Source organism: Crocodylus siamensis, chromosome 12 (assembly GCF_052110815.1).
Source record: "Crocodylus siamensis isolate JL-2025a chromosome 12, ASM5211081v1, whole genome shotgun sequence".
NCBI classification, from domain to species: Eukaryota; Metazoa; Chordata; order Crocodylia; family Crocodylidae; genus Crocodylus; species Crocodylus siamensis.
The window spans coordinates 6,675,403-6,788,140 of NC_143406.1; the positions used below are offsets into that span (position 1 = coordinate 6,675,403).

General features: G+C 47.9%; 4 protein-coding genes across 9 annotated transcripts; 3 read left to right on the forward strand and 1 right to left on the reverse strand.

Moving 5' to 3' along the window:
• Positions 1-743: 743 nt before the first annotated feature.
• TMEM278 (transmembrane protein 278) lies at positions 744-36,090 on the reverse strand. Its single transcript, XM_090023902.1, has 2 exons — positions 35,149-36,090; positions 744-2,520 (listed from the first exon to the last, which is right to left on the reverse strand). Exons 1-2 carry the CDS (start codon positions 35,416-35,418, stop codon positions 2,251-2,253), a joined length of 540 nt encoding a protein of 179 aa, XP_089880028.1. The 5' UTR covers positions 35,419-36,090; the 3' UTR covers positions 744-2,250.
• Positions 36,091-68,327: 32,237 nt separating this feature from the next.
• On the forward strand, positions 68,328-76,893 carry ANKRD65 (ankyrin repeat domain 65). Its single transcript, XM_090024391.1, has 5 exons — positions 68,328-68,724; positions 68,862-69,048; positions 70,223-70,442; positions 70,557-71,106; positions 72,057-76,893. Exons 2-5 carry the CDS (start codon positions 69,042-69,044, stop codon positions 72,492-72,494), a joined length of 1,215 nt encoding a protein of 404 aa, XP_089880517.1. The 5' UTR covers positions 68,328-68,724; positions 68,862-69,041; the 3' UTR covers positions 72,495-76,893.
• A 129-nt stretch (positions 76,894-77,022) lies between these two features.
• On the forward strand, positions 77,023-80,905 carry MRPL20 (mitochondrial ribosomal protein L20). The gene is made up of 4 exons (XM_090024392.1): positions 77,023-77,182; positions 77,956-78,066; positions 78,560-78,637; positions 80,454-80,905. Exons 1-4 carry the CDS (start codon positions 77,096-77,098, stop codon positions 80,625-80,627), a joined length of 450 nt encoding a protein of 149 aa, XP_089880518.1. The 5' UTR covers positions 77,023-77,095; the 3' UTR covers positions 80,628-80,905.
• Positions 80,906-82,204: 1,299 nt separating this feature from the next.
• CCNL2 (cyclin L2) lies at positions 82,205-92,916 on the forward strand. Of its 6 annotated transcripts, XM_090024077.1 has the most exons (11): positions 82,205-82,591; positions 82,890-82,964; positions 83,702-83,811; positions 84,185-84,305; positions 85,541-85,605; positions 88,547-88,646; positions 88,736-88,840; positions 89,047-89,188; positions 89,799-89,916; positions 90,006-90,098; positions 91,491-92,916. In XM_090024077.1, the coding sequence occupies exons 1-11, from the start codon at positions 82,205-82,207 to the stop codon at positions 91,843-91,845; spliced, it is 1,671 nt and encodes a 556-aa protein (XP_089880203.1). In that variant the 3' UTR covers positions 91,846-92,916. The 6 variants fall into 6 exon arrangements, 4 of the variants coding, with proteins under 4 accessions (XP_089880203.1, XP_089880206.1, XP_089880204.1 ...); XR_016438715.1 differs by lacking the exons at positions 88,736-88,840; positions 89,047-89,188; positions 89,799-89,916; positions 90,006-90,098; positions 91,491-92,916 and adding an exon at positions 86,333-86,457 and having other exon boundaries at positions 82,255-82,591; XR_016438714.1 differs by lacking the exons at positions 88,736-88,840; positions 89,047-89,188; positions 89,799-89,916; positions 90,006-90,098; positions 91,491-92,916 and adding an exon at positions 86,333-86,457 and having other exon boundaries at positions 82,255-82,591; positions 87,882-88,558.
• Positions 92,917-112,738: the final 19,822 nt, after the last annotated feature.

Here is a 112,738-nt window from a genome sequence, read left to right on the forward strand (position 1 = left end):
CCACACTAGCAAAGGTAGAAGCAGAACGCTCCCCCCCAGCTGCGGGTTCATCCGAGTCCTGTGCCAGAGCCGGGAGCACAGGACACGCCAGGGACCCTCGCACCTCTGCTGTCCAAGCAGCTTCTCCCCTAGCCCATCCCTTGAGCCCCTGCACAAACCAGAAAGCAGCCGAGCCAGAGTGAATCCTTATTGAGCTACGGCTTTGCTATGCAGGTGTGAGGGGCAAGCATCACTGGAGTGGTCACTCGGTGAGGGGGAGCTGCCGGAGTGCAGCCGACATGGGCACCGTCTACGAGGGTGGCTGCAAGGGTGGCTGGTACTAGCTGTCCCAGTGTGCCTGCCAGAAGCCCTGCAGTTGGCAGATACAGGGTGACATGATCTCTAGCCCCCATCGGCCCAGGGCTGGAAACAGCTCCCTTCACGTATTCATTCCAAACGGTCCCTATTCTCGCTGCAGATATCCCAGCTATTCACCTCAGTGCCCTTCCTCCTTTGCAACCCTTTTTGCAGGTTGCCTTCCATGCCCCCAACCCCGACCTAGGCCACGTGCGGCTGCTGATGTCTGTCTGTTGACCGTACATGTCCTGGGAGTGAGTTTGAGTTTCCCGCTGAGTTTCCCATGAGACTGGCCATTCCCACCCCCACAATCCCCCCCACATCATGTCCAGAGATGGGAGCAGGGCTTTGGGCCCCTCAAAGAATGAAAGCCAGGCCTGAGAGAAAACACACAAATTGCTGTTTAATATACAAGGGGCCTTGACAGCTCAGACACGTTACAATGGGCACCGCACAGAAACCATCTGTATAGCTGTTGCTCAGACAGCATGAAGAGAGGCCTGCGAGCAGGACCCCAATGTGAGCTTTATTTATACATCAGCACTTGACAGAGTCACGTTTGACAGACAGAAGAACAACAGCGACTGGGAATACATGGCTTCCAGTGAGCAACGTCACGCAGCATAGAAGGACCCTCCCAGCCCAGTGACTTGAGTGCCCTGGGGCGGATCAGAAAATACAGAATTATGCACCAAGCTGACATGCTCCCCCCAACCCCCCCCCATGCGCATGTGTGCACACAAACATGTGCTCACTACATCTGGGGACTGAGTGACACTGCTGAAGTCTACAAAAGCTCCAAGAGTCTCGTTGGCTTTACCTGGGCATTGGCCCCTTTGCATGTCCTACCATGTCAGGTGTGGCAAGGGGATCCAGGTTGTATCACTCAATGCAAATGCATGGCGCCTTTCCGGAGGGTGCAAGGTGCAAGGCGCAGAGCTCTGGAGATGAAGCACGCCCACGTGCCTGCAGGTGTGTCATGGATCTCAGCAAGGCAACCGTCCCTGCCAGCGTGCTCTGCACGGGGCAGTGCCATCTCTGCGGCCAGTTGGCACAGACCGAGAACACAGCAGATCGGAGAGGGCCAGTGCCACAGCAGCATGTGGTGGCAGACCCCATCCTCCAACAGACCATCAAGCGGCCATCAACTTGCACTAGTCACCACCAACACATCAGGCTTGGGAACAGGCCTGTGGCGGGGAAGCCCCCAAGCCACTTGGCCCCTGTTAAGACTAAAAGGGATGTATTCACCATGACATACAGCAAAGGAAGCAGCTTGGCAAAGCAGGGCAGACATTGAGTGTGCAGCAATGTAGTAGCTCCTGGGTGTCATATAGGCGCAGATTCACAGGTACCTTGGGAGGGGGCCAGAGGCTTGGCAGCCACAGGGGGGTCTAGGGTGGGGAAGCCTTGATGGACTCCTGACTGGCTTGGTTTTAACTGGGGGCCCCGTTTGCTTTCTCCAAGGCCTGCAGTGCAGTCAGCAGCCCTTCCCACCACAGCTCAGTCCAGATCAAGACTCAGAGGGACCCAACGCGAGGCAAAACAGGCCACCCCAACAGGAGCCGCAGAGTCTGGCCATGTCCATCTGCCTCACTGGATGGAGAATCCCCATTTCTGCTTGCTGTTAAGTGAGCCCTGGCTCTTCAGGATCACTTTGGACGCAACTAGTCCCATGTAAGGGAGCCCTGGACAATGCCTCTCCTTTGTGCTTTTCCACCACGGCAGGAAGAGCCCTGCTAATGCTTCCAGGTGCAGACACAGCTACAGGGAAGGGGTTACTATGGAGCTGCCTATGTTCTGGCCTTTCGGCATGCCGAGAGCCTCCGCCTATGAGGGCTCAGGTGGTAACTTTGGGTGCGTGGCTGGGGTGCTTGGTGCGTCGGGCGGGACGGGGGCACCGGTGCGGTGAGCTCAGACCCAGGCCTTCACTTGGGTGTTCCACTCCCTGGCACAGCCGCAGAGCCCGCCCTCCTCGTACCACCGCCACTTCACCCCCTTGTACACGGCCCTGGAGTAGGGCTGGAAGCACATGAAGAGGCGGAGGTGCCGAGCCAGGCTGCAGTAAATGGCCATGGCCACCACGATAAGCGGGGACATGATGACGAAGCCGAGGATGATGAGGGCGGAGGAGCTGTTGTCGTCCAGGATGGTTTTGCAGTAGTAGGCATCGGAGTGCAGCACCTGACGGAGAAGGGAGAAAGGGCAAAGCATGTCAGAAGCCAGCAGGGGAAAGCAGCCAGGCTGGAGGCTGCGTGAAAGCCCAGAGCAGAGCGAGAGCCACACAAGTGTCCAGGTACAAGCCCAGTGCCCCCGTGATGAACAAGACAGAAGTTGACAAAAGGATGCTCAGATGCATGAGTTGGCAGAAGGATGCTCAGAAGCATGGGAATCAGGAAACAGCAACTCTGTGCTTTGTGTGTAACAGAGACCAGGAAGATCCCTCCTCCCATGAGGGCAGCAGGGGTCCAACAGATCTGTATCAGAGCAGCACCTACTGCCCCTTGCTGCAACCAGGGCCCACGGAGCTACCTGCTGTCCAGACCCACCCAAAGAGGTTATAACCTCAATGCCGAGCCCCTGGGACCAGCCCTCCACTTTTCCAAGGCAAGGCCAGGCTGCCACGTGAGGCTCCCAGTCCCTATTTGATCGGGCTTTTCATTAATCTGCCATCGCTGCAAGGCAGGGGCCCTGCCGACAGACAGCAGAGTGGGAACTGATAATTATATTGAGTCACCCGTAATAATATAGTGTAATATTTGCTGCAGTGATGTGGGTGGTACGAGCACACTGACAATTAGAGCAAACTAAATAATGTGCAGCCAGATCTTCTCCTTGTTGGAAAAGGTAGGTCTGAAGTGATGGCTGTAGCCTGGTGCTCAGGAGCTCTTTATGTTTTAGTCCCAGCTTTGACACAGGCTTTCTGGGTGAGTCTGAGTCACCGCAGATCTCAGCCTGCTGCTCACGCATTGCACCCTTGGTTTCCACCCAATCTCTTCCCACCCATCTGTAAGATCCTCCAGGCCAGGAGTGTCTCCCATGGGGTAATTCAAGAACATTTTTTTGCAAAAATCTTGTTGGTCTCATAAAAGATATCATCTCTACTATGAGTCCCATGGCATAAACACGCAGAGCCCAGCACAATATAAACCCCATTGTTAGTCTCCAAGCCCTAACTTAATACCCATCCACATCACAACTGAGGTTCCAAGTCCAGATGTTTCTGTTCAAGCACCTGATACAGGCTTCTCCTGCTTTCTCTATTCAGACACAACTCCTCTTGCTTTGATGGTGTCCAGCAGAAGCAATCAGCAGGTAAAAGAAAGACACTGTATTTGCACCACGCAGTGTTAGGAGCAATATATGAAATACAGGGAAGGAAATGAAATGTGTTAGCTCAATGCTCAGCTGCTGCTGCCTTGTCTATGCACAGTTCTCTCAACTATCCGTGCAAAGGAAGAGCCCAGCTGGCAGACTCCTTGCACCTATGGGAAGAGCTAGTTTGTACCTCCAATCTGCGCTCACAATCCCGTCTTGAGGCCTGACATCTTAGAGCCAGAAGCCCTTGATGTGTACAAAGAGGAACTCATGTTTGTACTTATATACGAACAGGAACATCTATCTAATGGCCCCGTTGGAGCTGAGAGCAACGGGCTGGCTCAGTGTCCCATCGTCTTTCCTTATCTCTCGTGTCCTTAAACAAACACCGTCAAGTCACAGGAGATGTGCAGTTTAAGTGACGGATGGACAAGTTTTTACCAACTCAGCCCACGTGGCCTGGAAAGGGAACAATCGTGTAAGGGGCCACTTTGTTCTCAAAGCTGTTGCAGGGGGGTACAGAGGGGTCTATGTTCTGTGTGCTCTCTCCCTCTCTATGGGAGACTTTGGTTACTTCTTGCTGTTGCTTTTCCTTCCCCTAAAAGCAAAAAGCCTGAACCTACGCTCTTGTCTTTTATATGTGAAAAAGGTCACTGCTTGGGCACAGCAATTTCACAGCGGGGGAAGAAAAGCAGCATTCCCGGAGGGGTCCCCAAGCAGGCTGGCTACATGCTGACACCAGCCAGCCCACAACAGCTACTGAAAATCCTCTCTGGCACTAGGCTGCCATGTCTCACTCAAGCTCAGACCCATCGTCAGGTGTGGGGTCAGGCTGGTAAATACCACTGGGGTCTTCCTCCCCGTGTGCTAGGGTGGACTGTGGATCCTCTCAGCCTAATTCCCTGCCATTGCAAAAGCCAAGGCACCAGCAGTGCCCTTGTCTCATCTGCTCAAGTGCTCATTTGGCACTTTCTTGCTTGTATTAGGTGCTTTGTGGCTGTGCTGTGGGACAGAGCACACATTCAATTCAGGCTTTAGGAAAGACCTAACTTGGGACTGCAGAGGACTGGGCTCTGTGACCAGAGGGCTCTTCCAGTCCTCTGCCTGTATAAGGCACGCATCTGCGAGAAGAGGAGGTTGGATCCACGCTGAGCGCAGCATTAGTGCAGGGCTGATGGCTAGCTGGGGGTGAGAGACGCTTTTCTCTAGGACTGCTCAGGAAGCGCTATTGCTAACCCAAGATTGGAGCAATTCGTCCCTGTCAAAACACCACTGACCTCAGAGCTTGTTCAATTTACATACCTCCCAGGGGGCCTTGGAGCGAACGTGCTTCGATTGCTTTGAGAAACACGACGTCCAATGCAAGCGCTAATTAGAATTGGAATTAAAAGCTACACTGCGGGCCGATAAATCCTTCCCCTCCTCTTCAGTGCTGTGGCAGTTCACCCCAGTAACTGAGCCAGGCGACAGCTTTGCAAGCACAACACCCCCAACAAGCTTAAACTAAAATAAAAAGAAAGCTCAGGCAATCCAAAGGGAGCCAGAGCCTTCCCTATTCCCCTCTGAAGAAGGCTTTCAGATGAACCTGCCTCCGGACTGGCTCTTTCCTCACGGTCCCAACGCGCAGGTCTCGCTGGAAAGTTGTGCTTCGTACACAGCCCTTTCTTCACCCTCTGCATTACTGACCTCTCTAAATCTCTCGGAGAATTCATTTTCCTCGGCATGCAAACCCACAGCATCCCTGACTCTTGTCCCCACCTCCTGCCTCAACACGCCGAGCTGAACGGCTCATTTTACAGCTTTCATCTTGGCCCCAGTAGCTGATGACCTTCTCGTATAATTAACGCGGAATTAATAGAGCGGAGGCTGGGGACGGAGGAGAGAAAGGGCATTTTCAGAGGATGGCTGCCAGGGATGATGGCAAGGGCCCTTGATTGCTGTTGACAGAGCTCACAGACACAGCCCCGCTCTCTGTCCCCCTCCCCACCCCAGCTCCAAAGCAGCAGCCGCTGGAGAGCAGGTTTTGGACCCAGCCAAGCAAGAAATTAGAAACCAGCCGGTGCCCCAGCCACCAGCTCTCCAAAAGGTCACAAGTTCTGAACCGTTTCACAAGCCGCCTGGTGCCTTCGATGCAGCGTCCATGCCTCCTTGCTGGGGCTGCATTCCCCCTGAAAGGCCACTGCACTCCAGCTCCAGGGGCCTTGCTTAACGCTGAAGTGACCGCCTGTTCCAGCATCTCTTGTGCTGGAGAAGAGACGGCGGCTTTCACAGCCAATAGATACGGTGTCTTTCACCAGCACAGCCTGTAAGTCTCTCTGACTCCCTAATTCCCAGATGGATCAACACAGTTGCTTCCAAACACAAGTGCTCTCCTTAAGGTCTGGCTTTGGGGAGACAGAGCAAGGGGTGCAGGACACAGCACAGCCGGACACAGAGTCAATAGAAGGCCTTGTTCTCAAAGGAGTTGCAACCAGTCACCCCATTAACGGGCGTGAGGTGGGGACTTTTAAGCTCAGAGCATGTCTCTTGAGACCAAGTTCCAAAGTTTACAGTAAGACGTGGGCCAAAAGGCATTAACCAAATGCTCCGAGAGTTCGCAGTTTGGAAAAGCAGGCCTATATCCTAACGTCCCCTGCTCACGTCAGACTGTCATGTTAAAACACGTTAAAAAACAATCTATGCCTCTCACTGCTTCTTATTACTCAGACCTGGCCTGGATGCATCTTAAGGTGAAAACTGGCCATCTTTCAAGACAGGAGAATTGGGGAACTGATAGGCTTCGGACAAACTGCGCTTGTATGTTTATTAAGGGGAGGGAAAGCCCTTTGTTTCAAGAACTAACACATTCACCTGCTCTTTTTGCGCAGGCCATAAACCTGACATCAAATAAAACTGCCCCGATTCAAGCTGTAGCCATTGTGAGGAGAAACAAAATGCAAACAGCAACTTCTTCCCTCATCTGTAAGGAGGGTCCAGAACTGGGGAGAAGGATGCAGCTTTTCCTTCCACCCTTTGAATGACTGTTTATAGAAAACCTCATCAGCTTCCTTCCCGGATAGCACCACCACCAAGTGTTTTCCCTGCTAGTTTATCCCTGCTAGACCCAAGCAACCTCCCTAAACTCAGTAGCCTCCTTGTTTTGAAGCCAGAATCAAGTCTCTTCTGGAGAGCAGGGGTTCTCCTGCCAAGCTGGCTTGTCATTCAGCATCTTGTCTTCATTGCTGCTTGATCCTTGGCACAGAGAAAAAAGAGTTCTCCATACGTGCAGCCTGCCCTCCCTTCCCCTCCCTTCCAAGCTGGAGGACTGCGAAAGGGCACCAATGCTTTTGTACTGCGGCCTGCCAGAAAGACAGCCTCCCTCTCCATCTGCATGTGTGTGGCTGGGATCCAGCTCACTACTGGGATGTTTTAAACAGGAACAGACTATTGTGCAATAATATTTACACAAAGCAATGCCAGATAAAGGAGCAGGGAAATAGTCATCGTCGCAATCCTGCACTGTAAAGTGCCCACCAATCTGTCTGCACCCAGGGCTGGCGGGAAAGCAGTTTTCAGTTTGCGGGAAACTTCATTTAAAGAAAAAAATCTGATTTTTCTCCAAACTGAATCAAAATGATAATTTTGCAACATTTCCCAAGAAACAGGAGGGCCCTGGGCTCCGTCTCTGTACTACCGCACCCCATCCACTGGTGACTTCCCAATCGCATGCCTGTTCTACCAGGCACTGGTGTAGATGCTCAACAGCATACTACTGAAATACCATGCAGGACAAGTCTCCGCCTGGTTCAGAGCAGTGCAGGTACTATGGGGTATGGCCCCAGGCAGTCTAGAGTCTCACATGATTGACGATATTGTCCATGTGGACATAGCTGAGTGACCACAATCAATATGGCTTTGCTCTCACCCTGGCCAGGCCAACTCACATACTCACACTTGAGTGGTGAGCTCTTGAGTGAACTCTGTGAGTCGACATAGCCCGTGATATCTCTGCATTGGCTCAATTTAGGCAGAATACCACTTGACAATGGTACTACTTCCATCCTCTGCCCAACTGCCTCTTCTGTATGTCCTACACAAAGGTAAGGGGTGGCTTCATTATATTTGATTCATTGCAAAACAATTATGATAAAAGATCCAGAGATGATCTCTCATTTCATCGCAAACCAGAGCTTAGGCTCGCTTTACAGAGATTGCACTGGGAACAAAGCATGGCTCAACATCTCCTTCATTAGCAGACATATAATACGTACAATGACTGGGTATCCTTGGGTATAATGTTCATACTGGGGGCGTGATGAGATCCTGAAGGCCTATCACCCAAGCGCTGACAGTCTTTCAATGCCCCATCTATATGGCAGTAGGAGAGGGCACTGGTGAAGGAAAAGGGTTACTATTTTTTGGTTAAGGCCAAGAATTTCTTCTGGGAGGCAAACGCGCCTTTGCCACCAACATGAATTTAGATCCACCAAATGCTGGATTGAAAGCCCCAGACTGTGATGTCTTCTTCAGAGTCACAGACCGTGGACAGCAATGTTGCTAGCCTCACAGCAGCACTGAGTAGTCCCGGCTGAGAGGAAGGCCCCGTTGGGCTGGGGGCTATACACACGCATAAGGAGTGAGCATCCCTGAATCAGAGTTTATAATCTAAATAATGTTGGAGTGATGCTGTAGCTGTGATGGCCCAGGAAATAATGCTTAGGAAATCTAAATAGACAAGGCAAGCAGGGGATGGGAGAAAGGTTGGACTGCCTAGTGGGAACCGAGGCACAGAAATTAAGTGACTTGCCCAAGGTGAACATCTTGGCTTCAGCAGACTTTAGGTCAAGTCTTAAGTGACACTGTAGACTTCCCTCTACTTGCAGGTTAATTGTGCTGGCAGTGGCTGGTAGGGGAGCTTTGTAGCCTAGAAACTTTTCCTAAAAGAGCTGGATTGTGATCAAACTCACCCACATGGCCCCCTGTCCCAGGGGCCATGTACAATGAGCTGAGTTGTCAGCTGGCCAAAAAACTATCACTTTGCTTTAGCAGTAGTCAGGCCAGAAGAAGTGCAAGCAGGGGACATGCACATAATGGTCTAATTAAACCTCTAATCCAACAAGTGTCACAGCCTTTGGGCAATAACTCAGGCTTGGCCAGCAGCCTGGAGATTAAATAAATACAGAGACAGGAAGCCTCCTACGAACCAGGAACCTTTTTCTTTGCTTGGTTTGGGCATTGCATGCACCATCTGCTTCCCCGGCTTCTCTCTGCAGCTACAGCACCAGGAATTGGGATAGTCCCTGCCCTGGAGAATTGGGGTTTAAAACAGGCGCCTTCAGTGCCGTGGTGGAACGAGACTGCAGTAGCAAGAGGTGCTCCTCAATTCAAATACAATTGTGGGGCAATTCCAATGTGTTTTTCCTCCCCAAGGATTCAAACATGCTTTGCAAGCAGAAATAAGAGCTATGGGAGGGCATCCGCTCACCCACCACTAGAAGGTAGCCACCTGTGAAGCAGAACAGTTGTCCATCAGTGCTGGGACAACGGACCAGAGCTATGTAGGCAGCAGGACCGTGTTGGCACAAGAACAAATTGATGCAAAGTGGCTACAAATAATGTTAGGCTGGAAATCAGATGAAGGTTTCTAACCATCAGAGCCACGAGGTGCTGGAACAGCCTCCCACAGGAGCAGTGGGAGCCAAATGCTGTAACCCCTTTCATGAAAGAGCTGGGACGGTTTATGAAGGGGATTATGTGAACCGGGTGTCTGTGACAGCAGGGGGCTGGGCCTGTGGGCTTAGATGCTTCCCTTCCAGTCCCATGGAGGACAAAGGTGGGAATTAGAGGCAAGCGGTATAAGAGTTAGGGCATTTCATAATGCCTTTGCCCAGGGTTTTTATCATATTGCCCATCACCAGGCATTTGGGCAATGGAGCTAACTCTCCTCTTCCTATAGAAGTGCCCTCGGGTCTTCCAAGACCACACCACATGTGGACACATGCCCCTTTGATGGGTCACCTTTGATACTTGCAGCAGGACCCAGAGATTCCTGTATGGTCTTTTATCCAAACCACTGACCGCCCTCCCTCCTGCCTGAGCTGCACTCAACACAAGGAACTACAGTGACACAAATCCTGGCCTCACGAGCCCTTCACACGCATACATGTTACTGGGCTGCACTAACCTATCCTTGTGGTAGGTTCCCATCTACAAATGCCTCCAAATGCAAGGATCTTGGCTACACAATTTATGGTGATGAGGGTTTGCTCTCGGGCTTTCCCTCTAGCTTTCTTCTTTGGCCTTTTGGCTAGGGGCAAGTGAGACTAGGGGGCATCTGAACTCCAAGCCCTCCAGGGTTGTCTGATATAGGATGCCTGCCGTGGAACTGGGAGTATTTGAAGCCCCAGGCTGAAGAGTCTGGGAGGGAAAAGACTTCCTGATGGTAACACCACACAGACCTGAATGATTGAGCTCTGCTCCATCAATAGAGTTTGGGACTGATTCTCCAGATTTGGCCTGAGATACATGACTCTGCTAGGAACAGATCCCGAACCGGGTCCACAGCACAACAGCAGTATAACCACTCCCCACATTTTTGCAGCATCATGAGGTCACATGAAGCATCTGGGATGTACAGCGAGGTTGTAGCCAGTGTGGATGGGAAACAGCTCTGACCCATCGGCCAATCCTTCTGCACTGAAGAACGTAATAACATCTCCATTGCACCGTGATTTTTTTCTCCTCTTGATATTTTCATTCCTTTCCCCAGAAAACACCCTCATTAGAAGACATAATGTACTAGTTCCGGGTTGTCTTCACAGCTCAAGTCAAGTCTGATTAGCTCATCTGAATGTACATGATGAATATGTAAATTATTATTAGCTCACTCCTGCTAGGAAATGGGCTTCAGCTGATTCTGCCTGGGGTCTGGAGGCCTAATAGAAATTGCCTTTTAATGTTTCTCTATTAATTCCAAGCTGTTCTGAATTCTCTGTATAGGAAAGGGGCAGGGGAGATGTAAACAGGGCTTCCTGTTGTACGTAAGAGATCCCCTGCAGCTGAGAGCACCGAAGAGCAAAGCAGCTCAGCACCACAGCCCGCTGCTGCAAGTGAGCTGCTTTCAGACTCTTCCTCGTGGGTCACAGCACAGGCTGGGAAGCTGCCATGTTCACCCCAGTCCTGGTGAGAACATCTTAGAGACTCGTAAACTGTGTGGCTGCATGTTGCAATGACAGCTTTGAGCCCGTGCTCACACGACCCATCACAGGACCCTGGGAGAGGTCCCAGGTCAGAAGCAAGGGCTCTGGTAGGGCTGTGCTATGTAGTTGGGAGACTAGAGAGAACAGAGAAGGCTAATGCAAGGCATGAGAGGCACTGGCTTGGTTCCCTGGGGACACGGGCATAGCGGGACTGCTTTGCTGTGTGGGAGACCCCGCACCCAAATAGGAGAGGGTGCTGCAGAACAGGATGCTTACACCTGGGCAGGGCGGGTAGGAACCACAGAGTACGGGGTGTCAGGTGAGGGGCATCTTCAGGGCTCTGCACGGGGAACCAGAACTGAATGAGAAGAGGGGGTTGTGGGTGCTGGCTGTGTGAGCAGCAGAGCTCTGGCTGAGGCCAGGAGACCATGAAGAGGAGCAAATTCAGCAAGACAGTAAAAAGAAACTGAATGCAGGACATATGTCCCCAAACTGATCCTCTGTGGGCCTCTGGTCCCCACCTTCTCAGGCCCCCTCTTCCCCACCACCCTCTTTGTCCCGGGCAGGTCCTGTCTTACCAACTTCATCTTTTACGATCAGGTAACTCACCACCTGGATAAGAGAGGGGAGGTCAACATTGTATACCTAGACTTCCAAAAGGCCTTTAATCTGGTATCCCATGCATGGGAAAATTGGAGGATTGCGGGATAAACTGCTCAACACTCAGGTGGGTAGGAAGCTGGTTAGGACCCAGAGAGTCCTAATGAACGGATCTGTGTCGTCCTGGTGAGAGGTGGACAGTGGTGTCCCTCAGGGGTCTGTGTATGGTCCAGTGCTTTTCAACGTCTTTATCAATGATTTGGATGTGGGAGTGAAGAGATCACTGGCCAAGTTCACAGATGACAAGTTATGGGGAGGCATGGCCATGCTTGAAGACAGGCTGCAGTTACAGGTGGACCTAGACAGGCGGGCAGGTTGGGCAGATCAGAACCAGATGAAGTTCAACGTTGAGAAATGTAAAGTGCTTCCCCTGGGGATGATCATCTCCCAACACACTTACAGGCTTGGGGGCACCAAACTGACCAGAATCACTAATGAAAGGGACCTGGGGGTAATAATAGACCACAGTATGAATATGAGTTGGCTGTGCGACGCTGTAGCCAGCAGGGTAAACAATACCCTGGCGTGCATCAGTCAATGCATCTCCAGCAAAACCGAGGAAGTGATTCTCATGCTTTACTCGGCATTGGTGAGCCCGCAGCTGGAGTACTGAGTCCAGTTCTGGGTGCCACACTTCAACAAGGACGTGATAAAGCTTGAAAAAGTCCAGAGAAGAGCCATCCGTATGATCAGAGTCTTATACGGTAAGCTGTACAAGGAAAGGCTGAGGGACCTAGACTCTTCAGCCTGAAAAAGAAAAGGCTGAGAGGGGACTTGGTGACAGCTTACTGCTACATCAGGGGAATATATCAAGGGCTCGGCAAACAACTATTCACCAGGGCACCCTTGGGGAAAACCAGAAGTAATGGTCACAAACTCCTGGAAGGCCGTTTCAGGCTCAACATTAGGAAAAACTTCTTCACCGTCAGAGTCTCCAGACTGTGGAATAAGCTCCCTCCAGAGGTGGTGCGATCACCTACCCTGGAAATCTTCAAGAGGAGACTGGACAGTCACCTCACTGGGGTCCCCTGGCTCCAGTTGTCTTTCCTTCCTGGTGCAGGGGGGCTGGACCCGATGATCTTCCGAGGTCCCTTCCAGCCCCTTACCATCTCTGAATCTGTGAACACCCTTAAGCTGCAACCTCTCAACCAGCGAGGCCAGTCACGCCATCTCCAGGAACGTTTTGCCACCCAGGTATTTGTGTGCAGAGCTAACCCTGCCCAGAGCTGTACAAGTGCCAGGTGAGAGCTGGCAACAATTGCCCTGGGCCCCTGGCTCACTGCCCCCAGGGCAACAGGAAAAGAACTGGGATTCTCTGGATGACAGCCGGTCTCTGCTGTGCTCCTGGGGTCCTGCTGGTATAGGCTGTCCCTTCCTACGGGTGGATGATAGAGGGACAGTCCAGCTGGTGAGAAAGCATAGGAGCTGCATGATGTTCTTACATTTGCTGGCTCCAGCCATCACAGAGGAGAGGAGAGGAGAGGAGAGAGGAGGACTAGTCAGACCAGACTTGGGTTAAGGTTAAACAAGCCCATCACTAAAGAAGCCCTTTCCAGAGGTCCCAGCCAAGGCTGGTGCTTGGATGGCAGCCTCTGACTGACCCGGAAGGTCATTTTTGCCCGTGCAAAGGCCAAGGTTTCTGCATGCAATATTTCCCCCACATCCCACATTGCTATGATAACCTGCTCCACCCCAGCTCCTCTCTATCTGCAGGCAGCAGCAGCCACAATAAAGCCAAGTGCCAGCTTTGCCTGTGGGGACTGCAGAACTGGTGTGTGAAAGGGTAAAACCTGAAGCCTAATAGTAAATGCAATAATAATAATTGATACTGAGGATGATATTAGTGCCCCTGTCTGAACTGAGCTTTGGCCTCTGCAGCAACAAGACAACAACATTAGCCTCTGGGCAGACAGAAGAGGATGCTGCTTTGCAAATCACATTATCTCTCCAAGGCAACTAGCTGGTAAGGAGGCAGAAGACACTGGGCTATATGCCTGGACTCCCGAGCTAACTCTTGCTTGCGATCAGGATGAAGCTATCCAAACGCTTGCTATGTCTCTGTGGAATACAGAAGCACAGATCCTGAACTCACTACTCAGCCCAAGTAGCCCCTTCCTGAACTGATGTCAGCAGGGTTATTTCAAGTACAGCAGGGAATCCGACAGGTGTTTCGAAGCAGTGGCTGAACACCAAAAATCGGGAAGGAAAAATTCAGATTGAGCAAAAACAGAAAACGTTCCAAGTTTTCACCCAAATTAAAAACTCCAAACGCTGCATTTCAGAGCAGCAAGAACAGTTTCATTCAACCCCAAGAGAAACATTTCTGTTTGTTTTCAGGGTATTTCACCCTCTTTAAAATCTTTTCTTTTTTCCTTTAACTGCAGGTCAATACTTGAAAGACAAAGCTCCCAAAGGAAAAGCCCCCAAGTTATGTTTGGATAAGAGTGAAACAAGTGAACAGTTCCAACCCCCGCCCCCCACCCCTTCTTTTTCCATCCCAAATGATTCATCAAATAATGGACAACCTAATCCATTTATGAATAGCACTCAACATGACTCTTGGCTTCATAGCTATCTGGGTGAGATATCTCCATAAAGAAAGACTTGTTCGAAGGGTCTGGAGGTAATTTTCATGTGCTCTCCCCCTGTACTGGCATCTCTAAGCAATGGATCTAACTGGGCCTTGCTCTCCACTCCTTTTTTGCTCTTGCACACACCGGTGACCTCCGTCCTCACCTGGGCTGCACCCTATCTTTTATCTCCTAGTCCTGAAGCCATGGAAACTTTCACAAGAAGCTTGAGGCCACTAAAACCCACCACTGTTTTGAAGGGAGCTAGTGGGATGCCTGCTCTCACCTCCCAGGCTTCCCAGCTCTTATCACACAAGGGTGTAGTCAGAAGCTGACAGGGAGCAGGAAGGATGGGCAATAACAAAGACAAAGTGGAAGACGGCCCCTCCAACCAAAAGCTGGCAGGCTTGCCCACTGCAGCAGGAGAGGCTGGACCACTGATGACTTGATACCTGGTGACCAACATGGCAGATCCTGTAGTGCAGATCCACGCTCAGTCGCACAGGCAGCTGCTTTCCTGCATGCCCAATTACCGCTTGCTCTGCCTTGCCTTCTGAGGCAGTTTATTTTCACAACTCCTGCCAAGCGGATGCCTCTCAGAGATGCTGTCAAAAGAATAAAGCTAATGAGAAGAGCAGAGGAAGAGCAGCCCGGACACTGGCCTCAGCAAAGCCTCAGTAAAACAAGAGAAAACAGGGCAGAGTGCACCCTGCATTGAATTAAAAACTGAAAGAGGAGGGGTAATTTCCCAAGCCCTGAGTGCAAGAGAAAAGCTAGTGATCTAATTAGGACATGTGACATTGGCAGCCCTGCTTCTAGGTCAGAAACATCATCTCTGGGTTATTACTGGACGGCTCTGGCCCCATAAACGGACCTAATTGACAAGCAAACTGCAGGAGTTGCAACAAGCAGAGAGGGGGGCATGAACCCGACAAGGATCAGGGTGTGAGTTCAGAGAAAGGCTAGGTTTGGGCGCTGTTAGGAGCTCGCTAGCCTTGTAGAATTGGATGGAGGGCACCCTTAAGTCTGCAGTGTTGCTTGGAGCACCGAAGGCAGATAGAAAAATGCCAAGGGAAACACTTCTCTTATGAACACTTTGAGCTGTTTCCACCTAGACTCAAGACGTGCAGCAGCAGCCAGGAAAATAGGAGACCAGGAGCAACAAGGCATTCAGGTACTGTAGTGATGTGTGTGGGACAGGAACTTCTGGAATGGGGTAAAACAGATGAAAAAAGAAGTTCATTAAAGACATCAGAATAAGCCAAAGGTTTTTAGGTCTGGGAAGGGGACTGGCCGGGGTTTCTGATTGCTTCCTGGAACAATTTGCTGGAGGGTCCGAACTGGAGGGTCCAAAAACAAACACCCAAAGCACACAATAAGTGCCTGTGTGGGAACAAGCCTAGCTGGGATCCACCAGCGTGGGTTTAACAAGGCAATCCCCCAGCACACAGAGCCTTGGGCTAATTATGTTCCTACTTTAATAACTGACAACCCAACCCCTTCAGGAGCTCTGACAAGTAACTCAGCAGGCCCGCTGGGCTAGTTAGCTGGCTGCGTCAGCTCGACCATCCGTTCCATACCAGGTCCTTAATAAAGGCCTCTCTTAGTGGGACTAGAAACACCGTGTTCACACATGTTTCAACCTCTCAAAGTCTGATCTAAGCCATGAATCTAACTGGCATCTTGTTCATAAGCTGTCAGACCTGTGTTCCTCTCCTAAGGGCTGTGATCTCCAACTCTGGGTCGCACTCTTTCACCTCCTGGAGTTGTTCTTATAAAGTGGCTTGCAATCCATTAAGGCTTCCAACCAAATGCTTTAAGCCATCAAAACCCCAAACTATTTTGAAAGGAACCAGAAGACTATTTGCTTTCACTTCCCGGGGTTCCCAGCTGATGGATCTGATTCTCTCTTTCCTCCCATGACACCTTTTGTAGCAGGTCACCTCCAGAGTTCATTGGTTTGAATACAGAACAACAATGTCTGGCTGTTTGCTGCTTGTATGTCCTGCAAGGTGCTTTTGTGCTCTGTCCATCCCTACTAATTTAAGGACCCACAGGTGTGTGGGTATTGGTCGCCAGTACACAAAGTCACTGGGGGTGCTTGTTTTATTGGCAAAATAATCAGCAAAAGTGAAGGCTCTTCAGGAGAGAAATCACCGGGGAATCTAGGCCCAAGCCTGGATCCTAGACAAAAGCAGGTCCCCTTTCATAAGAGTTTTAACTCCAGCAGCTTCCAGCTGGGCTCCTTCATCGCCATTTCTCATCCCCTGGCCAAGGATGCTGGGCTTGGATATGCAGTTTTTGTATGTGGCTGTGCAGATGAAGAACAAACTCACAAAATGCTTTTGGGAAGGTTTTACCACCCACAAGCCTTGTAGAAGCAGAAGTGGCAGCAAGGGCAGCTTTCAGTGCTCACCTCACTGCTAAATAAGGGGCTATCAGTAAGCTACAGCACCTTGGACAAGCTTTGGACTCCTTTTCTTAGGTGCTGATAAAGCAAACTATCAAATACTTCCAAGACTCAGTTCCTCCAGGGACCCCCTATCTTTCCACTGTGCTTGACAAAGACTGAAGGAAATAGAGCTTGTCGTCATGCAAGAATGCCATTGCACAAGACATTTCCCATTTGCAAAGGCTGTTTTCATTCCACATTAGCATAAAGCTGAGTCCTGATTTTTTTTTTTTTTTTTTTTTGGAAAACCACAAGAGGGAGAAACTCTGGCATAGCCAGGGCTTCAGTTCTGAAGTAGACAGTCTTTGAGCAGCTGCAGTGACTGTGTTCAGCCCTGCCAGAAGGTTTCACAAAGAAGCTAAAGCCCTAAGTCTTTGGACTTCCAGGTCTCTCCCAAGAAATATCAGCACTGCCATGGTCAGAAGGTGGCGAGTCCATTAGGCCTGGGAGCGCTATATTTTGGGGCTCTGTTGTCTTAGTTGCTGTGGCTGTTCCCTCACCTAGAGTTTCTTGGGCAAAGTGGCAGGCTCAGTCTCCTGTCCTTCCCTCCCTTGCTCCTTTCTGGATGCTAGAGAAAGTGGCATATGGACGCTGGGGTGAACACCCAAAACCCACTGTTATTTGTTCCCGTTGGTGTCCATCACTGATGCATATGAAGCTCTTGAAGCTTCCCGGAAGAGGCTGAATCCGGGGTGGATTCTTTGGGAGCTCTTTGTGATGCTCCAAAGCCCCTGGCAGAAATACAGAAGGGACCTTGGTAGCACACTGCAGCTCCTTGAGCGAGGTGTGATGCAGCGCTGGCAAGGTCTGGGTTACCAAACAGACCAAGAAGCACGTTTAATTCATCCAAGTAAGTGCCCCAAAAGAGGGAGGGTTGGGGGATGGCAGTTTGGCTCACCCCAAGCCTCCCAATCTCCTTGGGCTTTCTGGTACTTGATTCTGGCTTGTGGCCATCTCTATGTAGGATGCTTTCTTTGCATCTTCCTCCAAGTGCGCATGATGCATCCTGCATATATCTTGCTTTTGTTTCTGAGCACTGGCCGCACAGAGCTTGGTGTCTCATTTTAAGCAGTGCTGAAGGAACAGATGCCAACTTTTATTGCTTCAGCAAGACTTCAGAGTCAACAGTTTATGACACAGCCTGGGATTAATAACACAGAAGCTGAAATGCTAATATACTCGAGAGAACCACGTGTCCCCACCTGTTACTAGCTTGGGAGAAAGTTCAAATTCGTGCAATATCTTGTTGAGAGTGATGCAACAAGGCTGAGCCCACGTACTGAATATTTGTTTCTCTTTCTGAGATTCAGAAGCACCCGAACTCCTCACCAAGCCACCCTATGGTGCTTTTAGGCAGAAGCTGTTGCAAGCCAGTGTCTGAGTACTATGTTGTTACGGTCTATGGAGACAGGCAGCCATTTTGTGCTCAGCGCAGAGTGCTACAGGGGGCGACACCGCTGTGCTCTCTCCTAGAGTCTTTGCTTTGGTTCATTCTGGTTTGGTTCTTAGCAAAGTTGGTGTCAGCCATGCCCCCAGAGGTGGTGGCTTGTTTCCCTCTAGTGGTGGCTGGGCCGTGTAGCAGTGGATAAGCCTTGCTTAAACAGGTCTTTCAACTCTAGTTGTGGAGGCCCAATAAAAGAGAGGCTGCAGGTTTGCCCCTAGCTGTGGCTGATGCGGCCTGGGTGGGCACCACATGAAGCACCTGCCTGCCGTTCACAAAAGGGAGAAACATGACATGCCATAGATGCCACCTCCCTGGCATTGCCCATACCCCTTCCTTTTGCAAATGCCCTCTCCGTTGCTGGAAGGCACCAACGACCAAGGCCACATCATCACACCTTCTCAGTTTCCTGTGAGATGCTCCAGAGTATTTCATTTGCTCTGAAATGTACCCGGCCCACCCTTCTCGCTGGGACGTTGGACTTCATTTGTTTCTTGCAATAACTACTCCAGATGCTCAGGATTTCCCAAGCAGTGTGCAAGCTCATGCCAGCTTTTAGTTTCAATTCCTTTCACTTCTGCCCTTTAAAGCAGAGGGGATGAGAACGGAGGGCTCCTGTCCATGGCTCCCCGCCCCCTTCGACCTCTAAGAATGGAGGAACCCTTGAGTGCAAAGCCATCTCATTAAAGCTCTCTCCCAATCCATCTCTGCACCCCGCCATCAGTCCTATCGCTCTCACTCCAGACAGTGGGAGAGCCTTTCATAATGGCAAGTGCCTTGTTGTTTGTTCCCTGCATGACTTCAGAAAGGGAAAGGACTGAGAGCATCTGAAGCCACTTCATGATTCTTTCAGGGCTTTCAGATCAACATTATGTGTGCTAATTGCTCCCTGGCTGGATCAAAAGCTGAAGCCATGATGTGAAAGCCCAGCAAGAGCAGCAGTTCCTGGGGGCACTTCAGCTCCAGGGACTGGGATGGTGGTTCAAAGCAAACGCATCAATCAATAATGGCACTCAGCCTTTTCCAAAGGGTGGGGCCAATCTCCCATGGATGTAAACTCCCATAGCCTCAGAGAAGCCAAGGGAGTGATGCTGCTTTACATCAGCTGGGGACCTGCCCCAAAATCAGTCTCGCCCTTTTTTGCCATCCCAGGCTCTATAAAAGGAGCCCCCCAGCTCTCTCTGTTACCTTTTCCCTTCCCCCATTGGACAACACCCTCCCCCCTGCCCATCACTCAGGCCTGCAACCTAAGCATCATTTGGTCTTGCCCCCTTTGCTGGGTCCCCACATCCAGGCTGTGTCTAAGCCTCACAGACTCATTCTGCATCTCAAAGTCATGGCCTGCCCTATCCATCGACACACCTAAGCTCTCCTTTGGGCTCTCATCACCAGTTGGGGGTCAGACTTGATGATCTGCAGGTCCCTTCTGACCCTAGAAACTATGAAACCTGTCTATCAGCGCATCACCCTGCTCTCTGCCCTGGCAAATGCAACCTTGCCGTGCTGGTCCCCATCCATCCACAATGTGACTGCAACTGTCGTGTCCACATCACCCTGTTCTTGCATACCTCTGCCAGCTCTCCTTTTCCCCTTTGCATCACACAAAAGATGCTTCTCTTTACATCCTTGGTCTTTCCTGGCAGACCAGCTCCTGCCCACAGTGAAGAAGTCGACTCCCATCTCTGATCAGCCCATAATGTCAGCCACCATCTCCTGCACAACGTCTTCCGGACTGCTGAGGAGAAGCTTCCCATAAACTAAACCATAATCCTTCAGATGCCTCCTTCAACCTCTGGCTTGGCCATGGTGTTAGTGCTGAGATCGCCGACTGATGCTGTCCCTTGTGCCCCCCAGTTCTCCATCTGTTTCTGCCTTTCTGTTGTCTCTTGCCTTTTACTTAGCCTGCCAGCTCTTTGGGGCAGGGGTCATCTCCTGGCTTCATGGAGCCTATTTAGCCAGGATGACCTGAAGTGGGGTGCAGTGCTGGAGACAGCATCTCAGCTTTCATATGCTTAGGCTCAGCCTGTGGCTGCGACAGTGACACCCGGCTCTGAGTCTGCTGCTCTCACCTTGATTCTAGGTTTGCATTGTTTTCCTCCCCAGCTGTCTGGTCCCTGCTTCTTTCTAGTCTTCTTTTGGCAAGTTGGCTCCTAAAATAGCCTTGTTACTGGCATCAGGAGCAGTACACCCCCTTCTGGGAAGGCGCAGTAGATGGAAATGGCATGTTGTGAAACTTTTAGCCCAAAGAGCCAAACCTCAGACAGTTTCTGTTCAAAGGAGCCCTCCCAGTGGCCCTCACCCCAGGGGAACAGCTGGGGAACTAAAATGCTCTTACTGGCACTACAGGCATATCCAGCCAGGGATTTTACTATAAGTGCAATACTGCAGCCGGGGGTGTGATACTGTCCAGGGCTGCCATTTGCTCACAGAATAGCTGAATGCTTCACAACAAGGCAGCTACCCATGGCATGGCAGGAGAAGCTCCTCAGTCTTGTTTTGCAGCTGATCTGCCAGATCCATGCGTCTGACCCCAGTTCTTTTTAGAGAAGCCTCCAAACCAGATGCTTGGAGCTGTAAAATCAAAGCTATCTTCAATACGGACAACACCAAGTCTCAATTCTGCACTTTGACTTTGAAATCAGAATCTGAACCTTCCCAGGGCTCTAGAGATGGACTTTAGACACAGCCCATCTATGGCTGGACCAACAGAGTGGCCCAGACACCCAGCAGACAGATAGCTTTACCTTCCTGTCTGAGCTCCCAGACACTGCTAGTTATAAATGAGGGTAACTAGCTCACTGTGCATCCATTTACCCATCAGACATATAAGTCTGATCTTGACAGGATGCCTTCTGCGCAAAATTGTCCAACTGAACACCTGGTACAAAGTGCTGATTTAAGTGTGGCTTTTTGCTCTACCTTTCCTAGACAGCCGTCTGTGCTAAGCAAGTGCCATTTCATTATTTCTACTTTTGGTCCTTGAATTACCATTCAGTCCATTAAAAAAAGATCCCTTATTTACAATCCCATGGACAGAATAAGAGACTCTAGAGGACTCTTCCTGACATAGGTCCACAAGTTATACAGCTCTATCTTCTCTGGTGAGGAAATAAATGTGAGCACATAGATTAGCACTGAATAAAAAGGCATCAGACATTTCTTTCAAAGGCTCTGCTCTCTCCCTATTAAGACTCTACAGCTGTGGGTAAAGCGTGAATAGAAATTTCAGGAAGGCCACTGACAACCTGCTTGATTTTAACTGCCTTTAAGATTTACAAGTCCTTACATTAGGAAGCAAAGCTAGGAGCAAAACAGATGGCAGGAACAAATTTCTACAAGAAGCCACCAAGATGGAGAAACTGTTTTATGCAGATAATTTGGAAAAGGAGAAGCAGAAGTCTTATAATGAATTCAGCGTGTTCTGCTTTTATTACATACAGCTGAGGCAGCAATAGAGGAAGGTGCTTGTATCTCATTATTTCAAACCCTCGTGGCCTCGCCTCAGATGCTGGAGTGGCTCCTATTCCAATCAGCACTAACTGGCAGCTATTAATGTGCAGCTCATGAGCAAATTCTTCTCTCCATGGCTTTCTCTTTTCATTGCGTACCCTCCTTTACCCCTGAGGGCAAAGATCCCAAACTCCTCATCTCTCTCAATCCACGTGACTTCCATAGAAAGCACCACCACAATGATCTTGCTCCCATAAGGAAGATCAGGCCCAGCCATGTGCCAGTGGCCCCTGCACTGATGGAACCATGTCATGGACACTTAGGTGCTCCAAGGAGCATGAGTCTCCGAAGCAGGTGCTTACCCAATTTGTCCCTACTGCTGGTCCTGTCCTGACACATCACCCGCCATATGCAGACATCCATGCTGCATCTGGATGCTCACATTTGGCCTCTGATTTTCACTTCATGAAGCCATGACATAACAAAGTAGGTCCTGTTTTCTTGGGTTCTTTTATCTGGTTAACATGCAAATAGCTTAAGAGACTGTAGCATTCAGTAAATACCCTTAATTCATATTATTCATTTAAATACCCTTTCCTTACTGGTGAAGGTGAGATGAATTAAGCCAGTGAACTTCTCTGTGTGGTCTATCCTGGAAGAGAGTGTTCTCCATCCCTAAAAAAACTCGGGACACTCAGCCTATCAACCTCTATCAACTTGGAGCAGATTCACAAGGACAGTCTTTAAACCTCCCATGAAGCTTTAGAAACAATCCCCTAATCTCTGCGAGTGGCTGCTAAGAGCTGCTTTAAAGTCACTGCCATCTGTCCTGGCTCTCACTCCTGGCCTACAACCACTGGGGATCGGTTACAAATACTTTGCAGGAGTGGTGTCACGATGCATTATGGAAGAAGGACCTCGTTAGCAGGTTGATGCGGACAACACCTCACACAAACTGGGCCTGATGCTCCATTACTCTGTACCTACTGCAGTCACTTCCATCAGCATTAAGCGTTGGGGGTAAGACCCCCTTATTCTGACTTGGAAGTACTTTGCAGCCATGTTACATCACTTTACACAGGTGCTGATGTGTGCATAAAGGTGCCAGGCATCAGAGAACAAGGCCACAGTATTAATGCTTGGAACACAACTGGATCAATTAAAAAGAGCCAAGAATGGCATGAAAAATGGTACCACTGCAAAGCTGCAGTGCTACAAAAAGAGACCTGGGATTACAGCAGACCAGAAGCTGAAGATGAGTAAGAAGTGTACTATTGTTGCAAAAAAAACCCCAAAACACCCCCAAACCCACAGTAAAAAAAACCAAACCCTGTTGGTATCCTGAGCTGTATTAACAGGAAGAGTGTATAATCAGTTCTGAAAGGTGATTTATCCACTGCATTCAGCATTCATAGTTTCATAGTTTCTAGGGTCGGAAGGGACCTGAGTAGATCATCTAGTCCGACCCTCTGCCATGGCAGGAAAGAGCACTGGGGTCAAAGGACCCCAGCAAGATGTTCATCCAACCTCTTCTTAAACACCCCCAGGGTAGGAGCCAGCACCACTTCTCTTGGAAGCTGGTTCCAGACCCTAGCTGCCCTGACCGTGAAGTTGCCCCTCCTGATGTCTAGTTTGAATCTACCCTCTGCCAGCTTGTGACTGTTATTCCTGGTCACTCCTGGCGGTGCTCGGGGGAACAGGGACTCCCCCAATGCCTGCTGATCCCCCCTGACTAGTTTGTAACAGGCCACTAGATCCCCCCTCAGCCTTCTCATGTGGAGGCTGAACAGGTTCAGGTCCCGTAGCCTCTCCTCGTAGGGCCTGCCCTGCTGTCCCCTGATTATGCGAGTGGCCTCCTCTGGACCCTCTCTATGCTGTCCACATCCCTCCTGAAGTGTGGCACCCAGAACTGGACGCAGTACTCCAGCTGCGGCCTGATCAGTGCCGCATGGAGGGGAAGGATCACCTCCCTGGCCCTGCTCGAGATGCATCTGTGGATGCATGACAGGGTGCGGTTGGCCTTCCTGACTGCATCCCCACACTGCCGGCCCATGTTCATCTTGGCGTCAATGATATGACCCCAAGATCCTTTTCCACCTCCGTGCTGACAAGAGGGGAGTTCCCCAACCTGTAGGTCTGGTGCCGGTTGTTCCTCCCCGGGTGCATCACCTTGCACTTGTCTGTGTTGAATCCCATCCTATTCTCATCCGCCCACCCTTGTAACCTGTCTAGGTCTCATTGAAGCCTGATGCTTCCTTCTAGCCTGCCAACATCCCCCCACATCTTAGTGTCATCAGCAAATTTGAACAGGGTGCTTTTTACCCCCTCGTCCAAATTGCTGATGAAGATGTTGAACAGTGCGGGCCCGAGGACCGAGCCCTGGGGGACCCCACTGCCCACGTCCTTCCAGGCTGAGAAGAACCCATCCACTACCACCCTCTGGGTGCGGCCCTCCAGCCAGTTGGCGACCCATTTGACAGTGTGGGTGTCTACACCACAGCCCCCCAGTTTCTTAATGAGAACGGGGTGAGAGACAGTGTCGAAGGCCTTCCAGAAGTCCAGGAAGACGATGCCCACTGCTCCCCCTGCATCTAATGATCTGGTGATCTGATCGTAAAAGGCCACCACGTTGGTCTGACAGGACCTGCCACTGATGAACCTGTGTTGGTTACCCCTAAGCATGCAGTCCCCAGCTGGCCCCTCGTGGATGTGTGCCAGCATAATTTTCTCAAACAGCTTGCCTAGGATCGAGGTAAGACTGACTGGCCTATAGTTTCCTGGGTCCTCCTTCCTGCCCTTTTTGAAGATGGGAACCACGTTGGCCCTCTTCCAGTCCTCTGGGACCACACCAGAGCACCACGAGTGCTCATAAAGCCGTGCCAGGGGTCCTGCAATGACCTCGGCCAGTTCCTTTAGGACTCTAGGGTGGAGATCATCCGGGCCGGCTGACTTGAGCCCTCATGAATCCGGGCTGGCTGGACGTGTTCAACTGTAGGCTGGGCACCACTGTTCAAGAAGACATGGGAAAACTGCTGAGATTCCAGAAGAAAGCAACAAAAATGCACAGAAGGCTAGAAAATATGACATGGAAGGAAAGGTTGGAAGAACTGATCTTGCTTTGAGCAGGTGGTTGGACTGAGGTCCCCTCTGGCCCTGCATTTCAGTGATTCTCTACTTCAGCGCAAGAAATCACATATTATTCATTTATCTACCCTTCCAGAGAGAAAAGGCTGTTCTGTCAGGACTCCTGGGCTCCACTCTTGCTTCTACCATTGACTCACCATGTGGCCTTGAGCATTTCACGTCACCCCCCATTCTCCACTCCACCCTTCTGTAAGCAACAGAGATGATGAGACCTGTGCACAGAGGATGCCAACTGCATTGGCCCAGCACTGAGCTCACGCCAGTGAGTAACTTTCCCGAAGGAAGTGAAGCGACACCAGTGTAAAACATGTGCTGGATGAGACTCAAGCCCGGGGCTTGTCAAGCTCTTTGAGACCACTGTGGAAAAGGCGCCTGGGACCTGCAAGTATCATTCCACGCAGCCGACACTGCAGATCTAGCCCCACCTCACCCACAACCACTGTGGTCCTAAAAGAAAAATGAAGCCCTGATTTCTCACTGTGCTGGGGGCCATTCTGATCTAATGGCTCATTTCCCTTAGCCACCTTGAGCTCTAAACCCAAGGCCGTAATGGGCCTTAGAACAAAATGTCAGGAGACGCACTGTGCCGTGAAAAGGCACAGTATCATTCAGGATCTTGGGGAGCTGATGTTTGTAATCTGGGTGACACGTTCTTGGTTGGGTGCTTCAACCTTTCACACCCTTACTCCAAAAAGAATAACCCAGGAGTGGGACAGGTCTTCCGAGTCGTGGCTCCAAGCTGAGCTAGCTGGGTGAAAATCCATCCCAAGGCACCTCTGGCTGAACAGCTGATATTAGTGCCCAGGATTAAGAACTTCAGCCCAAGACTCTTGCCTGGCGATAAAAACAATGTCAGATTTTTCCTGAACTCAGGGGAAAATCAGCACCAGGGCTCCAGGCGGTAGATGGATGGATAGTCATTTGAGCACTGTGATGCAGGGAGTTATTTGCCTTCAGGAGCTGGGCTGCCACTTTATCTTCACAAGCATCAGTGGGGTTAAAAAAAAGAGTCTAAATTGCCTCCTTGAGATTGGAGTCATTCAAAGAAAAAGGAAGATGGGCACAATTCAACCTATTGGGTCTTGTCAATGGCCGTTCCTCTGCCTCTCCCCCCTGGGGCAGGGTTCAAGGAGGGTCCAGCTGGGACTTCTCACATGGATGGCGTCCAGAGTGGCCAGCACTTGAACCACATCTTGCGGCCTGATGAAGTGACCCAAGCAGGATCAAAAGTGCTTTGTTGAAATGCAGATTGCTGCCCCACAACTCCTCAAGAGGGTAAGAACAACTGTAAAGAAAAGGAGGGCGGTGTAGGCTGGAGCGGGCTGTCCGGAAAGCTTTCCTCACCAGTAATCCCCAGCTACAGCTCTGCCAGACACAGCCCAAAGTACTCTCTGGGCCACACAAATAGGTGCTAAAAGCCCATCCATTTCTAAATCGGGGAAGAGTCAGATGCTTTCAGCCTGTGCGCATAGATGGAAGGGACACTGGCTGGGAGATGAAGCCTTCACGCATGCAGTGGCTGAATGAGAAAAGAAGCTTTTCCACATGATTTCCATGGACAAACTATAAAAGGGGTTTAATGCTGGAAAGAAGCAAGGCAGGGCCCACGGGGTGACTGGGCAGCATGGCATCAGGTAGGAGGCAGGGCAAGTCTGGCGGGAGCCATGAGGCAGCATGCAGGTCAGCAGTGGGACCTGCCATGGAGTGAGAGGTATGTAATGGGCTTGGCAGGCAGGGTCCTGAGCACAGGAGCATTGCCCTGGGATCCCACATGAGGCACCGAGGAACTCATCTGAGGAGATAACCATGCTCCTGATAGGGCCGGTCTTGTCCCCATGCCACCTGTCTCCGCAGAGAACCAGGGTCTGGAAGGGGAACTTGCTCCGTCAGTGCTGATGGGTGCAGGGCTCCTGCTGCCCACTACCCGGGACACGTGATGGGCCATTCCTTTGAAGAGGCAGCTCTTTCTGAACCACATCCTGAGGTCCCAGGGCAGGGTGGGATCTGAAGCATCCTACTTCAGTGACCAGGAGCTCTTCAAGCTCTTGCAGAGCTGAAGAAAAAATGCTGGCTAAGGTGACTGAGAATTGCACTTTAAGCGCTAGCTGGAACTCCCAGGGTATTCAGTGACGTCCCGACTCAGCTGGACTCCACAGGCACCAGGTCAGGCAGAAGTGAACAAGGAGAAGATAAAAAGGTTACAACCTGTGCAGATTTGATACTAGAAACAGATGAACGTTCAGGGAGGGAGGGAGTTTTTAATCCAAGGGGAACCCATCAACCCATCTCTGGCTGTGCGACTAAGGCTAGGAACAGATGTTGCATTTGTCCTGGATAAGTTGTGCCTGCGTTTGTCCTGACACAAAAATATCCTGGGATTGGCAAATACACACATCACCCTTCTAACTGGGGTTTAGTGAGTGACTGAATGCAGTGCTGCTTTTCTGCCATTGATTCAGCGATGCAATCCCAGGATAACTATACAGACATACATTGCAATATCCCAGGATAAACTGTTACTACCTCCTATCTGGGAAACTTTGTTAGGATTTATCCTGGGCCAACACAGACTTGGACGTCTGTAACATTGCACTTTATCCCAGGATAACATGGCTTATCCCAGGATAAATGCAATGTCTGTCTGCAGCCTGACACTCTAGCACTTTTCACAAGTCACCCAAGGAAATTTTTGAGAAGAGGAGAAGGATAACTTCCACAGCTCTGCAGGGAACTCAGTGCTTGGATTAACTCAGCCCGGTGTTTACAAGACAAACATGCATTGCACCAAGGAAAACATAAAGCAGATGGTCCCAATGACTGCTTTGCAGAGCCTGCCTGACAAAGCCGGCATGATTTGTTCTTCTTGTTATTAGCCAGTGATACCCTTGGATGCCCAATTTAGCAATTTACCTAGTCTGAACAGCAGAAGGAAAACAACCACAGCAATCCCAGGCAGGGAGTTGTGAGAAATCAATTCATAATTAATGTCTCTGGTGGCTGCTGTGTTTCCAGAAGCTGAAAAGCTAGCAGGGACTAAGCAGTCAGGCTAAAGCTGGACTGGGGCACCCCTGGCAGATGGCAAGGCCACATTCAGAAGCTCCTGCTGTGGTTCATGGGAAGAATCACAGCATCAGGTCCTACCAAGGTGGGGTGAGGGGATGCAGCTTGACCCCTGTGAGGGAGTAGGGCAGTTTTTGCACAAGAGCTAGCAAAACTGAGATGGGTCCCTGCAAGCAGCAAGAGACCCAAGGCATGATTGTCAGTCCGCAGACACCCTCCCGCTCGGGAGACAAGAGTCTTGCTGGAGTCCGTGGGCATGACTTATGCCTGCAGGATGGAGTGATCTTTCAAGACAGCAGAGGAGGCCATGGAGAGGATGAGAGCTGGGCAGCACAGTGGCACTAGCAGGCGGCTGGTACCCAGTGTGGATCATTAGTTGGATGCATGTTAGCAGCACCGTTTATCTGCCTCCTCCCAAACAGCCATTCCCATGACAAAAGCCTCCTTGTTTGTCAGCTGGTGGGATCGGTGGAAGCTTCCCATAATGATGGAAGCTGGGGGTGACGCCATAAACGTTCAGGGCTATAAACTCAGCAGAACGAACCTGCCCAGCATAGCACATCAGCTACGGAAAGGACAATATCATCTCCAAACCATCCCTGGCTCCGGGGAGGTACTGGGCAGGGGGCCCACACCAACGACACGTTCACTGCATAATACATGATATTGGTTTTATTGGAAAGGACCACGTGGTTTTAATCGGCTTGTTCCTGGAGCGAGAAATAACAGCTTGCCATCAGCGATGCACCTCAGCATGCTGATGCGGCTCTGGGTTCAGAGAGCCCCCAAAGTACAAGTTAAGACTCAGCAAGAAGCACTCACGGCTGTAAGTATGTGTGGATCCACTCCATCGATCCCTGTGCTGCACTCCCAGAGTGCTGCCAATGTGTACGCTGGGGCCTGGGTAAAACCTGAGCTGGATGCTCAAAGGCTGGACTTCAGCTGTCTCAACACCCAGGTCCAGAGGGAATCTTCTCTAGCCACTAAGGTCACCATGTGCTCAGGGTTATTTACTGTGTTACTGATCCAAGAGCACGTGGGGCCTCCAGCAGAAATCAGGGCCCTCCCTGTGGGTTTGGTGTCATATGCACACATAGAAACAGACAGTCCTTGCCACTTGTCCCCCAAAAAAGCTCCCTAAGTAGGCCAAGATGGGAGAAAGAGAGTAAACAGGAGATCTTTGCTGCACAGGTAGCCAGCTGTGGCATGGGCAGATTAAGTAACTTGACCAGGGTCGCACAGGAACTCTGTGGCAGAGCAGGGATGTGACGGCATCACTTGAGCCTCAGCCCAGAGCCTTCATCACAGTCAGACTCATGCCTGTGAGGTCCTCAGCACTTCCACACCCCGCCTCATCATCCAGGATAGCTAAACGCATGATATGATCCTTAGCTGACCTCACAGCAGGCCTGCTAGGCAAGGCAGTAGGAAAAATAAGGCAGAGAGAAGATAAGTGACTTGGTCAAGGCCATACCTTATCAGAGCTGCGCAGAGAAGCCACGAGTCTTAACTCTCAGCTCGCTGGGCTCCAATCACGGGGAGGCATTTCGTACCATAATACACTATAACCTGTCCCTAAGATTTTGTCTAGTCTCAGAAAGAAGCTGTTGATCTCAGTCATGGTTAAACATAACTGTGCACCAACTATGGACACAGGCTGACCTCTTTTACACCCTGGGGGCTTGGCAGGGTCAGTAAGTTCAAGACAGATGCTTGAGCTCAGTGGTGCGGGACAATCCCTGCCCAACAATAACACTGATTTTTAATGCCAGGAAGAGTTTATCCTTTCAATAATAGATTCTCAACCAACCGGTGGCTGTGCATTTACCAAAATGAGGCCTATTTATGCCAGTGCTGTCATTAGTAGCAGGGTTTGTCTGTCACACACAGCCAGTCGGGGCTATGGCCTTTGGTTTTTGGGACACAGGGTTGAGCTCACTTTAGGGGAGCTCTGCAGGGGGGAGGGGAAATCGGAAAGAACAAAGCTAGTGCCTAGGGTTGGGGGAACACATCTCCTAGCACCCCTCTACATTGCGTGTCTGAGAGCAGGGGGAACAGGGAGAATATTCATAGCAGGAGCACATGAGATGCAGGCAGGTGAGTCTTCTCTTATTAGCAATGCTGTATCAAAATTGAAAAAATGGAAATGACATGAGAGAACTGGAAAAGATACGGAGAACTGACATGGAACTCACTGCTGCCTTATCTCCACTGGCGGCGTTTAAAATTGAGCATCAATAAATCAGTATCGTCACTCTTCTACCCGGACAATCATGGAGCCAAAAGCACAATGAATATCAGAGTAGGCAACCACATCCTTTCCCGTGAGCATACCCGAAGCTACCTAGCAGTCATATTAAACTGTTCCCTCACCTATTAACATCACATTCAGCAGGCCAGCAGTGAAGTCTCAGTACAGGTAAGCTTAAGAGGCTTAGCCAGTATGACATGGGGTGCCAACTTCAAAGTGCTCAGAACCGCTGCACTTGCAAGGGTATATGCCCCAGCAGAATATTGTGTTCCTGTATGGTCCAGAAGTTGCCAAACTAAAAAGCTCAACACTACTTAACAGTTCACTGAGACTCATAATAGGCTGCACAACTTACACACACAGATGTACTCCCTGTACACTCAGGCATTAGACCAAGTGATGTAAGCAGACAGACCACCAACATCATTACTGGCAATAGAAGCAAGAGATGACGAACATCACCTGCTTGATCAACTGTTGTCTGAAGACTAAGAGGCTTAAAAGTTGTAAACCATTTGTACGTGAAAGCCACAAGCTCTTGGAAGAGACTGGGGAGGCTGAACCAAACCTATGGGCAGTAACAGAGTGGGCCAGCCACCAGGAAAGGTAATTCCTACAGCATTTTATACCGACACCAAGCCAGTGCCCCATTGGGCACGGCCTTGACAGAGAAGTACGGGTCAAGCAGAACAGACTTGAGATCTGGATATGGATGCATCAAAACAACACTTTACAAGATGAACATTTCAGACAGCCCCTCGTGTGAATGCAAACAGCACAGCACTTAAATGAAAGCTGCAATCTCTACAAATGCCCGGACCGGGCAGATGGAATCCGCTCATCGAACAATAACACTGGACAGTAGCTTCTAGATTTGGAAGTTGATATGTGATGCCATATGAAAGAGAGAGCATTGGTGTAAGTCAAGAGCATCTCTGTTGTTTCCAAAGGCACTGCACTAGAGGACATGGGCAGAGAATCAGGCACAAGCTTATTAGTCCTGGAGCACCAGGCCCTCAACTCACTGCCAGATTTTAATTCGGCTCTGGAAGGCACAAGTTTAATCTGTTCCAGGTGACTTCATTCCATGTTGTGACTGCCTGGATCTGACCAACTCAGGCTCCCTCCAGCTCTTATCTGCAGGTTGCAGACATTCAGAATCATGCCAGGCACTTTCCGCTGGTGGCAGAGGATCAGCGACCAGGAAAACACCAAACCTCATGATCCCAGAGGAAAGTGTGCCAGATCCTTGGTCGGTAAAAATCTGCAGAGCCCAGATGAAGTCAAGAGAGCTGAAATGCTTCATACCAGCTGAAGATCTCGGTCCTTCTCACCCAGGCATGTTCTGTTTGAAATTAGACCAAGGGATGTAGTGGGTCAGTGCAGATGAGCAGTTTAGTTTATTAAAAAAGGGAGAATTCTGTGTGTGATGAGCTGAACACAAACCAAGCTAAGAGCCAAAGAGCTCCTATCACTGTCCTGATCTGCTGGGCAGGGAGATAAACCATAACCATTCCTGAAACTGCCAGTGCTTAAAAACCCAATCCTGGGGGAAAACTCAGAGTGGAGTCAGGGGACATTTTGCCTGAGTAAGAAATGCAGGATTAAGGATCAGCTGCAACATCAAGAGACAGAGGAGGCTGCATGGGACAGAAAGCACCGCACTAAGCCATCACATAGGCTTGCCTGACTCATTCAATCCTAAAGTGACCACACCATAGACTGGATCCAATGATTAGACAAATCAATGACAAGACTTTGCCCTTGGGAAGTACTACATGAACAACGATATAGTCGATAACACAGGGCCTGATCTTGCCATTGACTTCAATGTGGCCTGGAGTTGGGTCAGAAAAGCCGCAGGCAGGTCTAGGTGCTAGTGCGAGCACTGAATGTGTCTGCTGCATGCCCGAGTTGGAGACCTTTAAAGGTGCTGGATTCTCAGAGGACCAATGCTTGGTGCTGCCTGAAAACTGGGCTCTGCTGAGCTGTTGTGAGTTTGACTCCCAAAGAGTCCCATCCCCTAAAGTCACTAGGGACTGTTGAACGTGTAAGCTTCCCACTCCTGCCTCACCCTCTCCTGAGACCTGCCTCCCTGGACGCACACTTGCCCATTGACAGGAACAGAGACTTCATGGACCCCCGGGCTCTGCCCACCTGACTCTTAAAGCAGGACTGGCCCTTGGGGCTTTCCCTGAAACCATGTTCTCTCTTCGCCCTTCACCTAGGGAAGCCACATCCACGGTCGGCAGGAGGACAGCAATGACCAGATCACGCCCCTACATCTTCACATCACCTCAAGGCAAACCCAGGAATTGTCATGAGAGAAGTGAACCCATAAGCTTTCCTTGAAATGCTATAAAATCAGAGCAAGTGAAATTAGCCCTCATGAAAATACAATCCAAGAAGGTGACCAAGGCACAACTGGCCAGCAGTGCTTCTGGAAAGCTGGTCCTGAGTGTATCCAGGTCTGCGGATAGGGAGGGGATGACAGGGCTTTTATTGCATTTGATTATTATTAATTATCATTAAGGGAAGTGAGAGAAAATGATGCTCTCAGGAAGAGAGACTTAATGGAAAGGAAAGGAACAAAACACATTAAGGCGGGTGCAGGACAGCGGCAAATCATGGAGGAGTGTGAGGCAGCTGCTGCAGCTGTCTCCATAATGGAAAGGCTCAAGAAATATTGTGACATTAAAATGCAAACTGCAGCAAGTGTAGCTGTGCTGAATTCTCCGTCAACCCAGGCAGTGTATTTACTTGATCTGGGTCAAAGCTGCCATTAATTAAAACAGCAATAAGAAACTATGCCTGGCAGAGCTTCAGTTTCCCCGGCATAGCCAAAAGACTTAAAACTAATCCAGATCCTTCCTGCCAGCACTCACACGGTTAAGCCCATCCTTTGGGTCTCAAAAGTACAAGTGTAAGATGGATGAGGATAACAAAAGGGCCCAACCATGGAGATCTTCCTTTCTCCACAAGCAGGCAAAATCCCTATGGACTTAAACGGAAATTTTGCCTGAGCACAGAGTGAGTTGAACCCATAGAAAAGCTTCCTGTTTGGACCCTTAGAGAAATCAGCAACGACAAAATATGTACTTCATCCAAACCTGCCTAGATACTGCTGACCCATATAAAACACAAGGCAGGCGGAAAGCTGACCCAGATTCTCTACCCACTGGATAAGACCCAACTTAAAGGTAGATTCAGTAGGTAGGGCCAGACTTCTGATCTGAAGCCAAACTTCCTCTCCTCCAAGTTTGAAATCCAGGGTCCAAACATATTTAACAAAGAGTGCATCAGGGGAGCATGTGTCACTCTTTGTTTCCTCGGGGGATTTAGCACCATATTCTAATTTTAGGTGGCCACTGATGTACTGTACTGATAGAAGAGGGGTGGGAAAAGGATTCAAGGATTCAAAAAATTCCTGGGGGAGAGCACCAAAATGATGGTGGCACGCATGGGTCTCCCTCACCATTAGATCTCCAAAGACTGAGACCCATGGGAGCCGTGCAGGGCCCAGCTCATGGCTGCGTGTGCTGAGCCCTGGTGTTGGGTACACAGGGGCTAGAGTCCTCCAGGTTTACTTGGGGGATTGAATGGGAAGCCCGGAGAACCTCCCCGCTGAGGCTTGGAGAACCCCGTCGTGCCCTGCGTGCTCCCAGGGCGGACTTGGGGTGCTCAGGAGAAGGGGAAGCTTGGGCTGAGCAGGATGGAGAAGGCATGTGGGGAGTGGGCTGCCTGCCAGTGTCTCTGTGGGGTGAAGAAAGCCTAGCCCAGCCTCATTACTGCTACCCAAGAACGGTTAATGTGTGTGAGCATTTCAACCCCCAACCCCAAGCACCAAGACAGTTTGCTCAGCCCCAGGAAAAGTTAGTTTGCTCAGCCCTGGGCTCCGAGACGGAGCTCTCCCTGGACTCTGGGGCTAACCCACATCTTCCCTCTGAAACATCTCGGAAGAGGATCTTTAATTTCCTCCTTCTCAAGCTAGATGCACCTCATGCAGAAAACAACCCTCATCTCCTCTTGCACCTACTGCTTTAACCCTTGCACTGAGGCTACTCTGGGTTGCCAGATAAATGAACAGACAAGAAGCCTGTAAGAACAGGACTGTAGCAGCCAAAATTTAAAAGAGCAGTCATGACCTCTGTGAAAGGTACACATCAGCAAGAGGAAATCAGCACTGAAGGAAGCCAAGACTGTATGTGGTGGGTAAATAGCATCCACCATGCAGGCCGCAGGGTCTGAAACTTCTACCCCAGTACAATCATGGGTACAATGCTGCCGCTTGGACCTGAGATCGCTTCACACCAGCATAACCAGCTGCACGAGCCATCTACACACAGTACTTGGAAATCCTTAAATGAAAGGCAGCCTAGCCCCTCTTTCAGACTGGACCCATTGGCCCAGCAAATGGTAGTCACACTGCATTCAACCCATGGAGAGAATATCCCCGAGTCCTCTATGGAGCGCAAGGCAAGCTGGATGCCTGGATCCAGATCCTCTATCGCTTACCCACTACCTAGTCCATCTGTGCAGGGAGTGCTGTACAATCCCTAGGAAGTGAGAGGGTTAAAGGCAAGCTTGCTTTATCACCACTCATGTATTGAGGTATTGAAATAGCAAGCCAGGGAAGCTGAATCTAACCTCGCTGCAGAACGAAGGGGAGCCAGCCCCTGCTGCCACCGCAGCACCGCAGATTGTTTCCCCTATTTCCCCTCCAACATCAGGCCCAGGCTGGCTCTGCTAAACACTGTAAAAGTTTCAGGGGTTTTTTCTTTTTCCAGGGTATGCCTGCCATTTCTTTGCCGTGAATGACCTCCAAGGCAGAGCGCTCCGTGATGCTCTGTGGCCAAGGACTGGCGAGCTGATAAAGTTGGGATCAAGTTGTTTTTCCTTTCACGGGTTCCTCCCAACAAGCCTTGCTCCCAACAACAAATCATCACCTCCAAAGCAAAAGCAAACATTTCCAATCCTTTCCAGTCCCATTCACTTCTATGGGCTTTGGATTGGGCCGTTTTGGAGAACAGGTCAGTAAGGTCAGTTCGTGTGTGTATTATTATTTCTCTGCCCATTTCCCCTCACCCACAAACCCGCCCTACTTCAGACACACTCAAGGGCACACACACCTATTGAAAGTCAACCCAAAGCTGAGAGACATCAACTTTGTTTGCAATGCTACTGTCCTCCCCTGCCCTCTTCTCTTCAGGAATGAGATCCAGGCCCCCTGGAAGAGACCCCTGCCCTGGGTGCGGGCTCCGGGGCTGTCCACAGCAGGGCTCACTTACCCGGGAATGGCACTGGAAGCCGAAGTACACCACCACGATGGTCGGCAGCAGCACGACGGCGAAGATGGTGACCATCAGGAGCAAGTTCAGGAGAAAAACCAGAGAGTTCATGGTGACGATCATCAGGGTCCAAGCCCAGCAGCAGCAGGCACTACGGGGCTCCATGGGAAGCAGCTGGTCATCCATGTCATAAGGCGGGAGACCCGGGATCATCCGGGACGTGTCAGACAGATTGTCCACTTCAAAGTCCTCGATCTCCTGGTCAGACATTCTCCAAGGGGGTTGCTGTCTCCCTCCCGTTCTCTTTGCTGTGGCCACAAACCCGGGATGGGGGTCCCCGGAGCGTCTTCCTCAGCCAGGCGCCAGCAGAGAACACTTAACCAGCCAGCATCAGGGGTGCTAAGTGGGCCACCTGGCTAGTGTATTAGGAGAGATGCACTTGCTGGAAGTTTGGTCCTGCCCCGACCCTGGGCTATTGCTTGGCTTTCAAATTGATGGAGTTTCTCTGTTTTCTCTTCCTTACAGGAATAGGATCCCCAAGAGCAGCTTCTGTCCTAGCCTTGCCGTGCTGCACAGCTCCCGAGAACTCCCCGTTTTAGCATCCTCCCACAGCTCTCAGCACTGGTGTCTGCAAAGACTCTCAGGTTCAGGCACTTTCAGAGCTTGTTCCTGGACTTGGCATCATCTGCTTGTGCTGGCAGCCTCCTGGCCCCCAGTCCTTCTTCCTGCCCAACTTTCTTCAAACCAAAGGCACCAGCTAAAACAAGCCCAAGCTTTCCCCCTTGCTCGTCTGGCTGAACACTTGCCCCCACTGTTCAGCATAAGCAAAGAGACAAAAGCTGCCGGGAGCAGCTTGTGTGGTTCCAGTGCAGGCGAGCGCCTGCATTCACAGGCGCTCAGACAGGAGTGGTATCTTCCTCTCCGAGCTGCCTCTCTGCTCTTTGCAACACTGCACTGTTTACAGTGTTGACTCTCCAACAGCTTCATCAAATTCTCGTCCTCTGCTAACCAATCCTTTGCCTCCACTCCTCCACTCAAGCCACATCGCTTGCAGTACCTGGCTATCACATCCTGACCATATTCCCAGGTCAAGAGGGGTTTGCTTTTAATATACATTGTTCTGTCTTCACCTCACCTACCCCAGAAGCAGCTCTCTGGGTAAAAAGCAAGGATAATGGATGGTTATCAACATTTTATTCAAGGATTCTTTGCAAACAAGAACTCTTTTCTAAGAAATACTAGTCATGGAGGGAGGGAGGGAGCTTTGTTGCACTACCTTGATCAAATCCATGAAACAAAGAGCAGGTTGCAGATCACTTAACTCTCATGGTGATATTTCATACTTATACACAGCACTTTGCATTCATGAATTCACCCATGCTTGTTGTTTCCTGGGAGCAGGAAAACGGCTACTTTCCCCATTTCATACACGGGGAATGAATGCAAAGGTAATGCGTTTAATACAGGGAGGGAAACTGAGGCGGACAACCTGCCCAAGGTACATAATTAGCTAATGGCAGAGTAGAGAATAGAACTCAGGAGTCCTGGCTTTCATTTCAACATTCATTCCTACAAACCAGATTTGCTGCCAGAGAAGCACGTTTCTGGTGATGCTAAAACAAGGTCATCTTTATGATACAAACAAGAGCTGGTCGGGAACTATTTTTCCCAGCTCATAAAAAATTTCACTGAAAATTGTCAAATTTGCAGGGGACACGCTGGGGGAATGTTTCCACGGGAAGAGATTTTTTTTTTTGGTCCATCCTGGCAAAAAGCCTTTTATCGGGGGGGGAAAGAAAACAACCAAATGTTTGCCCAGATCCAATATACATATATTGTACCAATGACTCACTTCTTCTCTATAGCTCAGGTGCTGTGGTTAGGAGCACTATTTAAATGCATGGGTTATATAGAGAAGATGGACGTCTCCAAAGGGCTCTCTGGACAGACATGAGAGCTTTCCCACCTAGCTGGAAGCCTTGGGAGTGGTTACAGTAGAGGGATGAGGAAACTGGACAGTGCAAAAGTGATCAGAAAATAGCTCAGTGTCTGATTTGCACGAGGAAAAACAAAATAGGGGCTGCTGTGCTTTTGGGGGGCTTGGAGGATGGTCACATCTTGCACAGCTTAACGGCAACCTTGTAGCCTGATTTCCGAGCAGTGCGGGGATCCGTGGAGCACCTTCCCAGGCATCAAATCTGTCCGCATCTGAGCAGCTCAAAGTAAACAGGCAAAGAGAGATTTCATAACAGCCGGTCCCCCCGCGCTGGCGCTGCTTCTCTCTCATTATACAGCCGTTCATTTGGACGCTACATCTCTGAAGCGATTCCTGCAGGAGAAAGAAGCTTTGTTCCTCAAAGGTTCCTTGCAAAATGCTCCATTGTCCAGAGCAGGGCCAGCATGGGCTAGCTGGGCACACCGCGTTCCCCATGCTTCGGTCATGCTCTATCAGGAGGAGGAGAGCTTCTGCCAAGTGGGTCTGAGCAGTTTCTATGCACCCAGCCTGCTGCTCGGCGTGCCAGGGATCTGGGGCACAAATGCCCACCGGCTAAGTTATGGTGGCTGTCCCCTGCAGAAGGCAATGCTGCTACAGAGGGATTTCAAAGGACTGAGCAACACCGATAACAAGGTGGTGGGGGGAGAGGACTATCCCACTTATGCAGTTAGGGAACAGAGGCAGCAAAAGATTAATGACTTCCAAAGCGCATATCTGAGCCCAGGTCCCAGTCCAGTGCCTTCTCCACAAGCCAGAACTTCTCTGCCTTCCTGATTCGCAATGACAGGCTCAAACATTGAGGCCCTGGCATCATACCCTCGGCTCTGTACAGCTGGGAAAGACTCTTGGTCTCTCAGGTGGAGCTCAGACCCTTTTCACGGCACCTCTTGGTTGGAGCTTTCGGCATTGCTGCAATGAGGTGGGTCCTCTTGGCTCCTATGAGTTTTGGCACCGGGATTGCTCAGAAGAGGATGGTCGCAGTTCATTGCACTTGCCACTGCAGACACTGAAAAGGCCAGTGGCAACGTGGTCTGCTATTAATGCAACGCTTGGCTGCCAATTAGACTGTACAACGCACGCGGGTTTCATCCATTTGCAAATGTTCAGTTGAACAACCCATTTGGTACATAAGCACTTCCCCTGTGGTGGAATGGACGTGATAGCTATGTCTGCTGCGGCAGGTGGTGGGGTATATTTTGGAAGCCAGGTCTATAGCCTCAGGGTGACCATCTGGGTGTGCAGCATATGGAATCTGCTATTCTAACAGAAGCGAATCTTTTGGGCCGGCATGCCATAAATTAAGCCCCATACACTCCCTGTCTTTCTGACTCCCTGGTCCTGCCTGATCCGCCCAAGCTGCTGCTCTACTTTTTGCTCCTTGCCCTGCCCTCCCAGTGCCACCTGCTCTCCCTCCAGTCTACTGCATGTCACATCCAGAGGCTGACACAAGCTGGACGCTCCTGAGCTACTGTTTTTTCACTCCCCATTTGCTAATGGGGCTGCTGCGAGCTGCAGCCTGCACATGACCACTAGAAGAACTCTGTGAAATCAGCTCATCCGTAGTGGGTAGAAAAGGGCCCTGAGCTCAGCATTCGGTGCAGGAGGATGGGAGTGCTGCACTCCCACGAGAAGGAGCTGATTTCACCTTCTGCTTACCAGATGCTGGTACACATGCCAGGAAAAGGAAACAGCTTTAAAATTCTGCAGCAGAGTGAAACTAGGATGTGAGCAGTCACGCTTGCCCTGTGAAGGCACCAAAGGGACCAGCCGATGTTCTCAGAAACTTTCCCAGCCATTGCCTTGTTGCTGGACAGAGAACTTTTGTAGTGCCCCAAGTGACGCTGTACAAAAAAAGGAAACCAGACGTACACATTGATACCCTTTATAGCACATCAGGCTTATTCAATATCCTCCCACAATCCTTAAAAAGCTAAAAAGCTCTGAGGGCTGCCTAGGAAATCAGTAGTTCAGATGCTGCTCCAGTTACATGGGTAGAAAGCAGGAATCATTTGCCATTGAGGGGTAAACTTTCCAAGGCATCTTATTTTCTCTGACAACAACTATTTTTAAAAAGCAGAGCAACCCCCATATGGGCTCCCCAGTTTCAATGGGTCGATGACATCTCTTTGAACCACTTCAGGGAGCTCAGAAATCACAAGAGGTTAGGATGATGCATAAAGCAGTTCGTTTCTCTGGAGGCCACCAAAATCACAGACACACACTCATTAGATGGCACAAAAGGTGTATTTGCAAATAGGGTCAGAGCAGAGTCAAAAACTCAGATTACTCTGAACCCACCAAGGAATGTTGCAGGCTGTATTTATCTCCTCCCTCCTGGGCACGTGTGCAGAAACAGGAACTCTTACAGCTCACTTCCGTTTCATACAAGCATACATGTGGTTACATCACTACATACATCGCATGTATAGTATAATTAACTACTTAAGTATGCAGGGCGGAGAGGTAAATATGCATCAGCTAATTAAGCATGCTCAGAGACTACTATAGGTCACCAAGAGTTCAAACCCCCCCCTTTCAAGGACACAGTCAGTTGAATTCCAGCTTCTGTAATCTGTATGAGAACGGCTAGGGAGAAGCTGGGGGAGAGTCTGCGATTTAGTATAAGAAAAGCTGTGGCAAGGCTGGGAAAGGAAAAAAGTCCTTGGCAGTGTTTCTTTCTTATCGGGTGCAAGAGGCAAGCTGTGCATTTCTAACAATACTCCATTTCTAACAAGGACTTGCTATGAGATGTGGAACAAATGTTTGCAATGAACAGGTGATCAAAAAATGCACTTTCTGCCAGACACTGTTTAAAAAAAAAAAGTAGGACAGATTCATCATTTTGGCTAAATGAAAAGGAGAAACGAGTTCAAAAAAACCACATCCTGGTAGCATGGCGAGAATGACGATGTCTCATGCTGGGAAGGCTGAAACATTACTTTTTGACACTTTCTAAACCAAGCATTTTGATTTTTCATATTGAAATGGTGCTGTTCCTTCCCATATAACATTTTAAAATGGGCTAGGAAGGAGTTAAATAGCTCCAGGAGGATATAAAATGATTAATTTCAAGTCCAAGGGAACACTTCAGGTTGACAACAAAATATTCATTTTTATCACTTTTTTCCTTTCATTGGAAAATCTCTAGAGAAAAAAAAAATCTGTTTTGGTTCATCTTGAGCCAAGTTCATTCAGCCACCGAACTGAACAATCCAGTGTCTGCCCAGATCTCCTTGCTTCTCCATATTGGGCAGTTGGTCCACCCACTCTTAGACAACAGGCAGAGAAGATAAAGCAAGAAGAAGCGCAACACCCCAAAATGGACAATTATAGGGAGAAAACTGCCCAAAGGGATGGGTTTTTTCCCTTTCCAGACAGCCTTCAGCTTACTCCCTGAAGCACAAGCCTTTCAATGTAATATTTTCCCTGTTCAGTGGCTCTGGAAAATGTACTCCCTTTCTTCTGTGGAGCAGAAAGGTTTGGTCTTGTTAGCATGAATCTCACTGGGTAATTATGCAAGTGGCGCCAGCATCCCAAAAGCAAACAAAACAACCAATTTTACGCGGGAGTCTTAAAACAATTAAATGTTTATCACTGCCAGAATGAATGGCTGACTCTGCTAGGCACCAGAAGATCTCAAAGCCCTGCAGAAGCTTAGGGAAGTCTGTCACCCCTGATCCCCAGAAGACAGATAAAATTCACCCCATGTTACAGGTGGGAGGGAAGGCAGGAAGGGCAGTATGCCAGATGCTGACACAGCTTATTCTGCTTGCAGCAGGTGCCCAGCAAATCACCCCTCATCAGGCCTCTGCTCCTGTCAAGAAGAGGAGAACTGAACAGGTTTCCATTAACTTTCCAGAAACCCAGATGCTGATGAGCCTGTTTGTTCTCGAGAAGCATCTCTCCCTTTCGCAAGCCATTGCCAGTCGGCTCCCCTGGGAACCAGACCAGAGAACTGCTTTTAATGAGCTGAATGGCACGCAGGGGTGTGGGAGGAGATATGTCAATACCTAATTATTGTGCCACGATCTGCATAAGTGCTGAGGAAAGTTACAAAGCTAGACTAGTTTTCTGCAATGCCTAAATTAATGGCTTTGCTGGGGAGTTAATTGTGCATGTGAAGGGAACGCTGTTAACATTTATGGAGAACACAGACCTGACTTCTCAGATCCTTCAGCTATTTGCTAGCAGGTTTTAGAGCTCCAGCTGTCTTACTATCCTCTTTTCAGCTACAAAGGATCTGAGTGAACAGGCAAGATTCAAGCAATGAGGATGGAGGGTTTATTAGCCCTATACCAGACCAGGCCTTAGCCCAAATTTAGGATCTTTTCATTAGGAAGGAGAACCTGATTATCAAGGTGTGTATCTTTGATGCAACCCTGCTAACTTACAAAGCACTTTTCGCTCTCATCTCCAAGTCCCTTTCCAGCCAGCACGCTGCCCAAAAGCAGCTTCTTCCCAGAGCCCTGCTCCCAGCACTGGGTCATTAGTTTTCCTTCTCCAAAGCTGTTTGTGTGTGTGTCATATTTGTCCTGCTTCTCTCAAACTCAACGTTTGCAACTATTTGAGTTGGTGTAATAAAAGATATCAGATTTACCCAAAGAACCTTGTCTCTCATAACCCAAACACACACCCCTCTACCAATGAACCCCCCTCCTTCCATGCATACCTCATGCATATCTTGTGGCTTGGGAGGTGACATGGACCTACGGTTTGGATGCTAGATCTCTGGTCCCATAAAGCAGCTGAACTCCTTGCACCAAGGCCAGATGAAGGCTGACTACTACATCCCTTGCTTGGGTGAGGCTGGTTCATACTAAATATACCTGGCTGTGCTGAGTAGCACTTCCCATGTATCTGAGTCACCCAGCCCTGCAGCAAAGGAAGTAAGCTGCACTCTTTCAGAGGCTGAAGTACCCGAATCCCCTCCCCAGAGCAAGAGGGGAGCACAGAAGCCATAGGAGCTCAGCCAGGTGTCTCTGCAGCATGGTGCCACCTGGGCCTGCTCCTGAGGTGTACCACCTCTTTCCCAGAGTAGAGTCTAATGACTTAAACGAGCCTTTCCTTAATTCACCCCCCATTTCCCCTTTTCTTCAGCCCTACTGGTGACACCAAGCTAATTCTATCTCATTCATCACTATTTATCCTCTCAGTCAAGTTTTCTTCAGGGAGAAAAAAATGCAGACGTGTCAAGGAGGAGGTTGCTTTAAAAATAGATGCTCAGACTGACAGCACCAACACCAGCTTGAGACATGACTTGTTCCAGCTGGCAGCTGGTGGTGAATAAGACAAAACATTCATTTCTAACGGTGTGTTAAACTAAGACAACGTGTTTCAGAGCACCCGCCTGCACCAAAGCCAACCGCTTACAGGGCTGGGAGCAGGACAAACACAGGGGAATACCTCCTGTGGGCAGCACGCATAAAGCAATGTCCCTGGAGAAGATGGGCAGCAGGGGATTTGAACCTGCTGCCTGAGAAGAAAAACTCCACTCCATTAGCTCAACACTCATCAACAGCTACGTGGTCCAGCCACTGGGGAGGGCTACCAGGGCACCTCTAGACACAGGCCCTGGCAGAGCACTGCATATCACAGTGAGGCGCAGCCCTGGAAAAGCCTTTTCCCATCAGAGGGTTACTCTGGTATCCTCATGTCGTGGCAACACAACTTCATGCCACAAAATAACAGATGCATTTGTATCCCATCGGGGACCAGACACCCCAACTGAGACCAGGAGCCCATTGTGTGAGGTGGCATGTGCACAGTCCCTGCCCTGAAGGAGTCACAGGCCAAACAGATGGGAGATGGGAGAGGGAAGAAAGGAAGTGCTGTTATCATCACCACTTTACAGGTGGGGGATTGAACTGAATCCAGACCTCCCCGGTTCCAGTCCCTGTCTTCCACATGAGTACACCTTCCCCTAGTCCTGCCATATTTCTTCATAGCCTAATGGTTGGGGTGCCCAGGACTGAAAGTCAGGACTCCTGGGTTCCCTTTGGTGTCCTTATTCAAAGCTCCCTAATTATTATTCTTACTTATGATGTGTGTTGTGGTAGCATGTAGCAGCCCCAGCTGGGCACCAGAACCTGATTGTGTAGAAACACTTAGAAACTTGATCATCTGGAAGGCACTGGGTATTTACCTGCTTTCTACGTGCTATGCATGGAAATGTGCAGCAGAGGAGCGCCCCACTGGTAGTGTGGGATGAGATGAACTAAGGAAACCTTTGCAGCTGCAATGCCTAGGCAGCCCGGAGGAGTGATATGAGGCTCAATGATTTAAAAAGTCTGCAAGGTGTCTTTGCTGTGACAGCCAGCCAGAGTGAAACAAGATGGAAATGAGGATGCCTGATCAGAAGAGCAGGTGATGGACAGCTGTGTATTTTGCATTTGCATCCTTGCTGTCTTGTCATTCTCCTGCAGAGTCTGCATCCTCTGGCACCAGGTCCTGGCTATGACACCTCGCTGATCAGCAGCTGATACAGCTCTGTTCCCTCCGAGAGAAACCAATGCTAAGGAGTTTTTGTCTCACATTTCTCATGGGATCTGAGATACTGGCCAGGCCAGCTTGACACCCAGGGGCAAGCAATAGATCCATGACACTTATTTGAAGCCAATTCCCTCAGTCGCATGATGGGCATTCAAAGACAAAGGGAGAGCAGGGCACTTTGGGGACCTCACAGTTCAGACCCGAGCATTAATAGGGTGGGCTGGTGGTGGGGATATAAATGGGGGAGAGAGATATCTCAGCTGGCATGCAGGTGTGTATAGAGACTAGGGACTGGACTCTTTACTGTCTTGCTCAGTGACCTGTATAGCATGAGGCAGCATAGTCATTTGTAACCAGTGCTAAACTCAACTGGCAATATCCATCCTCACCAGGAATCTCAGCAGGGAAGGCAAGGACTAAGGTGCAAGTCTCCCCTCTGTGGCTGGGCTCCCTCTGGGTTTTGCATGCTGAGAGGATGCAGCGTGCTGGCACTCAGCCCAGCTAGGAAAACTAGCAGACATCAGTGCAAGTCTGGCCTGGGGACAGGTGCTATCACGAGACTCCCCCACCCCCATGCAGCCCTCACTAACAGTGGTCAGGAAAACAGGCTGGAGTTGCACATTCTGGGTTAAACAGGCTCCCATTTCCAAGCTGCGTGTTTGTTTAAAGAAACCCACTGAAATCCTTTCTAATTCTCCTCTCACCAGAAACCAGCAGAGAAAAGGCCTGCAAATGCCAGCCCCGTGTTTGCCCCGCTTTCTTCCCTGAAGTTTAAACGTTGTGATATTGAGAAAATATTAGCCAGCTCGCTGCCAGCGTCTCCAAGTGATTAAAAATGCAGCCCAGCTGGAGGATCGATTTCTGCTTTAATCAAACTGCAGCTCCACTCAGCCCAGCCCTTTACTAGAGAAAGCGGTGCAGATCTTTGCCAACAGCTGGACAGACTCTTCAGTGAGAAAGGCTTTCAGCTGGAGCACTAGGGAAGCTAGCAAAACATCTCCATAATCATCTTGCCAGAGCAGGAGGTACAAGCCTGCTAACAGGCGCTGCATGGCCTGGGAATGAGATACCTTGAGGCAGGAAATTCATAATCTCATATCACCCAGCAGCGATGAATAATTCAAGGTTTGGGGAGATAAATGACCCAGAACAACAGGACTCTTATGTGCCAAATAATACTAATAATATCTTGCTGTCCTATTGCATATTAATAGATCTGTGAATGCTTCAGCAAAGGAGGACAAGTATCACCATCCTCACTGTGCAGGGTGGGGAGGCTGCAGTACAGAGCAGTGCAGTGACTTGCCCAGGTCACCTCACAGGCCAGTAGCAGAGGTGGGAAAGGGACTCTGGGCTCTTGCAGGATGCCCTGTCCTCTAGGACATGGTCTCCCTTAGTACAGGTTTATAGCCCAGTTCTGAGGACAGGCCACTCACTCAGCAGAGCAACCGTGACAACACCAGCTCTCCCTGCATCTTAATTCAGCTTTTCTCTCACTGAGCTACTACAGAGATCAGCTGGAGCCAACCACAGAAAACAGGAGCTGAAACACTAACAGGCACAGAGGAAAGGCTGATGCAGAGTAACACAGTAACCCTGAACTGGGGAGCAGGGCAGCCCCAGAGATGCACAGGGAGTGGGGAAAGGGCAGGGATCCTGACCCCAGGACAAAGCTGCTAGCTGGGCACAGCCAGATCTGGAACAGAGACCAGGAGACACAGCCCCAAGCCCCCATCTGCTGCAGCTGGTGGCTGGGCTCAAGGAGGAAGGTCCCACCCCAAGAGAGCTGATCCATTACCTTGCATTTCTGAGCCTGCAGCTGGAAGGGAAAACTCCAGGAAGGGGAGCCCCACATGGGCAACCAGGGAGATGGGTCTAAGGCCAATATGCTAACCTGAGCCCCCCCAATAGCCCTAGAGCACAGCAAGCATGTAAGATACAGCAGAGAGAACCAAACACCACCTTATTGTGGGCATTTCATGGCTCCCAATGGTTATACCCAGGGCCTTTAAGCTGACATGGCAAGCTGGTGCCCCTTGTTAAGAGCATCTGCTGCCGAGCTCTTCAGTGCCCTTCTGTGTCCCTGGCTAATTAAGTTGTGGGCACCAGCTGCAGCAAGGCAGCTCTCACCCCCAGCAGGGAAGCACTGGGGCATACAGGAACATGAGGGCAACTTGCCACATGGTGCTCCAGGAGCAGGGTCTCCCTCCGCACAATGGGGCCCAAAGCTTTACTGAGTCTCAGAGAGCTGGGCTCCCCCTAGCAAGGCCAGGTGGAGAGCACAAGGAGCTCCCACACTGAGCAAGGCTACAGCAGCAGAGCCAGGTCCCAGCTCATAGTGGCTAGGCCTTTCTCAGAGGAGCAGGGCCATGTCCCCTTCTCCTCCTACTGCCTCTCCTCTGCATCCCACCCAGTGGATGCTCTTGAGCCACAGCTGCGCTCCCCAGAGACCCTGGTCCAGTCATCCAGCCAGCAAAGCAGCTAAGGAAAGAAAGAGGAGCTTTGTGGAAACTGAAAAGCCTGCATCTACATCTGCCCGCTAGCCCAGCCCTGCAGGAGCAGAACCAACAGTGCTACCAACCAGCCCACCACTGCTTTATAACCTCCTGGTTCCCTCCTGAGCACCCAGTTGGAGGTCAGCCTCCTTCCTCACTCACCCAGTGCACCTGTGGAGGATCAGTGCAGCAGTTAACCCCATGTTGCCACTAAAAATTAAACACCAGGCATGGTCCTGCCCCACACACCAGGGCCCCTCCAGAACTAGAAGCTTGTGACTGAACAGCTGCAGAATCAGGCCCGAGAGGGGCAGCTGAAGCTGAAAGCACAAGAGGGAGCTTGGGCAGAGGGGAGCTGAGTGACACATGCTGCCCAGTAAGTTGCAGGGATGAGCTCTCTGGCTTGTTCTAGGACAGAGGAGTCTGGAGCAGGGGGTGTGGAGCCCACAGCAGGTCAGGATTTGCCTGAGCATCCTGGAGCATTTAACCAGAGTGCTGCATTGGGGAACAGCCCCAGCAGGAGAGAAAGCAGCACCTGGGAGTTTGTCTGCCACCCTCATGCTGACAGCTGCTCGTGGTGCCCTGTGGTGTAGTTTGGAAGAGTGCCTTTGCTCTTAGCGCGAAGCAGCAGCCCACAAAGCCATCGGGATGGAGCTGTATGTGCAGGAGCTGTGGTGGTTGAAGGAAGGTGGGTTTGGCTGTGTCTAGCCCTCGTGTAGGAACAATACCACTCAGCGTGTCCAGTCTTCCTCCTTGTGGGGCTGGATTCAAAGCCCTGTGGAAGTGACAGCAAGTCTCTTGCTGACTGTATGGAGTTTGGGATCAGGACTGCAATATGCAAGAAAGGATGATGCCTTGAAAGCCCTGAGCAGGGCGTGGAGGCTTGTCCCCAGCCTGCCCCATCCATCTCCTGCCCCACAGTGGAGGTGGAAAAGGCAATGCAGCAGAGCCGTACGTGCTGTCCTGCTCACGGCTCTGAAACATCACTCCAGAGCCGTCCATCTCTCCGGAGGGAAATAACTGTCAGATACATCCTGCTTCCAGTCACTGCACAGGCCATGCCCAATGTTCCTATCGCCCCCAATCAGAGCATAAAACCAGATGGCGCTGGCTATAATAAACATGATGAATGGCATGGAGGGTTCCAGATAGTCTGAGCCTTTATGGAGCCTGGCTAGCCGCCCCTGATTTAAATGCACAATATTGCTGGAGCCTGAGTTCCGACCTCTAATCAGGGCCAAGGGCAGCGGTTTATCAGAAGAGGCACATCTGTATGCAGGGAAGACTATGAGAAAACAGTGGAGGGAGTTGGGCTAAGCCAGAAAAGGCACAAAGGAAGTGCTGTGGATTCAAATTTGACTCCTACCGCACCCCTGCTGTGCCCTATTACTGCCCTTCACCGTGCCCTGGTCCCTTACCCCCACTACAGCACAGCACTGCAGCTCTCAGGTATTCTATAGCAGGGCTTACCCTTCCCTAAAGGGTCCTTTGTAGCCCTTCTAGCTGGAGAACTTCCACCCAGGAGGCTCCTTCTCTCTTCCTTTTTTCTGACTGGAGGGTGCATCTCCACCCTGCAGATGGAGATGTGATTGCAGCACCAGTAATTCAGCTGCCTCAGGTACCAGCACCAGGGAAGATGAAGCAGCACACAGGCTTCAGTGTGAGCTGCACAAAACTTCCGGGCCCCTGGGCATTCACCAAGGTGGAGTTACCCCACCATTTCACTCGCACCAGCTAGATTAAAGTCTGGCTTCACCCTACAAAACCATCTGGTCCCACCAGGATGGAAACAGGCCTAGAAGAGCTTGTAACATCCTGGCACCTTCTAATCTAAATGTCAGCCTTAATTCAGCTTTGAATTGGAGTCCTTTTCTCCACCATGACTCTCAACCAGGTCTAGAGCCAGCCTGCAGCAGCGTCCTCTCCTGTCTCCAGGGCAGTGGTGACTGCCCCCCTGGTCAATACCTGGCACAGGGAGTTCACTGCCATAGTGCCCAACTCCTGTCTCTAGCAGAGAGGCCTCAGTGGAGTGGGTTGTAAAGCAAAAAGAAAATGGCATGAAAAACCCCAAGTTGTTGCCATGTCACAGTTCCAGGGGGAAAAAAAATATCTTAGACCCACTGAGAACTCTCTGTTTTTAGTGATTTTCCCTCTTGTTTCCCCCCACCCTGCCAGCCTTTTCTCACCCTTACTTCTCTTTTGCCACTTTGCTGCTAGGAAAAAAAAATCAATCAACCTAGAGCTTTCTTGCAAGATTGACCCTGGCTGGATTTGAACTTGTGATGCAAAAAGGCAGCAGCAACTGAGAGCCATGATGTTCTGAAGCGTCGGTGGTAGGTGATATGCAAAGACTGATCTATAACTATATCAGAGGAGGTACCAAGCTGGGTCAGAACAGTGGTTCCTCGAGTCCAGCAGCCTGTGCCCAGGATGAGATGTCTCGTAGGGCACAGACAGAAGTGACACAATTTTCACCTGATCTGCCCACAGAAAGCAGTTTATAGCTGTGACCAAACACGAATAGTGAAACGAAAGAAAGCCTCTAGTGACAGCAATGGACAAACGTACCTACAGGGAAAAATCTCTCCCCACCCGTGGTAGTTAGGTTGGAGAAGGTCCAGAAGGACAAGGTCCAGAAGGACAAGGATTTAAATCCCTTCCAAAAGGTGCATTGTCTGGTTGTATTTTAATTCCTGTTGTTATAACTGAATCGTACTAAGCTCTTGGCCTCAACAGTATCTTGTGGCAAGGAGCTCCACTAGTGTGTTTCATAGCAAAAAATGTGTCTGCCTTAAAAGAAAACTGTTATAGCTGTTGCCATTAATGGACATCGTTGCTGGTAGCCTCAGGACTGAAGTATGCTCTCACCTTTCCATGACGGGCACTTCAGGGCTGGGCCAAGTTGTAACTGCTGGCAAGATCAAAGGTTTTGAATTGATGTGACCCAAGATGACCCTGCTTTTGCTGGTCCTCCAGCTGCTCTGTGGATCAGCAATGGGCCTCAGTATTAGATCTCAGCGCATCACTAAATTCACTCCATTTTTTTTAAAAAGGAGATAGCCTTAGCAGTGCTGTGACCCATCCATAGTCTCCTCTGCTGGAAGTGTCTGTGCAACTAGTGCCTAAAGAAGGTTATGTTCCCTGCACTTGTGAAGCAATCTGCTCCCCTGGCAGCTGGCTTGGGGCTTGCTTAATTTCCCCCAATGAATCAAGCTGAGAAAGGAAAAAAAAACCAGCATCAAAACCCTGCTGATGCAAGATTCCAGCATTGATTTATTGACGGGGAGCTTGCAAAGAAGGCCCAGGAAAGGCGTTTTTGTTTCCAAACAGAACCTGCCTAAGGCTTGTGCAAGCTTATTACAAAATCTCCCTCTGGGGTGTTCTCGGTGGCAAGGAAAGCCAAGACAATATGAGTAACATCCGCCTGCCGGGAGAGGTAGAGCTGGGTTTAAAAATTAATTTGTTTCCCCAGCCCCCAAACTCACACAGCCTCTTAAGGTGGAATCAGCAAAGAAATGCAGATGGATCCCCTACATGATCCTCAAATGGGATCGTCCCCTCTCACCTCTTGAATTGTTGGATCTGGACAGTGAGCTTCTCCAGGTGGTATTGGCCAGGTGCCAAGCCACTGATCCCTCCTCTGACTGAGCTAATGTTGAGCACTGGAGCAATGTTGAGTGTTTTATGACCACTTCCGCTTGCATGTCGGTGACATCATTCATTTGTGTGTTCATGCATCAGGTTCCATCTGTGCCCCATCTCCATTTGCATCTTTGTGATATCATCACCTTCCCACAACAGCGGGCAATGAGGCCAGAGAGAAGGAGGGTGTGAGGAAGGCCTCAGGACGTGCAGCATGGACAGACAAAGGAAGAGCAGCAGTGGCAGAAGTTTTAGCTTATTCCCCAAAGCATCTCTGTTTATTAGTAATCATAGCCACCAATGGTCACTGAGGCACAAGGGGCTAATCTATCCTTTGGTTAACTCATACTCATCTGAGGGGTGGCTAGGCATCCAGGGAAGCTTGGAAAGAGCAAGAAAACCAGAGCACTAAATCCAGCTGTGCTCCTTGCTAAGGAATCTACTGAGAATGAAAACCCCAAATCTGGGTTTGGACTAAAGGACTGCGATTTGGGTAGGTGAGGGTGGAGGGAGGGTGTGCAGGGGTACAGGGGACTGGGTGCATTTATTGTAACGGGAAGTGCAGGTGTCTTAATGTGGATTTAAGATATGTCATGGAAAGCTTATGATAGAGGATGTATATATATAACTCTCTCTATATATAGAAATATATTTTAATTAAAAAAAATCTCCATGAGTGAGACCATGGGTTTCAGTGGAGAAATGAGAACTTGGGCCTAGAAAGGAAAGGAAGAGGCTTCTAGCAGTGGTATTAGCATTGGCCCTGTGAATGCCTGTGCTCTCTCAAGGCAACTCGTTGCAACTCAGTTATAATATCTCTGTAGCTCACTCCCCCTCTCCTCCGAACAGTCCCTCAACACGAGGCACCCATGAGAGTGCCTAAACGCCTGCTCTGATCCTTCTTGACCATGGCGCAGATTGTTCTGGCCACACAATTTCTCCTTTGCTATGGGTCAGTCCATAGGGTCGAACTCCTGGAATAGTTGTTGAGTATGGAAACTGCCATGACACACCAATACCAAACCAACACCAGCCCCACCATGCACTTCAAGCAGTGGGTCCAGCCCAGCCCTGCTAGTGCTCATCTCGCACTGTTGCTTCCAACACTCAGGATGGAACTGCTTTCCAACAGGCATATTTTTACTTGTGTGACCTTTCCTCTGCCACAGAAATAGATCACAGCCATCATGGATAATTCCCTTTCATTATCCTTCTCTCCAACAACTTGAGGAACAAAAGCATTTTTTTCAACCCTGATTACAAGGCACTTGTTTCTGTTTTGACCCCTTAATTTATTGTTTCAAGCACTTGGCACTGCCATTACCACACAGCAAAATGCCACCTCTAGGGAACCAGGCAGTCTGGAGATCCTTCCTGGCACTTTTGTGCCTGTGTGAGCAAACTTGGTATTTTCTAGTTTTTTAAATGACCTCCACATTCCTTTCTTTCATATATATATATAGACACACACACACACGCGCACGCACACAGACAGCGTATATGTGTGTGTCTATATATATAGATAGATATACATATACATATATGATATATAGATACACACACACACATTATATATATATATAATCTAAATAAAAATTCAGCAGCATTTGAGGTTCAAGTAACTCAACAGCTGTAGCCAGTGTGCTGTCTCATAGGTCTCATCTGCCAGACAAAAGGCCTCTTTCCTGTACTACTTTTCCTATAGTACTGTGTCATTTTAATTATGTTCTGCCATTCTCTGATATGTGTAAGGATTGTTTTAATGACACTGTTAGACAGGACCATCAAAACCAGGTTATGATGGAGTGCTTAGAGATGAAGAGAGACCTAGTGTCAGGACTCCTGGGCTTATTTTATTGGTACATAGATTTTAAAGCCAGAAAGGATGGGTATCTCACAATCTTACTTTGCCTCTTTCATAACACATCCCCTTTTTGTGACCTTGGGCAAATTGCTTCTTTATATTTTGATTGCCCAAGTGTTGACAGCCAGTCTGTGACAAATCTGAGAATTTGCCTGGGCATTCACTATAAGTCTGCATCTTTTTCCTCTGCCTCAGTGATCCAGGTCTGCATCTGGCTCCCAGCATGTCACAATGCACCTGAAGATCAGGTAGCGTGAAACAGCTCAGGAAAGCTGCAGGCATGTCCCCAATCTGGCAGCCCTATCATATATAGTTCATGGGTCACTCTCAGAAGCCTCTCAAGTTGGCCCCCTCTTGGGTGCTTCTGGTGTTTGATACCAACCAAAGCAAGGCCTGATTAGGAAAGAGTTGATGCTCTTTATTTCATGCAGTCACCTTGAAAAGTCCGAGGGATAGGACAGGAGCCCAAAGTACTTGCCACTCCTAACAAGGGATAGGAAAGGAGCCCAAAGTACTTGCCACTCCTAAAAATACCAAACTTTGGCTGCATATAAGTGACTCCAACTTAGTGGAAACCTAGAGCAGCACTGTTCAACAGCTGGAATAAATCTGTTTACACATCTCTGGGGTAAAAGCATGGCAGGAATAGGTACAACACATCCTGTGGGGGGACGACAGGTGGAAGAGAACTGTTGAGCGCTGATGTGAGTAGATCTGGTGCCCTTCATTTTATAGATAGCCTCATGCTAGTGATTTCAGATTTCACTGGATTAAGGTGCCATGTCACTTATAGAAACATGGCCTCACCATTGCTGACCCAGTCATGACCACACATCTTTACAACTCAAGTGCATGCAGTTTAATAGGTGCTAGGGAAGCAGAGTGGTTGGTGCTGGATATGGGACAGATCAGACTAGAAAAGGCCATCTCCCAGAAATCTGACTCCATCAACAGCTTTTTGATTATCAGCCTCCTCTTCAAGTCCCTTTAAGAGCAGGAGCTAATGGACAGTCCCCACAAGTCAAGGTCATGGGTGGGCTTCTGTACAAAGAACTTTCTCTCTTTTGTAAGAAGACCTCTGCCTGTGACCTTGTATCTCCTGGCCATCAAGCCAGTAAATGTCAATGAGCAGTCATCAGGCTCTCAATAACCATTGCCCATGAATCTATGCCAGCTGTCAGGATTATTAGCATTCACTGCTAGATGGCCTCATTTACAGCATTTTTTCCTGCAAGCTCTACAGAGCCGCTCTTCCACTTTGTACCCTGTGATCTTGACCCAGACAACACCAACTGATTTGCCCGTGGTCCCTCCAGAAGTGTCCTTTGCTACAGAGCCCTGACTCTTCAAAAAGGGAATGCGACCGCTTATATTGATGCTAAATTTGAAACTGCTTTGAGTCTCCTCTGCGGCCTGGAAAAGAACTCAAGAAACAGGTCACATCAGCAGTTTGGAAACTGCCCCTGAATGGGACTGATGGGTTCAGCTGGTGGGAGGTTGCATGCTGTAGAGATTTATTCACCATTATATTATATGGCTGTGTGTTTGCACACGTGCCTTTGTGTTTATTGTAGTGCTGTGTAAAACAGCCCTCCAAACAACTGAGAGCAGAGCTGACAAGTCGCCCACGCGGGAGGATGGAAGACATAAATTCATACTCTCCCCCCAACTCAGCTTCTCATTCTCAGAGCCAGCCACAACCCTGCTAGGGCTGCAGGGTAGTGGGGAAGAAAAAGAAGGAAGAGCTGGCTTGGCCCACGCTGCAAAGGTGTGACTGCCTAGCAAATTCAACTGCCCTTAACAAGTGCAGCCACGTCCACAAAGCCACTAGTGGGGAAGTGGTTGTGCTGATGAGAGACGGCTTTGGTTTGCCTAGATTATGTCACGGAGGTAGAGAACCGGGAGCAGCATTGGGGCAGAGCAAATTGTGCACTTCCAACAAGGTAGTGAAAGACTTTTGGTTATGTTTTAGCACAGTTGTCTTGGAAGAAGCAGGGACCCTGTGCACAAGGACCTTGAAAGGTAACCCCTATTCCTGGGTGTAGTTACATGAGCAGAAAAATCCTTTTTGTCAGCATATACTTAGTCTATAGCCAGCAAAGCTATAGCGGCAGCAGCTCTGTGATGTAGCTGAGCCCACAGAGAAGTCAAAGGAGGGTAAAAATGGAGGGAAGGAGCTCAGTAGGGGGGTCATGAGAAATACATCCAACAGACTTCATGCCCCCACTTCCCGTCCATCTCCAGGATGCCGATTCCCAGTGCTTGTGTTTAAAGTGAAAATGTTTGCATGTTTGGCCCCAGGGATCTGCCAGTTGGTTGATCCACAAGCCCAACCCTGCTACTGCACCACTTTAGCGGTGCCGGGGAGTAAGGATCGAGGAGCAGAAGAGCAAAGAGAGAGGTCGCTTAGAGCCAATAGGATCTTCTGTGTCAGAGGCAGTGACAAAAGACATGGACAAAACTGTACTAGTAATTAAAGTCTAGGAGATTTACTGGACCACAGTAAATTAGAGAACAAGTTAATATACTAGGGATGAGATTGCTCTGTGGAGAGAGAAGTTAATTTGGCTATATTTAATTCAATTAAGTTCTAGGAGGGGAGAACGTCTGGATGTTATTTGACCAAAGAGGAAATAGATGACCTCAGCATCATTATTAAACAGGAATTAAAGTTGTGATGGAAGAGTACGAGGGTGCCTTTATTTGTGCTTGCAGCGCAGCTCAAGAACTATCAGAGGCAGAGAAATGAAGTAACAGGAAAGGAGTCAAAAAGAAGTCTGTCCCATGGCATTTTCACACTGACCTCAAACACCAGCCAGTGATGAGGTACAGACCCAGGACAGCAGGTGTGGAGAAGGTTAAGACCTCTGAAATTTTTTTCCATCAGTGGTCTGTGGTCTGCATAGTTCTGGTTACTGGTATGGACCCAGTCCCAGAGTCCAGCTAAGCTGTGCTTGATACAGCAAGAAGCAAAGACTACTTGTATCGTGTTTATGTTCCCATGATCTCTGGAGGCTGAGTCCTCCCCAAACACATGGAACAACTTAGAGCAGCTTTCAGAGGATGGGACCTGGTAGCCTCCGGTCATACCAAATCTGGAGAGCCAGGAGAGGACGGCATAAAGCTTTATACTGTCAGGGCCACTCAGTCATGCCGTTGAGGTGATGCAGAGACATTGCCTCGGTGAGCAAGAACAGTTCTTCTGGTTTTAGGGACAAGAAAGAATGAGAGCAGCAAGGCAGGTCATGACTGGGGTGCCCTCTGGAGAGCTGGGACACCTAGGCAGGCCTGATTCCCGGTGTGCTGGTGGGAAGTCCAAGTTACAGATATCCAGGCTAGGGACAGACACTACACATAAACTGGTTTAAATGATCAGAAACTGATTTAAACCTGTAACAGAACAGATGCTCAGTGTACATAAACCAGTTTGAAAATGGCTGAAACCAGTTTGAGATAAACCTGGTTGAATGTAATATCAGACTTAACTGATTTGGGGCAAACCGGTTTGTGCAATGTCTGTCCCAGACCCCGGTGGACACAAACAGGGATGATACCCATTTAATCAGAAAGGTAGTGTGTGCTCTTAGAATAAGATGCCATTTATTTAACCTGGAGGAATATTGCATTAGCAGGAACAAGGGGTTGGATTAGTGACCCCTGAGGTCCCTTCCAGTGCTATGATTCTGTGCCTTCGATGTTTCATAGATTTCATAGACATTCGGGCTGGAAGGGACCTCAGAAGATCATCGAGTCCAGCACCCCCGCCCAAAGAGCAGGAAGTCAGCTGGGGTCATAGGATCCCAGCAAGATAAACATCCAATTTGCTTCTGAAGGTGTTCAATGTGTCACAGCACTTCTCGGATTCTGGTGACATGACAGGTAGAAACCACTCGGCTCTCTAGAGGGAAGCAACTGCATGGGACCTTGGCCCTGAGCAGGCACAGGGAACTCTGCCTTAATTCCCACCCCAGGTTTCCAGGCCTGTTTCTCCTCATACAAAACCAAGGGGGATATCCCAATAATTTGAAAAGCAGCAGCTTCAGGACCAGTGAAAGGCCACATCTGCTGCTGCACTGAGTGCACTTGGCGATGGACTTTCGACCTCAGTCACCGCTTAGCAAATAGACCCAATTTAGCAGAGTCAGTACTGCAGTGAAAAATGCATACAGCTGTCTTCCCACATCCTGGAGGGATGAGATGAGGACGCAGGCAGAGATTTGTTACATTCGTTCACTTCCAGTAAATGCAGACTCTCTGCTTGCTTTGCCTGCGAGAGGAAGGTAGTTAAGCCCTCTGCTCTCTGGCTGACCATTTATCAGACGTGACCTAACTGGAGCTGTGAGCGCAACCTGAACCTGAGACTCAGTGGGCAGTGATTCCTTGTGAGCCGGGCCCCCGTTTGCAGGGCACTCTCACAACCTTGGACTGCACTGGGAGTCTAAATCTAACTCCAATCTGTCTAGGATATCACAGGTACCATGAATAATGCATGAGCCCGGGGCTTGCTATAAACCACTTCTATTTCCTCTCTGAGGGCAACATAAAATATCCCCTCCAAATGACTGCTTTATGGAAATGGAACGTCACTTCGCCAGGCACTGACATGAATTGCTGGAGATTTCTTTTTTCCTAGGCAAGGCCAGCATGGCAATAGCTACATTTTACCAGGGGTTTAAACCCTAATTTGTCCTAGGATTCAAAAAGATATTTACAACTCCCTTCCTTCTGCTGCCTCCATCAGTCTGTGCAAGCAGTCGAGCTCTTGATGTTTCTCCATCCGGGACAGCCAGGCTCCAGGGGGGCAGGCACTGAATTGAGTCACATCCTGCCCCGCACCTTCCCTTTGCCCCGGGGACTGACCTGGGTGGCGGGAGAATACTACTGTCTCCATGCATTTCTTTTCTCTGCCATCAGCCTCCCTCTTGCTGTCCTCTGCCATCAGCCCACGCCAGCCCTTGGCCTCATCTGTGCCCTCAGTATTTCCCAACACATGCTGAGACTGCTAACAATGCTGCCTAGTCAGTCAGCCAAGAGTCACATCCCAGCATTGTTCCCTCTTGGTGATAAGCTGACACAAGCAACAGGATAGCAGATGATGCACTTAGGCGCTGTGACCCTCCATTCACCTTTACCTGCAGATCAGCCTGCCTCTGCTCACCTACCTCCTCTGGTGGGGCAAGAGTCCTCTCCCGCTTGCAGAGAACTTCACAGAGACCTCCCCCAGTCATGTCACTTAAGTCCATGTGATGCAGTTGCTCCTTGCTTTTCCTATATCCTGAGGCTCACTCCCATCCAGATTTCAGTTCAGGGACCTTGAACAAGCCCTTGTTCCCTCCTTCTGGAATCTCGCCAGGACTTGGTGTATGGAGCCAGATCCTTAGGCCCAGCTGAGCAGTGCTCCGCACAGGACCTAAAGGGGTGTGTATGTAGGGGAGCTGGTGATCAGGATCTCTCCTAATCCTGGCAGCACCCAGAGGTCATTTTGGCCTTTTGTGTAAGTCAGAGTGACCTTTGGGCTGCTCTGACATATACTAGTTTATAGCCAGGAGAGTTGCACAGCTGGAGATGGTAAATGCAAGATGTCCCAACCAGACCCCTTCACCCCCCACACATTCCCTTCACCGAGGATCTGGAGCAGGTGATACAGAGTCCAAGCCACCCAGGGATTACCCCACAACAGAGGAAATCCCTGGCTGCCCTGCTATGGGAGGGTAGGAAGCAGGACCATACTTCCAAACCACTGGACAAGAGCTGGTCTGGAAATGACCTCACAAGGAGGTTGGCAGCCTTTGCAATTGAAAACAGCACAGCTTCCCACCCAAATGCTGCCGCCACTACTCCCTGCTGTCACCCTTGCTGCTTTTTGCCAACACACGTGCAACCCGCTGGAGAATCCCCCTGCCACTGAAGTGCTGTCAATAGCTGGGCTTTGCAGGCCAGATGAAATTATTTGGCGGGCTGGATCCAGAGCTATTCAGGAAATGGCCCCTCCCATCAAATTTCAAATTAAAAAATGTATTTTTCATTTCTGTCAAAACTCTTCTTGGCAGATGGCAGAGTCTATGCAAAACCCCAGCCCAGCGGGAGAGAAGGCAACCGTTATGCACCAAAGTTCCCATTTGATCCAAAATACCTGTTTTCCACCACTGACAGAACAACTCCAACCAAGCTCTACTTTTCTCTGCATCTCAGTTTCCCCTTTGGTTAAAAGGGGATAAGGATAACTTTTTTGGTACGTAGCTTTTGACTTAAGAATCCAAAGTGCTGGAGAAACTGTCAGCCTTATTTTATAGCTGCTTTTACAACCCATGATCAGCCAGGATTCACAACAACTTGAGACTCTCTCCCAATTAACATTCCCTTCACACCTCCCACTGCTGAAAGGACTGACATTAATAAATGTTGTTCTAAAAGGTGTTGATGACTGAGGCTAATTTTACTTTATTTCTGAAACACTGAGTCGATTTTCACACAGGCCCTAGCAGGCAGATTTAGGGCTGAAATTTCAGTTTTTTTAAATGGAAAAAAGTGAGCGTGATTAGGAAGGGGATGGTAGAAATCAAGGGGTTTTTTTGTTTCAAAAAAGACATTTCAACCAAAATCCAGCTGTTTCCTTCTCCCTTTCCACCCCAACCTCTTTCTTAATTGAAATCTATCTCCCCACAACGTTGTGAAGTCAAGCTCATCAGCATGAGGCAGGTACAATGAGCTACACACTGAAACCCACTACAAACAGCATGACACAGATCACTGAGAGTGAAATGCAGACAAAGTTTTAAAAATAGCACAAATGGCGAAAAGCTCATCATCTTCATATGGCTCTTTCCGCTTGGTTACTCTTAACTGTAATTAGTAACAGATTTATGGATTGAGGTGTTGGTTTGTTTTTCTCTTTAAATCTGAGTTTTGTGTCATGAGAATGTCCCTTTGAAGTTGTGCGTGGGAAGAAAAGCCCAGGCTTCCAGGAATCCCATTCGCAAATGATGGAGCTGGCCAAATAGTAGCTGAGAAGTTAAGTTTCCTGTTAGAGCTGGTCCGGTCAGGCCATGACTTCATGCATGCCTCACCTGGAGCAGAGGGCAGCCCCGGGGCTGCTGCACAGGGTAGGGCAGCTCGGCCATCCCCCCTATTGGCATGGGGTGAGAAGGGGGGGTTATACCAGGTTCACAAAGAGAAACTCAGCTTTATCCAATAGCAGCTGGCACCAGACTGGGGGTAGGGGGATGCACTGATTTCACCACGGTGGCTTGAAATGGAGATGAAGTGGGGCAGGACATCAGGGCAGGCCAGACCACAGAAACCCAAGGCAGTTTGAGCAAGGCCTAGTTTCTACATAGAGCTTCTCACTCAATGGCACTTATCCAGGTAGGGACATGGACACTAAGGAAGGGGAAGAGGCCAGCACAGAGGTGACCAAACATAGGACCTCATTCCCCTCCAGCCCAAGTATCAACTGGGAACAGCTCTACTGGATTCAATGCCATTACCTTAAAGTGAATGGGGAATGAAGTCCTGTGCCTTCTGTTTTCCCCTTCTCACTTGGCTTCGATTGCATCCACCCAGCTCCTTCCAGCTTCCTCCTTTGGCCACACAGTGATAGACTTGCCTGCAGCTCATCCGTGCATCTTTGGAAGGGTTTATTTCCTGGTCTCTCGGGGACCTACTTAATCTTTCTGTCCTTCAGCTTTTAACCAGGATATTCTGAGTCATCCAATCTATCTTCACTCTAAGTCTCTTGCCTTATCTCCTGCCCTGGTAAAATGCACCGGTGACATTGGGTGAGGACTTGTGTCAGTCCTTCCCATAAATAAGAACATTTAAAAAATAAAAGAGAATCATAAATTCATCACGGTGCTGGCTCCATCCATCAGGGAAGCAGCTGGACCTGACCGATTCAGTGATTCATGTCTGGAGGTTTCAATTCTAGCTTTTCCCTGCTAAAAAGTTCTTAACGAGTGACTCATAGTTTCATAGTTTCTAGGGTCGAAAGGGACCTGAGTAGATCATCTAGTCCGACCCCCTGCCATGGCAGGAAAGAGTACTGGGGTCAAACGACCCCAGCAAGGTGTTCATCCAACCTCCTCTTAAAGACTCCCAGGGTAGAAGCCAGCACCACTTCTCTTGGAAGTTGGTTCCAGACCCTAGCCGCCCTGTGAAGTAGCGCCTCCTGATATCTAGCCTAATGGACTCGAGTCCATGCAGTTCAGCAGAGGGACATGCCATTTCTGAATGTCTTCAGCACTTTACAGCAACGTGCCCTGGTGACTAGAAAGGCAATGGCACCAGTCTGTTGGCAAGAAAGGATGGAAAAAGGTCAGCGTGATGGGACTGAATAGGGCCAAGGAAGATTCAAGGCAGAACATCAGGAAAAATCACCGAGCAGGAAATGTGGTGAACTTGCCTGATCTGAGCGCCTATTTTACTAGATGAAGGGTGTTGTTTCAGAATGAGAACAGAGGCGGCAGATGATGCCAAGCTGGCGTCATACACAGCTGGGCCCCGACGCCCCCATGAAACACTTGTGCTAGGCACAGTCTGGAATTGCTTCCCCCTGGGGCTGAAATGCAGCCAATTCTAGGGCAAAACACAGCTGCTGTTTGCTGGTGCCTGGAAATGTTACTCTACAGCTCAGGGCAGGGAAATGAGGAGAATCAATAGTTGGCAGCATCTTCAGTGGGTGCAAATCGGTGCAGTTCCCCTGATGTCTATGGAGCTGTGCTGACGTTGCCGAGTTGAATTTAGCCCCTTCATTCAAGCGACAGTGCATGGGATCGGAGGCAGGCACCATGGGGTGAGTGCCCAGGCTCTTGGGGAAAACACCTGAATCTCATCGTTGCACAGGGTTTTATGTCTCTGGACAGTGCAAGACCTAAGGGGTCTTTGCTGCCACCAGCTTCCAAGGACCAAGTCCCAGTCATCCTTAGCCAGTCCTGATTCCCATCCAGACACAGTTTTGCCTACAGCAGCAGTTCTCAACCTTTTTTAGACTCAAGGCACCCCTCAACAGACGGGAGGCACCCCATAGAAAATGCCACCTCTTAGTTGTCACTTGGTTTTTGACTACAGAGAAATAATAAAACAATATAAAAAAACTCAGATCACAACAGCTCAGAAAGGTTTTAACACTATAAAACCTTGTTTCGCGTCCTGTTGAAACTCTATAAAACACTATAAAAACCTTGTACATGTGTCATGTACAAATGCCCATAGATTTGTATTTGAAGTCTCTGGGTTTATCTTGTGAATCCTGTGGGCACACCTAACAGTGCTAACATTGGGTGACATCGTGAAGCACCCTTGAAAAGGTCTCAAGGCACCCCAGGCTGCTGCATTACCCTGGTTGAGGATAACTTGCCTACAATTATACCCAGGGTGCAAATTAAGAGGGAGCTTGGGGAGAGGGAATGAGCCCCCCAATAAGAAATGAGAGCCCCGCTGTAAGATTTGAAAATCATAACCTGAGGGAGTCTCCAATCGGATTGCTCCTTCACTTAGGTGGACTAGTTAATCAATGAAGTAGTTTAATTTTTACTGCAGACTCCCCCAAGAGTCAAAGTGTAGTTCGAACCCTGGTTATGCCATGAAGGTAGACCTCATGCCATTCTTGCCTTTCCTTTGCACAGGTATAAGTGACCACGAAGGGCATAGTAATGGAGATGCACACCTGTTGTGCAAGTCTGGAGAGGCAGTATGCCAGGCCTTGCAGCTGCGATGAATGACTCTGAAGTGTACATTAGCTGAGTTTCAGCTGTCCATATTCCTGTGTGGGTCCCCATTCAATAATCTTCCGTGTGCGCTGGGAAGTAGAACAGGCACCTGTTGCTGCTATGCAAACATAAGCCCTAAACATTGGCTCATGTCCCATCAATGCAATAATTTCTGATCAAGCATTCATATCGCCAAGAGGGAGCTGTGGGAATGCAGATTTTGTACCCCTTGGCAGTTTGGAGGGGAAAAGCACCTGAAGCCTCCTCAGAAACATCCATATTTTCTGGGTGGGCCAAACTGCAAGGGAAGTCTTATGATTTCATCACAGGCCGTGTGACATCAGATTTCGATTTCTTTCCCCTGCATCCTTGTATCTTGAGCCCTGTGAGTTCATGAGATACATCATTCTAGTTTTTAAAAAGAGGACTCTTGTATCCCTTGTAAGTGCAGAGAAACATTTGGGAACATTTCCCAGTCAGCCCATAAAGGTTCAAAAGCCAGCAGCATGTAGGATATTTTAAAATTCTTGTGATCGTTAAGACCTGATACGGGGGTGGGGGGTCCAGAATCATGACTTTTGAATGCCTGAGGTGGTGATGCTGAAAAAAGGTTGGAAGGACAGCTTATGCCAAGATACTTCGTGTTCTCAGTTGAACTAGGAAGTAGAAAGGTGTAGGGGGAAAAGTCTCAGACAGTAAATGTTCCTCTTGCATTTTTGGTGGTGTTTTCTCAAGCATTTTAGCCATTCACATTTAAAACCTCAGTGGCTGTCTTTAACTGGCTACCAGGTAGGGTATAGTTATATAGGGTATATAGGGGATGATCTAGTTGAGGCTGGTCCTGCTTTGAGCAGAGGATTGGCCTAGATGACCTCCTGAGGTCCCTTCCAACCCTCACTTTTTTTTAATTCTATGACTTTAGGGCCCCAATTCTGGAAACACTTAGACTTGTGTCACACATGAGTGATCCACTGGAAGAACAGCGGGGTTACTACTCATGTCTATAACTGTTTGCAGGGTGGGGCTGTATTCTGGATCTGAATGAGTGGTTTAAGGCTTTTGTGCCAAGGGACGTTGCCCAAAATAATCATTCCAGAAGAGCTCCCTGCATGTGTTCTGGGACAAAGGACACATCTCATTTAAACGATACATGAACTTACTTATTCTGGAGGGAAATCATTTGTACTCCAGAACAGGGGCCCATGCAGGAAGCTTTTGCAGATGAACCGCCGCAAAATAAATTATTCTATTGCAGTTATTCTGGGCAATTCCTCTGTGTAGGCAAGCTCTCAGAAGAGAAGTGTTCTGTGCCCGTTGCTACTCCACTGACTCAGAAAATTTCTCTGATGAGAATACACCAGAGAAACACTTTTTCCCGCAAACCTGAAGGAGGGAACAAAGATGAAATGCTGAAGGGTAACAGGGCAGATCCTTGGGGGTGTGAATCTGCAGAGCTTTATTCATTTAAATGCAGCTTTACAAAACTACACCAAGGAATTAACAACTCCCATTGGGTAATATAAAGCCATCAGCCTGGTTTGGCTGGGAAGTTACATGGGGATCATAGATTCACACAGATTCACAGACATTAGGGCTGAAAGGGACCTCAGGAGATCATCTGGTCCAGCCCCCTCCCCAAGGGCAGGAAGTCAGCTGGGGCCAGAGGACCCCAGCAATGAGACTTTATCCCAAGCTGATTCAAAGTGATATGGGGGGGGGTGGCCTTAGTTATTCTGATCCTTTCGTGTTTCAGTCCCAAAAAAACAGTGGGGGAGCTCCCCCTTTCTCCTTCTCCCCTGCTTTTCCTGTGACTGGCCCTGCAACCCCTGAAATTACTAAATAGCCAGGGAGGAAAGAAAAAAACACTAGAAAAAGTGAGGTTCTTTCTCAACCTGCAGCAGTGACTTTGGGTGAGCTGCACCAGACGTTCAGCTTCATGCATTCGTTTCAGCAAAGCTACTTGAATTTTCCCCCAGATGAAAGTCTGTTCCCTGAGGTCCTCTGGCACTGGCCTCACAGATGCAAATTAAGCATGCAGTATTAAAATCAATGCAAAGAAGTAATACTGACTTTGTTTCAAAGGCTGACACATTCTGTGACCGTGCTCCCAGCTAAGTCTGCAAATGAGATTGGCAGAATTGCAAAGAGGATGACTGCACGTGTGTTTCCTAAAGGGTTAAAGGTTTCTTGGCTGACAAGGGCAATCATGAATGCAGATAAACCAGGCGGGCATAAATTAATAAACATGCATTCAAGGCTGCGCGATTCCATCTAGCTCATTAACATTCTTAGGAGGTTTTCTTAGGCAGAGAGGCCCCTTTTACCTTTGCCAACGTATGAGGCCAATAACCTGTAATCCTGCCACCAAAAACAAAAACCCAGCACACACAGTGAGTGGCTGCAAAAGGCACAGAATGGAGAGGCAGCGTACGCTCAGCTGATGGATGGTGACAGACAGGTTTATTTCACAGTAGTCAGCTGGCATTCGGGCTTGTGATGTTCTTTTTATTATTATGATTAGGATAATAACTCCCAGCTGCTGTCAAGAGACATGTCATTGGTTTTAAAATTGCAGGCCTTAGGCCTTACCTGCTTCTAAGAATACCTGAATATGATTACTTTTTTTTTAATTTAACAAACAGTTCCCACTGATGCTGGTCGTCTGCTTGTTTCCATCTCTTTCAGTTGGGACGAGCAGAGTCAGATTTTGACACAGGAAGAACCAAAGCACTACATTTCCCGCCTAGACATGCACTGACCCTGACTTACACCCTCCAAAGGCACATATGTCTGATACACGTTTCTCTGTGTGCTGACTGCTCAGCTTCATTTTTCTTGCTAATCACTTTGTGGTGAGGCCTCAAGTCTTCCTTGCATTTGTAGAACAAGTAGCCCTATATAGCTCCTTCCTGTTTGCCCCTGGACTGCTACTGCCTCACTTCTGATAATAGTAATACTTAAGTTATTGTGCTTGGCTTCCTAAAATTGTCAGAGGGTATTTCGGGTGGGATTCTCTGGTGTATCTGCTTCCCCCCCACACCAGCTGGGAAGAGATGGCCAGTGTTAGAATGCAAAATACTTGGGATTAGTTTCTACTAATGGCTACAACATTTTTGCCAGTACCACAGTATTGTACAGTCTGCAATACAGGCATACCTCGGAGATTCGGATGCAGGTTCGGTTCCAGACCACCGCAATAAAACGAATATTGCAATAAAGTGAGTCACACGAATTTTTTGGTTTCCCATAGTTTCATAGTTTCATAGTAGCTAGAGTCGGAAGGGACCTAGGTAGATCATCTAGTCCGACCCCCTGCCTTAGCAGGAAAGAGCACCGGGGTCAGATGACCCCGGCAAGGTGCTCATCTAACTTCCTTTTAAAAATCCCCAGGCTAGGAGCCTGCACCACTTCCCCTGGAAGCCGGTTCCAGGCCCTAGCCGCCCTGACCGTGAAGTAGCGCTCCTAATATCTAATCTAAACTTACCCTCCGCCAGTTTGTGACCGTTATTCCTGGTCACTCCTGGCAGCGCACGGGGGAACAGGGACTCCCCCAATACCTGCTGATCCCCCCTGACCAGTTTGTAGCAGGCCACAAGGTCCCCCCTTAGCCTTCTCTTGTGGAGGCTAAACAGGTTCAGGTCCCGTAGCCTATCCTCATAAGGCCTGCCCTGCTGACCCCTGATCATACGAGTGGCCCTCCTCTGAACTCTTTCCATATTGTCCACGTCCCTCTTGAAGTGTGGCGCCCAGAACTGGACGCAGTACTCCAGCTGCGGCCTGACCAGTGCCGCATAGAGGGGGAGGATCACCTCCCTGGACCTGCTCGAGATGCATCTGTGGATGCATGACAGGGTACGATTGGCCTTCTTGACTGCCTCCCCACACTGCCGGCCCATGTTCATCGTGGAGTCAACGACGACTCCAAGATCCTTTTCCGTCTCCGTGCTGGCAAGAGGGGAGTTCCCCAACCTGTAAGTGTGGTGCCGGTTCTTCCTCCCCATGTGCAACACCTTGCACTTATCAGTGTTAAACCCCATCCTATTCTCATCCGCCCACCGTTGCAACCTGTCAAGGTCAGCTTGTAGCCTATTGCACCCTTCTAGTGCACCCACATCCCCCCACATCTTAGTGTCATCAGCAAACTTGAACAGGGTGCTTTCTACCCCCTCATCCAAGTCACTGATGAAGATGTTGAACAGTGCGGGCCCGAGGACCGAGCCCTGCGGAACCCCACTGCCCACGTCCTTCCAGGTCGAGAAGAACCCATCCACTACCACCCTCTGGGTGCGGCCCTCCAACCAGTTGGCGACCCATTTGACCGTGTGGGCATCGACACCACAGTCTCCCAGCTTTTTGATGAGGACAGGGTGAGAGACAGTGTCGAAAGCCTTCCGGAAGTCCAGAAAGACTACCTCCACAGCAACCCCTGCGTCTAATGATTTGGTGACCTGATCGTAAAAGGCCACCAGGTTGGTCTGACAAGACCTGCCACTGATAAACCCATGTTGGTTGCCCCTGAGCATGCATTCCCCCGCAAGGCCCTCCTGGATGTGTGCCAGGATAATTTTTTCAAAGAGCTTACCCGGGATTGAGGTCAGACTAACTGGCCTGTAATTTCCCGGGTCCTCTTTTTTTCCCTTTTTGAAGATAGGGACCACATTGGCCCTCTTCCAGTCCTCCGGCACCTCGCCAGAGCACCACGAGTGCTCATAGAGCCGCGCCAGGGGTCCCGCAATGACCTCAGCCAGTTCCTGTAGAACCCTAGGGTGAAGATCGTCCGGACCAGCGGACTTGAATACGTCCAGCTTCTCCAGAAGTACCCTAACTAACTCCTCGCTAACCCTTGGCCCAGGCGTGTCTCTCTCGGGGCCCGAGGGGGGCCCAGCAGGGAGGTGGCTGAACTGGTCCCTACTTAGGAAGACAGAGGCAAAGAAATCGTTAAATATGTTAGCTTTGTCATCTGGCGTGCATATAAAAGTTATGTTTGCACTATACTGCAGTCTATTAAGTGTGCAATAGCATTATGTTTAAAAAAAAATGTACATACCTTAATTAAAAAATACTTTATTGCTAAAAAATGCTAACCATCATCTGAGCCTTCAGCAAGTCGTAATCTTTTTGCTGGTGGACGGTCTTGCCTCAATATTGATGGCTGCTGACAGATCAGGGTGGTGGTTGCTGAAGTTTGAAATATTGCGAGAATTACCAAAATGTGACACAGAGACACAAAGTGAGCAAATGCTGTTGGAAAAATGGCACCGACAGACTTGCTCGACGCAGGGTTGCCACAAACCTTCAATTTGTAAAAAATGCAATATCTGCGAAGCGCAATAAAGCAAAGCGCAATAAAACGAGGTATGCCTGTACCTGATCCAGTCTGCCTCCGTAAACCAGTGAAACTGGGTTTTACTCATGAAGCCTGCCCCTCCTATAAATATTAGGTTCCCATTTCTTCTGGTTGGCCTCCTGGGGGCTCTTTTATTCCAAATACATAGATAACACAGACTTCCCTTGCTCCAAAAAGCAACTTGGTTCAATCATGTGGTCCCAAATAAAACCAGAGCAACTTCCCCAAATGCAGCAGTTACTTCACGTTTTCCTGAGACTCAGATTTAACCCACAGAGGTCTGAGAGCTGTATTTCTTGGCCACAGTTCCCCACGGAAGAAAACAATTATTCTTCTAGTCATCAAACTATCACCCCAAAGCTCAGAAACAGTCTGCAAAGTTCACCAACTCCAGACACAGGCACTTTGCCCTGGATAGAGAACAGTTTCTCCAGTCTTTGTAGCTACAGCACCATCTTGTGGGGTTTTATGATTCATACCTTTGGGGGGGGCGGGTTTGCAGCCATCTCTTCTGTCAAGTCTTATGCAGCACTGAGCATTCACAGCCTCTGAAAACCTGGGGAGAGATGCTGGCTTACACAAAGGCCTTGTTGTAGCACATGAAATCATCTCTAGGTCCGTGTAGCCCCAGCAGCACAGAGCCCAGCACAGACAAACCACTGCCACATTGGCATGGCTCTCTGGGTGAATTTTGCAGCCCATACTTAGTTCTGTATGACTGCTGGCAGCTCCCAAGCCAGCTAGTGTGAGGGTGGCTAAGGTATGTCCATAGGAATTGTGCTAGGTAGAAATAAGCATGCTCTAAGGGAAGCTCGAGGCAGAGGGCAGATGCCCTTTTTTTCCTTGCCACCTGCCATCTAGGAGAGAATTAGCACATGGCAATTTCTTACACTAAGATCATTCAAGTGGCGGGTCTCCCTCATAAGCATTGGAGCTTGCTTTTGTTCTTACAATCACCCCAAATTATGGATGTCTCTCTCTGAACCTTGTGGCTTGCACCTTGCCAGCCTAAACACCCCGTGCAGTTTCATCAGATACAGGAGTCTTCTTCCCTGCCTTGCTTTGCAGCGGGGCTTTCTGGGCTGTTAGACAGCTGCTGTGTTCCCCCCAGAAGTAGTTTCCTTTCAGTGACAGATTCATCCAGAGTCTGGGTTCGCTCACAAAATTCATAGTTTTGGTCAATAGGAGATGTAGGTGCCCCTGGAAATGTGACCTATTGTTTTCATGAGAATTTTGTAAAAGGTCTTAGGATTGTTCAGGCTGAAAAGCACCAGAAAGCAAAGCTATTTCATAGACATTAGCGGCTGGAAGGGACCTCGTGAGAACATTTGGTCCAGCCCCCCCACCCCACCCCACCCCCTCCACCATAGGCGGGAAGTCAGCTGAGATCAAGTGACTCCAGCAAGAAATATAAATTACCCCATTCTTTGTATAGGAACATGAGCAAAATCTTCAGGAGAGCAATACTGTATGCTGAACTAAACAACTACTTGACCCTGTTTGGAAGATCAGAGGTTGAGCCACTGCCTAGTAATAGCCAGTTATCATGTAACTGGAGGAGTCTCAGGCAGGGGAACATGTTGGTGCTTGTCCGAAAGTTTGCAGTTTAAAAAGAGTATTGGAGACATCTTTTGTTTAACTGCCTGGGTAAATCTGGAGTGAAGTTTAGTATCATTCCTACCATCTCAACTGCATTCACTTTCAGCAGCTCTGAGCAGTTGACTCACAGCTTGCTGATGAACTGTATTTTATAGTTGTTTGCTTGGCAAGAGACTTAGTTAAAGACGAGGCGAGCAATGACTGGGTGACACGGACCCAGAGACGCCCAGTGTACGGTGGAATGCTGGCAGCACCGCTGAACGGTGACATACCTGCGGGAAACCAACATTATCCTATTAACCACCAGCAGCCAGATCCTCCTCCAGAGTCACTGAGTAAACAGCACCTGGCACCTCACAACCGGCAGATCACTAAGAGGACAGTGCTGTCATCAAAGCCTACGTGCTTTAAGCCTAACCAGACCGGACAGCCTCAAGGTGAGAGCGACTGACCCCTTCCACTGGCATTCTTGTGCATCTCAAATCTGCCTGAATGATCTGAGGGCCCCTTAGCCTTGCCCCTCTCCAGCTTCTTCCCTGCTTGGTCTAATTTTCTCTGTTTAATTTGCCTCCAGCCGGCAGGCACACAGGAACAACCCTCCAGCAGCTTGCAAACTCTGCCATCCTGGATTAACAAACCGGTGCGCAAAGCCTGGCACTCAGAAACGTCCCTGCAGCCATCAAGCAGTGGGTACGCTCACACCCAGGAGCTTCCCTCTGCTAGATGAAGAAACACATGTGACTGCAAAAGGAAAATGAGCGGTAAGGAAAGTTATTGTTGCGACAGTCTTCCATGAAGTTAGATGAGCTTTATTTATTTTTAATCATGGTGTGTGTCTCAAATGATATCTCCTTACTCTGTTGGTAGCCAGAAATCCTCAGGGCCAGCCTGCAATACTCCTTATGGAGGAACAATACCTCCACGAGCTGTGAGCTCAGCCCCTTTGGGGAACAAAGGGCTTGTTTTGTTTGATCATCCTTTGTCATTTGGGGCAGCAGATCCCTTATTAGGATACTGCTTTGCACACACAAGTGCAGCTGGTCTTGTCATTGTGGTGCTGAGGGGATAGCATTTGAATGCCCTCCCATTGTTTTATAGTTAACAGGCATGGAGCTAAAGAATGATGTGTCTGTAAACCTACCGCAACCTGCAGACACGTCTTCACAGCAAAGTTAATGTGGCAGGCAACAGTGCCTTCAAGCCCAATGTGCTGCTCCAAACAGCAAGCAGTGTAGCTGCCTTCATGGAGTACTGTGCCCTTGCCAATGCCTACCCACAGCTCTGTACAAATCTTGCTATGCTGCTTCTGATTCAGGAGGCCGTTTTATCTGAAGCAGCATGACTTCTGAGGACCTGGCAGCCCCATATCATCAGACTGTGGTGTGTACACATCCTGCATCCCCCAACATGGCTAGAAACTTAGATTTACGTTATGAAACTTTAGTGAATTATTAACGGGGACCATGTCAACCTACAACAGGTGGAAGTTTAAAAGCTCATGGAGGGCTTGTGAAAGAAGACAGAGTAACAGGCCTGCAGTCTGCAAGCCACAACCCAGAGCAGATACAAGGGGAACCAACCACCCCACCACTGCTGTTCTGAAAGGTGCTTCCTGTACACTAAGGATAAACTGTTCATATAATCCTTTGTATCTCTACTAAAGCTACCAAAAAAGAGCCTAATCTGTGACTTTTAGGATTGTGAAAAGGGTGAGCACTAAACATGGAATAAGAACACCTAACCTGTTTCAAAGAGGCTAACAAATAGCGATGGTTTGGGGGCACAATTAGATTCAAAGTTGTGCAATAGAGACTCTATAACCTGTTCCTAATGCCCTAACTCTTGTAATGCCCTCATCTGGTGCTGAGGAAGTAATAATACATGAAATTGGTATATATCTGGTTATTTCTTTCTTGTTAAAAAAAAAAAAAAAAGGAATGAGACCAGATGCCAAGCTCTTGAGGAGGTGGATGGAGCTGAGCGAGGAGGTGACGGTGGAAGAAGATGTGATGGAAAACCATTCCACATTGGTTAGGCAGCTGGAGAATAACACATCATTGACCTGTGTGTGGAGAGATCTGCACCTGGCTGCTTGGAATGGTAACACACATCTGGTGAAGCAGCTGCTGAAGCGGGGGGCAATAATAGAAAGCAGGTGAGCACCTGTTGGCCGATAGCTGCCATATTATTTCAGGCTTGTCTTGCTAGTTCTCTGCCTGTCGCTCTCTGACATAAACAACCTGAGTTTTCCTTGCTTCAACCCACCTAGAGACCAAAATGGATGGACGCCCTTACACGGTGCCACACTGAATGGATACCTCAGCATGGTTAAATTCCTCGTGCAGCGTGGAGCTGCAGTCCATGCCATGGATCAATCATGCTACACACCGCTGCACCATGCTAGCTGGAATGGCCATACCCAAGTGGCCGAGTTCCTCCTGGCTCGAGGAGCCTCAGCAACAGCAGGGACCATAGCGGGCCTGACCCCACTTCACTGCGCAGCAGCCAGCGGTCACACCCTCGTTGTGCAGTTGCTGCTACAGCAAGGCACAGATCCTGCTGGTAGGGACAAGAATGGGTGGACAGCACTGCACTGGGCGACTGTGAGCAGCCATCTGCATGTCATGGACTTGCTGATGTGCCACGGCCTCTCCCCAGACCTGGGCAGTGATAGAGGCTTCGCAGCATTGCATGTGGCAGCAGAGACTGGAAGAAGTGATGTTGTAAGGTTCTTGCTTGCAAAGGGGGCCAATATCAATGTCAAGGATGGGCTGGGGAGAACAGCACTTGCCATTGCTGCAGACAATGGTGATCAAGAGGTAGGTCTGTAACATGATGATACGTCATTATCCATTGATCAGGGCCAGCAAGATAGGGAAGATAGCCACCAGATTCTCTCCAGCCAGCTTCTTCAGTTAGAGTGGTCTACGATGAACAATGATGCTGATTTACTCAGCTGTAGGTAGGTCAAGCCTGGCTGATATTCTCAGCTGTGGACTATGGATGTTGTTTATGGGTTCCAGACACATATAGCTTTTCCTGTTGATTGTCCTCTGTCTTCTAATGTATCTCAGGATGGAAAAAATGAACCTGAATTAATACAAGGTTACTTTTACTGGTTGGCTGTTTGTATAGAACTAGGTAACTTCTGGCACGCGAACACATGGTGTGTGCTCATGAGGTCTCTCTGCAGGGACAGTAAATGAATTGGGGATTTCCTCCCTCAGTGATCAGAACACAGGCAAAAATTCAGCTGGTGGCTTTGAGATACAACAATGGAAGAGAGGAATTAGGAAGAACTTTTTCATTAGGCAAGTAGTAAAACACTGGAACAGGTTGCCCAGAGAAGTGGTGGAAGCTCCATCTTTGGAGGTTATCAAAACCCAGCTAGACAAAGCTTTGGCTGGGATGATCTAGTTGGGGATGGCCTTGCTTTGAGCAGGGGTTGATGTGACCCCCTGAGGTCCCTTCCAACCCTAACTTTCTATGATTCTAGAAAGTCAATTTCTATGAGTCTATGAATGAAATAGCTAATGCAGACTTAAAATGAAACTAATGAATCAGGAAAAACTGTGTCTGCATAGAAGTTTTCACTAATAAAAATTAATGTACTGTGCTCTGCCCCTTGGAGAACTTCTCAGAGTAGCAGACTGCTAAAAGGCTTACATGCTTAAACTGAAATCCTGGCCCTACTGTCACTGATTCAGTGGGACCCATTCCTTTGTGGGCTGCCACAAAGTGAACTCACTTTTTCTTTCCTCTTCCCCAGATTACAGGAGTGTTGCTGAAAGGCAAAGCCAATGTGCACCTGAAGGATCACTATGGCTGCACAGCTCTCCACAAAGCAGCAGCTGGAGGATACCTAGCCATAGTGCACCTCTTGGTTAAGGAAGGAGCTGGTGTCAATGCTAGGGATGGTTTGAATCTGACCCCACTTCACAGAGCTGCCTACTACGGGCAAAGCAAGGAAGCCAGTTATCTCCTGGAGCATGGAGCTGACATCAATGCTGCTGGCTGGCTAAACAAAACCCCGCTGCACCTGGCTGTGGAAAAGAGTCATCTCCTTTTAGTGCAGCTGTTGCTGGGGAAGGGGGCTAGTCTGTCCCTGGGAACTTGCTGGAGTAAAACAGCAAAGGATCTAGCATTGCCAGGGACATTTCCTGGAGACTCTCCATCCGCTTCAGAGAAGCTGGCTGGTGTGAGCTGAACCAGACTCCAGCCCAAATGCAATAACAGCCTGACAGAAGAGAGAACAATTTTAACCTCCTGTTTTGTCTGACACCAGCATGTGAAGGAAACATCAGATTATCCCAGCGCTCCAGTACTAAAACATAAAATTTGGCATTGCAAAGGAGCCCCAAAATGGCTGCGAAGCATATTTACAGGTAAATTACACCAACTTTAAGACACCTTTGTACTAGTAGACTGCTGTTAGGGAGCCTTAGCGTAATCGATGAATCATGCTCTGATTTTTTAAAGGGTTCTGTCTTTAACAAAGTACTGCTGTAATATGCATTTAATACTATGGATGAGGGTAAACCATTTATGGTGATGCATTTGATATGAGATAAGACAGCCAATGAACACCAATATGAATCCCAAGTAGTAAAGAGAGGCCAAATGGAGAGCGTGTACAAGGCAGATTCTGGGGCCCAGGAAAGGATCGTGGGGGGAATGAGCAATAGCAGAGCAGTGCCAGGTGAAGGAGTGTGACCAGCCCATAGGCCAGGCAGCGAGCCTGAGCAAGACCATCCTTAAAATGCTTGCTGTTACATGGCAGTAGACATTGTAACTGCCTGAAAATCCTACTGGTTCAGTTTTGTTGGAGAAGGAAGAGCAAATGATCAGACAAAGACTATTTCCAACCCAGGCATCCTCCTTTCCCTAGAACAGACCTTTGTATGTTAGAATGACGTGTGACTTTATTCAGTGGCTGGGCATTTAATAAAACTGCTTTCAGAAAAGAAATACTGAGTCAACTGGCAAGTTTTAGTGCTTCCTATGCTACACTACAGGCACTTGTATCAGAAAAGCTGTTATTAAGGTAATAACTACACCTGCTGCCTCCCCGTAGGGCAAGATTCTGAATCAAGGCAGGATATCATTTGTTTCCAGAAAGAAAAATAGCTCCAATCTGCAAAATGCTCCTGAGTAGTCACTTCCCTGCCTGCAGTTAAGATCCAACATATCCATTTCAAAGAAAGACCTGGGACAGGAGAGAGAAATATGTCAACAGAAGTTAAATGAAAACCAGGTTGGGTCTCAGTTAGAGGTGAATAGTATTTGTCAAGCAATGGCAATAAACCATATTTTGCATTGCTCAACTGCATCGCGTTCCTGAATAAGGTATCCGCTGAATAATACATGATCCATCCAATATTTTATTTGATGAATCATTTTATTCAGCTCTGTTCTCAGTCCCTCCTGTAGAGAATAAAATGCGTTACAATAATTTCCACATCCATGGCCCCTTCTAGCCACTGGTGTCAAAGCACTTTGATATTTACTTCTATTACTCATTTACAGAGCCCTTTCTAAGCATAAGCTAAGGCACATTATTAACTCAACAAAAGCCTGGAGTCTCCAGCTCTGAGCCTATAGCTGGATTCCCGCCCCCCCCCCCCCCCCCCCCCGGCACATCCCTGCATCTAGATACTAGCCCCTGAAAGCGCCAGAGATCTGTAGGGGTGCAAGGGTCTGCTACATGCAGATTGTATAACTGGGGTCTAGAATGAGCATGGCAAAGGAAAAGATAATGGGTCAGGTGTGGAAAGAGAACAGGCAAAAGTGATGACAAGTGAGTTAGAAGAGGTGAATTAGTGGGGTACTGCAATCACAAAACATACTGTCAAGCACTTTATATGCTTCCCAGAGGCTCTTACGATGCAATAATTAATCTCTCCATAGAGCAAAATGAATTTAGTTGTACATTGCCAGGACAAAAGGCGCTAAGCCTACTTCTCACCCCACTCCGGCCCCCCTGGGCTACCACTGTCAGTCCTGTAGGAAACTATGGTATTCCTAGGGAGCCTTCCCAGCCAGATTTTTATGGGGATTTCTATCTTCAGGGGGAGCAAAAACTGACAATTTGATAAACAAACAGAATTTTTATTTAAATCTGATATTTACACGTTTCTCTCCAATGTGAACCTACTTAAATGTGAAATGATGAAGCCCGTTTCAAATTAAGATACCATCCTCTAGTAAAATCATTTACATTAAAAAATATATATTCAAGCAATATGTGTTTGCTGCTGACATTTTAAAGAAAGACAATCCACTGAATTGATGGCAGTTACTCAATAAGGCTTTGTTGAAGTGGCAGACTAGTCTGATAGCACTAGGAGGAGGCAAGGAGAATATTTTCTCTCAGTTTAACTGCTTCAGTTCGACTCTTTTTTCTTTCTTTCAAAGTTTCGAAAATTATTGGAAGTGGGAAAAGCAGGGAAGTTTTCCTCTTTCCAGCTTAGGTCTGAGGCTCTCGTGCTACAAACTTGGAGAACGTGGTGTTCAATTTGTAAAATTCAAATCAAATTTCCTTTGTTTACTAAACACATTAGTTAAATACAAAACACATTTTGGTAAGCTTACTCTCTTCTCTTAGCTATCCAGAACATAGTAGGTATTTTGTTTAATAAATAAAAAACCATCTTGAAATCCCAGTTTTGTGTGTTCTTAATTGAATTCCCATGTCTTTCTAAATGCAGATTCTTCCAAATGACAAGTAAAAAAAAAATAAGCTTCTTTTAAGTAAGAATATGTCATCCCCCATTTTTAATACCATAAAATTGTGAAGCAGAACAATCTGACTAGATGGCTGTTAGGCATTAAAAATGCTTAAATAAATATGCATACACACATACTATGCTGTGCTGATTAGCAAACAGACATAGCAGATTTATTGTAGAGGCTATATTTAGTTGCAAATCAATAGTTGTCTTCCAAATCAAGACAACCTTTCTGTCAGAAAATAATTAAAACATACAAATGCAACCTGAGATTAAGATTGTCAGTGTAATCAAGGTTTCTTCTTCTCTGGTTTACATTGTGAATAAAAATAGTGTTTTGAATCACATGGATTTTAAATCAATCTGCCCTACCTGCATTCCTTCCTTCTATCCGGACTGGCCTGCAAAGTCGATGCTGCCTCATTATCTTCCCTTTGTACAAGAGGGAAGCTGGGCTAGCAACAGACTTGTCCCTCTGTTGAAAAACAGGATAAAACCCACACTATCTTGAAAGGTTTTGGACTCAGAAAAGTTTGTATCTCCCAGAGAGATCATTTCATTCATTCACTTCTCCCTATTCCCTACTTATAAAATCAGAACAAACATCACAACTGGAATAACTTTGCCCCTGAAATGCAGTTATTACCGGGGTAGAACGAAACCAGCCGGCAAGCAGAGTGCACAGCTGCGTGCAGTGTGTGTATAGGAGAGAAGAAGAAATATTGGTGGGCACCAAGGCAAAAGCCTTCTCTGGGTACCCATTAATGCAGTGCATACCTAAGGTATAATGTCTTTATCAAAAACATGAGGTACATCTATATACATACACATATACATATATACACATACATACATACATATGTGACACCTATACCTATTGCACCATTTTATTATTACAATTATTATTGCTAATGTCCAAATCAAATTAACTGTGTCTTTAAATATCCATGAGCCATTTAGCTTCAACCAGGCCAGTATCCTACCTCCCAGACTAGTAGGCCTGGGAACTTAGACACTCCCTATATCCAGGCAGGCATCTTGTGGGCAGGTTTGGGCCTGGAAGTTCAGACACCCCCTGCCACACTGGAACAATCGGGGCTAAATCATCCCTGGGAGAGTTTCTCCTGAGAGAGCGAATGTCTGTACGTGCCTCTCGGCCTCTTGAAGGCTCAGATCAAGCGCTGTGGCTTCGTAACCTGGCAGAGGAAATACCATGTATCCGTGTCCAAGAAGGCAGTTTTCCTGAACCACTTTGCAGGAGAACTTCTTTTCTGGTTCAGTACCTGCCAAGGCGCAGCGTCTTTAAGCCCAGTTGATGGATATGGGAGTCTCCTCCCTTGCTTGCTCCGAGGGCCTTATGGCTAAGGGCAAGCAAAACCCAGAGGGCATCTGAACCCCAAGCCTCCGGGCTTGGGCCTGCACGCAGGATGCCTGCCAAAGGTTTTGGAAACATCTGAAGCCCCAGGTGAGGGTGGAGGATGTTTGCCGGTAGTAGGGCCACTTATAGTTCTGGACTCTTGGATTTAGTTTTGGCTGATTTGGCCTGGGATATGAATCATATATATATATAGAGAGAGAGAGAGAGAGAGATGCACGTGGCTAGACAGACAGACAGATGTCTGCACAGATAGACAGACAGATGCCTGCAGACCCTGTGCATCCAAACTGGGCCCTTCCAGCGGGTTGGGCCCTTCTCCCACTCCCCAGCAATCTGTGCCTGGCCTTTCATGCGGGATTTCAGGCCTTTTGCCTAAGATCACGGTGGCTGGGGGGTCTGGCCTTGCCCACTGGATGCCGGCCTCGGTGCGGGGGGTGCCTGACCTGCCGGGCCCCTCTGGGAGGTGGGATCCTGGCCTGGCGGAGGCTCAGTGCCCCGTATTTAAAGCCACGGTGCACTTGCTTTGGGCGCTGGAAATCCTCATGGCAATGATAATGAAGCGGTGCAACCGGCGCAGCCAGCCCCGCCGCCGGGAGGCGCTCTCCCCGCTCCGAGTGACGCGGCGCCGGGGCCTCCGCCCGCGCGGTGGCGGGAGCCGGCCCACGTGGGCCGAGGGCGGCGCCGGCGGCTGCAGCGGCCGACATGGTTTTCCTGAGCCTGCAGCGCTGGATCCGCTGCCGGCCTACGGAGCGGCGCTGGCGGGTGCTGGAGGAGCTCCGCTACGCCCGGGTGAGTGTGCCCGGCCCGCCGCTCGCGCGCGAGGCGCCGCCGCCGCCCCGAGCCGGAGGAGCAGCGCGCCGCGGGGCCGCGACCTCTCGCGAAGAAACGCCCCGCATCCGTGACCTTCCTGCTGGCGGGGGCGGTGTCGTTAGGGGGGGTCCTGCCGTGGGGTTGAGGTGCTGGGGGGCCTCCCAGCCCTGCTTTCCTGTGGCGGCTGGTGACCGCTTCAGCCCAGCAGCAAGAGCAGGAGCTGCCACTTAGCGGGGGCTGCCCTAGAGACCGCCAGTAAACCCCCGCCTGGCCTAGAGACCAGTAAGCCCCTGGCTCCCTTAGAGACCAGTAAAGCAGCAAAAGGAAACAGTGGTGGCCTCGGGGTCACCCCATAAACATGCCTTTTGGTGCGGGTCTCCGAGGGGGCGTAGGGGCACTCGCGGTGCTGGGAGCCGTGCAGCTAGGGGGTCATGCTCCAGCTAACGGGCTTCTCTTTGGCCCGGCGGGTTACAGGAATACATGCGGGTTCATCGTGCGTGACTGGTTTCTCCTTGTTTCTGCCTGTTAAATTGTATGCCGCGTCTAAAATGGATCACGTTCACATGCGCTCTGCCACTGAGAAAATTGTGGTCCTTTGTATGTGAGCTTCTGGATTTCCCATCTATAAAGAGTTGTGGTGCTTGATGGCCAAAACTTGGCTCCCTGTAAAGTGGAAGCTGTTTTGAGAGCCTCATTACGAAATGCTCTACAGAAATGCAAAGGAGTATATATTTTCTTGTTTTTTGCTTTAGCATTTTCGTGGAAGAAAAAACCGCTGCTATGGTTTGGCTATACGGAATATTCACAGAGCTTTTGTGAAGGCTACAAAGGGCAGAAAACAAAAGAAGAGATTCATGAGAACGGTAAGGACCAAAATATTAGATGTAAAACAACTTCCAGCCTGCAGGTTAGATGTGGCCTGTGGAGCTACAGGATGTGGCCCCCAGGCCTCACCATGGATTGGGAAATTTGGCAGTGGGGAAGTGGTGGCAATTAATACAGGCACCATCCCCTGCTGCCAAAGCCTAGGCACGGCCTGTCAGCCCCAATGGGCACCGCTGATTCAAACAATAAAAGCAAGAGAAGCTAGAGCTCAATTTAATATTGCCCTTTCTCTGGTTGGGGGATCCCAAAATGCTTCAGTGCTGGTGAAGAAGTGCTGAAAGCTCATGTACTTTGCTACCTGTAGCAATAGGAAACTTAAGAAATCTGTAGCCATGAGAAGAAATTTTTGTCAGAACACATTGTGTTCATTCCTTAACTCTTGAGCAAATCCACATCTAGTTCTGTAACAAAAAATACTCCATCAGCTGAAATGTTAACTTACTTATATCTATGGTTTGGGTTTTTTTTAAGCTCTGGATTACTAGGATCGAAGCAGCCACTCTTGAACATGGTTTGAAGTATCCAGGTTTTATAAGCAATCTTGCTAAGGTAAGTTTCTGGCTTGAAAAATAATTGTACTGAGGTGTCCAAATGTCCTGTAAGCGTAAACTTACTTACATCCAAAAAGCCTCGCAGTTTTGCTGAAGAGTGGTTATTGACTTCTTTTTCCTGATCATTTCAGTAACGTAAGTTATGTCTTCTAATCGCATCTATTTCTGCAATGCTTCATCTCAGCAGGATAGAAGCATCAAAAGACTTATCCTACCTTTTCTCTGCCAAGCTTAAATAATCACCATTTCCATGTGTATTTAAAGGATCTTGTCAACATAAGTTGCATAAACTTACCCTACCCATGCCTCTACTTCACTTGCTCAGATCGAGTGGCCTTCCTCTTGTATTAGTTTAAGAAGTCTAAAAAAAAATTGAACTTGAGTTAGTAAAAGCACATTTTAAATATCCAAATTGTCTTCTGATTGGTGTGGATTTCATTGAGCATTGGGCAGTGAAATTCAATAGTCTCTTTCTCACGTCTGTTCTTACTGCTGAGACACTTGTCTTTAAAAACACACACAAAAATGGGACTTGTAAAATTGATTGCAGTGGAGTTACAAAATCAATAAAAACAATTCTAGTTTTACAAAAGCTTGTGTACCTGCTCATTACTGCAGAGTACTATATATAGCATAGTGATAACGTACTTCAGTATTTTCTCAAAGCTTTTCCCCCCCGCCCATTAGGACTTCAGGGTAGTTGCATAGAAACCTTAAAAGCAGTCTCTTAATAAGTTAATTCACATACCCTCAAAGTTACTAACAGTAAAGTTTTAACCAGCTTATGCTAATACTTCCTCTTGTTACACTTGGTAACTAAGAGAATAATGTACTCTGTCTGGAGATTTGGATTTATCCCCAATGTCTTTCCCTTTTTTCCCCCCTCATATCTCAGAACAGTGCATCTGTCAGTCCCTGGGTTAACGTATCCATAAGAATGTCCAGCCTACATCTGGTTTCTGTAATATAGATAATCTACCCATTGTTCAATATATAGAGTATAAAGGGTCTGATCCTGCAGTTCCTTCATTGCTAGATGCCTTTTAAGGGTCTGTTCTTGTGAGGCGCAAAGCACTGCTATAAAAATCAGTAGGAATAAGCTGCTGTTTACCACCTCTTGAGATCAGGCCCCTAAAGGACAGCCAAGCTTTTAATTTTTTAAGGTGAAAATAAGTGGTATGGCCAAAGGATGTTACAGAGCCTGAAAAGCTATGCAAAGATAATTGACACACAGGATTTGGAATTGAAAACTGAATTTTCTCCTTAAATCTGCATCAGACATTTAGTGGCATGCTAACCCAATCAAACGTCTGTGTCTGCTGCTGCTGCTTCTCTAAAGCGGAAAGCATACCTTACTCAAGGAGCTTGGAGTTTCCTGGCTGGGGTTTGCTACAGAAGTGCAAAATACTGTTCCAGTAAAAATTCTCATCTATTTTTGGAATCTAGTTATCTTTCTTTGCTAGAATTTGAAAACTAGAGCTTTCAAGATAACCTGTAGTTTTCCATGAAGGAAATGATTACAACTGCAGGTGCTGGGGTTTAGTGAAAAGGTTTTCTGCAAACTTGTGGATGCGGTATTTTAGATTACGTGATGCATCTTGGTACATACGTGATAACAAAGAATATTGCTGTTTTTATCGGATAACGCTTTCCAGCTGAGAGAGTGAGAAAAAAGAACCATGTGTCTTGCGAAGAGCTCCAGATAGAAAACATTAAGCAAATGTTAATGCATCTTAAACATGCATTAAAATTTTATTTTAATTTTCTGTAATTAAAGTTTTCTCCTCTTAACTGATGATTATACTTTCTTTCAGTGCCAGGTGGAACTGAACAGGAGGATGCTTGCTGATTTGGCTATTTATGAGCCAAAGACATTCAAATCTTTAGCTGCTTTAGCCCAAAGAAGAAGACAAGAAGGCTTTCTTGATGCCCTTGGAGATGGAAAAGAACCAGAAGGAATATTTTCACGTCTTGTGCACCATTATTGATGTGACGGACATAATCTGCAGTTGCAGAGGTCTATTCTAAGTAGGGACCTGCCTTGTAATGTCCATTTACTCCCTGAGTACAAAAAGGAAACAAGACCCTTCTTAAGTCTGGGTGGTGTTTTTCTGTTATACTGATCCCAGTGGGGCTTGGTAAAAGTTGTCAGCCAAATTCTGCAGGGGTACATAATAAAACTTGTAAAAGTCATTCTGTTTAAAAATGTGAACATCTCATTCTGTAACAGCCTAATAAAGAAGTATTTGTTCTTTTTTTTAATATTACAGAAGGCTTGGATGAATTGCTTCTGAGGTTACATTACGATAAAAGATACTTGCAGAAATGTGACAACTACTACTGATGAAAGTAGCCAATCAGATATGTTGCATCTGCCATATTGAAGATTTATGTTGAAAAGCGGTGGCTTAAAAGCAAGATACATAAGAAATAGCTGTCAAAACTTAGTGAAAGGAAAGCTTTTAATATATTAGATTTGCTATCGTTAACGCTCCAGCCACTAGATCACATGTAAAATAAGTCACTTAAACATTTTATTAAAAAAAAAAAATTACCAAAAATCTGGAGTATGAAAAGACAAAGTAGTGTAGTCAATGATGCAGTTCCTTCTTAATTTAAACATCAATTCATCTTGCCACTACCTTAATTTAGACTAACACAGAAACTTTTAAGATGTCTAGGTAGTGAGTTTGGTATCCAGGCTGTCAGCTGTGTTGGTCTAGAGAAAAAAGCAATCAGGACTTGTGGTAGAGATGATATTTTATTACACCAACAAGATTTTTTGCCCAAAAAAGCCTTCAATTGCAAGCTTTCAGGCACAAACACCCTCCACTGGGCATTGGAGAAAAGATTGCAAAAGTTCTCCAGGGTAAAAATTAATGTTTGCTATTTGGGATTTCACAGATGAGTTGATGGTGTCAGTCAGGGGGGCTGGGGATGCAAGCTGCGACTCGGAAGGGCGATAGTCCGATCCCTATTCTTAAAGCTCGAGGAACAAATTTTCTTTGTAGCGACTTTCACTGGATTGGCTGTAAAGTTAGGAGAATCAACGAGGCATTCGGAAATTTTGCACTCTCAGGGGACCGACCCTGTAGGGTGTTGCAATGCCCATCAACCTCGTAGCAGACGGGTTGCTTGCTCAGTGTTTCAGCAGAAGCTGCTCTCTCACACGGGGGGGGGAGGGCAGGGGGGGTGATGCCAATCCCTGCCCTTCAGTGCAATCTCCCTCTGCCAGGCCATGGGGGCCTGATGCTACAAGAGGATGCAAAACTGAGGGTTCAGTGCTGGACTTGTGTTTCACGCTTAGCTGTGGGCTGGAGTGGAGGAATCAGGGGCCTGACCACGCACTGCACAAGGTGGGGTCCGCCTAGGCCCTGCCTGCTGGGCTGGTTCTAGGTGGAGTAGGCCCGTGGGGGGGGTACCGGAAGTGAAGCTCAGCCACCCGGAACTTCCGGCCGCTCCACCCCATTCAAATTCCCAACGGGTGCGTCACACTGCTTACGTCAGCGCGCAGCCTCGGCGCGGCGCCAGCCAATGAACGCGGGCAGCCCGGCGCGCTCGGCCAATGGGGGGCGAGCGGGGGCGGGCGCCGAGCGCCGAGGCACCGCCCGGCGGGCAGGCTGCGCAGACGAGGCGTCGGCAGCGCCACAAGATGGCGGCGGCGGCGGCAGGGAGCGCGGCGGCCGTGGTGGTGGCGGCAGCGGCGGCGGCGGCCGGGGCGGCCCCCGGCGTTGGGGGCTTGCCCGCGGTGCCGGGCCCTGGCGCGGTGCTGATTGGGGACCGGCTGTACTCGGGGGTACTGATCACGCTGGAGAACTGCCTGCTGCCCGAGACCACCCTGCGCTTCACGCCCTCCATGAGCAGCGGCCTGGATGCCGACACCGAGACCGAGCTGCGCGTCACGGGCTGCGAGCTCATCCAGGCCGCCGGCATCCTACTGCGCCTGCCGCAGGTGAGCCGGCCCGACCGGGCCCCACTGCGCCGCCGCGGCCTGCCGGGGAGCGCCCGGCCGCTGTCGTCATCGGATGCGTCACGCCTTGGCAGCGGCCTGGCCCTGCGTCACAGCCGGTGGTGCTTCCCGGCAGGCCTAGGCCGGCTCCCGGGGGCAGGGAAGAGCTGGGACGGGGGGCTGCACCTTCCCTTAAACACTCGTCTTCGGGGTTTGCCCATTTCCAGCCGTTCCGAGCCGTGTTTGGCTCTGGCCGGATGCGAAGCTGATGTGCAAACGTCGTGTTTTCTTTGCTCCTCAGGTGGCCATGGCTACTGGACAGGTGCTCTTCCAGCGCTTTTTCTACACAAAGTCCTTCGTGAAGCATTCCATGGAGGTAAGGAGCCCGGCCTGCTTCTGCATGTTTGCCTGCCAGTTTAAGTAGCCCGGCTTGTAGCCAGATGCAAGGTCCCTTCCCAGCCCTGATGTCTAGGAAATCAATGTGCGGGTTTCCCTTGCCGAATGCTGCGCATGCGCATTCCTGGAAAACGGCGAGTAACTCGAATTTGCTTTGAGGCAACCTGCTTTATAATGTAATAAATAGGGATACGTTCCAAGACCTTGATTGTACTGACCCCCTGGACCCGTTTCTATCACTTTTGTGAGACAATTTTGGTACTCACCGACAGTAGGCAGTACGCACAAGCACGAGGTGCTCTCGTAACGGGGGTGGCAGCTACAGAAACGTGTGTCGCAAGCAAGGAGCATAGGTCCGACTGTTCTGGTGCTCGTTGCTCCCGCAACGCACCGCACAAAGCAGCTGACTGCAGGTTCCCACCACACAGATGCGTAAGAGTGAATTTACCTTGCATATAACCAGTTTTGGAGATAAAAAGGGTCATTGCATAAGAGGAAATTCACACCTCAAGAATGCATGTAAAGCAAGGGAAACCTGTAGCGGTTGTTTAGTCAAGCTCCGTTTTACATTTCTGCCAGTAATGCAGATATGATCGTGCCAGATTTTGAATGCTTCTGTTTATGCTGTTTTGTTCTTTTAGTGTGCCTTTGCTAAATGTTTGGGCCAGTTGTAGAACTGAAGCCAAACCTCAGTATGTTGCAATATTTCTATTCCAGCACGTGTCAATGGCCTGTGTTCATCTGGCATCTAAAATCGAAGAAGCACCAAGGCGCATAAGGGATGTGATTAATGTGTTTCATCGCCTCCGACATCTACGAGAAAAGAAGTAAGCTTGGATTCTGGAATATAGTATAGCACTGTCTACTTGGGTCTTGTTGCTTTCTTCATTTTTGATACGGGAACGCCGAATGTTATGGCCCGAATCCAGTGTGTCAGTCATTGCTGCCATTCCTATTGGAGACAGCCTCTGGGGAAGTAGGAATGCATTGGGAAAACCTTGTTTGAGGAGGTAAAAATGTAAAATGAGTGCAGGAAATCTGGAAAGACTCTCAACCGGGTACATCCCTGTAACATAATAAATATTTGTGCTTCAGAATGCGGGAAAGAGTTTACTATGCACTTGTATCCAATGTAAGATTGATCAATATAAGATTAATGCCTATCAGTCTTACTTGATGGCATCTAAAATTTTCTTTCAGGAAACCTGTACCTCTAATACTAGATCAAGAATATGTTAATTTGAAGAACCAAATAATAAAGGCAGAAAGAAGAGTTTTAAAGGAATTGGGGTTCTGCGTCCATGTAAAGCACCCACATAAGGTTTGTATTGCATTCAGTTAATATATTAAAATATATGCTTATCTTGCACTGCCCACTTCAAAAAGACAAAACCTGGATTAAACTGTTTGGTTGGCATGATGCCACCATAGTGATCTTAGTGAAGTTAGTTTACTATGATCTTGCTATCTTCTCATTCAAGAGATTCTTACTAGTGGGTCTTGTATCTCACTGATGAGTGAAGACGAGGTGGATGCAGATGTTAAGTACTGGTTAGACATAACTGTACTTTGGATCTTCCCTGAGTCTTAGCATGAGAACAACTTGTTGTACGAGCAGGTAACCTTGGTATTAAAATACAAGCGACTCTGTCTAAGGCTCTCGAATGACTGTTCCTTCATAAAATAAATCATAGCTTTCTAGGATGACAAATTTGTCACTGCTAATGGGGTGACCGTCCATTCTTTCTAGAAGCCTGCGCACGCTGCTCCTGCATTTCTCACTTTGTCACTTGTGTCATGTAAAGAACTCCCCCTTTCTTTTGCACCCCAAATATCTATTTTCCATCTTAAAGCATCAAAATACTGCTGCAAAGCCCTAACTGTGGTGCGACAGGTCAAACATGGAGATGATGCTCCTTGTTTTAACGAGTCACTGCTTTTGTCCTTAACACTACCCACAGTCGGCATGGGAAAAGAAATTTCTGTGCTTTCAGAACTTGTCACGCACTGTTCAGGTCTCTCTCCTTGCCACTGCAGTCTGATTTTTGTCACAAGATTTGAGGGGCTCTGATCACAGGACTGAGCATACCTTCAACTGCTGACTCCTGTGACTTCTCCTTACGTAGGTCAAAGAGAATTTTTGTTTGCCTTGCAAGCTGCATGGGGACAAAAGAAAAAGTTGACTAAGCTTCTTCCCAATGGATTTGAATTGTGATGTTTGCCACTTGATCCTGCTGGCACCTATAAAAGAATGTGGAGCTCTATAGGAAAACCGTATCTATTTTGAAAACTGAGTTGAAAGCAAGTCTTCTAGTTGAGTAAAATGATGCCTGACTTTGGAAGGTGCCCTCTTAGGCAAACCTTTGCAGCCTGTTTTTTTTCCCCCCCTCTCTGGAAGACAGGAGCTGCATGGGTAAATACTGGGCATTTGTGCACACACTCTTTACAGATACTAGCACCTAGGACAGAATAGCAGATGCTTCATGGATGCCCCTCTGAGTTAAATACTTGGCTCTCAAGATTCCTGGTAATAATTTGATAACCCATATCTTCCAGATAATCGTTATGTACCTTCAGGTATTAGAATGTGAACGTAACCAACACCTGGTCCAGACGTCATGGTAAGTTGATTTTTCTTGTTCTAAGAGACCAGCAGGGGCAGTGGCAGAAATATGTCATTTGAGGCACTCTGGGCAACATTTGCTTTAGCCTGCAACTGTGTCCATGAGTAATCCACTCCAGTGTTTCCTGGAGTGCCTCAACCTACTACCCAATTGTTGATCGGCCTGTCAGTTTCAGGCACTGTCTTTAAATGGTAAGGTAGCTTTTAAACCCTCACCCCTCACTCTATCTTCCCTTCTCTCCTATCATTCATCCTCCCTTTGAAGCGAATGTGTTCAGTGGTTATTTCTTGGTAAATCACACATGAAGTTCTAGTCCTTTCCTGATGTTCTTCGTTCCCAATACTTGGTCTGTTGATTGTAACAAGTGCATCGAACTCTCAGCATGCATCTTAAAACAAGATGTGTTTTGATTCACGTGGATAATCCAAGATGTCGGCTCCTAAGACTGGAAAAGCTCACTGTTTTACATTTGACATGAACAGTCTTCTGCTTGCCCTGTCTGCTTTCACTATAGTGAAAGCACCTCACTTGGGGATGGGTATTTAGTGTAAAATTCCAGGTCTCAATTTTTAACAAATTGGTAATTGGTATAACAATGCCATTAATTAAAATTGGGGCAATGAACCCAACGATCATATTTCTGCTGACTGAACTGTCTGGTACTGTGCCCTGTTTGGTAGAGAACCTATTTTGACTTTTCTTTTCTGTACTCTTTTAATCAAAGGGTAGCCTCTGAGGGTAAGTGACTAAGACTTCTCCTCTGCTGCCCAAGCGCTATGGTGCAGGGATAGCTGCCGTCTTCAGTCAAACCAAAGCAGGCTCTACAAAGAGAAGGCTGACTCTAGACAGGTGGTATATATACGATAGTATAGTAACTGGCCAACTGCTGCTTGTGCTTATCCTTTTGACTGTTTTTATTCATTTTGTTGTTGTTGTGCCTTTTGGATTCTTGTATATTTTTAGAACTTGATTGTCAACATTTTGAAACCTGCTAATGTTAAGTTTCTAGGACTGTGTTAAAACTGCTGTACTACCTTCACAATGCAAAAAGCCATTTTAAGATGACACTTGAGTCTTATGGGATGGGGGGAGGGAATGTATTAAGTGATTAAAAACTGTGATAGACTTCATTTTTTTGCCAGTTTTTGCCATAGTTTATGTAAATTATCTAATCTGACCCTTAGAATGAAAGTTTACAATTCAGAATTAAGGGTAGTAATGGCATGGGATATTTCTCCCACTATTGGATTTGGATTAAGTAGTGTTAATGCATGCAGAATTCATATAAAAACTGGGGGTTTTAGATGCCGATATTCTGCCTGTTTGGGATGGGAAGAAGTAACCATAGTAAAAGCAATGTTCCAGCCTTTAAAATGTATTTGGGACACATGGTTTTTATACAAATCTAAATGTGCTCATGGTGGTTGCTCCAGTATCTGAAAAGTGGGTATCCAGTATAAACGATTATTGAAATGTGGTAGTTTTCCAGCATTGCTGTTTCTAAACTATTGTAACAAGAATTCATTCCTGTGTACACCCAGACCCAGAGCCCGATGATCGAGTGCACAGGTAGCAGCCTGTGAACATGCTGTGTTGTTAGCTTGGCAATTACAAAAAGAAACACGAATCGTCCTTCTTTGGAATACTGCAGTTCCTGCTGTCTGCCTAAGTGTCATCATCTTCCTAACAAAATTGATTTGTTCTGGCATTATATTTCTTCAAAAGCCAAGTGTCAAGGTGCAAGATAAACTAATAGTTTTTGCTCCTGCTTTTCCACGGTCACAGTCATGCTGTTAGGACTGAGATGTAGGAAAGGTCCTCATGCCTATGTATATACCTTTTTCAGTTGTTGCAGTGGAATTCACAAGCATCTTCTATTTGCTGTCTGTAAATACAATTTTCTGTAAGCACAGTTTACATGGACTCTCTGGGCTCTGGGGTGGGTGTCCTCAGGGCAGTGAATCCTTGTATCCTGGGTACCCACATGGTCAGTTTTGGACTTCGTTCTGAATGCTTGTTGCAGAAGTATACAAAGGCCTTTGTTCTGGGCTGAATTCAGACATTACCATCTGATATCCTGCTTGAAAGCAATGTTATGTTCTTTTTAAAAAGCTTAACCCAATTGAGCATTTTATTTGCCTGACTAATTTAAAGTACAAAGTACTTGCATCTGACTTTAGGGTATTAGAATTACACTTTTTATTTAAATGTACTGACTGTGGAATATGTGCAATATCTTACAGTTTTCTCATACTGTGAATATTCATTTTAAGCAACCTTGTTGAAATGGGACAGTTTGGAAATGATACTTTCATATGCCAAAGGAGAAGAGATCTGCCGGAAACTGAGCCTTCAGCATTGATGTTCCCCAAAGCACAGACTTCTTCTACAGCTACTTTTTAACGTCAAAATGGATTCTCTTCTGGATGATGTCTCACTGATGGAGAATTGACATGTTGCATGAACGTACTGCAGATGTGAGCACGAGCTGCATTGGATTGCTTTTTCCAGAAGAACTCCTTTGGAATCTGTGGCTTTGAATGGCACCCTGAGTCTACGTGTTTCTCCACATTTGGGATTGAGCCTAGATTGCTATAACTGAGTACTTTTACAGATTATATTGTATGTTGCCTCTACACAAACTTTTGTTCATTGCATGAGAGCAGGCCAGTAGATCTAGAGGAAAGAAAAGTGAAGTTAAAATTGGTTCTCTTTCATAACAGAGTTATCACAACAGCCAGTCAGTCAGTAACTTAACTCCCAACCCCTTGTTCCTTCTACTTGAGGGATCTTTTAGTAGACTAATTTAACTTCTCTTTAGATTCACAGGAGCATAGAACTTAACTATAGTAATTGAATGCATAGCAAAGTAGTTCTTGTAGAATTAAAGAGAGTAGAATGCAGGGCATAGCAATTTTCCCCCTTACTTGTTTTTCAGGAATTACATGAATGATAGCCTGCGAACAGATGTCTTTGTCAGATTCCAGCCAGAAAGCATTGCCTGTGCCTGCATATACCTTGCAGCAAGGACACTGGAGGTGAGGTTTTTTTCAGTTGCTTAATGTCAAAACTTAAGTTTCTGTTTCTTCAAAAAGTCAGAAAGTTAATAGTCTGTGACATCTTACAGATTCCACTTCCCAATCGTCCTCACTGGTTTCTACTGTTTGGAGCAACAGAGGAGGAAATTCAAGAGATTTGTTTAAAGATTCTGAAGCTCTACACTCAGAAAAAGGTTTGTAAGCCAACATGGGATCAGTATAGACAACATTTTGTCATAAGTTGGGGCAAGTTATCTGATTGAGAGCTTTTGTAAAATTCCAGTGAAGTGGGATCCAGACCCCAGAGCTGTATCTCTTGCTTTTGGTCTGTGTGGTAAATAAAATTGGTAGTTTAAATGCAACTAAATGGAGAGTTGACCTCTTCCATTTGCATTTGTAGGTTGACTTACCTTATCTGGAAAGCAAAGTAGAGAAGAAAAAACTAGCCCTCGAAGAAGCAAAAGCCCAAGCGAAGGGTCTGATACCAGATGGAACCCCCAGTTTGGATACGACATCAGGATTTTCTCCTCTTCCTAAAACTGGTTGGTATTGTTCACATATGTAAAATATGCTCCTTTGCCCTTTATCTCACAGGTGTTTTTACACGTCAATGGATATAATGTGCTGTCAGTTACTGAGTAGAGATTATCTCAGTGAGGCTGTGTCCAGTTGCCTGTAGTACTCAGTTAATGGCACATTAGGCTGTTTGCCTTCCAAATGATGATGTGAACTGTTCTTTGTGGAGTGGGATAGAGGGACGCTTGGCTTCATCCCATTCAACGGCAGTTCTCTTGTTAACGTTTTTTTAGCATGTAAGAAATACAACATGAAAATCTTAATTTTAATGGAGCAAGCAGGCAACAGTTTCATATGGAGAAGGTTTGGTGTTCTGTTCTCAAATAATTTATGCTGCAGCAACTTCATACCTGCAAGTAAATGAAGGAAAGTGACTGTGTATGAAAGCAGAATTATTTTGGGCCGTGAAGGCAGCTGCCTGCCACTCTTAACTTGTTTGCTCTCTAAAGCCTGGTAGTTTATCCATATCCATATCCATATCTATATCTATCTATCTATCTATCTATCTATCTCTATCTATCTATATATCTCTATCTATATATATATCTATAGCTTTCTTTATTTTTGTGCTTCCAGAGTCTCCAAAAGATGGCAAAGGGAACAAACCTTCACCACTTCCTGTCCAGGCAATGAAGAATGCCAAAAGAAAAATGGAAGGAGCAAAAAGAACAAATCCTAACAGTCCAGTGAATGGGTAAGACTCTGCATACAGTGGAGACTGTTTAGTTTCGGTTTGGGAGTTTTTTGGTTCGATCTAAACCACTTGTCCTTTGTCCTTCACAGCATTCAAAAAGGGGGAGAAAGCAGAAGCCGGAGTGGCAGTCGAGAGCAGAGTTACTCAAGGTCACCCTCGCGATCAGCATCCCCTAAGCACAGGTATGTGCTGCAATGGGCAGGTATGCAGAGAAGTTTTTCTCCACGCTTGTGGTAAAAACTAGCAGCCAGTGGCAATTCCAGAGTGAGACTTTGGAGAGCGGCAAAGGGCTCGACTGAGGGAACAGTTCAAGCTGGTAACAAGTTGAACTGTTCAGAAGGGCTGTAGAGTAGCCAGTCAGGTTCAAGTACGCATGCGGTCAGTGGAATGAAGGTCTATGAATGACGGATTGTTTTTGAACAAGTCTCCTGCCTTGTGTGTGCTCATAGTTCTTTCTGCTGGCTTAAATGACAAAAACATGTTTATGCTTCTGTGATTATCCTTGCTGTAGACACAGCAGAGCAGCAGTGCAAGGATCTGAATTCTGTTTGGTCTCCCAAGTCAAGGGAATTCCTTTATTTGTACTTGTTGCAGCTGCAGGGGTTGGTATTTTTGGCACAAGTAGAATTGGGGTTTTAGAACGTGGCCAGAAAAACCTCTTACTAGTGATCTACAGGCCAGGGACAAGATAACTCAACTTCAGCTCAAGTTTTCAGAAGTACACATTAGAAAAACACTTTTTATATTTGGAACCAGAATGAAGTTGACCCTTAATGTTCCTCTAAAGCTCTGCTATAAAGAGCAGACAGCTTGATAAATGTAATGGGAGGCCTTGCATTCATACTAAAAGATATTGGGGAAACAGTGTCTTCAATTTTTCAGTGGCTTGTGCTTTTTTACCCACTGTCCAGTACAGGAAGTGCCAGTTGGTTTCCTGCAGGACGGAGAGAATAGGCAGTATCTATTTGTGCGGCTTTATAAGCATAGAGATATAAAATTCTGCTTCATAGTTGCATTTGTAGGCAAAATGCTACTCACTTTAAATCTTGTGCTTCAGTCAGGTTCGTGCTACAGCCTTGAAGTGGGTGAGCGGTAAAATATACTGTGATTGTCAGTGGGTGGCCAAAACCAAAGCTAAGATCTGCTAATCTAGGTAGACGTAGACGTTTTGCTGAGTTGGGTAATTAAGGGGTTATTCAGATATATTTAGAGACAGTTCTATTCTTATAAGACTTATGTGGGGCAGCTTTCAACCTGAATATTGGCTCAGTTAGATAATAGGTTCTCTCCCAGGAGAGGGGGATTTTAAGAGATGTTAAAGGATAATATCTGTTTAAATCCAGACTTCATCTGAAAATGCTACGTAACTAATCTTACAAATAATTCCCAATGTCTGCTATAACTAAAAGATTGGATTGGTTTTTTGGTATGTTTTGGTCTTGGCAACATTAGCTGGATCTGGTTAGTCCAGTACATCCACCTGGGTAAGATGCTCTGCAATGTTGATGGCACTTGGGGTATTGACATGGGCATGGGTTGCTAAGAACCTTCTGCTTTTTGCTTGCTTGTTATAGAAAAAGTGAAAGCTACTCTACATCTAGCGGTTCCAAATCTCATAGCCGCTCCAGGAGTCGCAGCGATTCTCCCCCAAGACAGTTCAACCATGGTGCTAGTTACAAAGGCTCCAAGATGAGGGGTTACAAAAAGTCCAAGGACTATAAATACTCAGCACACAAGCCAAGGAAGTCCCGTAGCAGGAGCTCATCACGTTCCAGGAGCCGATCGCGGGAGCGTTCTGATCACTCGGGGAAGTACAAGAAGAAGAGCCACTACTACCGGAATCACCGGCATGAGCGTTCCCGCTCCTATGAGCGCACAGGCCATCGCTATGACCGAGACCACCCTGGCCACAGCAGGCACAGGAGATGAGCAGTAAGAGGGTGTCTTTCCTTTGCACTGCAAAAAGCTCACCACCCCCCCTTGCCCTCCATTTAGCTCTTGCAGCTTAAGGGTAAGCTGGCTCACAAACCACTGAATTCCAGTGAGCTTCACTCATAGCTGCTAACTCTCTTACTTGTTAGCATGAATCCAAAGGAAAGATATCAACAGATCTGTGGTTCTGGAAGATTTGATGCGGTAAATGCCTTGGTGGCTCTCGCTGCTTGGAGCATCTGGTAACACTGACGAGCCCTCCTCCTGTTCCAGTGGGTGCTTCTGTGCTTGCCCTTTGGGAAGGGGTGTGTTAACGTACAGTAGTGCAATGCTATGTTACTATACTGTCAGACTCAAAGAATGGAGAGCAAAAATTTCCTCACTCGGCAGTGGAGCTGTCTGCTGCTCAGCCTCTCCTAATTGGACGTGAAAGCTCACGTTTCCTGAGAACCATTGGAGCGGCTTGGTGCTAACAAAGCTCTCTTCGTACTGACTCTATTATGTTGTACAAATAGAAAGTGATTTTTTTTTTTTTTTTTTTTTTGTAGAATTGGTGCCTATATTAGGTTCTCCATGTGTATATATTTTGCAGTGTTGAGCAGTACAATACGGGAAAATGGCCTTATTAGCCCTTACACTTTATTCACAATGTAAATAAGCATCTGTTTCATACCAGTGAAGGCTATATACTGAAAACTCAAAACTTGAACGCTCAGTTTAAAACTTGTGTAGAAATTCTGATAAATGTGAAAGTATCTAGCTCCATGTATTGAAAGTAGTATATTTTTTATCCGTGCAATGCTGCGTGCAGGCCACCAGCTCGTAAATAGAAGTTTCATATATATACATTTTATGTGGTTTGAATAACTATACTCAGGATCTTTGACACTCTGAAGAAAATGGTAGTTTGTCAATCTGCTTGCTTGTTTAAAAACAGAAGGTGTTTGAAAAATTGTATGCAGCCCAGCAGTATCCGTTTTAGTGGTATATCTGAGCTGGTCTATCCTCCCGTGCGCTCTAATTTCATTAAAGTATTGGATTTTGTATTAAAACTGCTTGATGTCAGTCTCTGAATTGCAGTCGTGTCTTGTAAGCTATATCGCCATGTTTAAGCTTTAGGGGAAAAATGCCTGAACCTTGAATGAGAAATGAATAAATTGCAGCAGTTGTAGTTTTAAACTGAAGCAAGTGACTCATCTCAGTTAATAGCTTTGAACTGATGTTCTAGCCAATGGTTGTGGGGGTGGGGTGAGTAATAGTAAAAATTACTATTCCCTTTTAAAAGCTACGTGACTAGAATCTCTGAGAGAGCTTTCATCACCACTTTAGGTAATATGTCTTGCATAAGAAGAGATTTGGTTTCCAGCCTCTTGAAAGAAAATAACAATTCTTCTAATCTTCTGACCACTGACTTGGGATGGATGGCGGGGGTGGCTTTCAGGGTGCTGAGATACAGATGAGTGTGATTTATTGCTCTTCATGCACTCAGATGCAGAGCATGTCTCTGCTTGGGTTTCTCACCAGGTGCATGCTGCCTGCACTTACTTCTACAATGATCTGGTGATGGGTCTTTTGAATATTTCCCAAGGTTTGGGGATTTCTTTGCAGCCTCTAAACTCCTTTTCAGCAGTATTGCCCAGTAATAGTGATCCAATTAAAGTTCCTTGTTCTAGTACCTCAGACTGGAATGGGGGAAGTGGTGCAATGAAAGCTAAGTCACATCTCATCATTTGAGATGGAGTGAGAGGTGCAATGCCATGATGCCGTGGCCTCAGTAGCAGTCCTCTTCTTTGCTGTCTTCTGCTTTGGCCCTTTCCATGTTCCAGCCAGTCTCTTGGCAGCTTCCTCGTTCTTCTGGCTTACTGCTTTGGAATGGGGCAGCCAAAGGCAGCTTCACAAACACATGAAGTCCCTAATCTGAAAGAGCCGAGTGCCCCTTTTGCCAACCAGGCCTCTGCAAAGTGTCTCAACTTGTGTTCCTACAATCTGAAAAACTGCTCCCCACCCCAATCACTAGTCAGAGCCTACCTGTGCACTGGACTAGACTGCGGGACAGGCTTGTGCTGCTACGAGGGGGGGGGGCGGCATTTAAAGCTCCAGGCTTAGTAGTTCCCAGTTTGCTCTGCCATCTGTCCTTGACAAGTTGCTAATAAAAAGGGAAGCCCTTCTGAACCATGGATACTCCTGGCAGTTGCTATAAGCCAGTAGAAGTTGCGCAGTTTGGGATGGTTGGGAATTGCTAGAGAGCGGGGGGCGGGGTTTTCCCCACTTGTTATCTCTGACTATTGTTTATGCTTCCTTCTGGATTTTGTTTTTTTCGAACTTGAAATTAAAACCCCAAATAAGATTTAATCCATGTAGCAAGTTACAGCCCATGAAAAAGATAATGTAGGAATGGAAGGAACGTGAGCATTTCTTCTCAGGGACTTGTATCCTTTTTGGGGGCTTGTCTAAGCAGGGAAAAGACCTGGCATATCTCTGCTGCTAAAACTCTCCCTGAGGATGCTCTTACACATTTTAAGCTAATTTTTCCCTCTCTCATTGCTTTGAAAAACACCACAAGCTAAAGCGTTTTAAATAAGAGCTGTTAGTCTGGAATGAGTGGTGTGAGAGTGGTTTTACTAGTGTAGCTGTGGTGGGGGGGTTTCTTCTCCCCCCTCCCCCCCAAGGATAAGCAAGCCCCAGGCTGGAATTTATTTTTAAAATAACACTACTATCTTATCTATTTTTTTTTTTTAAATCCCCAAAGGGATCAAAGAGACTTGTAGCTGCATGGTACTTTCAGAGCTGGAGGCCAGTGTCCATGCCCCCTAAACAGTATGTCGCATGGGTTAGGTGCCTGAGAATGAGGAGCAAATGTCAGGCTTTGGGCTGGAGTGAGGACTTGAAAACAACTTGCATGTACCAGGCAGCCAGGTGTCCTTGCTACCAGGCTGGAGTCTGGCCCAACATGGAACAGTTTCAACATGGGTATAAAAATGACTTGTCCTAGATCCCCCAAAGGCAATTTCCTGGAAATTGGGAGACAGGGGGTTCAAGTCCCTGTTCTAAAATAGGCCATGTATCCCAGAGGATTTGGGGTGAAATTCATGCCTGCCCTGAAAAGTCATTCTCAGCTATCCTTTGCATTAGTGTCTGATGTAGCAGAGGTGTTCTCAGAACATGTGTTGTAATGACAGAGCAAGGATTACAATTAAGATTAAGTACTTTAGTATTTGCAAGTGTTAGTATCATAATTTGAGATGATATTGGGTGGATAGCAGACATTCACAAGGCTAGGATTAGAATAAGGGGGAATAAGACAAGTGGCCTGGAACATGAAATTCAATAAGGACAAGTACAATGAAGGACTAATCAAATGCCCAAAACTAAAATGGAGAGTGACTGGCTTACAGAAAAGACCCCAGGAGTTAAAATGGATCACGATAGTATGCCACTAGCATTCTGGGATGTAAAACCAGCAGGTGCATGCAAGTCATAGGTAAATTATTTTGTACTCCATTCAGCATGGGGGGAGGGCCGGCACCTGGAATACTCCATCCAGCTTGGGGCACTGTGCTTACAGGAAGACACGGACAATGGGAATCTAGAGAAAAGCAACAACAATTATGTTAGAGCTCTGGGAAGCGTAATAGGACAATCATTTGGAAAAAAGGGATTGAGTTATTTTGGAGAAGAGGAAAGCAAGGGGGATTTGGTAGTCTTCAGATACAAAAAGCCTGGTGACCAACTCCATTTCCATCTCCAACAGGATAAGAAGTAATAGGATGAAATTATAACAAGGGAAATTTATGTTAGAAACTAGGAAGAGAGAACTTTCTACCAATGAGATTAGGTTAAGCACTGGAAAAGATTACTTGAAGAGTTTGTGGAACCTCCATCACTGGAAGCTTCCAAGCGTAGGTCAGACAACCACTGGGCTATGATGATTCAGCCAGAGATGATCCTACTTGGAGAAAGGGAATTCATCTATTTTCCTACAATTTGGTGATACAGTGGTAGTTAAGGAATTTTCTTACGTTTGTGGGATTTTGTTCATAGATCTCTGCAACTCCTTGCTCTGCGTGGAACAGAGCAGGAGAAACGGTTGTTTCTGTGCTGTGGCATGGGGAAAGCTCTGGAACTCAATTTAGGGCAATGCAATGTCAAGGAACATGTGTGAGTTGGGCTAGGGGGGAAGTGCTAGCATTGGGCCTGCACAAAGCAGCTAGTATTCGCTTTGGATTCGGATTTGGCCGATTCAGGGGACGGTGATTCGATTCGGTGATTGAATCACTGTCCCAAACTGAATCGGCTGAATCTGTTTCAGAGATTCGGCCACCACCCAATCAGCCGAGTCTCCAAATCGGCCCCATCCCACAACCGCTCTCCCAGCTCCCGGCTCTTTAAAAAAAAAACCCAGACTCACTGGCTCCTGCCAAGTGGAGGGCAATCCCCCACTGCCTGGCGCTGCACGGGGGCCTTTGCACAAGCCCCCCAAGGCTGCTGCAGGGTTTTTTGTGATTTTTCAAAGCATCAGAGCTGGGGTGGGTTGGGCAGCCATGGGGGAACTGGGAGAGCGGTCAGGGGGCTGGGGGAGCAGGCAGGGGATGAGGCCTGCCAAAGGTCCCCATATGGTCCCCTCCCCCAGCCCCTCCTCCCCTGCCCCCTACTTACCAGCTCAGAGTCCGGCTGCAGCTCCCTACTGTAGCCACCAGGGACTGCCCAAATCACCGAAGGTTTCCAGATCTTTTCCAAATCGATTCAGAGGCTTCGAATCGATTCCAGCCTTTTAACTGGTCTCCGATTCAATTTGGATTCGGAGATTCGGCCACCAAATTGGGCCGAATCTCCTCCGACTCAAATCAACGCCCAAAGCTTCTCACGGTCCTAACTAGCATGGATCTGAGCTGGCCAGTTTTAGCCAAGCGTGTATCTTGTTTACGCTGAAGTCAGCAAATCACTAGTTTTCATCTGTACCTTGCCCCATAGGTGGAAACTAATTATTTTGCCCCGTGTGTACTAAATCATGGAAAATCAAAGCTCAAAAGTACCCAAGGATTAATACAATAAAGCAAAGTACTTTTGACCTCTCCTAAGTGTCTCTCATCTGAACCTATTGGGTAGGAACTGGCTTCTGCTGGGAGTTTGTATTCAAAGCCATTATTCTTACTATTTGAGGGCATTGCAAAGGGTCAACCAAAGCACATTTAAGCAAGTAAAGTAAAATGCATTATGCTGTCTTGCTGGTGCCAGTCCCAAAAGGTAGTAGACACAATCAATCCACCTTTTAGTTATCAATTGTCTGCTATGTGAACCAGTCATTTAAACAGAAGATGCATCCTGTCCACTTCCTTAGACCCCAGTGCACAGCGGGGCTCTGTACTGGGTCTGTAGGTCAGAAAATGCAAAGTGTTGCTGTTTCACAGGGAAACAAGTTCTGCTTCCACCAACTTCACCTTGAATTCAACCTCAGAGATAAACCCTGGGCCTGTTCCCTGCAGTGTTTTGCCTGCTCTCCAGTGCATGTTGAGTGCTATGGGGGAACTAGTGACTTCCAAAGCAGACAGGATTTTCTAGATGTATACATCATGTCATTTGGCATAGAAAGCTGCAGCTGTGTTTTATAAACTGTTAGGCACATGTGCGGCACTGAATAAACAGTAATGATCTGCTTTTCAACACATTTACTGGATCTGGAGAGGAAAATTGAAAGCTGAGAGCATAGGAGAAAGAGTGTATATTTGTATGTTATAGCTGTTCAGTCCCAAAACAAAAGGGATTATATCCCCGGATTAAAGGACATCCTGTTCCAGAAGGGAACAACCTGTACTTACCAACAAAAACCCAACACAGATAGCTACACAAAGGGAGTTTTGGCAGTAAGAGAGATCTGGGAGAAGCTGCTTCAGCACGGAGAGAGTGAGAAGGAGTACAAGACAGATAAAGCTATTGAAATTCAGCTGGCATTAGTCAGTGTAACTCTATCGACTGTAATGGAGGGATGCGTGTTTCCACCAGATGAGGATCTGACCCAGGTGTATAATGAAAGGAAACACTGATTTTCCCTCCCCTGAAGAAGTCACGGGATGGAGGCAGCTATATAAATGACCAGTGTATTGGCCAAATCTCATCTTGCTTAGGAGAGGAGTTGTTTTTTCCCATTATCTTACCGGGTTTATGGAACCACTGAATATATTGGTCATACTTGAAACAGAAATTGTAGTGAACTATTCAGAGTTCTCCCTTCCCTTTGCCATTATTCAGCAACTCGGAGTTGGAAACAGATCCCTGCCACAGAAGTTTGGGGTCTTACAGACAGCCCCATTATCTCCGCTGGACCCACATGGGCGCTACAGCCCATCAGTGGTGGTCCCGTTGCAAGCTTGTGGCCAAAGTAGCTTTCAGAAGCGCTGGTGGGGGAGGACTGTTGATGCAGAATCCCAAATCACCAGTGGATGCTGGGTTTCCAGCCCCTCCAGGTCTGGGAGTTTGCCTTGTAATTGGTAATGCCTGATAGGAAATTACCTTTCTGCAATTCAGCCTGCAGCACTTTACCCAAGAGACATGGCTGAATGGCTGCTCTACTGGGGAAAGGGAGCTGGCTCACGCAAGGCACTTCTGAATGACAGAGAAAAATAGAGATGGCACACTGAGCCTCACATTGTGTTTCCTCACAAAGCTTTGCCGCTTTGTCCTATTGTGATCCCCTCCTCTGCCGTTGGTTCTGGGATATTTGTTCAGACCTAAAACCTGCGCTAATGTTTTTAGTGATCTTGGGCAAAGCTGCTGTCTCATTGTGCTTTGGTTTCCGTGCCTGTATATTGGAGACGGGGAAGTAAAAATGGCTGTAAGGAGGTTGGAAGACACAGCAAAGGTCATCTATTCCACTCTCCTGCCAACAAGTGTAGTCACGGAAAGTGGAAAACACTTTGAAAAGGTATTTTCAAAAAGACCTTTTGAAGAGGTATTTGAAAAGGTAGTTGAAAAAGTGTTTTCAAAAGAAAAACACACTTTGAAAAGGTACAAAGCATGTGCCTTTATTAGCATGCGCTGCAGTCTGGCTCAGTCTTCCTGCAGCCTAGGTCGTCTGCTACCAAACACAGAGCGTGCCGGTGATCCACCACAATCCCGACTTCCAACTCCTGAGGTTAATGCCCAGGACTCTGCCCTGGGAACAGAGCCCATTGGAATGGGGCATGTTCTGCTCTTGGATCGTCATAATGCCTCCAGCTGGGTGCGAGGGTAAATTCTGGAGAATCTACAATTAGTCCCAAGCACCCGATTATTTCACTGATAGTTTGAGAATAGATTCCCACAGCAGTCATACATTACACAACTACTTCCTTTTCTTTCTTTTTCCCAAGAGCAGTTGTGAAGCAGACCACAGAATCATAGAAAACAAGGGCTGGAAGGGACCTCAGGAGGGCACGTCTAGTCCAACCCCCTGCTCAAAGCAGGACCAGCCCCAACTAGATCATCCCAGCCAGGGCTTTGTCTACCACAGTTTTAAAAACCTCCAAGGATGGAGAGTCCACAACCCCTCTGGATAGCCTGTTCCAGTGTTTGACTACCTTCCTAGTGAGAAAATTCTCCCTACTATCCAACCCAGACTTCCCTTGCTGCAATCCAAGCCCATTGCTCCTTGCTGTCATCTGCCACCACTGAGAACAGTTCAGCTCCATCCTCTTTTGAAATCCCCCTTCAGTCTTCTCTTCTCCAGCCTAAATAAGCCCAGTTCCCCCAGCCTCTCCTCATAAGTCATGTGCCCCACTCCCCAAACCATTTTTGTTGTCCTCCAACTTGTCCACATCCTTTCTATAGTGGGGGGCCCAAAACTCGACACAGGACTCCAGATGTGGCCTCACCAGTGCAGAATCGAGCGGAATAATTATTTCCCTCGATCTGCTGGCAACACTCCTGCAAATGCAGCCCAGGATGCCATTAGCCTTCTTCACAACAAGGGCACACTGCTGGCTCATATCCAGCTTATTGTCCACTGTAACTGCTGTGTCCTTTTTTTGCAGAACTGCTGCTTAGCCAGTCAGTCCCCAGCCTGTAGCAGCTGCTACATGGTGGCGGTCAAGCTCTTCGCACTGGTGATAACATCACCTTAAGATGGCTGAAACAATATGCCAAAACCACACATGCTAAGTCAATAAAAACCTGGTGCACAGTATTGTTCCAGCCAAAGTACAGGACTTTTCACTTGTCCTTACTGAACCTCATGAGACTTCTTTTAGTCCAGTTCTCTAATTTGTCAAGGTCACCAAGATTTGACAGTGCATTAATATTCCACCCAAGCCTTCTGAAACGGTCTTGACTTCCCCCTACGGAAGTTGAACATAGACCGTCTCCTTTGTTTTGTGTTCCCTTTGCAGGCAGGTTTTAGCTGCACAGTTCCAGGTGGTTGCAAATCTTTTTGTTTTCATAAAATACGCGGAAGATCAACCCAACCATGGAAAGGATCTCATGGTAGGCCTCTGCTAGTCTGGCAGCGCAAAAACCCTTGGATGCCCACCCGTTCCACACCCTCAGCCCACTTATGGTTGTGATGGGAGGTCTCTTCCCTGAAACAAAGCACTGCTACTTTACAAACACACTGACAACCTTATTAGGTGGCATTGTAAAGACTGCTCCACTGTTTGGTAATGGGTAGGGAACGTATCCACCTGAGACCATAAATCAATACAGGCTTGAAACTAAGCCCAGCTTGTCATACCTTAGGCCAGATTTATTGCAAAAAATGTTCTCTGAACCAGCTCTTATCTTTCCTAAAGTGAACTGCTGAGATAAGTTTTGAGGCACATGGACTGGGTTCTTGGTTCAGTCTTTTGCAAAGGTATGGCTGAATCACAGACTTTGGAACCATAGTCCAAATATCCTTGAAGTCGGGGGCAGCATTTGAGGGCATCAGTTCAACCCCCTCTCCAGTTTGCATCAAACATCTTTTCCGCCACCATGCAAGGCACAGGACTGAGAAACACGCACATTTGAAAAGCACCTTGGAGACACCAGTGATGGAAATGCTAGTCAGGTCTTGTCCTCCCCGTATGGTAATTAGTACTGAACCTCACAGGAACAGATACAGTTAATATCTGGGGAATTACAGAGCTGTGACTCATGAGAACTGCTGTGTTTGCCTTTGCACCAGAGAGAGCAGGCTCCTTATAATAACACTTAATTAGAAATGGGGAATATGTACCAGCATCATATTCTGTCGGTGGTAAGAGCTGGTGGGAAAGGCCATACCCTTTCGGGCCTGTCGTCTTATGGAAGAAAAGAAAACACAAATGCTTGGAAGAAAATGGAAAACAAAATGTGGAGCAGAAGGTTAAAATCCCCAAATGCGAAGATCAGCAAGAGCAAGTGAACGCATTGGAATGTTAAGTGGAAAGTGTTATGGGTGGAAATCACCACAGTTCAACCCCACGAAATTCATAAAGGTATTTAGGCACTGAAAACACAACTATCGGGAAGAATGGGACGTGGGTGCCAAAATCCCTTTGTGAATCTGGGCCAAAGTCCTGCTCCTAAATAACTCTCCAAAGGAAAAAAAAATGCAGCGTAGTTCAAATGTTATATCCTCTTCTCTGCAGCCTCAAGATTTTGTGATTTTGTGTATGTGTGTTCCCTTCACACCGTGCAGTTGCTCACTTCTGCCTCCCCTGTGCTTGGCAACCAAAATGACAGGGAGGCTGGGGACAGAGCTTGTATACATGCTTCTAAGAAAACACAAATAGGTGCAGCAGGGTCCCATCTGGCATCCAGTGCTCCTATCTGATGCCACAAGCTGAGCAGAGTTGCAGCAGGTTGCGCTTGGATGGATGAGACACCCTAGGGGCTGGTTAACCAGCAGGTGGATCAGAAGTGATCCTAGTGAATCAATTGGGAGATCTCTTTCTGCCAAATCCGCTGAAACTTGTGACCCACCAAGATGTCAGGGAAGGTAGACTGCTGATGGATGCACCAGCTTGTGGCCGAGGCTTTGCCCTTGCTGTTCCTGGCTATGGTGTACATTTGTGAGTAAGCAGAGGATGATGATAGCCAGGCTTCTTGGCCCACTGTCTCCCACTGGGACTAGCCTTACTTGGGAAAGCTGCAGTGGGGAAGGGATAAAAGGCGCCTGGACTCCATGATGCAAGTGCTGGAGCCTCGTGTTCAAAAAAAGTGGGACTGGGCTTCGTTACATGCAGAAATGCCCGGTTTTGTGAAGCTCTTGTGAAATCTATTTTCTTTCCCTTATCCAAACAACCCCAGAACAGAATTATCCCTTGGCACATGGAGAAAAAAAAGGGAAGTGGCCGGGTGCCAGTTCTCAGGGTGTGAAAACATTTCAAAGTGGATGAATATCAGGGATATTTTGATGTGAACCAGCCAAGGGGAATTGCTGAGGCGACTGGAGGAACGAATGCCACTGATGACAAGCCAGCCAGGAGTGCCACTAATGGACCTTACACAGCTCCTTTTCTTCCCCTCATTTCTTGGCACACAGTTGCATTTGTTCACTTAATCTTTTTAAAGCACAGTTCCTGTTGTAACTGCTGAGTGCACATGATTGGACACACCAGCCTAAGGGAGCTTGGAAAAAAATCAGTCCAGGGATTTGGGGAGCATGTTAAAGGAAACACCGTGTCGAGGCATTTTTTCATAGCTTTCTCTTTCTTTCCCACATGCTCCTAGCACCCTCTTACAAGCCTGGCTTTTGTCTCTTTCCACCTGGTGAACACTGATTGCTTTCCCTGGCTGTTTCCAAAGCTGCTGAATGGAACAGAAGTGCTTTTTGCTGAGCAAGGCATACTGTCCTCCCCTCCAAGTTGCCTATTTGAACCCAGCCTGGTTTGGTAAGTGATCACAAAGCCCCCAGCGTCCAGCAAAAACTCTGATGTCTCATGCAACGGGACTCAATGTTGTCCTCAGCCCAGGTCCAAGCCCACTTGATGAGAAAGCCTTTCCATCCCAACTTGGGGAGTCCAAGTAGTGTGACTTCAAAGATCTGGCCACTGAGCTGTAAACATCTGCTGAGCTGTGAACTTTGGTTCAGATTCAAAGACTGATCTGAGTTTCTTTAATGCTTAAAGCTTCCTTTAGCTGCGGTAACCAGAGTTGAATACAGAGCAAGTCACGTGTGGGACATCTTATGGTTCACACATCCTTTAGCTGCTTACCTGAAAGTCAGGCCAAGGTATTTCAGCCAGTTGCTGCTGGATTTTGACACTGTTGGGTCTAGCATGTGAGTCCAAGGGCTTCCAGCTGTGATACAGGCCTACTTTGTCCAGAGGCTCAGATCCAGACATGGTTCTAGCACTGCTGCTCTAGAATAGGTGAAGCAGGAGTCTGGCATGTCTGTAGCTTTCCCTGCTTCAGTCTGAGCCTTTGTTAATAAGTACTTCCTGCTCCAGCTCAGACAGAAGCCAGCATTGCTTGGGAATATGAGGAAATATTCAAGACTGCAAGCTTTCACTTGGCCTACAGGGCCTGCTGAGGGTCCTGAAGAAAGTCCAGACTAAGAAGACCACAGCACTGGGCCTTCAGCTGGGGACAAGGGACTTGCTTTAGCTAGAGCGGTTCCCTGGCTACAGACACAAGGCTGTTCCGTGCTGGGATGTCTTCTCCCCTGAAGGGAATGGTTTGTTGGATGAAAGTGATGGTGGAAACTGGATGATGTCAGGGTGGAACAGCCAAGAAGAGCTTAAGGACTGCCTGCGTGTTACAGGATTCAGCAGGGCTTTGAACAAAGGAATGCATCCTTTCTTTTGGGGCCAAAAGGGAGGACCTTGAGCTCCTGCAGCCTCGTTTGATCTATGGAATTGCTTTGTTTTATGGGGGCGGGTTTTGGCGGGGGTGGTGGTTAAAGACATTTTTTTCTGTCCCAAATCAAATTAGCCAGATCAGATCCAAATCTGTTTGAATCATTCAAGAAGCAGATGTGGCTGTACTACTAGTAAGTTTCCTCCGCCCCACCTGGGGCTTCAGATGCTTCCAAACCTTTGGCAAGCATCCTATGTGCAAGCCCAAGCCTGGAGGCTTGGGGTTCAGATGCCCCCGAGTTTTGCTTGCCCTCAGCCGTATGGCCGCAGGAGCAAGCTAGGGAGGAGTCACCCATTTCCATAAAGTCAGCGTGTAGCCGAGATCCTCCCACTGGAAGCTGGCTAGCGGGAAACTATGAGATTCTCATAGGGAGCCCTGTCTGCAAGCGGACAAGGATGCACCCTCCACTACACAAAGTCATTGGTAAGGCACTTACATAGTCAGGGTACTGCCCCCTGCCACCTTCATGGTCATGGTATTGTTTCATGCTACTTTGCAAGCTTTTGTGTTTGCCTCAATAAACTGAGGGAAGCACTTGAAAGAACCCTGGGCCTGACCCTCAACTCTTTTAGGGATGGTGAGGGGCTCTACCAGTTTACAGATCTGATTCCCAGAAGTGCTGAGACCTGTAGCTTCTGTTCCCTGCAGTAGGACATACATGTGCTCAGCACTGGGAAGCATCCTGCAACTTAGAAAGGGGAAGGAAGAAAACAAACCTAGCAGTGACCAACCCAGGAAGGACCCTCTGCAGGTGAGAGTGCAACATATTCATGGCAGAGAAACCTGCAGCCAGGTCCAGGGTCCCATCCAGAGGCAGGGAACAGTAAGGCAGCCTCATCCCGCCTAGCAATGTGCCATGTAGTGTATGACAAAGGAGGGAGGGATATCAGCCTGGAAAATAAACTCAGCCCCTATTTAATCAAAGTGTTGATTATATAGAAGTTCAGAACAGAACACAAGTATAGTAAAGTTGCCAACAATTACAGGGCTTTATTATATACAGTTACTTATTGTTTGGGGAAAGAAGAAGCAAAAAGGGAGAACAAATGTGGGCACTTTTGCACTGTGCCTCTTCAGCACTGTTCCTGCATATATAAAGCACTTCAAACACAAGCATCTCCCTGGTATCGTCTAGTGAGCCGAAGCTGATGAGAGAAATGTGCTCTGTTTTTTTTCTGCCCACCCCATCTCTCTTAGGTCTTATGGAAGCATTTTGCCCATCTATTTATCCTAATACCCCTCATAAGGGAGGGAATTGCCATTGTCCTCACTTTGCCCATGGGAAACTGAGGCACAGAGAGACTGTGACGTACCCAAGGTCACACGGAGAGTCTGTGGCAGAGCAGAGAACTGCAATTAGTGTCCAGAATCCCTAAGTACTGCCCTAACCACCGAGTGATGCTTCTTCCTTCATAGAGGAATCAAAACAGTTCAATTTAATCAGATCATATTAGGCAGATCCCCTGGCAGGGTTTGTATGTAGAGGCACATGCTGGTGTATGTGCACAAACACACACACAGCCTTCTTTTTGTGAAAGAATAAGGCAGGTGTCTTGTGGCACTTTCTCCTACTGTTTGGCACAAATCATAGATGCAGCTTTGGGTTTTTTTGTGGAACACACACACACACACACACACACACACACACACACAGTGAAGGACAGCTTTTACTCCCTCCTATTCAGTCTCCACTATAAGGTAACAGCATGCAAAGTAGAGCACCCAAGGGTCTACACTCCATCCTCTGTGTCACTTATGCCAGGTCTGTCACCTCTTCCCTGGGTGATCTCAGCCTGTTTGTTTCAACAATACCCCAGGTACCTCTTGAGGAAGGAGATGGTGGCTAGAGGAGTCAGGCGACAGTGAGCCAATGCACTGTAAGCCTGTATGTCCAGTGACTTGAGTTGAGTAGAGGCCATGCCCTCAAATCTATATTTACTCTAGATCAACAGAGACAGGGTCAGTGAACAAAGGGTTTACTTTCTTTTCTAGGTGAGTACGTAAAAATGAGTTGAGTGTCTTTAGTGTGCTCTATAGTCTTGTGTGCATTACGACCCTCTAACCAAGCCCTAACCGGGCAGTGCTGGGTCCCGGAGGGCTCGGTCTCAGATGATGCGGGACAAGGTGAGAGCATGACTGGAAGAGCAGTGATGCTGCAGGTTAGGACTGAGGTGTGTTGGCAGAGTTGTGTGTAGCGCAGCTTGTGTGACCGTCACTTATCTTGTGACCAGTTCCAGCAGGTGCAGTTACACTCATAAGCACCGGCTTCCCCAGAGACTGCTGCTAAGTTTAAGGTCTGATGATACTGCAGGAAAGAACGGTGAGCTCCAAGTGCTCATATGGCATATGGCAAATGCTACACCTCACAGCCTGAGTCGGTCCTGCTTCACCATCTGCTTGCTGTCTTGGGTGGAGAGAAGGGTCATAGGTTTGACTAGTTCCTTGCAGAGAAATGTAGTTGGCCGTGTTGGCTCCTTGCAAACAGGTGTCCCCATTACCCAGCTGTCATCAGGGCACTAGCTGGGCCTGGAGATTGAACTTTCCATCTCAGAGCAAGGAGCAGTCTCCCAGGTGCGGAGTAAGACCTGCTGGCAGGGCACGGCAAAGAAAGCTTGCATGGCTGCTGCCCCAATGAAGACAGGGGCCTGCATCCTGTGCATGATTAACCCCTGTCAGTTCTTCCCCTCCCACAGCTCAGCGGGCTCCTCCATAACGACCCCCTTGTGCAGGCATTTGTGATTCTAGCAGACAGCGGGCAGGAGTAACAACACTTAAGAAACTGTCCTGAAGCTGCATACAAGGACCCTTTCCAGGCAAGTGGCTCAGCCAGGGTCAAACCACCTCCGTGCAGTGAACAGGGCTTGCCACACAGACACTGGCAAAGGTTCTGGGCTGAGAAACCTAAGGTAAGGGTCAAGCTTGCTCTCCAACTTGCTTTACAATCATGCCAAGGGCCACTACGACATAGTTCAGCTGGCTGGTACTTTTTGGTTATTCTGGAGCTGGGCCCCACTTTGGCCAGGAGTGGCACCAGTTAAGAAATGAGAGTGAGGAGAGCCACCAGAGCTTGACAGATCCCTGCAGGAGAAAGCGCCAGCTCACTTCAGATACAGCAGAGCACTTTCCTAGGAGGCAGTGATCTGATCGACACATTCACTCCATGACTCAGTGGGAGAGTAAGCACAGGCCAAGAGCAGGTGCAGCACAGACCCCTCCAGCGTGCTTCAGTGGTGTGTGAAGAAAGGAATTCAGTCTCCAGGGCCCAGCCTGTCATTGGCTTTTCTGCTGAGACAGACTTAACTAAGCAGTAGGACTTATTGATGCTTAAGTGCATTCATTGCTACAGGCCTGGGCTGGACTGAAGCAGGTGACCAAGGTGTGAGCGGTGCAAGGGTAAGGAGGGAAGGGCACTGGAGCCCGAGCAGGCTGACTCCATGCCTCAGCTGCCCGGCCATTAAGTTCCCTCTCCTGGCATTAGCAGCAAAACAAAAGGGGCAAACATGACATTAGCTCATTTATCCCACAAAGTGCAAGTGGGGATTCAGCAGCTCCTGATCTGGAGCTTAGAGATCTGTGACTCTTAGTCCCAGTAACATAGGACAGGAATAAAAATGGGCTTAAAGCAAAATCCAAAGACCCAAAGTGGTGTTGATGAATCAGCTCCAAATCTTGTGGCTCGGGCTGTTTTATGAAAAGCTTTCATCTTTACAAGCACAAGCTGAAGCAGCAGCCTTTGTCCCTCACCACTGCAGGCCAGATGGAGAAAGTGCTATGTTCTTCCATCATAGTCCCTCTTCTTATCCCTGCAGTTTCTTGGGCAAAGGAGAGAGATTTGGGTCTGGTACTCTGGCCCCTTTAAATATGTTACCTGACAACACTTGTTTTAGGCTATAAAGCCAGAGCCTGGTACTTTGCCCTTGGCACAGGCTTTTGTTTGCTGTTCAGAAATGTTTCAGGCAGCTAGGAGTAAGAAATCCCATTTGTATTCATTGAAAAGGTGGCAAAGGTTGGCTGGTCAGGGGTGGGGCTGGGTGGATCATATCTTTGGCTTTCTTTCAGTTCAGCCCTTACCTTTCTGAATCACAAGGAGCCTTGGAAGCAGAACATCATGAGGGGAGGGAAAAAACACAAGACCCTGCAGACATATCTGTCTTGGGGAAGCAGGGAGCCTAGCTAAACAAGGCCATGGCAATGAGATGACACTGTCAAAGCAATGTTGCTCTCAGCCTTTTTTCCATGTCTGGTTATGTACAACTGTTAATAACACCAGGAATCAATTTTAAAAGCACTTGCAGGATGCCAGGAGCAAGTCTTCAAGTGGAAAGGAGATGGCAGCTTTGTACCCAAGCATCCCATTCCCGTAGGATACCCCACTTAGAATAACTGTTCTAAGGGAAGTGACAGCAGCCAGTTGGATTTGCATCATGTGTCATAGTCATAGAGCTGGAAAGGACCTCCGGTCAAACCTCCCACCCCCTGTCCAGGAATCAAACCTGGGACTTTGTCTTCTTTGGTTTTGGCCAACACCAGAATGGTGGAGGAGCTACCTATGTTAGTGTTGATCTAAGAGCCAGTGCCAGGCTTGGGGGCCAACTTAGTTTCTAAATCCTAGAAGAAGGGGGCTACCAGGCTTGGGAGTATTGATCTAGGATCAAGGAATCTTGTGCTCTGACCCTGTATATTCTCCAGTCCAAACAGGGCCAGGACAAGGAGCAGGCAGGCTCTTCTAACAAAGCTCAAGGAGCCTTTAGAGCAGAGATTTGCAGAAGAAAATGCTCCAGATGTGCCATTATCAACATTATTTACTGGGCTATGCTTACAGGGCTGTCTGTGCTTCACTCTGAATATAGGGTGCCCTTGTGGATAACCCGCATACTTAGATGCTGTAGACTGGGAGCAAATTTTTATTGGATTTAACTTTGCTGTGGACAAGCCCAAAGCAGGAGCAATTCAGATCAGTGGAAGCACCGCTTAAATCCTTTCTGAGATCATTAGCCTTAAATGACATCACAAACTCAGCCAGACCATGGCTCTCTTTCTTTGCTGTGATGCATCCGTCTGGTTGCTCTGACTACACCATCCTTCTGCATCAATGGGAAATATTTATCCAGGTTATTTGGCTTACATCTCCTTAGAAACTGGCACTGTAGCTGTGGTTTTGATATGCAGGTAGAGGCCATGCCCTCAAATCTATATTTACTCTAGATCAACAGAGACAGGGTCAGTGAACAAAGGGTTTACTTTCTCTTCTAGGTGAGTACATAAAAAGTAATGTTCCCAGATACACAGTATCTAACAGTACAGAGTGTACTCAGATAGGAAGTGTCTAACAGGTAAAGGGTAGTTCTTATGGGGAGATTCGAAAGGTAAGAGGCCAATAGATTACCTCGGTACTCCCCACAAGCAGGAACATGTATTTCCCTGGGGACAAACAGCAACAGTACAACATATGCCACTGTTACTTGCCCCCGGGGAACACCCATGCCACACATGCTCTGGCATGCAGCACGTTGCCCTAGGTGGGGTAGGGGAGGCTGGTGCCAGCAACTGTGCTGGCCCTAGTAGCTTTACCTGGGGGGCCTCTGGGAGCTGCAGCCACAGCGACCCTGCAGCAGGGAGCCTGCCTGGCAGGCAGAGTGTGCTTCAGCTGGCCGGGCTCCAGTTTTGAGCAGTGCACACTGCCACCATGTTCAGCTCCCCGGTTTTTTTTAGTGAGGGTTTTTTTGACCCCAGGATCTCCTGGGGTCAACCCCTGCCCCGCTCTGCAAATTAATAGTGCAGGGAACTCCTGCATGTGTGACGTGTGCAGTGCATGGTGCCGTAGACAGGTCTGTGCTTGTGTAACACTGCACGTCTGGACTTGTCTGGATGCGCCTCTTGGGAATATGTACCCGAATGATATGGATTGAGATCTTCCTTCTGGAAATTAGGTGCCTTGTTGCCATTGATTTTAAAGTTAATTGGGTATCTAGCTCTGTTATGTAACTTTGGAGGGGGTCTGAGGGTCCCATACTATTCACATTCAAGCCAATGGGAGTTTTTCCAATGACTCGGCTGGAAACTGGATTTATCTCAGCGTAAACTGTTTTGTATGTTGCTCTTCAGCAGAGTAAAATGTTTGCTGCAGACTCATGATTCCCCTGCAGTTCTCTGGTTTTAGACTTTTGGAGCAGCCCAGGTTGCCCAAAGGGGTTGAGGATCCATGTCAAGTCATGGCTTAACACACATAGCCATAGGGATGCATTCTCTCTCATGGTTTGCGAAGATGTGGAGGGAAGGTGTGTTCAATGGAGTTTTACTGTGAGCTTCAGGTTTACCTGAAAGGTAGAACGAGCTCTAAACCTCTGTGAAGCAAGATCTCAGCAATTTGCATACAGCTTTCTGCATAAGAGCAACATCATCTTAGTAAGTAACTAAAGCAAGGGACTGGAAGTCATAAGAGAGTCTTCTGAGTCTTGCAAAGCCTCTCCCTGACCCTGGGGAATGGTCTGTGCCTCAGTTTCCTTACGTACCTTTTGAATCTCGCGGGCAAGGTGAGAAGCTGAACTTGTTCAAATGCTCTGGTGAGGTGGACATGGCAAAGATCTGCAAAAATATATCCTTTATAGATTGAACTCTGAGCTAGAGATGAATCCCTCTGAAAGGGCTGAGACAGCAAGCTGGTGCCATTCCTTAAGAGTGCTGCAGTGAAGTGAAATGGGGATTTTTTTTTCCATTGTGTGACCAGGTGGCTCCATTTTAATGGTCGCTGGGCAACCCTTGTTTTTATTTCCTTTAAATGTGGGTGAGAAATTACTGAGCAAAGCAGTTTTCTGCTTCTGGTGCATTTTATTAATTAACTCAAGTTGAGTTAAATGGCATAAAAACCTGATTTATTCATCTATGGTTAATAACATGCTGCATTCTGGGCTTCACTTCAAGGGCTGGACAGAAAGTTGGCTTGGAGGAGTTGGCTTCATGTGTTCACAGCCTGGTTCGTGGGCTTGGTGCACAGCACAACAGTGGATAGAAAGGAAATGACAAGAGAGCTCAGGTCGATACATGCGCCTTCTGACCATATTCACATGTGGTGCAAGAAGGGATGACTCCCTTGAAGTCAGGCTGAGAGGATGGGACTGAAAATCAGTCACTGATTCTCATTGTGACCTTGGGCAAGACAGTGTACCACTGTGTGCCTCGGTTTCCCCATTTGAAAATAGGCTCTGAGATTTACAGGTAAAGAGAGCTGTTTTAGAGCCAAGCAAATCTATAGCCCACATCCCATGCATCAAGCCCCCCTACCAATGCCTATTCAGGTTTTTCTACTATACCCTTTGCTCATGAACAACTCCTCTAAATGGGGTTGCATTTTTTCTCCTTCCAGTTACAAAACTGATCTGATTTCCAAAGAACCTTGTTCATGACTGAACACTGTTGGTTAAAGTCTGGCTCCATTAAAGATGATGGCTAAATTTCCAGTGACTTCAATGGGGCCAGGATTTTGCCTACAGTAGTGAAAAATTAAAAGGACAAAAATTAACTTGTTGCAGCAGTGTTGGTGCCCAGCAAGAATCAGGTTCAAGGTCTCAGTGCCAGTCTAGGAGAGGAGAAACACATAAACTGATGTTTGAAAGGGTGGAGGCAAAGAGTGATGAAAAGGAGTTCAAACATGACACGAGATAGATTTGATCTGCAGCCACAGACAATCATGCTCAGTAGTTGCCTATTAATATTTCTCCCTGGCTAAACAGATACGCAGCACAAAGCACTATGGCAGGGACGGGACTCCTGGGACTGCTGTAGAAACATAAATACTAATAAAGTCTGGGAGCTCTAGGATGCCATCAGCACAGAGTTGCTTTGCAAAGCAGAATTGCTGATTGCTCCTAATTTTAACCCCGTCAGACTCGTAAAACATCACTGACTTTCCAAGAACAAGAATACACGTCCGCACACTCATGAGCTGAATGGCTGGCAGGCTGAGTGCTGCTGATGAATCAGCACACTTGCACAGAACTCCAGCTCTGTGGGCTCTCGCATGTGCTGACAGTGAGGATTGAATGAACGACACGTATGAAGATGATGACTGAGAAATCATAAGCCTGAAGGGGATTTTTTGAAAAGTGTCCAAAGCTAACAAAATGCCTTTGTTAACATACAGGAACAATTGTTCCTAAATTAATACAGCACGTGCAGGAAGGAGGGTTCTTGATCAAACAGACAGGGGGGATGGAAGAGAGCAAGAAGGAGAGATGCTATGGGAAAATATTGCCTTCAGGGGTTTTGTTTAGATGAGAAGAGAACAGCATGGGTGTCAGTACACAGTGTTACTTTCCTGCTGGCTTCCGGCCATATCCAATCACCACACAAAGGAGATTCTTTTCCTCAAGCTTTGGCATGCAGCGGACTCTAAATCCATACATCCACCATAAACAAGCATGCTGAATCCATCCATTAATTTTCATGAATGTCAGAGCAATAATGAGACACACACTTGCTTGTTTTCATGGTCTGGGACCTCTTCAAATTGGCCAGGCTGTTGGTTGGCGTGCCTGTGTGTGCGAGCACTTGCATTTATGCATGGGTGAGCCTGTGTTTGTCCCAGGCCTCCGTGCGTGAAACCGACCTCTTATCTGCAAGACTGAGCCAAGCTTCAATAAATTAATATAACCCATCACTGTCAGGGCATTCAGTCCCCAGGCAATGCTATTTCCAAAGGCAGCCAATCCTGCCTGAATAGGGAGCATCTAAAACTCAGTCAGTAGGTCAGCTTGCTGCCGGGGAGCCAACATGGAAATGTTAATGGACTAAAATCAGATGCTGCCTTGGAAATCATGGGCTCGGCAACATCGATGAAGGGACAGGAGAGGCGAAAAGCCCTTTCTGGTGGTTGTGTTACGGACAAACCTTCACACTCCAGCCATTTGGTGTGCTTATTTTAGGTCCTTTAATGCTTTTGCCATGACATCTCTGCAAAGGAAGGCAGAGCTATTATCCCCATGTTACAGATGGGAAAGCGGGGCCCAAACACATTGTAAGTGCCTTGTCTGAACTCACACAGGAAGTCTGTGGCAGAGCCAGGAACGAGCAACATCTTGGAAGTCCCACACTAGTGGTCTAA

What these genes read in the sequence shown, in the direction of transcription:
- MRPL20 (XM_090024392.1), top strand. Translation starts at nt 77,096, where the DNA reads ATGGTTTTCCTGAGCCTGCAGCGCTGGATCCGCTGCCGGCCTACGGAG. An exon ending in AGGAGCTCCGCTACGCCCGG is followed by an intron (nt 77,183 to 77,955) that starts GTGAGTGTGCCC and finishes TTTTTGCTTTAG; the next exon opens with CATTTTCGTGGAAGAAAAAA. An exon ending in AGAAGAGATTCATGAGAACG is followed by an intron (nt 78,067 to 78,559) that starts GTAAGGACCAAA and finishes GTTTTTTTTAAG; the next exon opens with CTCTGGATTACTAGGATCGA.
- TMEM278 (XM_090023902.1), bottom strand. Translation starts at nt 35,418, where the DNA reads ATGTCTGACCAGGAGATCGAGGACTTTGAAGTGGACAATCTGTCTGAC. An exon ending in GCTTCCAGTGCCATTCCCGG is followed by an intron (nt 2,521 to 35,148) that starts GTAAGTGAGCCC and finishes CTTCTCCGTCAG; the next exon opens with GTGCTGCACTCCGATGCCTA.
- CCNL2 (XM_090024077.1), top strand. Translation starts at nt 82,205, where the DNA reads ATGGGGGGCGAGCGGGGGCGGGCGCCGAGCGCCGAGGCACCGCCCGGC. An exon ending in TTGCAGCAAGGACACTGGAG is followed by an intron (nt 88,647 to 88,735) that starts GTGAGGTTTTTT and finishes GACATCTTACAG; the next exon opens with ATTCCACTTCCCAATCGTCC. An exon ending in TTCTCCTCTTCCTAAAACTG is followed by an intron (nt 89,189 to 89,798) that starts GTTGGTATTGTT and finishes TTGTGCTTCCAG; the next exon opens with AGTCTCCAAAAGATGGCAAA.
- ANKRD65 (XM_090024391.1), top strand. An exon ending in GGGGCAATAATAGAAAGCAG is followed by an intron (nt 70,443 to 70,556) that starts GTGAGCACCTGT and finishes CAACCCACCTAG; the next exon opens with AGACCAAAATGGATGGACGC. An exon ending in CAGACAATGGTGATCAAGAG is followed by an intron (nt 71,107 to 72,056) that starts GTAGGTCTGTAA and finishes CCTCTTCCCCAG; the next exon opens with ATTACAGGAGTGTTGCTGAA.